The 144,179-nt window shown below is 38.9% G+C and overlaps 2 protein-coding genes across 5 annotated transcripts in view; both read right to left on the bottom strand.

Annotated features, from left to right (window-relative positions):
* The window catches only part of LOC117710758 (ABC-type organic anion transporter ABCA8B), a 71,037-nt gene extending 23,983 nt beyond the window's left edge, over positions 1–47,054 (bottom strand). For 2 of the 4 annotated variants that reach the window (XM_034505937.2, XM_076935542.1), the window contains exons 1-20: positions 46,880–47,054; positions 29,878–29,979; positions 27,969–28,173; positions 25,838–25,999; positions 23,606–23,709; positions 22,241–22,467; positions 20,384–20,525; positions 19,911–20,096; positions 19,127–19,274; positions 17,159–17,327; positions 15,667–15,725; positions 14,740–14,850; positions 13,266–13,441; positions 12,693–12,812; positions 12,345–12,483; positions 11,354–11,444; positions 8,742–8,881; positions 7,951–8,070; positions 2,266–2,464; positions 275–441 (exon numbers count right to left, since the gene is read on the bottom strand). In XM_034505937.2, coding sequence (XP_034361828.1) covers positions 275–441; positions 2,266–2,464; positions 7,951–8,070; positions 8,742–8,881; positions 11,354–11,444; positions 12,345–12,483; positions 12,693–12,812; positions 13,266–13,441; positions 14,740–14,850; positions 15,667–15,725; positions 17,159–17,327; positions 19,127–19,274; positions 19,911–20,096; positions 20,384–20,525; positions 22,241–22,467; positions 23,606–23,709; positions 25,838–25,999; positions 27,969–28,173; positions 29,878–29,973 — 2,761 coding nt within the window. In that variant the 5' untranslated portion in view covers positions 29,974–29,979; positions 46,880–47,054. The remainder of the gene's footprint in view (positions 1–274; positions 442–2,265; positions 2,465–7,950; positions 8,071–8,741; positions 8,882–11,353; positions 11,445–12,344; positions 12,484–12,692; positions 12,813–13,265; positions 13,442–14,739; positions 14,851–15,666; positions 15,726–17,158; positions 17,328–19,126; positions 19,275–19,910; positions 20,097–20,383; positions 20,526–22,240; positions 22,468–23,605; positions 23,710–25,837; positions 26,000–27,968; positions 28,174–29,877; positions 29,980–46,879) is intronic. The other 2 variants (XM_076935543.1, XM_076935544.1) reach the window with 2 other exon arrangements.
* A 7,849-nt stretch (positions 47,055–54,903) lies between these two features.
* On the bottom strand, positions 54,904–143,295 carry LOC117710633 (ABC-type organic anion transporter ABCA8A-like). Its single transcript, XM_034505671.2, has 39 exons — positions 142,850–143,295; positions 130,737–130,838; positions 127,662–127,866; positions 123,949–124,113; positions 121,683–121,786; positions 120,453–120,679; positions 118,781–118,922; positions 118,340–118,525; positions 117,092–117,233; positions 115,085–115,250; positions 112,866–112,924; positions 112,454–112,564; positions 111,444–111,619; positions 110,929–111,048; positions 110,599–110,737; positions 110,013–110,103; positions 109,203–109,342; positions 106,548–106,667; positions 103,793–103,991; positions 101,268–101,434; positions 99,821–99,954; positions 98,036–98,173; positions 97,173–97,280; positions 95,273–95,446; positions 94,379–94,492; positions 92,018–92,137; positions 74,730–74,792; positions 73,825–73,916; positions 72,277–72,397; positions 70,162–70,279; positions 68,334–68,425; positions 61,341–61,501; positions 60,851–60,926; positions 60,665–60,759; positions 60,117–60,236; positions 59,751–59,891; positions 57,215–57,294; positions 55,865–55,920; positions 54,904–55,424 (listed from the first exon to the last, which is right to left on the bottom strand). Exons 2-39 carry the CDS (start codon positions 130,830–130,832, stop codon positions 55,326–55,328), a joined length of 4,857 nt encoding a protein of 1,618 aa, XP_034361562.1. The 5' UTR covers positions 130,833–130,838; positions 142,850–143,295; the 3' UTR covers positions 54,904–55,325.
* Between the last annotated feature and the right edge of the window lie 884 nt (positions 143,296–144,179).

Below are 144,179 nucleotides of genomic sequence, written 5' to 3'. Positions count from 1 at the left end.
ATCATTTACAGATGAATGATAAATACAATGTGGTATATGTACACAGTAGAATACTACTTAACACTATCTTTAATTAAACAATTAAAATGAGACTATAAGGTCTCAGATATCTCTATGGTATTTTTGAAGGAAGAGTTTTTAGCAGATTCTCCTTTTCCTTGTCTCTGCATTCTGCTACCTTTGATCTTCCTTAAAACCTCCCCATCATAAGTCCTTGTTCAGAACTTTAAGAATGAAATATAGATACATATGTGAATTGGAAATATGTTATTACCTGTCTTATTGACGATCAGTAACTGAGTGAGCATGCCCTGGGGCTGTTGTCCAGGAGCAAGGAAGTACTCATGTGGGGAAAGTTCCCAAGTGTAAGTGCTTTGAAGTATTTTCATCGTGATATTTTCAAAAAGAAGAGGGCAGATGCCAACTGCCAGAATCAAGAGCCTGTGGAGAATAAAGCTGTCACCATGAGCATATTATGATTGATCTGCTAATCACAAATATTTAATGGGGAACTTTTGGCTTATATGTTTTTTTAAAGTTATTTATTTATTTATATATATTTATCTATATTTATATTTATTTATCTATATTTAGTGTATATATGAGTACTCTATCTGCAGGTACACCAGCACGGAGAATGACTAAGGGGACCAGCATGCTAGAAGAGGGCATCAGATCCCATTACAGATGGTTGTGAGACACCATGTAGTTGCTGGGAATTGAACTCAGGACCCCTGGAGGAGCAGACAGTGCTCTTAACCTCTGACCCATCTCTCCAGCCCTGCCTGTATTTTAAGAGTGTTTTGTCCCTCTCCCACTTCTCAATTTGAGGGGACAAACTGTAGCTTTACTCTTGGATCACTTCTCTTACTCTTCTACCCTTGGGTAGCCCATATCTTGTGGGTGTACAGCCCCATGATCCGGACACCCAGACTCTGCCTATCTCTTGTGAGTCCTGTGTGATTCTCCACGTCTCTGCTGGTTAATTCATCACCCTTCCAACAGTTTTCTTCACATCTACTTCCCATAGTTTCTGATTCTATAATGACCACATGATCTCTTTATTCTCCAGACTTATATTTTAATTACCTTATAGTTTATTCTAAATCATTATCAGTTATTTAATAATAGACTCAATTAAAATGTATTAATTAATTACTAACTAATACTGCCATCATATTTACTACTTTGATACCTTCCTCCATACCTAATATATAAATATCTCTTGCCTAAAATCTTTGGAAATGACTGGCATTCTTTCTTTCTTTACTCTCTACATGTTACTACTATATTGATAATATACTAATTTTCTTCTTATATCATTTTGTTTCCTTGTCAAATTTTTGTGTACTGCTTATTGGGGTTGAATTATGTGCTAGGATGTGTAACTCCAATTCTTAATTTAAAACACAATGATCCTGGTGATGGAGGGACACCTCAGTGGTAAAGCTTCCTTGCTATGTAACCCCAAGGACTGGGATTTATATTTCAGCATCCATATACCAAGCCAAGTGTTCTGCATATATCTGTAACCCCAGCTTAAAGGAACAGGTAGAGAAGTACGACTGATATTCACTGGCTTCTGGCTTCGATAAAAAATGTGAGCCTAAGGTCTTCCTTAAAAGAATAGACAGAGAGTAATAGACATTCACATCTGATATTCTCTTCCAGACTCTACATGCATGCATAGGTATGTGCACCCACACATGTATGTGTGCACTCACACACATACATATAAATGAATCAGAAAATCTTAAAAAATGTAATTGTCAAAGAAAAGGCATTTATTGATGGGTAAGGTATCATAGATCTCATAATGGTAATGGAAGATGATGAGTCTCCAAATCAGGACGACCTGTTATGTTCAGAGGTGGAGTGGATAGCAAGTTGCTGCCACTAAAGACAGCGGATGCCATGACATCTAGGCAAGTGCTAGTAGGATAAGCACACAGTGTCTGGCTTGAGGCACTGTTATGTGGGTCCTTGGAGAAAGGATCCCCTGCAATGTGTCAGTGATATCCCATGGAGAAGAATATGAAATGCAGGAGACATGCAAGGAAACTTATATCATCTCAGCTTTTCCTTTAGAATTGTCTTACAGACTTTATAAACTCCACCATCTAGTCTCCCAATAGATAATAGCTTGGACCAATGACCAACCTAGCAATGGCGCTTACTTAGCTTTGTAGAGTGTTTGCTCTTCTTGTCCCACCTTTGTTATCTTTAGTGTTATGTAAGAGAGCTCGAAAGCATCCTGATACTCACACAGATAAGAGTGTTTTCCTTTCGTGCTTTAACTTCAACAGGCGAACCTTTGCAATCGCACAGGTTTGCTGTCTCCAGAGAGCCATACCCCCCATCTTCTTCTTCATTTCTGTAAGTGAAGAGAGAGTCTGCTCCATCTCCATAAGCCTTTCTGTGTCCCCAGATCTCTCTGTTTGTCCTTCTCCCACGATGTCAACCTCTGCAAAACACAGAGGAGGCAATGAGTAAAAACCCACTTCAGAAATGCCTTGCTGCAACTACTGTTTGAGTATGTTTTACCAACACTCTTGTCTTCTGTACTCCTCCACACATAATACAGCATCACTGGCTACTTCATTGAGCCAGAAACAGAAAAAAAATCCATTGATTGAACAAATACAGGAATTAAAAAGGATATTTTTGTATACAGAAACTATATAAAGGGACTTCTAGACTTGACGTGGCTGCTACACTCATTGACTCACAGTAGCTGTGGCTATGTGCACAAGGTCAAGCTGGTAAAATTCTAGTATGGATGGAGGAGAGACTCATGAGACCCCATCCCCGACTGAGGAGCTATGGACAGTTGATAGCAGCAGAGGGAGCGAGAGTCAGTATTCTTGGCACAGCTACTAGTATGTTGGCCATGCTCCTCCAGTGGATGACCACACACCCATTTATATCTACACAGCACTGATTTGACTGAGGGGGTTATTAATAACAACAAAATGAGATGTTAAGTTGGGAGGGAGACAGGGGAAGAAGCACCAGAGAAACTGGGAGAGGTAGTGATAGGTGGGTATGATTAACAGATGTTGTATAAATGTATAAAACCTTCAAAGAATTCTAAATTATTTAAAACATAAATAGTATGGTAGACATAAAAATTAAAGCTAAAATACATTGAGTAGATGTATTGGATTATCTAATAATAAAACTTTTTTTTTAAAAAAAGAAAGAATGAAATTTAAATGCATAAAGAGGTTTGAAAGGTGTTTAAGCCAGGTCCTGACCGTATTCACGTGTACTTTGAAGACATAGTAAAGGAATTAGAGATGCTGCAAGCCATAACTTTAAATGAGTTAGAAGCCTGGTGGTTAACTATAATAGTCTCTACTACAGAGACTTAAAATTGATTTAGTCTTTAGCCTATTCCCTAGCATCTCCGGCTACCTAGGATGATCTCCAGGAAATGATGCCCAAGTAAATCTGAGAGCAAGCTTTAAAACACAGACTTGTAAGTGGAGGCACAAACATGGACATAAAAATACCTAGTGGATAAGGACATTGGGATTTTTAACAGGATCAAAGTCATGCTGAAAGAATAATTGGCCCCATTAGCCAATGGAAACAGATGCAGACACCCATAACCAAACATTAGATGGGAGAGTCTTGTGGAAGAGTTAAGTGCGTGATTGAGGGACACGAAGAGGATAGGAACTCCATGGGAAGACCAATGGAGTCAACTAACCTGGACCCTTGGGAGCTCCCAGAGGCTGAGCCACCAACCAGGGAGTGAGCATGGGCTGGACCTTGGCCCCTTGCACATGTGTGGCAAATGTGCAGTTTGGTTTTCATATGGGTCACCCAACAAGTGGAGTGGGCATGTCTCTGAAGCTGTTGACTGCCTGTGGATCCCATTCCCCTGGCCTGGGCAGCCTATGTCTGGCCTTAGTGGGAAAAGATGTGCCTAGTCCTACAGTAACTTGATGTGCCAAAAGGGGATGATACCCAGGGGGAACGGAGGGAGGAGCTGTGTGAGAGAGGACTGGGAGGATACTGGGAGGCTGATGCTTGGATGTAAAGTGAATAAATAAATCAATAAAAAAAGAATATTTGTGTCTGGGAGATGGCTCAGAGGTAAAGTAGTTTTCTAACAAAGCTGAGGACATGGATTCAAATCCCTGGAAATTATGGCAAAAACAAAAAACAAGAACAAAAACAAAAAACTAAACACAGAGCATGGTGATGCTTGCTTGTAGTCCCAGCACATGAAATAGGGGACACAGACAGTTCTATCCCTGGATCTTACAGGCTAGCATGCATGCTTAGAATAGAGTAAAACTTCAGATGAATGAGTAAAGCTGCCTCAAACAAAAGTTAGAAGTCACCAGAGGAATGACTGGGAAGGTTGTCCTCTGATTTCTATACTTACTTGCACACACATGTGCACCCAGACCCACCACACACATGCATACCCACATGAACACATGGAAAAGAATAATTCAAAGATATTCTCTTCTATTTAATGAAATGATCTCCATATTTCCAAAGTGGTAAACAATTCTGAACCCACTGGATGAGAGTGCAAAGTAGCTCCTCCATTCTTGGGAGCATGGTAGGAGAGGACTAACGGCAACAAGAAGCAGCAGAAAGCAGCCTGATCCCACAGACATGTTGTCTGCTGCAATGCAATTGAATTACATAATGTCCAAGTCACGAAGTGAGTTTACATCATCTACTGATTCTTTCCCTTGGATCCTTCACTTCGTGAGTGGGCATAGCACAAGAGCTTGGGGTGGGAATGGAAACCATCATGTTTAAGTGCACAGGGTTACCTCCAAAGTCTCACCAGCAAAGGTATACACTCTGCCTTTGTATAGCTCATCAGCCCACCAAGGGTCACTCTTGGGGCAAGAGGTAGAAAGTGATCTACTGAGATAAAATGGACCTAGGCTGGGTATACTGAATGGATAGTTGGAGGAAGTGATGGCTGGGAGAGCTGAAGGCAGAAGGTCACATCATATTTTCAGCCAGGAAGCAGAGAGCAATGGATGTTAAGGCTCACCTTGCTTTCTCCGTCTTACTCAGCCCAGCCCAGGAAAATAGCACCCTTCACATTGTTCTTATGTCAATTAGCTTAACTTAGTTAACCCCTCACAGGTATCTCTAGGAATTTGCTTCCATGAGGGTTTGGATTCCATCAACGTGACCATCAAAATTGATCACCACAGGGAGAGTCAGGTTAATGCCGTATTAATTGATTTAAACAAGAAAATGGTGAGAGGCTGTTTCTCTTGCTGTGGAGGGATTGGTAGTGTGGACTGTACATCATACTGAGACCTGTAGAGCTTCATCATTGTTATAATCCTAAGGCACATGGAATGGAGAAGCCTGATTTTACCTTCAAATAATTTAATATTGTGAGGTGGACAGAATACAATAAAGAGAGAGATAGGTAGATATGGCAGAAAGGGAAAGTAAGAAATGGTAAAAAGGTAGATAAAATGAAGCAAAGAGGGAAAGCAAGTTTTTTTTTGGTGGATTTTCTCACACACGGTGTCACCCTTAAATCACAGACATTTGCTCAAGATGAACCATTTAGCCATCTACACCAGCAGTCTCATAGAAAGTGAGCCATCTCACATTCTGGCATGACTTTCTTCAGTGTTCTGGGTTTTTAAAATGTAATTACATCCAAGATACAGTACAAATTATGAGATACATGAAGAAACAGGAAAATGTAACTCACATGAAAAAAATAATTAAACTGAGTCTCAGTATAGGTCATTTGTCGTGTGATTTGCACGCTGGGATAATAAGGGTTTTAAAATATCTATAATAAGTCGAAGATGATATCTACTGAAAAATATGGATACCATTGACAAACTGATGAGTTTCAGTAAAGAAAGAAAACTACATAAAGTTAAAGAAAATGTTAAGATAAAAATATCCAGCCTTGGTAATGGTTTATGTGTTGGGTTTCAAAATAGAAATAAGCCTTGTGGTATTAAGACCGGTAAACAGACATTTTACAAAGAGGAAAAAAATAAAATTCTAATCTGAGAATATAATATCTATGAGCTGGTACCAAATGTTTATAAATTTTTTCCTTAATTGTTGGTTCACACAGATATATAGTTTCTTTTTAAAACAATACTATTTGAGATTTTTCTCAAGTTTTTGTGAATCTGTTGCCTGATACATTGTATTTGTTTTGAAATTTTTGCTCAGTTGAAAATTCACACACAAATATAAAAGCTAGAAAGTCCCAAACAAGAAATACTAGTGAATGACTTTGTGTTAAATATACATTGTATTAGGTAAATGTGAAATAAAATTTTTTTAAAGAGATACTGTGTGTGAGAAAATGCATCAAAAAAACTTTCTTTCCCTCTTTTCTTCATTTTATCTTTCTTTTTTTTTTTTTTACCATTTTTTACTTCCCCTTTCTCCCCATCTATCTATTTCTCTTTCTTTCTTTCTTTCTCTTTCTCTTTCTTTCTTTCTTTCTTTCTTTCTTTCTTTCTTTCTTTCTTTCTTTCTTTCTTTCTTTCTTTCTCCTGTCTGTCTATCTATCTATCTATCTATCTATCTTCCTTCTATCTATAATGTATCTATCTATCTATCTATCTATCTATCTATCTATCATTATCTGTCATCTGTTTCTCCACCACCATCATCACAGTCATCATCAACCAATTATCTCTACAGATACATAAACACTGATCTACAGTCAGATAAATTTGAACTGACTTTGGTATTTAATTTACAAAATAATAGTACCTATAAATCAGGATTACATAAAAATATATATGCAGAGATAATATATGTATATACATATATGTATATAGTCTCAAAATTATATTCATCTGAAGATGCTTACATTTTATATATATAGCATTATAGTAATGTTGGGGCATATGTTATTATAAATAAATATCGTTATCATTTACACAGGAAAATCATGAAGAATCACAGCTAAAAGAAAAGCATCATAGAAATCACATGGTTGAGTGACAATAAACAAACAAAAAACAGCGGAAACATAGAAGCAAAGGGCAGATGGAGCCAATATGACAAAGTTAAACATAACCACATTTAAATGTAAATAGCCCATCAACTCCTGTTACTGATATATTGAGAGATGTACTAAACAGTAATATTTAACCACATACTATTCATAAGAAATATACTCTAATTTCAAAGAACAAGAAGAAATGAAAGTGGATCTATATACTCTGCATTAAAGATGTGGCATGTGTGCTTTTACCAGACAACTCAGGATGAGCACCATTATCAGGATTGAAGGAGAACATTAAGGATGATGAGAGGTAATTCATACAAGAGACATATCAGGTCTACACATGAACTTAATCACAGAAATTCAAGATACATGATCTCCCTACCTAAAGGGAGAAAGCCTAGGACTAGATACATGTAGGCTTAGAATTGTAATTTTAATAATCTTACTAATAGCTGATAGAAGATGCAAGCAAACAGAGAAGTAAGGTTGGATATTTAATCATCCACTTCTGCCTACATTTGTGCAATTCTCCACACAAAACAGTTACACGGGTATACATAATCTACATGTTTATAGCTCTATAATACACATATACATCTGAATATAGATATGTGAATAACTATCTTCAGTGGATAAGAAGCAGGCACCAAATAATCCAAATTCTGGTTCAATAATACAACCCCCCCCAAAATTGCAAAGGTTTTGAATCAAAGTTTATGTTTTATGATCCCACTAAAATTTCAACATTAATAAAGAAAAGAATGATTTTAGACACAGTGATATTGACAACAGATGAATGGACATCTTGTACAATCTTGTCTAAAAAGAGCCTCAATAACAGAGCCTTGCATTTTGTAATCTTCTCTTTGTAATGGGTATTTTTGAGGTACAGACCACACTGAGTGTGATCAATACCTTTACATTGTTTTCAGTTGTTGTTGTTGCTGCACTTTAATTACCTGGCTCATCAATTGCTGCTTTTCCTTCTAGCTTCAGGAACACCTCATTCAAAGTTGTCATGGAAACACCATAGTTTTCAATTCCCAGTCCAGGACAGCTGTCAAGACTCTGGCAAAGTTCTAAAGGGCACACACAGCCAGTGAGTCACCATGGCAACAATTGTGTGAACTGAGAACATATTTCTCAGACTAAGAAATGCAAGTATATGGGATTATAGTTGATATGTGGCAAAGACACAGAAATGAATTAGTACACAATTCATTACACTTTTTAAATTCTATTTCATTTTGTTTCACATTTGTGCTGTAGGCTCAAATATTACCCTCTTACAATCAATTCTCTATATTCATTTACATTTTTATTTGAATTTCATTTTAGTTTTGCTTTTACAATTTAGATAATTACATAATTTGGATTTCTCAACTTTGAGCTTAGGCAATTTAAATTACCATTCCAGAGAACATATATAAGTGGTAAACACTTCTGCAAAGGAGTTGTTAGGAAGAAATGATTAATGTTTTTTTGAGCCGTGCTAAGATATTGTGCTAGCCACAAAAAGAGAAAAGGCTAAAGAGAACTCTCTAACATGTTCAAGCATTTCAACCCAATAATTAGAATATCATGTTTCCTCCTATGGATAAAGTATCATTATTTTGTTACTCTTTTGATCACATTTTAACAACTGAAAATATCACAAGCTTTCAATGAATTGTAGTTATACAGTAATCACCATAACTACTATAATAAATATTATGTCCAAATTTTATTCTGTTGTGTTAATGTACATTACCTGGAAATCTACAGGTTGTTTCTAAGGGTAATGTATAGACCAGTTTCCCTTCCCCTTCGGCTGATAGCTTGGCCTCAGGGATGTGCTGTATAACAAGTGATGTGATGTTTTCTGGAACACAGACTTCTTTCAGCTGCAAACTGATGTTTTAAAAAGACATAGACTATATGACACAATCTATAATAGAATGAAAGTAATGACTAAGTTCTTTGGGGTGAAAAAAAGGCAGCCAAAATCGAGTGAAACATATAAGTCATGTAAACATGTAAAGAGAAACCAAACAAAGAGATCATAGAAAGTAATGTGGGGAGAAAATAAAAGCTAATCAAAATTATTGGCCAGGCAACTCAGGAATGGTGGAGAGGGAAGTCTGGCAATGATTCAAGTCTCCAAAGAGTCAATAGATACAGAGTTGAAATACCAGGGATGTAGCGAAGATTAGAAGTACATATGATAGATGACGTAGAGAATGATATTCAAAGTTGAAGCTGGCTAAATGGGATTTTTATACTGGTTCAAATAAGCCAGGGACTTTTGATAGTCATAGGTGCCAGACAAGTAAAATTATTCAATCTAGTCATCCGATGCAAATTCATTAAATTCTTAGTATATGGTAAACATTCTAGTGAGTGAATGAATTTACATAGTCCTGCCATAATGGAATTGCCAAAAGTGGGGGTGGGGCAAGAAGTAAACAATTAAACATTCGAGTAAGACAGTCATCACCAGCAGTGTTATGAAAGATTCTGGGCTGCAGATAAATATCAATAATATGGAAAGCAAGGTGCCCAGGATTTAGCTTCCTTGTGGTATCTATAGCAGAACACTGAGTAAAAGCAAAGACTCCTGGAGAAAAGCATCCTGTCCATTCAAAACACTATAGTTATTTCTCATTTGTAGGAATGTAAGATAATAGACAAAATCACACTTATAAAGTTTACAATAGATAAAATATCTATAGTGATCTGACCTTGAAGTTTGGTTTTGACTACTGAAAAGTACAGTTTAATATAGATGAATAGTTTTCTTATTGCTAAGAACAGTGATTTTTACAATGTCAGGTCATGTGATAAACTGAATAGTAACAGTGGCTACACTTAGCAAACCCTTAGAAATGGCAGGCATTTTCTTTAACCAAATGCTTAAGTCAAAATAATTCAGTATGGGCTTATAAGAATGCTTGGTATTTCAAGAAGAATTGAAATCCACTGAGAAAATTAAATTGAAAATACATTTTCCCTCTCTGCTGCTATTCCTCTGGGGATAAAATGCATTTGAGAAATGTGTTTTGGGTAATATGAGGAGCATCTAGCATAGTATTCTCCAAGGACCCTTGGGAGGAGGGGTTGGCAAACTTATTCTGCAAATGTCTAGATAGTTCACTCCATTTACCTCCATGGCAGCTGTTCATCTCTACTGGTGAAAAAACAGAAAAAAAAACCCCAAACAAACAAACAAACACCCACAGTAGCTATCAGCACCATACAACCAGGCTGTTTCCTTGCCAAAAATATATTTTTTAAAAAATACATAAACAATAAGTGCTTAAAATGTGTTGAGTTTTGTTTAAAAGAAGAAAATAAACTGATATGCAAATTATTGTCCATGAAGAGACCCATGATTTGAGTGGGGATTCTGGCTAGCACTTTTTATTTGGAGAACCTCGTATGTTGCCTAGCACACCACGTAGCTAGGCAACGTCTCATCTACTTTTCTGTAACATTTACTTGCAGTCAGGTTATAAATGAGAAAATTAAATTTTATAATTTAATTTCTAAGATACTTAAACATACTGACTTAGGAAATAAAAGTTAGGTCATCACTCAGAATTGGAAGATTAACCAAGTTATAAGAAGATATTTTCAGATGGCTAAAGGTCAGCAAGTTGGGGGTGAGTTCAAGAAAGTGGCCAACCCATAAGCATAAACTCAAACAATGGCAAGTGTAGGTCATGGTGGGGCTTAAATTGAGGCAGTGATCTTTTCATTTTAACTAGGGGTTGTTGGGTAAGGGAGTCTGCAGGGCACAGAAGCCAGGAGAGGAAAGCCACCCTATGTCATTTGGCTACTTAGTTCAGTGAGCAGGATGGAATCATTAAGACTTTTTGTTGTTATTGTTTGTTCTGCTGCATTTATGTTTATTTTCTTTCTTAAGAACAGATGAATAGCTCAGAAACACTAACCAATCAATACAAAATTCTGCCGGGCAGTGGTGGCGCACGCCTGTAATCCCAGCACTCGGGAGGCAGAGGCAGGAGGATTTCTGAGTTCGTGGCTAGCCTGGTCTACAGAGTGAGTTCCAGGACAGCCAGGACTACACAGAGAAACCCTGTCTCGAAAAACCAAAAAAAAAAAAAATCAATACAAAATTCATAGCTTAAGAAACATGAAGATTATAATGTATGGTGACAGGTTTAGAGTTGGACAGTAGATTTGACTTTAAAATAAGCAGATTCAACTCCTGACTCTATAGCTTATTAACCCATTGTTATGATATAATACTTTCCAGAGTTCATATGCTAGAGATTTCATCCCCAACCCCACAATGTTGAGAGGTAGGAGGACTTTTAAGAATAGGTTCAGTCACAAGGACTCTGTGACCCTTGACCTTACCTCAAGTGATAACCAATCCCCCATTTCTTCTTCAGAAACAAGGAAGAGCCTGCACACTTCAACTTCCCCTTGGAGATGAACACTTTCCTATCTGAAGAGGAAGAGGCAGAGAAGAAAGCCTGTGTAGAAGTGGGCCTTTTGTTTTTGAGAAAAGACAGACAATTGTTTATATGCTCTAAAATTCAATCCAGAAGCATTTCTTGTTCCAGATGGGAATTAATGAAGATTCTGTAAAGCATATCCTTTAAATTCTCCTTAGACTTATCTCTCATTGTCTAACTCATCAAGGAGACTAAACCACGTGGATTCATATTACACATTTTAATAGATCAAGCAATAAAAGCATTTGAACATTTCAAGTTGATTTAACTCAAATCTGTGCAAAAGAGTTAAGCTTTTAGAATGCAGATTTCATTCACAGGGAGTTTCTTGGCAGTTCATGCCACTACACAACTTTTAATGACATAACATTTACAAGGTATTTTTGAAATGGAGCTGGAGAGCTAGGCCAGTCATTTGAAGTGCTTGCTGTGCAAACTCAGGACCCGTGGACCTCAGAACCCATGAGAAAGCTGAGTTTGGCAGTTTGCAGGTAGAGGTAGAGACAGACAGATCCCTGAGGCTTACTAACCAGCCATTCTAACTCACAGACAGATCCTGTTTCATAAAACAAGGTAAAGAGTTCTTGAGGAACAATGCCCAGGGTTTCCTCTGGGAAGCACATGCACATACACACGTGTACCTACATGCAGATGAACACACACATACCCATACATGCACGCACACACATAACCCAGTAAAATAATTGTTTATATGTTTGTGTTAAATACACATCATCACCACATGTTTATACGTAGGTTAAAATATAGCTGTTCAGAACACTGGTCTGTAGTTCTCTGAATGACCTCATCATGATGCTTAAGTGTACAGAACACTGGTCTGTAGGTCCCTGAATGACCTCATCATGATGCTTAAGGAAGCCAGCAATTACCAGCCAGGATGTCAGCCTCATCCATGAACTGTGTGCTGAAGAGGACCACACGGTCTGCTTTGCGCTCTTTCAGGAGACTCCACACCCGGTGCCTTGAAAAGGGATCCAGCCCAGCAGTGGGCTCATCCAGTAGGAAAATCTAGAGGAGGGAAGTGACAAGGTTTTCCTTTAAAGAGACAAGCTCTCCCAGGGAGCAGCAAAGACTATCTATGTTTAAAGGGATATTGGGTAAGGTTTTCTCTCATGCTGTATATTTTAAATATTTCTGCAATGCAGATCCTTTGCAAAGCACTTTTTGAATTCTTACTGAAAATTACCAATAAAATCCCAGAAAATTACCTTACTTACCTGAGAATCTCCTAAAATGGCGATTCCGAAAGTTAGCTTTCTCTTCTGTCCGCCACTTAGGTTTTGAGCAAGGATATCTTGAATATTTTTTATATCCAATTCCAGCAAAACCCTTTGCACCTGAAAAAAAAATACAAGAGTTGAAACATACACAAATATTATCTCTTTCTTATTTCCTTCCTTGTAAGTACAAAGCTGTTCTTTGAGATGGGTAAAAGCATAGGCTCAGGGGTCAAAGGTTCTGGGTTTGAATGACACCTCATGTTCACCTACATCATAAGCCTGGTCAAGGCACCTGCTTTCCTGAGCCTGAGTCTCCTTATGTGTAAGGCTGAGAGAACAATGACATTTGTCTCCTAGGGTTGCTCCAAGGAATAAGTGATCTTTTGCATTCAACGTTAAACAAATGCATCTTATACATTATGTTTAAATATCCCTGTTTAAATAGGTTTTTCCATCTAACACTACACACTGATTAACACAAAGAAATTGAAAGAAAGAAAGCACCTTGACGCAAATGGGTCTTAACATTCACACTTGGACCAAAAGGTGGTCCTACATGTACATATGTACCTGTTTCTCCACGTCTTGAGGTGGGATTCCTCTTATTTTGGCAAAAAGCCTGAGGTTTTCTCTCACAGTAAGGAAGTCAAATTGAACATTGGATTGTGGACAAACTCCAGCAATCCTGAAGACTTTTTCTAGGTCAGCCATTTCTGATAATTTATTACTATAGATGGTGACGGAACCTGTCATGAGAATCAAGTATTAATATCAGGACAGTGAGTTAATAAAAATATTTATAAACAAAAACTCCCAATATATTCATTCGGGTTTAGATATATGGCTTTATTTTCAAGGTTTATTTAACTTAACTTTCATTTTTTTTTTTTTTTTTTTTTTTTGGTGAGCGTGTGTGTGTTTATATGTGTAGATGCATGTATGTGTATGAATGCGTGTGCATATGTGTATAGAGGTCAGAGGTTATTCTTTACAAAACTCTCATGAAATCTGAAGCTCATGGACTCATGTAGACCGGCTGGCCAGGGGGCCCCAGTGAGCTTCCTGTCTCTGTCGCCCAGTATTGGGATTAAAGGTAGGGGCTGTTGTGCTTTCTTGACTTCTTCTGTTTTAAAGACTTGATTTTTATTTTTACATGTTTGCTTGCCTGTTTATATACATACACCACATGTGAGCCTGTTACACACCAGAAGAAGGTGTCAGATCACTGGAGGTACAAATGCTTGTAAGCTACCATGTGACTGATGGGAATTGAACCCAGGTCCTCTGCAAGAACAAGTTCTCTTAACAGCTGAGTCATCTCTCCAGGCTCAAAGGCCTCACTGTTTTATGTGGGTGTGGGGATGAAAGCCAGGTCCACATGCTTACACAGCAAGGGCTTTATCAGTTGAGATATCTCCTCAACCACTCAACATTTGTTGTTGTTGTTGTAAGGTACTTTGAAAACAAAAAGCTTCCATCCGCAGTTTCCCTGTGAGGATGCAGTATAGATATGATTCCCCTGCCCCCACATTTTGGCTTGGCTATGTGTCTGCCGAGACCTTGGTTAGTGTGACAGGAGCCAACGCTGAGGAAGAATTCTGTCTTTGGTTTAGTTTTTTTCTGCTCATTTCATGAAGTTGGTGGGTGAAGAATATCAGGTTAGCCACTTAGGTGAGGAATGTCCCTTTGGGAACAAAGACTGTCCTAACTGAAGTCTTAAACATGTGGGAAAGGCCATGTTCAGCCACCTATCCCCACTCAGTTTTGCACGGAGCAATCACAGAATCCTCAGAAACGATAAAACATTTCTATTTACGCCATTATTTTGGGAGTGTTTGTCATGCAGCAGAAGCTAACAGAGACAAGTTAGAATGCCACATGGTAATTAAGGACCAAGAAAGTGAAACTTTCATACATAACAATAGTATATACTTTTATAGAACAATACTATAAATAAACTTTATTTCCACTGATACTTGTGCTTGTTAATAAGCTGAAGGGTTCTATATTGGTGACTGACTTATTTACCAACTTGAATCCTTACCTTTAGTAGGAACAGATAATCCACTAAGAATATTTAACAGTGTTGATTTTCCAGCTCCACTGTGCCCAAGTATTGCTGTGATTTGGCCTTCATATATGTCCAGCGTCAGGTCTGAAAGGGAAAACGGAAAGACAGATGGATGATATAAGGAGGTAGGAAAAAGAAAATAACTAAAACGACACAATTCTACTACGAAGCCAACTGGATTATCTTATCTCCTTGAATAAATGTTTTTTTTTTTTTTTCAAAATATTCTTTGTGAAAATGTAATTTGGTATTTTGTTGTTGTTGTTGTTGTTGTTGTTGTTGTTGTTGTTGTTTTCGAGACAAGGTTTCTCTGTATAGCCCTGGATGTCCTGGAACTCACTCTGTAGACCAGGCTGGCCTCGAACTCAGAAATCCGCCTGCCCCTGCCTCACAAGTGCTGGGATTAAAGGCGTGCACCACCAATGCCTGGCATAATTTGGTATTTTAAATGACTGAAATTTGTTACAGCCATAGGTTCATTGACATTGCCCTGTGTATGCAAAATATTTGTTATCATATAATAGAAGAATAGATTAATAATGAAATATTACATGGCCATAAGTCCCTTAAGGTAAGCATCCTTTAAAAAAAAAATTCAAGTATTTATTTATTTAAAAAAGGAAAACACATAGGACTTTGAATTACAAGAGAAAACTTTGACCTTGTAGATTGAAGACCCAAAATCTACTTAGGTTAACACAGTATCACACAGTATAGGTTTTAAATACATTGTATTTCAACACAATTATTCTAACTTTTATAAAAGTTTTATAAAATAGAACTAAAGTATTGAAAGGCAAAGCTTATCATGTAACTTAAATGACATTTCAAATTAAAAACTATCACTATATTATTATTATTATTATTATTATTATTATTATTATTATTATTATTATTTACCTTTCAAGGCTTCTATTTTATTGGGCTTTCCTTTGTATTCTTTTGAAATATTTCTGATTCTGCAAAAGAGAAAAGGTGTGGTTAGGCAACCAGCTTCTTCAATTGGGCTTTCTGGTTTGGTTTATGGGATTGATGGGTCTTATTTTCAGGGTACAGAAAGAGTTGGTACATCACTCTTAGGCAGCTATAATTATGTGGCACAATCTCTACTGCCTTCTCGGCCATTAGCATCTCTGGGGAAATAGTAAACTCTGTGCACATGTTCCACTGCAGATAGTCACATGCCATGTATTGGGATGGGAGGTGACACTAGTGTATAAGAACAAGATCATCTCTATACTGCAAAGCAAGGACCTAGATGGAGAGATGACATGGGCGTACAATGAAAGAGCCACCATGAACTTCTGCATAAGGCTGGACATGTATGTAGTTGTGTTGGATGAAGAGCTCTAAAGATGTGTTTAGAGGTAGAGTAAGGTAGGGAAGCAGTGGATCATGAGGTGGAGACATGGGTTTCACTCTCATGCCCATTTGAGCTCATCACATCTAAACGGCTTACTTTCTGCTCCCTCAGGTTAAGCTTTGGTTTCCCCCAGCTGATATTTCAGAGCGCTCTTGGCCGTGTTGGGCGGAAATAGAGCTTTTCATTCTGTGTGCAGTGCAGTTCTCTGTTCACAGTAAATATTCAACAAGCATAGAAGATTCTGGTGAGATCATAGTGATCATGGCCGGGGAGTTTACACTTACACACTGAGAGCTATTCTAGATCTGGAGTTGCACTCGCTTTATTATCCATGGGGAGTGGAATTCGAAAAGCCGAATCAGATTTCTATTTTCTATCTTGTCATCTACTATCTATCAAACAAGTCAGAGTTCATTCACATTGAATGATTTGTTTCCCTGTTTCTATTTTGAGCATATTATGTTGCCAGCTCACTGTTTTCACACTTGCTGGTGGTGCTGAAGAGATGTAAGAGAAAAAAAAAAACAAAGAAATTTTGTGGAGACATTGTAGGAGGAGCTAAGGTGGGAGGAATAAGGAGAGGAAGAGGAGGAGTTAGGGGAGGATAAGGAAGAGGAGGAGCGAGAGAGAGAGAGAGAGAGAGAGAGAGAGAGAGAGAGAGAGAGAGAGAAAGAGAGAGAGAGAGATAGGAGCTTAGTGAAGCCCTGTCTCAAGAATTAAAAAGTAAAAAATGGGTGGGGGATTATCTCAGTGACATAGTGGTGTCTAACATGTGCAAAGCCAGAGGCTTGGTCTCCAGTATTGAGAGAAAGGAGGGAAGGAGAGAGAGGAGGGGAGAGGGAGGGAGACAGAGACAGAAAGGATCTGTTGAATAAATTTTTCTTTATCTTTCCAGTGCAAGTTAATGTAGATAACTGGGTAGAGACACCCCCGACTCTCTAGAGATCCTAAAGAGTTCTTTGTTTGCTTTCAATGCCAAAATTTAAGCTTCCTTTGCCTTGGCTGTGTCTCTGTTCTCATCCTTATTACCTGATAGACTCTTTCCCGTGGAATTCTGGAGACACTGGTTCAAACGAGCCATCTGATGAAGGGTCAGAATCTATTCCATCTTCAAGAATCACATGAGCAGGCTTTTGTGGTCGTAGCCAAAATGAGGATTTCAGGAAAAACAGGGGAGAGTGCTGATGTCCATATTCATCTATAGACCCAAAAGATATTGAGTAAATATTAAGTCAGCCATCACTTATCCCACCCCCATCACACCTCCATCCGTGCCACCCTTTGCTGCCAATCCTGAACACATATATGGTCCACATGAAGCAACTCTGTAGCTTTATCAGGAAAAATCTCACCTAGATCTCTCCGTTGTAATACACACCAGTACATCCAAGTATTTCTAAAAGGAGGAAGTTCATAAATCTGACAGTTAGGCTCCAAATGGTCTTAATTTGGGGATTAAAAAGGTAAGATCCACAAGACCTTCTGGATTCTGATTTTTAAGTCTGATTGTCATATTCCGCAAAGACCTCAAGAAGCAATGGCTGGCTAGATGAGAAGATGTGATAAGACTTAAGGAAAATGAATGGTGTGTTTGTAGTAAAGGAGGAGTTTTGCAGGCTGTTCTGAGAATGTGTTCATCACAAGCCTCTTGGTGGAAATTAACCCATTTGAGTGTCATCATCACTTCCGTTTTCCCAGCTTTGGAAGTGCTCTGAGGAGGGGACATGGTTCGCTAATATTCTGCAACTGACCTGTGCTGTAAGGATGGCATATTTTAGAGCTCAGGTACACTCCTCACATGGGCTGGGCTTCATTCACACACTAAGCACTGAGGTCTCTGTGGAACTGGCAGTTTGATGTTTTCAATCTGTATCTGTTTCCCACACTGACTACTGGGGGATTTCTGCATTTCACAGGACTAGCTTTTCTTTCTGTTATTCATATTTACTTTCTTTTAAAAAGTGTGAACGAAGTCATTTCTAGTCTTATATTTTAGCTTAGTGAAAGAGTGGTAGGCAAAAGTCATAGAATTGGATGATTTGGGATTAAAGAAAATTTTTTGTTATGTTAATCAATCAAAGGTGGTTTTAAAGCAGGAAAAACTAAACATGTGAATAATGTCTTTATGGCTAGAAAAAATGTTGAGGAAAAAATAACAACAGCCCTTTGAAAGCATGAAAGTACTTAACATAACTTCTCTAGCATGTACACAGCTTTACCACTGAGCTCTACCGAGCCTCTGCAGTCCTTTGGCTTTTTCTTTTGAGATAGGATCTTACTAAGTTTCAGGTGGTCTTGAATTCACTCTGTGATTCAGGCTGCCGTCTGTTCTGAAAATCTGGGATTGCAAGCCTGAACTACTCAGTCCTGATAATAATATTTTTGTGTTGTGATACTCTGGGAAGATTGTTAAAACTACAGGTAGCTAGATCCCTTCACTGAGAAATTGCATCTCCATCTCTCTGGCATGAACTGTCCTTCTTCCTTCTGTACATTTCCCTGCATGATTCTGATGACCAGCTAGGATGCAGAATTGCTAAGCTAGCTAGCCACACAAAAGTAGCTATAAATATCCATCATAAGCAGACCCACTTAGAAATGAGCTTTCCAAAGCAATTCTTACAACGGAATAAGACAAGGCATGGAGCCAATGGCTCAGTGGTACAGCATTTGCTTAGTATGTGTGAATTACTGACTTGATTCCCCAACACAACAAATTAATAAACAAATGAACATCAGCAAAGAAACAAGCCATAACTTATAGAAAGTGAAATAAAGGTCAGTGACTCAATATGCAAAATGTAGGTTTTAAGTCTGAACAACCAAGGGCAAAGAACACGGAAGAACTGAGTTGGCCAATGGTAATGAGTTGACCCATCTTCTTCATGTTGATGCCAGAGCGGTTCTTGAGGTGTGAATACTGAATACGTTAGGAAATCTGATTGGGGAAATACAATTATTACAATGGTAGTCTATTTTGATCACATCTGTACTCACTTGGCAGAACTTTTTCAAAGTACATCATCAGGGCCAGATATAAAAAGGCATCAATTGCCAGCATGAAATCGGTTGCTATAATCAGATTTGAGCCACCATCTGGATCAGGGGGTACATTAGAATTTAAATCATGGTCCACGCGCAAGAGCTGAAAGTTTTTAAAAATAAAGAGAAATTCAAGTTAAAATTCAAGCTCAGTTTAACAGTAATAAAATAGTCATCGGGTACTTTGCTCTGTGAACATAGAAGAGATGTATATTATAGATCCCAAACCTCTTTGGTAGTATAGACCTGTAGGCAACTATAATAGTAAGTGCCATGATATGAAATTGGAGCATTAGGCAAAATTAAGGAGGCATTCAAAGTTGGCATTTGTGCTCAAACTTAGAATTTAAAAAAAAAAAAATCTACTTACTTTTATTTCCTGTGTATGAGTGTTTTGCCTCCAAGTTCTTGTTTGTGATGTGTATACCAGGTATCCCAGCAGGCAGTTGTGAACTACTATATGTAGTCATGATGAACCAAACCCTGGTCCTCTGAAAGAGTGCTCTTACCCATTGAACCATCCCTCCAGCATCCATGCTTTCTTCCTCCCCTCCCTCACATTTTCTAAATGGCTTACTTTGCTGCATCCAACCCCCCTCAAAGCTTTCAAGAGGTCACTTTTGTTAAATCACAGTTCTTATGCTAGGGCTTTAAATCTTAGAGCTTTGCATGTGAAAATGATTGCAGGTTAATAAGCTCAACAGAAGAAAGACACCATCAATAGGTAACAGGTCCTCACCTGGGCCATTCCTAGTGTGAAGGCAAAGGGGCTGAAAAGACTGAAAGTCCATTCCAAAGGTGCAGGGAGGTATCTGTACAGGGCTGTGAAGCCCAGGCTTCCCCAGAAGATGGTGAGAAGGAACACAGTCAGGCCAGTGAGGACAGACTTCCTCACCAAGATACTCATTAGGAAGGCCAAGGCAATCTAGAATGAGAGCAGAGCCAGGTGGCTTAGATTTATCTAACATAATATGGTAATAATAATGAATAATAACAACGATAATGGTAATGGTTGAAGGGATCTAACGTAAGAATACACAAAATCATGTCTTGCAAGCTGTGTTACACAGTACTCAAAAATGTGCCTGTCTGTGGAGTTTTGTGTACAAACATAAGATAGAAAACCTACCATAAATAAAATAATGATCTCTTTGAAACAATGCTTAATTCTTAGGGTAAGAGATGGACAAGGGGAATTTTGAATCAACTCACCATAGACAATCCATAAAGGAGGAAGAGGCTAAAGACCACCATGAAGCTGGTCAGAATAAGAAACTGGACATATTTGATAACAAGTGTCAGGGATAGAGCCATAATGAAGACAAAGCCAGCATAGAGTAGACCCCAGGATAGCCTAGTGTGGAAATAAAATTCTCTTTTAGTCTTTGAAACATGGCAGAAAAGGAGAATGTAGGATTGATTTTAAAAAATAATGTTAAAATTCATCCATTTGTTCATGCATACTTTCATCCTTTAGTACTTCATTCATTCACTCATTCACTCACTCATTCATTAATTTATTCACTCATTCATGTTGCCACTTTTCCTTTAGTAGTTCATTCATTCACTCATTCACTCATTCATTCATTAATTTATTCACTCATTCATGTTGCCACTTTTCAGGTACTGAGTGCTTTAGGATATGCAGCTATAAGGTATAATAAGTTCTGGGCTGAATTTATTGGGGACTACAGATATTCTTTTTCCCACTAAGCATTCTCCCAAGTTCAATAATTCTATTTCTCTTGTCTCAAAAATGATCAGCGTGCCTTTTCTCATCAATTACATCTTTGTGGTAAATATTCTATGAGATGTATAGCAAAATAATAATAATAGTTAAAGACAAATTTAAAACATAGCTGCAAAACTGACAAAACAATTCTCATGCACATACCAGTTGCTATGTGTAAGGGAATGTTTTAAGAACATGGCAAATATTAAATGACAAGAGTCCCATTCCAAGACTATGGAGAAATTCCATTTTAGTATTTTCTTGTCTTACTGATGGAGAATTTGGCAAATGCAGATGTTAAATAGTTATGATTCGTGTCCAGATGTTTGGCTCTGGTGTCTCTAGATTTCACGGCTTTGCTACATTTCCTATCAATACCAATTCAATTGGGCAGTCAAAATGTAATCATCATATTAATCATAACCATAGGAGGGATTGGACATACAAATACACAAAATTTTAGGATCGTAGAACTAGCAGGAACTTTTTGTGATTGATTCCAACATAGTTGGCTTTGTATCCATTTTACCTCCTTCTCTATAAATGCCACCTCCATGCCTCTGCCTTTCCTAGATGCTTGTCTATTCTTGAAATGATTCAGTATATAAAGATCAAACTGCCTATGCCATGCCCATAATCCCAATCTACCAACCCATCCCCTCAGACTCGCCCATCTCATTCTGCAGTCCTGAAGAATCTCTCTCTCTCTCTCTCTCTCTCTCTCTCTCTCTCTCTCTCTCTCTCTCTCTCTCTTGTTTTTGTTTTGTTTTGTTTTGTTTTGTTTTGTTTTGTTTTGTTTTTCAAGACAGGGTTTCTCTGTATAGCCCTGGCTGCCCTGGAACTCATTCTGTAGAACAGGCTGGCCTCGAACTCAGAAATCCGCCTGCCTCTGCCTCCCAAGTGCTGGGATTAAAGGCATGTGTCACCACCGCCCGGCCTGAAGAATCTCTTAATGCTTGGTGTCTTTCATCCCAGTGACCCTGCTCCAGTAGTAATAGACCTTGGTGTAATGTTTGCCATGCTGATGAAGGGTGTCTTTTCTATGCTTTTCTGCTTGAAGTGAAGGACCTGGGATTTAAGATTGCTGAGTAGTTGTGAAGCAGGGATTGTTGGGTGGCTGTGCACTTTGATGATGGTGTGAGGAAAGTTAAAGATTGGTGTTACAGAGAGTCACAGCCATCCAGCATCAGCATGGCAAACATTACACCAAGGTCTACTTATTCCATGCAGAGAGATAATGCAAAGAGCTAGGTAGTTATTGGTTCTAACAAATATCGGCCAAAATGCCCATTTTCTCAGGGCGTCCCTTTTAGTTGTTTGTCCTGCATTTGACTCACCAGAATGCTGGATCTTGAAGGCCCATCATCATCATCAAGCCCTTCATCCTTTTCCTCTCTCTTGTAACATTGATTGACACATAATAGACGATTGGGGAGAAGGAAATGATGCAGGTGAAAATGAAGAAATCAGTCAGAATCCCTCCTTGACTGACAAAAGGATGGATCTTCATGTATTTCCCCCAAACTGATAGCAGTTCCTCCATCACCGAGTGGTTTGTTGTGGTCTGAAGACATAGTGATATCTGTTAATAAAACTTGCAAGGTCATGAGTGACACACTCAGTTTTAAACCATCCCTCTCCAGGGAATCCCCTACTGACCTGCTACCATCATCTGCTAGAGAAAAACTCTATATTCATGTCCTGCCACTGATCCATTTGGATCCTGTTCAGACACTCTGAGTTTATCTCACAATGATCAGATTTCACCTCCTGTCTGTAACTCCCCAGCTAACATCACTATGGAATAGTTTGAAATGCCTTTTCTAAACTTGTACATTCAATACATCTCTTGTCTCAAGTCTCAAGTTTAACTATTATTCTGACTGGAAATTGTCCCATGGCATTCTGGGATATGGTTTGAATGAGAATGAATCCCATTCACTTGTATGTTTGAATGCTTGGTCCCCAGTTAGTAGGGTTGAAGACACTGATGCTTAGTGGAATGAATTAGATTTTATGGGTTTATTCCTTGCCCTAAAGAAACAGGGGTAAGACAGTGGCACTGAATTACCCAAGGCAAGGTGAGTAGTGATAATAATGGGTTGCAAAGGCAAAGTGATTTATAGAACTATTTGGGAAGGATTAAAGGTGTGGCCTTGCTGGACTCAGAGTGGTCTTTTTGGGAGTCACTGGAGTGTGATTTGAGTTTTCAAAAGCCCATTCCAGGTTCAGTCATATGGTCTCTGTGTGCTGCCTGTGGATTAGAATGGAACTCTCAAAACTACTGCTCCAGCACCAAGCCTGTGTGATCATGGACTGCCATGATGATCCTGAACTAACCCTCTGAAACTATGAGCAAGCCTCCAGGGAAATGCATTTTTAATATAAGAGTTGATTTGGTTATGTTGTCTCTTCATAGCAGCAGAACACTAAGACAGCCCCTATTGTAGCCAGAATCTGCTTTCATGATTTTCTTTTTATATACATGCTTCCTGACAAGGCTGATATCATGCAAGCAGTACTCTCCCTCCAATTTCTGTCTTTGTTATATAGCATACAACAACTTCAGTAACTTTTTCCTTGAATGAATGAATTGATGGAAGAAGGCTAGCCATGCATAATTTCTTCCTCATATCTTTTATGCCTCTGGTGATTTGCCTTGTGAATCAGAGTGCATTCTGCACTCAGCATTCTGCACTCACTTCTATGATGGCACCATTGATGGCAGCTTGAAGAGCCACAAATCCTTCCTCCCAGAACATGGATATCCGACAGTCAACATCGTCAAACAGTCTCTCACAATGAGCTTTGTGGACAAAAGAAACCATAAGCACAAGCCATAGGTTATTTTCACCCTGAGAACAGCAAACAGTGGACTTCACAACAGCCCTCAATCCCAACTGCTCAAAAATCCATGAAAAAAATAATTCTATGTGAGTCAGACAGAGGTCTCCCAGAACCATCTACCTTGAATTATCCCAGCAAACTTTCTTTATTTTTAATACTTTAAAAAATTTTGAGCTTATACAAAATCCCCCTTGCCCTCTCTTTTTCTAAGCCCTTTCATGTATCTCTCTCTGCTTTTGTGTATACACACACACACACATCACAAATATAACTACATATACTATATTATATATAAAAGTAACCTGCTCAGTTTGTATGTACTTCTATGTATGTTTTCAGGACTGACCTCTAGGTATCAGAAAATCAATTAATGTGCTCTTCCCTAGGGAAGACTATTTTTCCTGTTCTGATTTTTCCATTCCTTCGTTGCCTATGTTTCATTGTGTAAGGCAGAGGCCTCCTGAATTGCCTACATCCACATTAGCACGTCTGTCTGTGTCATACTTGTGTAACTCATGTAGGTAAGACTCTGAATGTAGCTTTTCTGACCTTCCTAGGAGATACAGCCTCATGGGAAACTTCCTACTCATCTAACTTTGACAATCTTTATACCTCCTCTCCCACAATGATTCCTCTTTAAAACTTGTTTTTATTTTATTTGGTATGTATGTGTGTTTTGCCTGAGTTTGTCTGTGTACTAACTACAAGTGTGTATTTAATTCTAGCTCCAAGAGATCCAATGACCTTTGAGCAGCCAAACATCACACACACACACACACACACACACACACACACACACACACACAAAATAGAACACAAAATTGGGAGGTGATCAAGGAGAAGTTATAGGAAGGAGTGAGTATCAGAAACATTGTATTGGAAAAATCTTTATAGATACCATCTCATAAATACATATTTACCAGCTAGAATATTCTGTGATGTGTGTATTAGTTGCTTGTGTCTTTGCTGCAATAAAATGCCTGACATAAATGACTGACAAAAAGAGGGGATTATTTTGTCTCACATATTTCTAATGGAGCTTTCCCAGACCAGGTGGGCAAGTTAACGTGGGATTCCAAACCCCAAAGAAGGTAAGCTTGCTTGGTTTCTTTCTTTCTTTCTTTCTTTCTTTCTTTCTTTCTTTCTTTCTTTCTTTCTTTCTTTCTTTCATACCACCAACAATCTGCCTGATCTCTTCTAAGAACTTTTCCCATTTAATCTATAAATATTTTACAGTTATATACTGCAAACAACACATTTGTACTTAAGTGTGCATATACATATACATTTCTTTCTTTCTTTCTTATCCTTTTTACAGTCCAGAATTTCATCCAGAACCCTAGGTAACACAAACAACCTTTCATTCTTCCTCTGATAATAGCTGATTTTGTCTACTGTCTTGTTGACTAATGCAGGCAATCTTGTCTACTCTCTTGATGTTATTCTGCCCCTCCAGAGTCATGTAGGAATATCCACTTTTCTAAAACCCAAGATTTCATTTGTCCTAAGATTGTTTCTGACATCCATATCTCTCGGTTCCTGTGCTAAGCAAAATTGTATAGATAAATCCAGTAATCACATGTTCCTCTGGAGATGGGTGCTGTTTTTATCATGGCATTTTGGAAACTCCTCATGCATGTAGCTTTAAGCATTTGAATGGAAGTTTAGTCTGTGGACATACCACCAACAATCTGCCTGATCTCTTCTAAGAACTTTTCCCATTTAATCTATAAATATTTTACAGTTATATACTGCAAACAACACATTTGTACTTAAGTGTGCATACACATATACATTTGTAAATGCATACACATTTTGTAGTGTATTTCATTTAAATACTATTTAAATACATTTAAATACTATTTGTATTTAAATGAATATACACATATACATTTGCAAATACATATACATCTAAACACATATACATCTAGTCATAGAGAGCAATTGTACATGGAATATATTAACACATGTCAACACGAATAGACAGTTTTAGGGGTTGTCTAATTTGACATAATAACATCCATCCTTATGAATAGGTCAACACCATTGAAATAGAGAGTAGTAAGTCTGTGTATCTGGATAACTACCTTCATGGTCTCCAAATTCCCTCGACGTTGGGATTCTCTGTCCAAATTGGAATTTCAGATGATAGGAGAATGTATCAGAAAAAGTGACTCTTATTATTTCCGCATGACTTTCTGTTAATTCCCTGATGTGTTCTTCATCCAACAGTCCCAAGACTTTTCTACCTGCAGATGAGAGAGTGGAGGACACTGTTGTTAGTGAATGACTGAATGACGGAGAGAGGCAACTTTGAGATGTCAAGTTTGTAATGTTTTACAAAATTTCTTCACGAAAACAATATTGAATCAATTACTGACATTGAATACATTATTCAGTCTAAAAGTCTGGTGATGATATTTCTGAAGTTATATCAAAGTACAGTCAAAGGAATAATTAACAAAAATTATTTATATATACTTGATTATTGTGCCAGCTTCAACAAAATAAAATATAGTATGGTACCAGCTAAATTACGTCTACAGTCATTATTTTAATAAGTGTAACATGGTATAAATCAGACACTGGTTTATAGTAAGTAGAAGCAGCAATACAGTATTGTATTCTCTTATAAATCCCAATAATATATTTTACACATGAGTGTTTTGCCTCCATGTACATATGTGTACCGTGTAAATGCAAGATAACTGCAGAGGTTAGAAGAGGGTGTCAGAACCTTCTAGCATAACCAGCAGCACAGATATGGACAGAGTGCTCAGGGTCTTTATGTCATGTGCCTCCATGTTGGGAAGTGTTCCCTCCACAGGAATTAGTGGCAGTTTCATAAATTAGACCTCTGTACCCAGGAGGGCATTTGCACAAAAAGCCTCTTTTTCCTGGGGTATTCACACAAGTGGTAATTCCTCAACAGGGACTGAAGAAGCAAGGGTCTTTAGATCTTCACAGTCTTTGTCCAAATCATTGACTATGTCTAAGCAACAATTGTTGTCTTGTAGAAAACCCTTGTGCATATAAATTGTTTTGGCAAGAACCTAAGGCTCTTCCCAGCAGCTAACCACAAGAGATGCAAAGACACATGGTCAAACATTAGACCAAGCTCAGGAAATCTTGTCAAAGAGTTTGGGAAAGGACTGAGGAATCTGGAAGATACAGGGATTCCACAGTAAGACTAATAGAGCCAACTAACTTGGATCCTTAGAGGTTCCCAGAGACTGAGACACCAACCAAAAAGTACACAAGGGTTGGACCTACCCCTTCCCCTGCACACATGTATCAGATGTGCAGCCTGGTCTTCATACGGTTCCCCCAACAACTGGAGCAGGGACTTACCCTAACTCTATTGTCTGCCTATGGATCCTGTTTCTCTAACTGGGCTGCCATGTCTGGCCTTAGTGAAAGAGGATATGCCTACTCCTATAGTGACTTAAGGTGCCTGGGTGGGCTGCTACTCAGTGTGTTTGTGGAACCTCCCCTATCCCACAGGTAAAGAGGAAGGTTGGTTCAGGGAGAGGCCTTGTGAGGGTGGTGCTGCAAAGAGAGTGAGTGCTATGATTGGAACGTGAGGTGATTAAATAAATTAATGAAAAAGAGAAAAGATAAAACAAAGATATGGGTGGAAATATTATATGCTACTGTGTTGCTGAATACATCTTGGAACCAAAACAAAGGTTGTATGACACCTGTAAATGAAAGATGGAAAGAAAAACCCAAATACTATAAAAAAGTTCTTTTCTACTACAAAACAAAAGAAGAAGAAGAAGAAGAAGAAGAAGAAGAAGAAGAAGAAGAAGGAGGAGGAGGAGGAGGAGGAGGAGGAGGAGGAGGAGGAGGAGGAGGAGGAGGAGGAGGAGGAGGTGGTGTCAGATGTCATGGAACTGGAGTAACAGCAGACAGTTGTGAGCTGCCATAAGGATACTGAGAACCCAATGCAGTTTCTCTGAAAGAGCAACAAGTGCTTTTAACTGCTGATCCATCTCCCTAGTCACCCTGATACTATGTTTAATAAGCTAAGAACAAAAATGAAACAAAACCAAAGAAGAATGGAAAAATTCAAAATATACCCAGTGCCTATGTTGATATCTCTAAAATAATCTTTCCTGTAGATACTATGTTCAATGCTATATATTCTGTTAAGACTTAAACAAAATAAAACAGATACAAGTCAAATCCCAACTCTTAGGTTACTAGAAAACATACCTGCCATGAAAGGGACAGCAGCTACCTTCTCCATTATCTGTTGTGTCATGTTGGTGACAGGCATGTACCCTATCGTGAATCCAGATTGTCTAAAAGAATCGACTCGTCCCAGATCCTTGGTGGGCACTGAAGAAAAGTCAGTAGCTTCATGACCATGAGGATACCAGTACAAGAAAAGCAGAAGGAGCAACGAACTCACCCACTCCTACACAGCCCAAGAACAGGGAGAAAAATCACAATTCCAAATTACTCATCCATAACCAACAGAGAGAAAATCATGATTCCAAGTTATTCCTCCATAACCATTTGGCCACTGAATTTGCCTCTTTCTTTGTAAAAAGTCCAGTGTGTCTTAAAGACCAACTACATGAAACATGTGTGACACAAAATCATCAGTAATTTCAGTCAGTTATTGATAGGAATATGAGTGTGTTGGCTTTTTAGTGCCTGTGCCGAGACAGGTCCTCATGAGAAAGTACAAAAGGCAACCAGCTTCTGTTTACAATATTCTCACCTAGCGCTACCTTGGCAGCCAGTTCGAGCCATCTTTGATTTGTTGGAAATCTGGTTGTTGAAGAGGCAGCATAATGTAGTTACAGCAAGTAGTGACTACACAGCAAGATTTTTTTAAAGGATACTCAGCAGAATGGTGATCATCTGAGGGGTACGATCTTGCTTTGGTAGTTAGAAACCCTTGCTATTCCCAAAATCCCAATAAATTAATTTGTTTCACCAGTGCATAAGCTTAGACATTTTTTTCATAATTTTTTTTGGCACCAAATACGTGTCCAACCCTTTCTGATATTTTAGAAGTAAAAATTTTTAAACAAGAAAGATATTCAAGACCTGCAGAGATGGCTCAGCGGTTAAGGGCACTAGCTGCTCTTCTTGAGGACACAGGTTCAATTCCCAGCACCTACATGGCAGCTCACAATTGTCTGGAACTCCTGTTCCAGAGGCTCCAACACCCTCACACAAACATACATGCAGTCAAGACACCAATGTACAGAAAATAAAAGTAAATAAATAATAAGAGAAATTCAAATGAGAAAATAGCAAATACCCCCTATGAGGGTTTTATTTTTCACAGCTTTAGACTACTAAAAGAAAATTTTATGGGTCCCATGAAAAACATATATAAAAGGGCCTTATAGATTCTTACTCCCTAGCCTGAGTTGGCTAAAGTTGCCCCTCTGGTTTGCCAACCAGAGGCCTGTTAATCCATAAACAAAGAATGCAGAGTTACAGGACAATGGGCTACTGAGTTATCCCAGGAATGAAGATAAGAGATAAACATCCACCTGCAGGAACTGCTCCCCGCCCCCATGGACCAGTTTGGCCAGATGTTCAAAAATTGGAAAACAACCAATCGTGTGCACCCGCGCGCGTGCGCGAAAGTTTCTCCTTTTCCCCACCCCAAGCTTATATTAACCCTAAACCCTGGTGCCACGAGGTCGATGCCCCTGTCTCCTACATTGAGACATGTGTCGGCCCGGAACGTTCCGCCATTAAACTACCTCGTGTTCTTGCAGCAAGTTGGTCTTCCGTGTGTCCTTTGGGTGCGCGCCATCCTGTGACTCGAGTGGGGTCCTCTTTGGGGGCTTCCTGAGCCTTACACTACCACCAACCTAACTCCTGTGTCTACGAGTAGTAAGAGTGGTGAGACCAGGGCTTTAACAGATGTTTGTTGAAGTCTGAATTTCTGGCTGGGGTTAATGCTTTTAAACCAATTAAGGAAAGTCTCTTCAAACATACTCATGGTCTTAAAACAGTTCCTGCTGTCTAAGGGAGGTTCACTCATTCATTTATTTTTTGGCATGTAGGGTGATATAGGAGAAAAGCACATGCAGTGCTTGGGTAAAATACGTTTATATTATCAGCAGACAGTGGCAATGACATGGAACCATACCATCAAGGTCTCTCTTCTCAGTCTCCATTTCTTAAGAAGGTTCTTCTTTAATAAAGCACAAGTTTGTTGGCGCACACTTATCTCTCTCTTGATCATGTTGCCCTATTAATGAGAAAAAGGATAGAGAAAGGAAAATAAATAAAGTGCTTAAGAGGAATAGCCAATGGATGAAGAGTAGCCTGCTGAGGTCACTGATCTAAATGAATGCTCATCACTTCCCCCAATCCCTACTCTGCTCATTTTTTTATTCACTGGCACACTCTTCCAGCCACCAGTTCATACCTCTCAGCTCTGCATTTACCCTTCAGAACTTTCTCTACAAAGATGCAACTGGCCTTTTGATGTTTAATTTTAATACTAGCTGGACTGATGTAAAGCTTTGTCAATAGATGGCTTTTCTTAGTTTGTTTTCTATTGTTACATTTAAAAAAATGAGGCTAGGTACTTTACAAAGGAAAGATGGTTATTTGGGTCAATTTTCCTGGTGACACAACATGCTACTTTTCACCTTGGCAAGGTCTCCTAAGCTATATCACAGTATGGTACAGGGTTTATGGTTCCACCACTCTTAACATCACCACACGGTAGCCAAGTGGCTAGAATGAGAACTTTTAGAGAGTTTAGGAGACAAACAGAATCCAAGCTCTAGGAGAACTGGAGGAGTATTTTAGAAAAAAAGAGGCCACCCTTGGCTCATGGCAGCTTGCCGGCTGGGCTTTTACAGGAAGCATACTTTCTTACTGCTCAGACTAAGTGGTTCTCTGTAGTGTAAGGAACATGCAGAGGCTGTGGATCTCCATGCATTTTCTCTAGCCTTGGCTTCAGCACTGCTAATGTAGAGACCATTCCTCACAACTCCATTTCCCTTACCTTTGCTATTACAAAGACCACACACTCTGATTCTTTTTATTTATTTATTTTCATCTATTGAAAATAATTTATTTTCTCACATAGTATACCCTGATTATAGTTTCTCCTCCCTCCACTTTTCATAGATCCTCTCACCTTCCCTTCCCTCCAGATCCACTCCCTTTCTGTCTCTCATTAGAAAAAAAGCATGTTTCCAAGAGATAACAACCAAACATCAAAATAAAATATAATAAGATGAAGAAAAAAAAAAAACCCTCATGTACAGAAGGCAGCTGTCTTATCTATATACTGAATGGTCTTTAGATTTATTCTGTAAATAGTCTAGCTTGGTACCTCTGTTGAGCCGAGCCATTTTTGTATATAGGAGTTGTTTTTCATTCTAAGTACTTAGCCACTAGTTCATTAACTTTGTTAACCTCACTTAGCACACCCATTTTGCTTTCATTTTAACCTAATTTAACAGCTCTCTTGGCCTTGTATTTTACATGTACTTCTCATTTAGAAAGCACTTCTGGGGACAAAGAGATGGCTCAGTGGTTAGGAGCACAGTAGCTCTTACAGAGGACCCAGGCTCAGCTCCAGCATGCACACTGGACAGCTCACAGTCATCTGCAACTTCAGTTCCAAGGGACATAACACGCTATTCTGGTCTCTGTAAGGTACCTGTGTGCACATGGTACACATACAGCAGAGCAGGTACACACATGCATATACACAAATAAAAACTCACCAAAAAGGAAAGCATTTCCATATTTTGAAATTTATATGTACATATTCCTTATTTTCTTCAAGTGGTTTTAACTGGTGTTTTTGGTCAGTAAGTGTGCCCTCCCCCCAGCCTTGAGCAGGCCCGAAGGAGTCAATTTACCACAATAGACAAAACAATAGGACCCAGGAGGCACTACCTGCCTTGGCCACCTGCAGTCTGCTACAGGGGCTAAGAAGAATAGACAACCTACTGAGCTTGCATTTAGTTACCTCCAGGCTATGATCTCCTCACCCATACCTGCTGAAGGGAGGAGTTTTGTGGTGGAGGTGGGGTTTCCCCTTTATATTTGAAAGCAGAATATTAAACTTCTGGCTTTGATCAGAACTTTTCCCCTTTCATTCCCAGCCTTCCTTTCAGGTAAACCCGGTTGATTGAAGCTGCTGGCAGCTACAGATTGGTGCCTAAATCTTGGGGCCTGAAAATGGAAGACCAGCTGAGAAACACTGTCTTGGGTGGAGCTCCATGGAAAATGGAAGAAGAAGAGTATCCCAAGCACTTGGTGAGCAATGAACAGCATTGATGCTAGTGAAATTATGGCTGTGTTTGCAGGAAGTGTGTTTAAGGGGGATAAGGTCTAGGTTGAGTAGGTGTTGACCTGAAGTGAGCTCATGTAGGAGGTGACAGTGAATTTTGGGATAGGAGAATTCTAATAGGCATCTTCCTGAAGCCCAAGAGTTGCCTTAGGTGAGAGGAGCAGGGTTAGAAGGAATTAGAAAGAGATGAAGCGTTAGATCTTGCAGGCTGTGGTAGCAAAAAAGAATGAAAAGACTGTTTCAGAGCTCTCCTAGGAACAGGAGAAAATTCAAGAGATGTCTTGCAATCTTCTCTGGCTTTTACAGGAGAAATCCGTAATTCTGCTTTCTTTGTTTATTATTTGTCCTTGGCATGCCAATGTCCACATGCGTCAATTGTTTGTTTTTTGTTTCGCTGTCTGAATGATCAGTGTTCTATGTTTTATGGTGTTCTATGTTTTATGTTCAAAAGAAAAGATTGTTAAAATTGCTTGATCCACCCCTTGATCTAGTTTAACTTGGTTTTAAAGGCAGTCTTAATGTGCACAGATAAGTTACCCTACATCTGTAGCTAAGAGTCAAACTGAGCTAGAAAAGCCTTTCCAAAAATTGATTGTCAGTATAAGCTGCTTTTAAAGGGACCAGCAGTTTTTTGGATTCTATAAGGAAGCTAAGAGTTGTTTGTCCTAGAAAAATCTCTGTGACAAGGTGCTTTTATCTTGAAATTACAGCTAGAAAAATTTGTTTCAGATTGGTTTTAAAGGTATAAATATGTTCTGCATGTCTTGGTTGTAGATTGTCAGCCTGTAAGTTATTGGGTATGATTAAAAATTTGCAACCTTGGTAACAGAAAGTTGGTTTAAAAGTGGTAACTCAGGTTTGGAGTTATTTAGAAACCAGATATATAAAGATAAAATTTAAAAACAATGTCTCTTTAGTGAGATATTAAAAGCTGCACTATCATGCATTCATATATTGTAGAGTGAAAAATTATAAAGGCCATTTTATGAAATATGTGTAGATTCTTTGCCCTTAGACCTTGGCAGAAAAGTGCAGATTCCAGAAGGAGGAACTGAAAATAAGATTTCAGGCCTTCACTTCCCTGGAGCACATTCTGGATGGAGGACATTATTCCCCGAATCAAGCCTCAGGCAGTAGGCCCGCCTATGGGTGGAAGAGGCTCAAGGCAGGAAGACACATTCCTGACCATAATAAATACAAGCCATCTAGGTGGGGCTGTGACTGGAGGAAGTGAGAAATATTTTGTAATGACGGTATAGGGAACAGTGACTTGGTAAGACCACATTTTTGAGAAGAATGAGTGTGCAGAGTGATTTTCACATGACTCTAGATCATTTGGGCTAGATTCCTCTGAAATGTTCCACTGTTCTTGGTTACCCCTCCCTCCCTTGGTCTTCCCAGTGCTATGTTCAAAATTTGTAAAACAACCAATCATGTGTAACCGCGCGAAAATGCAACCAATCATGTATAACCGTGCGAAAATGCCTTCCTTTCCCCACCCCATGCTATAAAAGACCCCTTAGCCCACCATTCAAGGCCAAACCTTGCTCTTGGAGCTAGAGAGCTTGTGGTTTGACGGCCGGCTAACTTCCCTAATAAAGCCTCTGCTGATTGCATCCAGGTATGGTTTCTTGTGATCTTTGGGTGGTCGTGATTTCCTGAGACTTGAGGAAGGGTCTCCCGAGTATGGGGGTCTTCAATATAAGAATTGGCAGCAAAACTTTGTAACATAAAAGTAGTCTTCTTGGTGTTGATTTTAGAGAAAATAGATTGTTTACATTGTTAAAAATTGGTTTTGTTTCCCAGAATTATGGTTATACTCTAATGTTGCAAAACAAACTTAAAAAATATAGTTAAACTGCCACTTTTCCATTGGCTGCAGTTGGCATTCACAACAGTCTAAGGGCCAAGAGTTATGATTACACTGGAGAAATTTAAATAATGGCTGCTTTTCCCATGGCATTGTAACTGTACCTGCTGGTAAAAGAATTGTTCAACTTGTTTTGGTTTTTTTGCATCTACTTCCTTCCAAATTTGTTAAGAATGAGCAAGGACAAGATGGCTTTGGTTCCTCTAATGTATATTGGTTTTAATCTATTACCAGCAAGAGACCTAATCTTAAGTTATGTAACAATTATTAGAGAACAATGTTGCCTTCTGCTTGGCCTTTATCTGATACTCTCACTCAGCTAAAAAAGATTGGTTATTGAATTAATCCAAAACAAAGTTCAAATTTAAGATTTATGAAACTAATGGGGCATTACAGCCTGACTTGCCTACTCCAGCTGCCAATCCAGTAATGCATATAGAATTATTATAGATCTAGAAGATTGTTTTTATACCATTCCTTTACATTTCTGGTAAAGGTGAGAGGTTTTGCATTCAGTAAATTTGTTCATAATTTTTGATATCCCATGGAGCAATATCATTAAAAAAGGTTTGCCTCAAAGAATGGTTAATTGCCTTACATTATATTAAAAAAAATTGTTGTTGCCTTAATACAAAAAATTAAGAGTTTGAATCTTTCAGTGTATATTATTCATTGTATGATATTTTATTAGCTGATCTCTCTGAAGGAGTTTTTCTGCAAGCCTTTGCTCTAATATAATGAGCTTTAAAATTTTGGAGTACTTGTTGCTCCAGAAGAGATTCAAAGGCAATATGTTTTCACTATTTGAGACCTCAGTTATATCCTAAGCAGATTGTAGCACAGAAAATTCCAACAAAATAGATAGTTGGGGCTAGAGAGATGGCTCAGCTGTTAAAGGCTAGACTCAACTAAAAATATAAGAGTTGAATTCCCAGCAACCACATGGTGGCTTACAACCATTTTTGGTGGTGTTCTAGTGCCCTCTTCTGGCTTGTAGGTTTACATACTAAAAAGAAATGGGTTGCTTTTAATTCGATTTGCTTGTTAAGAGATTGGCTAAAACCTTATCTTAAGCTTACCATAAGAGAATTTGAAGCTCTGTTTGATATTCTCAAGGGGAATGCAAGCCCTAATTCCCCTTGACAATTAACTAATAAAGTAGAGATAGCTTTGCTGAAAGTAGAGTAAGCTGTTAGTTATCAACAGAGAAACTATATAGACTATGATAAATTGTTGGCTGTTTGTATTATTACTATTCATATGCCTGCAGCAGCCCTTTGGCAAAAGAAACCATTATCGTAGATTCATCTTTCTTCATCTACAAGTAAAATTTGAACATCCTATTATAAAATTATTATTGTGTTACTATAATATTGTAGGATAGAATCCTAAAAACATTTTTGATAAAATGTTTATTCCTTATCCCAAATAGCAATTAAATTGGTTATTGAAAAATAAGGATATTTGGCCTATTACATGGCAAACATTTTAGGCAAATTTGATGACCATTATACAAAAGACAAGTTGTTACAGTTTTTCTCTATGCATGCTTTTATACTTCCTATAAATTTACTACGCATGCATCCCATAGGAAAAAAAAATGTACTTTATTTACAGATGCCTCATCTATTGAGAAAACAGTATATGTAATTAGATCATATGCTTATTTTCTTGAGTTTCCCCTGCTTCAGCACAAATAATTAAATTATGTGTTATAACCACTGTTTGAAATGCTGAAAAATCAAACTTTCAATTTATATAATCATAGCCAGTATATGGCTCATGATTCATAATTGCGTAAAATTGTTCCTTTTTTAGATACTGCTAATTCTCAAATTTTATAGTCATTTATAAAAATACAGCTTAATTTAAGAAACATGTACTGTTTCTTAACTTTATAAGACATTTAAAAGCTCATATTGGATTGCCTGAACCCCAGGGCAATGCCAGAGCAGATTTGTATACTAGGCAGATTATAGGTCTTTCAGAAATATTTGGCCATACAATCTTATTCTTTACAGCATCAAAATAGTAATAGCTTGAGACAACAATTTGGCATTTCTAGAAAGTATGCAAGTTAAATTGCAAAAACTTGTTCTCAGTATCTTCAATTTTTTCATAATGGTGTTAAGCCTTGAGGACTTACACGTAATCAATTTTGGCAAGAAGATGTTACTCATTTTTTATTTTAAAAAATTAAAATATGTACATGTGACTTGACATCTTTTAGGCTTTCTAGTTTCAACTACTTTAACAAGAGGAGCAACTAAAAATATAATTAGTTATTGCCTATATTATTTCCTGTGCTTGGTGTTCCATATCAGACTAAGGTAATGGAACTGGCTATTGCAGTTATTTGACTACAGTCAAACATTTGAGATATTTTGTTGACAATTTAATATTACTGAGATTTTCTTATTATCTTCAAGGATAAGAAATTGTGAAAGAGAGATTATAAAATTTTAAAATAATATCTTCATAACTCTCTAAGTGTGGGAAAAGTAGCTACTGGTGCTTCTCCTCTGGTTTTACAAGGAACTCTGAAAAAATGGCTTTTTAAACTGGAAAGGGGGAATTATGCCCCCCATGTTCACCAAAAGCACACCTTGCTTTTGTTTTATTTGTTTCAAATTTTCTGAAAACTGATACTAAAGGTCAGTCTGCAGAAGATTGCCACTGGCATCCAGTCACTTCCAGCTCATTTGCCAGGGTCATGTGGAGAGACCCCTTAACTAATACTTGGTGTGGTCCCAATCCTGATTTAATTTGGGGTTGTGGGTCAGTCTGCATTTTTTTTTTTCAGAAAAAGAAAATGGAGCCTGATGGCTGCCTGAAAGACTGGTCCATCAAGTGGAAACAGATCTCGAGCCTAATAATTATGATTCTAATGATGAAGATTGCTCAAAATCAGTCAGCTGACTTAACCTGGCATATAGTCTCTGTTCTTACTGGAGAGTGTTTTTTATCATTACTTAAAGCCACCCACTATATACCTGGTGGCTAGACTTGTGTCTGATCCCTGCTAATTAGCAGTTGGATTAGGTACTGGAACATTTCTGCTCTCAGCCTTATATTCTACATTGCTTGGATAATCATGTTGCTTTTAACCTTTGCACCTTGTGTTTTAAGCAGATTGATTGCCCTCACACAGGATCGCTCTCAGCAAGCTCAGCTATTCATCATGGCAGCTACATATTGCTGTGAAGAATTGCATCTAGTACATGTCCACAGGTCCTTTGGTCTGAATGTGGTCTTGGTCTAAAGAGTGTGCCAATGATGGCTGGTTAGTCAAAGACGGGTAAGAGTGTTCTTGAGCTCCTATAAACCTAGGCAGAGGCATACATCAATACACTATGTATGTTTTCCTCAAAGATGGGTAATACAGGAGTAATATGGACACTGACCTAAGCCAGGCATGGTTACTCGGCCACTCGAGAACCTAGATGAGATGAAATTTTGTGCCCCTTCCAGATATTGGCACTGCCAACTTGAAAAATTAAGGGGGAGCTGTGCCCTCCCCCTAGCCTTGAGCATGTTTGAAGGAGTCATTTACCACAGTAGAAAAAACAATAGGACCCAGGAGGAACTACCTGCCTTGGTGGCCTGCAGTCTGCTACAGGAGCTAAGAAGAATAGACTGCCTGCTGAGCTTGCATTTAGTTACCTCAGGGCTGAAATCCCTTCACCCACACTGGCTGAAGCAAGAAGAAGTTCTGGTGGTGGGGGTGGGGTTTCCCCTTAATATTTGAAAGCAGACTATTAAACTTCCTGCTTTGATCAGAATACTTTGTCTTGGCCCCATGTTTTCATTCCCAGCCTTCCTTTCAGGTGAACCCGGTTGACTGAAGCTGCTGGCAGCTACAAGTAAGCTTGTGTATATACAGTGTAAGACAGTAGGACCTAAGATGATGTTGGCAAACGGTGTTCCTTTTATGTCTTTCAAGCATGTTGTCCTGGCATTGACTATTTAAGCTCTTTCCTTTTATTTTTGATTGTTTTTTATTTCTCCTCTCTCCTCTCTCAAATACTAGATATACATATGTTTGAGATTTTTAATTACTCTATTTATTAAGTTAGTTTTGCTTCAGCATTTCTTACACACAAGACAGTTTGGAACTTCATAGTAAATGCTCCCAAATACCAGGTAAGGCCTTCACTTAATCTTTTCACAGTGGTCTTGACCGTCCTTACACCTTCCCTCCTATGTCAGACACAACCAACCCTTCACCACGGCACCTTATCTTCTTTCTGTTGACTTTTCTGCTGACCTGTGCAGAATCTTATCTACTGGACCCCATATCTGAGGACCTGAAAGAATGGGGCGGACTACAGTCTGATGCTGCAGACAATCTTACTTCAGTTTCAATGTACTTTTATACATGAATTTAGCAAAGAAAGCAATGATCTAAAAAAAGGTTTGAGTTCTAAAAAACATGGTCAGAAAATATGTCAAGAAATGGCAGAAAGCACATAGTGAAAATTGACAGAGCAGCCCTTTCCCAGAACTTCCTCAGGACAGTGCAGTTGAAATTCAATGGCCTGGCACGGAGTATAGATTATATCTGGGAAAGCATGAAAGTGAAGCAGAAGGCCATACCCAGATTCAGGGCATATGAACCAGATTGGGTTCTATAGCTATGATCTGAGATCCACCAAGAATAAACATGCCTTATAAATTGAATGAATTCAACACAGGAGACACAAAATCACATCTAAGAACAATCCAGCGAACAAAATGCACCCGAGGTAAAAGGCTTTCTTTCTACTTTTCTCCCTGAACCCTCTCTCACAGTTCTCTAAGGTATTGTTCATCAGAGGTCATCCTTTAGACCATGTTTTGACATTTTCTTTTCCTAATTCCAAACAATACTCCATTGACAATGATGAAGGAATTCCTTTTAGTCAGTGGAATATAAACAGAAGAAATACATGGCATTTGTGAGTCTAAAGAAATGGATGAATTTCTCTTTTCATTTTTCCACTTAAGATGAGTTTGAAGATGGTGTATGAAGTGAGAGATAGCTGGAACCTTAAAATCTTAGAGCAGAGAGGCCAACCACTGGCCACACACATGGCTTATTGAGCAAGAAATTAGATTTTATTGTATTTGAGTCAACATATAATCTTGGTTTGATTTACTCTCACGGCCCCACTATACATTAACTAACATTCTTATTGAGAGACATGAGAGATGTTTTTTATTGCAGAGTGTCATCACTAGAGACTCTAACTTTTCAAAATGCTGAGCCTGCTGGGCCATTGATGGAGCAGCCACATCAGTCCCCTCCCAAGATGCAGGTAATGTCATAGCACAGGGGCCAGAAAGAATGTAAGAGCCCGAGGATGAGGAGGAGTGCTCTGAGGGGCTGGTCTCAGGATGTGATAGAGCTGTTGTATATAGGATAATGGCTGTGTTTACCTGCACAATAGCCCCACATGATCAAGAGACTTAAAACTTCCAACAGAGATCATATCCAGAGATTAGACATCCTCCCAGTTGAGGGATGGAGCCACCCACCCATCTCAAAAATATTAACCCAGAATTGCTACTGTCTAAAGGAACAATGCACGAACAAAGAGTGATCTGAGACTGAAGGAAAGGCCATCCAGAGACTGCCCCACCTAGGCATCCATTCCATCTGCAGACACCAAACCCAGGCACTATTGCTGATGCCAAGAAGTGCTTGCTGACAGGAGCTTGGTATAGCTGTGCCCTGAAAGGCTCTGCCAGAGCCTCATCAATACAGATGTGGATGCACACAGCCAACCATCAGACTGAGGATGGGGACCACAATAAATGAGTTTGGGGAAGGACTGAAGGAGCTGAAGGGGTTTGCAACCCCATAGGAAGAACAAAAATATCAACTAACCAGACCCCTCAGAGCTCCCAGGGACTAAACCACCAACCAAAGATTACACATGGAGGAACCCATGGCTCCAGCTGCACATGTAGCAAAGGATGGCCTTATATGACATCAGTAGAAAGAGAGGCCCTTGGTCTTGTGTAGGTTTGATGCCCAGTGTAGAGTAATGCCAGGGCAGGGTGGCGAGGTAGGGAGTAGATGGGTGGGTGGAGGAGCACTCTCATAGAAGCAGGGGGAGGGGAATGGGATAGGGGCTTTGTGGAGGGGAAACTGGGAAGAGAGATAACAATTGAAATGCAAATACATAAAATAACTAATAAAAAATTTCCAACAGAGGCTCCAGAGCCTCAACCCCTACCTTAGGAGCTAATGGTGGTTTATAGCTGCTGAGGGAGGGAAAGTTGCTGTTCTTTGTATGTGTGGAGGGTAGGGATTAGCAAGTTGCTCCTGACCTCGCATATGGATGGTACTGATTTGACTTGGTGGTTTTTAAAAAAAATAAAATAAGATATGACGTTGAGAGGCAGGTAAGTTGGGAAGGGGTGGGGATGGTGTAGGAAGAACATATAAATAAAACTATTTAAGAGACTTTTTAAGAATAGTTAGGAAGGAAAGAAGGAAGAAAGAGAGGAAGGGAGGGAGAGAGGGAGGGAGGGAGGGAGGGAAGAAAGGATATAAAAAGGAAAGAACTAACTCTAATAACCCTAAATTCCAAACTAATTAAATCAAGGAGAATTAAAAATTTTACACTGCTAAGTATTCTTCTATGTGGATTTGCTTTCCAGTTACTAGTTTATTTCTCTAGTAATATTATATACTTTTTTGATTCTCTACAGAAGACTTACTGAATATTGTGTGCTTCTTGCTTGTATTATTATTATTATATTATGTATTACATGCATTAATAATTGCTGATTTACAGAAATTCTACAGATTGTATGTATACACACATATACATATATACTACATACATATATATCTTGTCTCTTAAAATACCAACAAATTCTATGATTACTATGGTATTTTAAAGACAAAGCCCCTTAATGACAGAGAAGTCATCTTAAAATTTCCCTTTAGCTGTTTACAGAATATCTTGACCTTGTGTGTACAGAAGAATGATTACTCAATTTGAAGACATACGGTGATAGCAGGTACTCTTATTGAAGTGAGAAAAGTGCATTTGTTAAATCCCAACCTGATCTTGGGCTAAAAGTGAGGTCATTCTGCCCTTCCTGCTCTACAGTACTGAAGGAACTTTTGCTAACTTTCTTTGTTCAGCTTCTGCAATTACAAGGCTTTCTGCTCCCTGATCAGAGACACCATGATGACACAAGTGTGCCCTATTCTTATTTAAAGTACATTTACTGCTGTGCTTGCTAACAGACATTGCAGGTATGTCAATGAGATGTACCAAACTTGTGGATTTTAACCTTGAGGAACTCAAGCTAGTTCTTCAATAGTCACCCATATGGACATAATTGATTTTACCTAATTGATTTTTTTCTCTATCTAGAGTTCTACGACAATTATTACATTGAAAGGCTAAATTTTAAAACAACTGGAGTACTTTACCAATGAATGTTCTGAATACAGAAGATGTGTTGGTGATGGTGTCTGTATGTTTGTGTGTGTGTGTGTGTTTGTTTGTGTGTGTGCATTTGTTTGTGTGTGTCTCTGTGTGTGTCTGTGTGTATGTATATAAAACTTGAAGATGGCAGATATAGTGAACATAATCAAGAGTTTGAGCATAACCTCTTCATAGTGAGTTTAAGCCAGCCTGAGAGCATGATACCTTATCTCAAATGAACAAACCAACAAAACACACACACACACACACAGAGAGAGAGAGAGAGAGAGAGAGAGAGAGAGAGACAGAGAGACAGAGAGACAGAGAGAAAGAGAGAGCAAGAGAGAGACAGAAAATTAATATAGTTCTGAATATAATATTTAAACACCTAAATAATCATAGTTGAGGGCCTAATATCTTGTCATAGATACATTGGTAGTCAGCCTTTCAAACTGAACCTTTTCCAAATTTAATCAAATTTTGGATGAAACTCACATATGTATTTTTTTACTCTGGTTTTCTCAGATGATATATCCTAATTACAGTTTTCTCTCCCTCTACTCCTCCCAGCTCCTCCCCACCACCTCTTCCATCCCTTGCTGTCTCTCAGTAGAGAAGAGCAGGCTTCTAAGGCAGACTCAGAGATCCTACAAGACCTGAACTCCTGCTAAATTTATAGGAGAGGTTTCATTTATCCTGTTATGGAATTATTTGTGATTCATGCCACCCAATATGTGAGCTACAGAAGGATGAATCATTTCTGAGGCTGATTAAAATAAAACAGGTTAAAAATTTGTTATTGAAAGGTCCGGGACTCCCCAGAAAGGAGGTCCACTTAAGTCACAGGATAGCACGCACCCAAAGGACACACGAGAGACTGTCTTGCTGTAAAGCACATGAGGTGGTTTATTAAATCAAAGCTCTGGGCCAGCCCATATCCCCATATCTCACATAGGGGATAGAGGGACTGACCTTGTGGCTTAGGGGTCTAGCGCTTATATATGGGCGGGGTGGGGAAAAAGCGAACTTTCACGTGGGTGCACAGGATTGGTTGTTTTACCTTTTTTGAACACTAGTAGGCCGTACCATGGGGGCAGGGTGTAGTTCCTCCCTTGGCCAGTCAGTTTCTGGGATGTTCTTAACAAGCCTTTGTCTTGTAACTCCCCCTCCTCTGTAACTAATTAGATGGGCCCAAACCTGCTGGCAGGTGCTTTTCTGCCCAAGGTCTAAGGCGAAAAATTTACACATATTTCATAAAATGGCCTTTATAATTTTTCACTCTACAGTTATGTCATTCATGAGCTCACATGAACAGTCAGGGAAATAAAATGCTGTCTTCTCACCATGAACAAACAAAAACAAGTAGAGTGCAATGAAACACTGAAACAAAAATCATTCAGCTCAGTCTGCCTCTGCATGTCCCTCCCATGTTAGGTCTGTGTGGCTCAACAAAAATTTCAAGTTCATAGAGTTCATTCTGGCCCCTTCTCTTGCATGAGAATATCTCAGCTAAAACATCTTCCCAATTTAAGGGATACATGAATATTTTACCATTAGGCGTAACATTTTCTGTATTCTTGGTCAAGTCTTTATTAGGATTGGAATGACTATTTTTCCTAGTTTTCTGAAGTTTTGATTCATAATTGTCTTGCATCTTATTTTTGCACTTGAGAAATATTTTACCATATCCTAATACTTATATTTAATAGAATCTGCTACTGTCAATAGATTACATCAGTAGGCTAACTTTTTAAAACTATTGCTTGTGTCTATAAAACTTTCTTCATGGGTCAAGTTTTAAGTTCTTTAGTTTTTTTGAGACAGGTTCTCTTCTGTCAAACCTTTGAACTCCCTATATAGAACAGGTTGGCCTCAAACACACAGAGATCCATCTGCCTCTACCCTCTGAGTATCACTTGATAGAACCTATAGAGACCATACCCAGAGGATAGTCACAGTCCCTGGTTGAGGGATGGGGTCACACAGGCATCTCAAAAATTTTAACCCAGAGTTGTTCTTGTCTAAAGAAAGTACAGGGAATAACAGTGGAACAGAGTCTGAAGGAAAGGCCATCCAGAGACTGCCCCACCTAGGGATCCAACCCATCTGCAGACACCAAACACAGGCACTATTGCTGATGCCAAGAAGTGCTTGCTGTCAGGAGCCTGGTATTGTGGTCATCTGAGAGGCTCTGCCAGAGCCTGACAAATACAGATGCGGATGCTTGCAGCCTATCATCAGACTGAGCATGGGGACATCAAGGAAAGAGTTAAGGGAAGGACTGAAGGAGATGAAGGGAATTGCATCCCTGTAGGAAGAACAACAATATCAACTAACCAGACTCCTCAGAGCTCCCAGAGACTAAACCACCAATCAATGAGTACACATGGAGGGACCCATAGCTCCAGATGCATATGTAGCAGAGGATTGTCTTATCTGGCAACAATGAGAGGGGAGGCCCTTGGTCCTGTGGATGCTTGATTCCCCAGCGTAGGGGGATGTTGGAAGGCTGAGGTGGGAGTGGGTAGGTGGGTGGGAAAACACCCACATAGAGGTACAGGGACTGGGCTAGAATAGGGGGCTAGCAGAGGGGAAATACGGAAGGGGGACAACATTTGAAATGTAAACCAATAAAATAGCCAATAAAGAAAGAAAGAGAGAAAGCTGACTACTGTTTTGACTACAGAAGGGAACAGTGATGCTGTTGTAGATGTTGGAGGACTGGGCTGTGTCTGTTTACCTTCCTCTGTCTCTGCTACTGTTGTAGCAGTAGAACTGGATGGTGAAACACTTAAGTACCAGGACCACTATCCCAGCAATGCAGTGGTGGTGGCAGGGAGGCACTTGGATTTCTTAAAATAACATGGACACCCCATGTTTCTCCTGGGTAACATTGTCTGTACACACCTTTATCTAGCTCTTTACTTTAAAACATGGCTGACATTTTAAATATTTGATTCATAAAATACTGACAAGCTGTTCTTCTGTTTAGAACCTAATTAATAGATGATAGTATTTTAAAAGTGAATTAAGTTATGTAGAAACCTTTGCCTTGGACAAGGTCTCACCATGCTCTATTTTTATGTTTAATTTTATTTACCTCTATTCTCATCCTACTTTTTATATTCTTATCATTTTTTACTGAACTGATAAAAATACTTTCCTTCCCTCAATTCCCTGACCTGTCCAAGGCATATTATAAAAGTATTCATATATCTTTAATGGTTGCTGTTTATTTTCCCAAAGAACTGTGATTTATCTTATAAAAATTCAACCGATTTTATTATGATTATTTTTACAAATACTGTCTTCATACTTGAGCTCCCTGATAGATTCTAACTGATCTGGTTATTATGCAGAAATGTGACTCAACTTTTAATCTGAAGTAAGCACAAATAGATTTATGTCTACCAATAATAATACTAACATTATTTCCAGTGAATAGTGGTTTCTGAGGTGATGTCCTGTATCTGGGAGGGAGAGGTAGACTCTCTCTATCTCTACCTGTAGTGGCTTTGGACTGGCTTCATCTGGATTGAGAATTCATGATCCTTTGTCTTGTGTGTGAGCTGGTACACAGGAAAGCATCCCAGGGGCTGTAGTCAGAACTGGCTCAAGAGAACAGCATTATACTGCCATAGAGACTACTTAGCAGAACAGAACAGGGTTTCCCACAGGAGTACATGAAATCACAGCTAATTCAACACTGGGTGAAGACCATCTATAGGAGAGAGTGTGGCTATGCTTATTTGTAAATATCAGTGGGTGATTTGATAAGGGAATTTGTATATATATTTAATTAAACAGGAGTGTAAAATGTCCTGCAGAAGATGTTTCAGTGAATAACACCACTACCTCCTGTTACAACTTCAACAATCAATACTATGCAAACATGCTCTGGTCAGCCTCTTCTGCGAACTATTGGATGTAAATGCTCTTCCCCCCCCCACACCCCCCAGGAGAAAATAGGATACTTAAACTGAATTATAGAAGGGAAAATTCTCAAGAATCTGATGCTTATCAGATATCTGGGAAGCATGCCAGGGGTGTGAATGGCCCAGACTTTGAACCACAAAATCAGTAGCTCCATCATGAATACTATAAATTTGTTTCTAAGTCCTGAGAACTGAATCAAGTGCTAGGATGGAGACCACATGGTGAAACACAGTCACAAGGAGTGGGCAGGTCCTTACCAGAAGTCCTCTTCATGTTCACCGAGAGAGCTCACACATTGGTGTATTTTATAGAATCAAAATTCAGGTGATAAATCCTAGCAAGTCTAAAGGGAGACACAATGGCTGAAGCAGGCTCAGGACCCATTGCCACAGGAGGACCCTGCAGAGGGCTTTTAAAGGAGGTAGGAGGGAAGGTTGACAGACTAAGAAAGGAGCCAACTCATTGAAAGAGAAAAGGAAAGGATGCCAAAACCGGAGCTGCATCAGGTTGGAGTGCCCAGTGAGGGGGCGCTAAGGAGCCTCACAGATTGTTCTCATTCCAGATAATCCAGAGAGAACAACTTTTGAGGGGACTGTGTAGACTGTTGGGTGGCAGAGGTATCTAAATAGAGATCTCAATACAGAATCCCCCACAACCCCACAGTGCATGGCAACTGCAATCTGTCTGCAACTTCTGGTTGATTTTATTTGTAAATCACAATTGCCCCCTTGTCTGTCCACTCCTGGTGTGTGTAGAAAGACTGAAGATATGAATCCTCCTCATCAGTGAAGTAAAAACTATCCAAGATGGTTAAGTGTGTGAGGGTCAGGAAGAGGGGAAGGGGGAGGGAAAGGGAGGAGGAAAGAGAAAGAGAAGAGGTGGAGGGAGAGGAGGAAGAGGGTGAGGGAGAGGGAGAGAGACAGAAAGAGAGACAGACAAGCACACAGACAGAGACAGAGAGGGATAGACAGAAGGAGAGAGATTAAGTTTTGCTCCACCCCTGTTGCTCTGGCAGCCTGACACTTCTGTGCTTCAGGATGAACATTCAGTGTTAGACTGTGAGACCTAGGGAGAGCCTAGCCATTTCACCTGCTGATTTCACCCATGGTGTCAGAAGAGTCAGAGATCCTCCAACAGACAGTTTGTTGAATTCATCAAAAGTGTTCTGTGGACACTCTTGGGAAGCAGTTTCAGAAAAATTGTTAACCCCAAACTGTCAAATTACATCATCAAAGGAAATAACTCCAGAGGCAGCACAAGCTTATCAATCAATCCTGAAGTGTCTCAGCTCTTGACAGTCAGTCTGCTGGTCAATTCCAGATCATTCCCACAGTGATTTTATGGCTCAGCAAAGCATCATGATTGCATATTTTAAAAACATATATGTTAATTCAATACCTTGCTCTATTTAATATTACACACCAGACACCTAAACGTTTCAGAATAGCCCATTGATTTTTAAAAACAACTTTGGCACAGATGGTTAGCATTCCGCTCATAAAACGGTTCAGTTTTTATTATAGCAACAACAATAACAATCCCGATGCCCAAACAAATAAACCCGATAAAAAAGACAAAAATCACAGAATCTTACTTTCAGGAAATGCGAAGCAAGGACTCTGGAAGCACCCTTTATTCCCTGCTGGTACTGTTAGGAATAAAGAGAGTCCCCTTCCCCCTCCGCCTGGACCACCTTTCTAGAATTTAACTGTTTGCTGTCTGTGAACAGGACCAGTGAAAGCTGCTCTCAGCAGGAGTTTATGATCTCAGCTCTGGGTTGGTCTTGGCAAACACCCTGGGGCACGTGACCAAGCAGGGCTGCTTGTCTTTCACTGCTGAGCAGCCAGCCCCCACAGGGCGGTGCCAGTTATATTTGGTCACCTGGCCATATCTCTAACCCGATATAATGGAGGAAATTCGATATTCCCAGCTTGCAGTAAGCCTATGCATTTCTGTTTGATGTTTCCTGGTGACTAGAGGCTGACAGCCACATTTAATGTGCTCCTTCTACACTGGAAGGTGGTAATGAGAGAGCTGAGTCATCTGTAGAAAGCTTTCTCTCCACCCACAGCCCCGGGCTGCTGACTTCTTCACTCAGGACTTTGATTCTGGTTTCTCAGTTTTGCTTTTATTTAGTTTTCTGGTTATTTTTTTCAATTCCCACTGAGCTTTAGTCTTGACTACTGATTTATGGAATATGTCTTAGTGTCTTAATTTTAGATACTGGAGACGGTTATCTCCTAAGTCCCTTCTGCTCCTGGAGAACAGAGATAGACATCAAGTATCTTCACCAAGTGCTGTCCTTATTTACTGTGAATCTTGCAGGCTGATTGCCATTTACTTATTAAATGGTAATCATCTGTTATGAATGTACTTTTTAATTATATGTTATTTTATTATACATCACTATGTAGCAGGTTATTATTTATCTGACTGGTGCAACTGTGACATTATTTACCTTGGAGGTAACCAAGAGCTATTTAATTGGACACTAGGTCTTCTCAATCAGAAGGACTTTGTGCTTGGTATTCTAAACCTAGTCAACTCTCTGTGGATGTCGAGGTCATAGACCCTAGAGGAGAACCTACCATTGCTATTTTACCTAAAGCAATATGATTCCTAACAGTATTTTAAATACTTCTGACACCTACAGATGGGTGTGGTTCTCATGCTTCTTAAAGGAGCCCCCGTTTGCATCCAAGAGACGTGACTACAGGGATCCAAAAGTGGTCAAAAAGCTGAGAAATAAAATGAAGAGGAGGTACTTAGACCAATGCATTATGTACAATCATAATATAAATTCAGGGAGCATCCTGGAAGAAGGGATGTAAATCAGAGGACTAGGCTGTTGACTGCTGGACAGTGTCTTCTAGGCAGGATTACTGCTCCTGAGAGGTTGCAACAATATATCTGCCTAAAGATGACTTACATAATGACAACACCGGTTGACCTGCAACAGGGACAGGGGAAATTTCACAAGGATCCACCCCTAGATAAAGAGATATAGGCAACCAATGGCTGGTGAGGAAGAGAGAACCAGTTCTCTCTAGAAATCAGTCTCTTTGTAGTTTGTCTAATTCCAAGATGACAGCCCTAAAGATGGGTACCTATGAGCAATACTAAATGAGTTTAGATGTGTGTGTGTGTATGTGTGTGTGTGTGTGTGTGTGTGTATACAACAATAGTAATTAAGATGTCATGAATTGGAGAGGGAATTGAGTAAACACACAAGAGAAATTAGAGGGGAAATTATGTAAATGTAGTACATGTATGAAATTCTCAAACAATTAAAAAATAAGTTCACTATATTGTTTTCTCTTTGGAGACAGGGTTTCCCTGAGTATTGTTGTATTCTTTTAAAACAATTTATTTATTTTGTCTTATGTGTTTGTGTGTTTTGGTTGTAAGTATGTGCATGCATGGCATGCATACCTTGTGTCCTTGAGGTTCAGAATAGAGAGTGAGATCCCTTGAAACTGGAGTTACAGATTGCGAGTCACTATATGGGAATTGAATCTGGGTCCTCTGCAAGAGCCAACGGTGCTCTTCAGTCCGTATCCCACCTTATTTTTATCATCAGTGAACTTAAGATTTATTGATTATTTTATTTATTTGTGTTTCAAATGTCGTCCCCCTTCCTGGTCTCCCCTCCACAAGCCCTCCATCCCATCCCTCCTCCCCTTTGCCTCTATGAGGGTGCTCCCCACCCATCCATCTACTCCTCCCTCAGCCATCTATCATCCACCTATGCTGGGAATCAACCCTCCCTAGGACCAAGGGCCTCCCCTCCCGTTGATGCCAGATAAGGCAGTCCTTTGCTACATACATAGTCCGAGCCATGGACAGGCCCATGTATACTTTTTGGTTGGTGATGTAGTCCCTGGGAGCTCTGGGAATCTGGTTAGTTGTTACTTTTCTCCCTATGGGGTTGCAAACCTTTTCAGCTCCTCTAACCCTTCTCCTAACTCTTCCATTGGCATCCCTGGGCTCAGTCCAATGGTTGACTGTGAGTGTCTGCATCTGTATTAGTCAGGTGCTGGCAGAGACTCTCAGAGTACAGCTATACCAGCCTCCTGTCAGCCACCACTTCTTGGCATCAGCAATAGTGTCTGGGTTTGGTGTTTGCAGATGCGATGAATCCCAAGCTGAGGCAGACTCTGGATGCCCTTTTCTTCAGTCTCTGCTCCATGTTTTGTCCCTGTATTTCCTTTAGACAGGAACAATTCTGTGTTTAAAAATTTTTGAGATGGCCCTATCCCTCACCTGGGGTCCATACCTATCTACTAGAGGAGGAGGAAGGGAGGGAAGGAGGGTCCTGGAGGGAGAGTGGAGGGTGAGGGAAAAGGGGGTGGGGGGCAGAATGAGGTATGGGGAAACACAGAAATCCAGAGGGTCAGGAAAATGAATAGAAATATGTAGCAATGGGGGAGGGTAGAGGACACTAGAGAGTCTCAGATGTCAGGGAAGTGAGAGGCTCCCAGGACCCAGTGGGTATGACATTAGCTGGAGAGAGAACCTGTAGAGACCACTGTATTCTTTAAAGACACAATCTTTCATCGCGCCTGTAGCTCACTGATTTGGCTAGAATGTCTAGGTAGTAAGCTGCAAGATTCTCCTGTCTCTGGCTCCCCAGTACTAAAATTAGAGACAAAAGTGTATTAATGCAGCAGCAATTCTGGGAATCCTGGGGATGTAAACCTGGATCTCATGCAGGTAAGTCAAGCAGTTTACCCACTGAGCCATCTCCCCTGCTTCTATCTTTTAGTCACTAATTTGCAGTTTGATTCACTTGTGGAGTGGACAGAGAACATTTAACATGCTAATTTGTTAAGGCTTGGTTCATGACCAAGGCGAGCCCTGTCTTCACGACCATTCTACATGCACTTAAAGAGATGAGCAGCTTACTGCTGTCTGACTTGACAGACAGCGTAACAACCAGGTGATGTTGATAGGATGAGATGTGACTCTGAAGTCTGGGTCTGTGAATCTGTTCCTTTAATCTGTCAACAGTGATCCCAAGACCAGAGTATGAAATTAGTCACATTTCTGATGGAAAATCATGTCAGTCATCAGTCTAAGAAAATACTTCAAAATATAAATGCATGATGCATTTAAAGATGAATTTACGAAAACTTGCAAACATACCTTCTATAACACATATATCATATGAGAGAGAAAGAAACATAGGGAAACATTCTCCCAAGCTCTGTGTTTCTTTGTTCCATCTGGATATCCTACTTTATTATGTCTATCATGTAAATAAAAATGCTGCTTTAGATACACACGACATATTTAATGTTTCTGTTATTTTCTGCCATTCATCGCCTTAACATTTAAATTATTAAAACCTGCTGAGTAAACACAAAACTTTAGAGGTACATCTATCTTTTATCCACATACTAAGTTCAGGGAAGGGTGTCGTCTGATCAGAGGGATTCTCTCCAAATGTCGTAGTCTTTGCAACAACCAAAGTGATTGAAATTCCATTCACAGACATCACTGTATGTGATTTTCTTTCTTTGTTTTCCACCATATAAATGATTTACAGGGACTGAGCAATTCTGCTTTGCTTCTCATGTCCTTTTGCAAATGTCCAACAACAGAAGTTGACTGGGTAGCTGTAACTTTGGATAGGATGTACCAGACTGACTTAGAACATTGATTTCTCTGTGGTGTGTGTGTGTGTGTGTGTGTGTGTGTGTGTGTGTGTGTGTGTGTTTCCTTAGGCAGTTTGTTTCTTGAGATAGGATCTCTTACTACCCTGGAATTTCCCACGGGTAAATGGAATGACCAGCAACTCCCAGAGATCTGCCTGTCTTCTTCTTACAACACAATTACAAGCAAGATTTAACATACCTGGCTTTTTTTTTTTTTAACATGAATTCTGGGTGTCAATGTCCACATGCTTGCATGTCAAGCACTATACTGAGTTACCTTCCAGTTTTCGATGACTGTTTCAGTAACAGTTATATAAAAACTAAGCAAATATTACCAGAAACCATACAAGCAAATACATACCAGTGTATGCTCTTTAGAGTACACAAAGGACTTAGTCAATATAGGCCTCCCACTAAGCCAAAGATAAATTCCAAATTGAAGCCAAAATAGAATATGTCTTGGAAAAGCAAATGTATCTGAGAGAATTTGGCACACAGTAAATACTGATCATATAATGTTGCCCCTAGGCTGCCACAAAGTCAACATGAAAATAAAGCAGCAAAAATAAACAAAAACAATTGTATCTGTGATAGGCAATTGTTCAGAAGGAAGGTAAGAATTGAAAAACGAGGGCAATGTGGGTATGGGTAGTGAAAAATATACCTGATAAATCTACTCAACCACTTCCATAATTAGGTTTCTACATTGCTCTCCCAAATGCCCACAATTTCAGCCATCTCTGCCAGGACTTCCCCCTGTCACTCCCACCTCCTGTCTAACCTTTCTGTTCTCGACCCCAACTACCTCCAGTTCACCAGGAAAATCTATTCTATTCCCCATTACCAGGAGATCCACATGTCTCTGCTTGATCTTGTTCTTGTTACTTAGCCTCTCCAAGTCTGTGGTCTATATAGGAGTACTTACCATGTGTGTCTGCCTGGGTCTGGGTTACCTCACTCAGGATGATGTTTTCTAGTTCCATCCAAATTGTCTGTCATGATGTCATTATTTTAACAGCTGAATGATAGTCCATTGTGTAAATATACCACATGTTCTTTATTCCTCTTTTATGGAGGTGCATCTAGGTTGTATCTAGTATCTAGCTGTTATGAACAAAGCTACAATGAACATGGTTGAGCAACTGTCCTTGTTGTAGAATGGGGCATTCTTTGGGTATATGCCTAAGAGTGGTATAGCTGGGCTTGAGGTAGATCAATGTTCCATTTTCTGAGGACCTGACATATTGATTTACATAGTAGCTGTACAAGTTGTCACTCCTCCAGCAATGGAGGAGTGTTCTCCTTGCTTCACATCCTTGACAGCATAAGCTGTCACTTGTGTTTTTTACTTCAGCCATTCTGACAGATGTAAGATGGAATCTCAAAGTAGTTTTCATTTTCATTTCCCTAATGGCTCAAAATGTTGAACATCTCTTTAAGTCTACTCAGCTATTAGAGGCTCCTCTATTGAGAATTCTGTTTAGATCTGTGCTCCATTTTAAAAATTAAATTAGTTTGTTGATATCTAGTTTCTTGGTTTTTTTTTTTTTTTTTTTTAATTTGGGGGGATAATAACTATCTGTCAGATGTAGAAGTGGTAAAAGTCTCTTCTCATTCTGTAGGCTGCCATCTTGTCTGATTGATGGTGCCCTTTGCCTCACAAAAGCTTTTCAGTTTCATGGGAGTCCTATTTATTAATTGTTGATCTTAGTGCCTGAGCTGTTTGGTGTTTTCTTCAGGAAGTTGTCCCCTGTACCAATGCATTCAAGGCTATCTCTCAGTTTCTCTTCTATTGGGTTCAGTGTTTCTGATTTTATGTTGAGGTTTTTGATCCACTTGGATTTGAGTTTTGTTCAGGATTATAGTAATTCAAGAAACTGAACATTCTTGATAGTCTTTATGGAGTTCTCAAACTTTGCCCTAGATCTTCCCAAGGCAGACTGTCAGAACATTGTCAAAGGAATGTCACAGGATAAAACCTTAGGGAACCATGAGAGAGGCTTTAGTAAAAAAGGCAGAGGGCCTTTTACCTCAAGTGCATTTTGTTCCATGTATTGTTCTTGAATGTGATTCCCTGCCTTTTGTGACAAACATTTACATTCAGTTAGAATACATGTTTATTCTTGTTGGATGTCAGAACATAGCTATAGAACCCAATGATCAGCCGGGCGGTGGTGGTGCACGCCTTTAATCCCAGCACTTGGGAGGCAGAGGCAGGCGGATTTCTGAGTTCGAGGCCAGCCTGGACTACAGAGTGAGTTCCAGGACAGCCAGGGCTACACAGAGAAACCCTGTCTTGAAAAACCAAAAACAAACAAAAAAACCCAGAACCCAATGATCAGTGTACTCTGAATCTGGATATAGCCTTCTGTTTTGCCTCTGTGTTTCTCTCTATATAAGTTCACCAGGCAATTCTGTTAAAACAGGTTTGTCCTGAAAAAGATTTGGGAAAAGACTTCTCTGTTAATATTCACTATGAGATTACTGATGTCTATTTATATGTGTTTTTTTTTTATCATGCTTTTCTGAATTCAAATAACCATCCTTGGGTCACTGCTTTCTTTGTTTCACTCATGTATAGCTGAAATGGAAATAAAGTTATGTATAGCATTAGACTGTAGTACAGCCCATTCTTTCAGGTCCAGCAGACATGATCAGCACAGGGTGGCTGAAAAGTCCACAGCAGAGATCAATTATTTACATGGTTCTTAGCATTGCCTTTCATGTTCCCAAAACAGCCTATAAAATCAATGGATCATCTGGCTCAAAGTTCTAAAATCCTCTCACAATCCTCCCAAAACAGCATGGTCTAACAATATCCCACAAATCGAGGACCAATTTCCAACACAGTGGTAAACACCACGACCAAGAGTAACGTGGAGAGGAAAGGGCTTATTCCATCTTATAACTCTTAGGTCACAGTCCATCACTGCGAGACATCAGAGCAGGGACTCAAAGCAGGAACACGAAGGCAGGAAGTAAAGCAGAAGTCATCAAAGAATGCTGCTTGCTTGTTGGTTTCTCGTATCTTGCTCAGCGTTTTTCATGAATACTGCCCAAGGCCACCTTCCCAGGCAGGTCCTTTTTCCAGGTAGCTAGGCTCTCCTACCGTAATATTAATCAACAAAATTCCATGGAATTATATGCAAACTGCTATTATGAAATAATTTTTCTCAATTAAAATTTCTTCTTTTCAGATGTGTCTAGGTTTGTGTCAACTTGACAAAACCCAAACAATGTGGGGTTTTATGCAAAACAATCAGTCACAGAAGCAAAGAAACAACACACAGTGTGGGAGAAAATATTCACCAGCTCTTCATTTGTTCTAAGATTAATACTTTTGACATAGAAAGAACTAAAAGATACACATAATTTATAAATAATTCAGTCAAATGGGTAAAGAATTGCATAGCCATTTCTCCAAAGAAGAACCACAAGTGGCTAATAAATACATTTTAAAAATCAATTCTTGCCTCATGGGAAATAAAAACATTAAAACCAAAGCTGTAACAAGAATCCATTTCATCCTAGTTAGAAGAGCTATTGTTAAAGTTTTAAAAGTTGCTGATGAAAATTTAGAGGAAAAGCATGATAATATAAGATTAGTGGAAATGTGCATTTATAATATAGCCACTCTATAAATCAGGGTAGAAATCCTCCCCAAGCCAAAAGCATCCCTGCATTAGGATCCACTTCTTCCAGTCTTTCATGTATATAGAAAATAGGTGAGTAACATTAAAAAGAATTGCATACACATTCATGTTTATTATGATACTATTCAAAACATGCAAGATAAAGAATCAGTCTAGAAATCCATCAACAAATGAAGGTCTAAAGAAACATAATATGTACACACAATGAAGTACCATCAATCTGTGACAAAGAAGGAAATCCTGTCATCTGAAGGAAAATAAATGGACTTGGAGGGCACCATGGTGAACAAACTGAGCCAGACACAAACTTGAGGAGTCTATGCTTTCTCTTATATGTAGAAATACAGACAAAACCAAATATGGAAAGTAGAAGCACATGAAGGGCTATGAAGGGTCCTGATGGAAGGATGCTGAGACATACATGTACTGAAATGTCAGAACTTCAGTTGCAACAAACCTTTAAACAAACAGTTAAAGTCAGGAATCCATACAATTAATGTGTTTTAAAATGACTATACTACAAAAAAATAAGTTGTAGAGAGTGAGCTAGCTCAGTGGCTTTATTCATGATCCTAATCCCATTCATAAGAGCTGTATACTCGTGACGTAATCAGCACCTTCTATCTCCATGGTCAAATGGCTTACTCAACAACAATAGATGTAGCATTAAAGGCATAATTGCTTTGAGCAACTAGAGAAAAAAAAACAGCCATAGCTAAAAATTTCAGTTTTAAGCCTCTTCCTGTGGGAGGAGCTTCCACCTCATTGAGAGATCAAGTTCCTCTTCAAAATCATCCAGCTCCTGTTCCTTGGAGAGTTCCAAGAAGATCTGAGGGGAAAAGGAGAGAGAGAGAGAGAGAGAGAGAGAGAGAGAGAGAGAGAGAGAGAGAGAGAGAGAGAGAGAGATCACAATGCTTCTTTTTTCATGTAATAGGCAACTTTATTCAGAGCATTAGACAATTTATACTCTGATAGTTAAGAAGAGTCAGTGTGCATGCACAAGGGCAAACTGCCTGTGACTGACTGGCTGCACATGACAAAAAACAAGTATTTTTCTATAGAGGCACATAAACAAATAACAATAGCAAATTTAATGACTTATCTGAAATAAACTGACTCCTACCTATCATACCTAGAAGGGGCATGGAAACACATTCTAAGAACAACTATATGTTTTTAATGAAACTGAGGTCACAAGATTCTATCTTGTCTGAATCCAAAGATCATGCATTTAATGCTTGTGAACAAAAGTCTCTGAAATTGACCTACCTGCTCCAGGGTGGACTGTGAGAGACTGTACTCCTCCAGGTCAAAGCTCTGTTTAACTGTGTAAGAAAAAGCATATGTCAGGTCTCTTGTATGTTAAGTCTTGCATGTGTACTAAGTCATCACATGTCATGAATAGGATTATGTTATGAATAGCAATAAATTGCAGGGAACCACTAAATGAAATGACACACAATTTTTCCTGAGTATATTGTGTAACTGAAATATATATGACATTTGCTTTGATTTGTCTGGGAAAGAGCCAGCACTACATTTGTATGCTATGCAGTTTTTTAAGATCTGCATCACGGTGCCTAGGACATTTTCTTCCCTGAATAGGAAAAAAAGTCATTGATTCAGTAGACTTGGCACAGAAGTAGGTTGTTAAGGAAAGAGATTTTGGAAAAGAGAAAAGAAAGACACAGAGATAAAGTCAAGAGTTATCTAAAATGTTACCACAGCATGGAAAACTCTGCTTAACTGATTTAGACAGAAGGACAGTTCAAGTCATGTTAAATGGTATATAGGTTTGTTTTTTTTTTTTTTTTTTTTTTTTTTTTTTTTTTTTTTTTTTTTTTTTTTTTTTTGTGAAAAGATGCTCCCAATCCCAAAAGAATCATGATAGTGATGTTAATCTTAGGAATGCTGTGAAGGATGCCATGTCTCAAGAAGTTTAGGTGCTGAATTTAGACAATGGGAAGAAGATACATCAAGACAGCTTTGGATGTAGCCACCAGAAACCAGAAGATATCTATGGGACAGGAGGTGGCTATCTCTTTCTTAGTAGGGCAGGTGACAGACATGTGAAGGTGACATTGAGCAGGAAAAATAACAAACCCCTGGGATAAGTCCTACAAGCAGAAAATGAAAGCCATAAGACAGGCAACACAAAGCTCTGATCAAAGGATGAATACAGTGTGCTCTAAATTACACTGAAGCTCACCAATGGATACCAGATTATTCAGACTTATACAGGAGTTTATAGGTCATCAATGCTCTGGGCCAATAAAATACAACTGACTTTAAAATTATGTATATCTACTGTGATCTCTAAAGTAAAATTGATTATACATGTAAAATAATGTAACCTTCAAAGTACGGTGAATTTTATCTTCTTTTGTGCTTTCCTATGTGCAGTGTAAAAAAATACAATTAAACAAAAATGAAAACAACAAACCTTGCTATGTATATGCCCAGCTTACCTCTTTAGTTTTCTGCTTTTGTATTTCAAAAAGAACTCTGAATGCTCAGAATTATCCCGGAATGCTCTGATCCAATTTCTCAGTACTATGGGCTTCTTTTAAGTTCTGGAAGTATTTGATCTCAGAGTCTGACCTCTAGCTAGTCTCTTACCCGTCTCTAATTTGAAGAATGCCTGTGATAAAGGTTGCACATCTTCTCTGGGCAGTTTATAGACCATCAGAGAAGAGTACCTGGAAAGAAAGGAAGGCTGGGTTGGTCTCTAAGCATGTGACTTAACATCTATGGCATCCACTATGTTTGTTTTCATAAATAAGACTCTTTGACATAATTGAATCTCTGAAAGTGAGATCATTGAAGCAGGCCAGTTGACAAGAAGAATGGGAGGGAAAGATGGATAAGAATTGGTTCAGTATCTCAGGCTCCCTGGAAGGACCCATGTAGTTTAGGCATTTTTTGAGACTTTTTCCCACCCAGTCTTGACTGGGAACACAGGCTTCTTTTACCACCACATGGCTTCCTAGAATTTCCAAACCGGGTAGGAATGTACTTATTCAGTACAGAGTCCACATTTAGGCACCTCCTCCCCCAACTCTCAATGTTATTCTCAGGCAAAGAAGACTCTGAAAATCTGTAGGAAATGAAACCGTGGTTTCTCCAGAAGGGCCCAGAGTTCACCAATTGCTGGCCAGGCACTTATTTAACTACCTATTATCAACAATTAAGCATAAAAAAATTGACTTCACTTCAAAGGTTTTATTTTGTTTCATTTACAGAGCATTCTCTTTCACTAGCAGTGTTTATTGATTATATCTGTGTGAGGTAGTTTATACTGAATTAGAGCCCTTAAAAATGTGGAATAAAAATAAGAGTTATATGCTCTTGTCATCAGTCAACTGTGTCATTATTATCTTATTTGTGTCTGTATGATGCTTCTATTAGTAAAGACACTGGTGAAATACAAATGGTGTATTCTTTTTTTCCTTTTATTTAATACTTTATTTACATTTAAGATGCCATCCCCTTTCCCCATTTTCCTCCCTAGAAAACCCCTGTCCCATGCCCCCCTTTCCTTTTTGCTTTTATACATTTTTTAAAATGTTAATCAAAGGATTTATAAGTTTGGTAATGCTCTATCAGAAGCGTAACCCAATACCCAACCTAGACATAAAAACTATCTTTGACTGGTGGAGACCTATGAACATGTGCCTCCATGCCCCCTCTCTCTTTCTCTCTCTCACCACCTAGCTTCTCCTCTCCTTCATCTTCTCTCCTTACTCCATCTCTTCCTCTCAGTACTCCTTCCCACTTAGCTCCTCCTACATATCACTCTTCCTGTTAAAGTAAAACTCTTCTCTCAAAATACAATTAGAGCATACTTATTCCTAATTGTACCAGTGAGGTACAAGATAGTCCTAATACCCAGTCCATCATTTTGTTGACTAACCAGAACGTCTGTCATCTCTTCTAACTAAAACACTTAGTTACTTTTGATCCTGGCTTTTTTTTTTTTTTTTTTTTTTTTTTTTTTTTTTTTTTTTTTTTTTTTTTTTTGCTTTAGAATGAATGTCAGCTGAAAACCATCTACTCAGATCTTTTCTCTCAAAGTAAATAGCCAGGATTGGCTATGAGACTATAGGTCTTCAATCCCGTCAGAAATCCAGAATGACTGAGTTAACTGAAGTTATGGGAAGCACTAAACATAGCTTCTAAGACAAATGGTGTATTCTTATAAGTACTGGGTATTTACTCCATAGTCATTCAGCAGATATTCTTTGACAAATTTGCTCTTTAGGTGTTGGGTTGAGCCAATATATCTGGATCAGGAGTGGAATCACAAAGGCACAAGACAAATGTGGGAAGGGTATCTGTGACCATGCTTAGGTTGCTACCGCATTACCACACCCAAATCAGAGTCTTCTCTCTGTTAAGTAAGGACATGAAGCAACTCTAGGTCTTACCCAAAAATGTCTATTTGCTTAAAATGGTTCTAACTTTTAAAGAGCAGTATAAAAACTGGATAACCTAAGACCTAGACAAAACCTGTGACATAATTGGGCCACAACCATGTTACCTCAGATTTAACCAACCCTCTGTTCTCTAGAAGACTTTGAGCAGTGCCCACAGTTCAGTGACCTCTTTGAGGTTTTCTTACAGTGTAAACATGACCCCCAGTGTCTACCAAGCCAAACAAATCCCAGGGGAAAGTGAGTGTACTTTGCTAGATCAAAAATAGGACCTGTGGGCTGGAGAGATGACTCAGCCAGGATAGTGCCTGCCATGTAAGCATGAGGAAGTACATAAGTTTGTAACTCAGAACTCACAGAAACTGGATGGGTCTAAGTGTGTCTGTAATCCTGGCACTGGTTGGGGGTAGGCGAGAGCTTGGGCAGAAATAGGCTTAGCCATAGAGCTTGGTGGCAAGCCTGTGTAGCAAAAATGCTTACTTCAGATTCCTTGAAAAACACTGTCTCAAATGATAAGATAGAGGATGATAATTGAGGCAAGGGATGACTTGTGGCCTATATCATGTTGTGTGTGTGTGTGTCTGTGTGTGTTTGTGTGTACACATGCAGGCACATATGTGGGAGCTTATGTGTTCATGTGTACTCATGTGTGCACATGCACATAAGCAGACAGACTGACCGACAGAGACATATCACAAGCGCATCTTCGAAACTGTGCTTACCTTTCCTGTCGAGCAGCCTGGGGGAAAAGCCTCATGATCTCCATGTTGAGGGGCTCCACCTGCATTGGAGTCTTCACCTTCATCTCCAGGAGATATTCTTTGTCAAATTTGCTCTTTAGATGTTGAATGGATCCAATACATCTAGGTCAGGAATAGGAATTACAAAAGCACAAGACAAATGTGGGAATGGTGCCTGTGAGCATGTGCAGATCACAACTCGGTCACCCAACTCAGAGTCTCCTTACTGTTAAATAGGGAAGTGGCAACTCCAACTCTTACCCATGAATGCTGATTTGCTTAAAAAGCAAATTTGTTACATCTGATTATCACAAAGTGAACAGGTATGGGATGAAAACAGGCACCCACCTCAGCCTCCCAGACACCATGATGGCCACGCGGTCACACACAGCCTCTGCCTCTGCCATGTAATGGGTGGTCAGGAGAGCTCCCCTCTCTGTGTTTGCAAAGGTGGCCTGGATCGCCTGCCTATTGTCAAGAGAAGAACTGGGATGAACAGAAGTCCTCTGACTCTTCTAGGCACAGGAGAGAGGAAAGTCCATGTGGCAGAGATGAGAAATTATCAATGTAGTCCAAGCAATATGGACACATAGAGAAAGAGAACTGTCAAGTTGGTTGCTAGAGAAACACTGGTGATGCCGCAGAAGCTGTTATGAGAAAACACTTAGAAGGATGCTTGAGAGCACACATTCTGAGTAGAAAGGGACTGTTTTTGAGACCGAACAAAGACTCAATTCTCCGAACTCCATTGTGAACCATCAATAAATGTTTGTATGGTCTCACCCAAAATAATAGTTTTTAAAGATATGAATGGTGTTGTCCACACTTATTGCTGTTAATCAATTCATAAGCTCCCTACCAGCTGTGATGCTGCCATGATGGCGACAGTCCCTCACCATATTTGCTGCTGCCCCTCAGGGTCCATTCCAGTGGACGGCTCATCCAGAAGCACCACAGAAGGGTTCCCCAGGATGCTCAGCACAAAGCACAGCTGCAACAAGAGGGACAGTCCATGTTGCATTACCTCAAGTATGGCCCCCTGAGGTGTGCTCGAAGCCCTTCCCCCTGAGTCCTGCCTATACCTTTCTCTTCACTTCCTCAGACAGTGTCTTCACAGGAGACTTCAGCTGGTCCTGCAGCTTGAGTGCATCTGCCAACCTGAAGAGAGAATGCAGAAGTTGGTGAAGTTGATGAGAGGGTGGGGCATTGAGCCTGGCAAGATGGAGGAGTGGGGCCCAAGAAGGTAGCTCAAGAAATGTACTGAAACATTCAACATGGTCAGAGTGACAAAAGATACTATCTCTGCGACAAAGAGAGATGCATTGTCCTGTTTTTAAATTGGTAGTTCTATTTTCAAATTCTTCTGCAGTTTTGTTTATATTTAAAGTACACTCAATTATTTACTATTGAATACTAACCATTTCCCCTCCATCCTTGAAATGAATAAAACTTTGAAAGTTTTCTCTACCCCACCCAGTCAATCAATAGAATTGATTACTGTGGAAGTGGCCATCCCCAGCCATTTTCCCATCACTTGGGTACAGAAGTAAACAGGTGCAGACCCTCATGTACCTTGCAATGGCCACGTTAGCATCACTCTTTCTCATCCCCTTTATGGCTGCAAATATCTCCAGGTGTTCCCTCACTGTCAGGTTGTGCCACAGAGCGTTTTCCTGAGGACAGTACCCCAGGAACCCAGGGGTGCCCCCTGTGCTGTTCCCCTTCAGCAGCACCTATGGATAAAAGGTCACTGTCAGGGCTCAAACTCAGTACTTTTGCTAAAAGTACTCTGTGACAGACTTCAGTGACAATCTCAGTAAGACAGAAGGATTCATCCCAAGAACAAGTGTGCCAATTCAAGAGTGCGCAAAGGTGCCACATTACCTTATATTAAAAGGTGATCCACATGGAAATGCAATTAAAAACCATTGCAAGGGGCTGGAGAAATGGTTAAAGTGATTGCCACATAAGCACAAGGACCCAAATCCAATCCCAGTATCCACATTACAGGTGGAGCAATGATAACACCTATAACCCCAAAGCAGGGTTGACAGTGACAGAAAGATCCCAGGGACTTGATGACCAGCTGATCAATATAATTGAGTTAACCAAGAATCATTGGAAGACAGTTTCAGAAAAAAAAGAGGATGACTGATGAAGATATCCAGTATCAACCTTTTGACTACATGCATGTTCACACATGCACACATCTGAGTATGTACACAGAAAAATGCAATGAGATGAGATATCACTTCACATCTGTAGAAAGGCTACTATCAAAAAGGAGGACATTAAAACGATGAGGTAGAGAAAATGGAACTGTTGTCCATAGTTGGTACAAATACATATTAGTATAGTCAGTTATGGAAATGGCAGGATGTCTTCTGCAGGGGATGGGGGTGTGGAGGACATGGCTGAGGTATGACTGTTAATGCCCATTTCCTGGTATGTTGTCAAAGGGATTGAAAACTCCTTTTCTTTCCTTTGCTTTTTAAATGACCTTTTCAGTCCTGTGTTTCTATTTGTAATAGAGAAGATGAAGTCAACCAAATGTCCATTACAGGATTAATGGGTTTTCAAATGTATCGTTAGACACACAACATGATACTATTCAGCCTTTAAGATGTGAAGGTCTCCTTTTGTCTGTGATAACATGGATGGACCTAGGAAATATGAGATGTTTTCCTTTGTATTGCTGTGATAAAACTCTGACCAAAGGCAACTTGAGGAGGAATGGATTTATGTGGGCCTGCCTTTCCAGATCATAGTCGATTCTTGATGGTAGTCAAGGCAGGAATTTAGTACAGAAACCTGAAAGCAGGAACTGAAGCAGAAACCATGGAGGGATGCTGCTTACTGCTTAGGTTTCCCTTGCTTGCTCAGTTACATTTCTTCTATAGCCCAGACCCACCTGCCCAAATGTGGTCCTTCCCACAGTGGTCTGGGCCTTTCTTCATCAATTAGCAATGAAGGAGATGCCCCATGGATGTGCCCACAGTGCAATCTGATGGTGTTAATTCCTTGGCTGAGAGTTCTTCTTCCTCAGTCTGTCTAGGTCTGTGTCAGGTTGACTGACGATGACAATGTGGGATGTGACATAAAGCAGGCACATTAGACAGACACTGTTTGACTACATTAATATGCACATGCACCATTTAAATGAGTTAAACTTGAAGCAATAAAAAATAGAAAAGACTGGAGGCATGCCTCAGCCCTTAAAGGGGAAGTAGTTAAAGATAGGTGGAGACTGGCAAGGAACAGCATCTGTAGCTAGATTTGGAGAGTCCTTCTAGGTTAGACTGTGCCATGAATATTGCATATACACGCTTTTGAACTTCTGCTCCACCATGGCTTCAGAGAAACTGTGCATGTAAGTTTCTTCTCCCTACACTGTGGAATGTTTGACAGTGTCAGGGGCAGCCTTGCTTATGTACTGAAGGCCCAAAATCAGCAATAGGCCTTAGTCAGGTTGGTAACACAAAGTCTTGGGTCTCTGTGGAAAAACACCAAAACAGATATCTATAAGATATTGTAAACAGGCAGCTTTGGTGAAAATTTACCAGCCTGGTTAAGAACAAGTAGTCATAGGTCTTGTGGACAGTCATAGACCTTGGGTACCTTTGGTGGATAGTACCAACTTAGATAAGGACAAGTGAATCATAGGTGGAGTCATAGTGATCTGTCCCCTGAACCTTCATCCAGCTGATCCCTGTAGCAGGAGCTAAGGTGGGAGGAGTAAGGAGAGGAAAGGAAGAGGAGGAGCTAGGGAGAGAGAGATGTAGGATCATGGAGAGCCACACAGGTATGGAGAGCAGTCATGAGTAACAGCTTTTATTTAGGTTAGCTAACCGGGAAACAACTCTCTTTGCATGGGCATATTGTTATTGAGCTTTACCAAACATATAAAGCCTTTGATTAATCTTTAAGCATTAGAATCTTTATTTTCTACTGGGCCTGCCTGGAAGATGAGATGGTCTGGACAATGCCCAGCCTTGCAGAGACTTCTTGGAAGATTGGCAGCGCCATCCCCCACGCTGGCGTCTTGTGGGTGGCAGGGCTGGTGTTTCTGGCTGGCCGTTTCTAGCTGCGGAACGCATGTGGCCTCTGGCCATGGAACATGGCGGCCGAGCTAGGCAAAGGTGCTGTACCTTAGATAGTAGGCTGCACCAGAGGCCATTTTTTAAATAATTACTCCAATAAATTGGTGCCCAGCGTATGGCACAAATTCACTAGAAACTTAAGTCACCTGAGAGTAAAAGTTATATTTTTTTAAAAAGAAAGTGAGTGAATGATTGGCGCTAATAGGAGCCACGTGACTACAGCATGGGAACTGTGTTTGAAGAAACTGCTGGCAGACAGGTTCTCTGCTGAGAGAAATTGTAGGCTGCTCTGAGCCAAGAGAGCAAAAAAAAAAAGCCTCTGTTGTGAAACAGTTGCTGATTTAAGTATAAAGTTGAAATACAGGCATTATTTGCTTTTAAGAAAAATTTATAAACAAATTTGTCTGAATCACTTGGAGATTATCGCCTGTGGTATGGAACCTAAAGAAAATTGTCACTGGCTCTAGAGTAAACAGTACAGTGTATAAGTGAAAGCTGCTCTGGAGTACAGAGACAAACAAATAGATAGTATAAATAAAAAAAAAAACTGTTCTAGGCAGAGGGCCAAACAAAATGATAGTGTAAATCAGATATATTCAGATGATATAAAATTATATTGCCTCACAGGAGACTCAGGTTCTGTCTAACGTGGGCCCCATGAGAATTCTGGGTGCTTTTCCTGCTTGGCAAAATAGGGAAGGCCTAAAGAATAGACACATACAGTATTTTAGTTATTAAGTTGATGTTATTTTCAAGATGGATGTGTTTTTCAGTTTTGTGGTATATTTTTTTCTCTGAGAATGAGGTCAAGATAAAGGTTTTTCTGGTTACTGGCTCAAGAAAATGCTGTTTTTGGAAAAATGTTTTGGCTGTGTTTTTTAAAAAAGAGTTGATTAAAGTATTTCTACCTTCCAAAATTATATAGATTAGACATGATAGAGGCAGGTTGCCTAAATACAAGATTCCAGAATTCAAACAAAAAATTATCTCGATACTAAAATTTGTTTTGAAAATTGTATATTGCAGAATATACAGTCTTGGTGTATCTACTCATCAAACAAGCTGAGAAGTCCTACTCGAACCTCTGATGTCCTGAAATTTCAGCTAGATCCAGTGAAGACACAGACACCAGAGGCTTATCAATTTACCTTTCCCCCACCCCTCTTCTAATATCTCAATGCCTGTAATCAGCTTGATTAAGAAGTTAATGAAGAGTCGGTGTCCCTATTCCCTGGGCCTGGGGACTGAGGTGGTTAATATTAGGGTGTCCTAGGGAAAAGTAATAGTTTTATTGGAAAAGGGAGGAATAGTTAAAATTGATTACTTAGCCATAACCTATTTGGTATAAATCTATATAATTGTTATTAAGCTAAAGTTATATTTCTTAAATGATACAAAATTTATTTTGAGTTTAAATTTAAAGTTTTCATTGGTATGAGTTTCTTACTGATATAAAAGTGAGATTAATATTCTTACTCTCATAGGCATTGTGCATATATAACACATTTAGGAATACAAGGCTTAGACCCAGACCTTCTTTAACTTTTTTAACTGATTTGAAATGGTTAGTCTGTGAGTTGAGGGCCTATTGCAATTATATAGCTCTGAGTTTATTGTTAGGGTGTTTTCTATATTTTATTTAGAAATAGTGGAGAGGAATTTACAGATCACAGTCCAGATTACTTTACATAAATAGTTGGTTTTCAAAAACATCAAAAGTCCACAGAAGTGATGCTACTAACATTTCTATATTAATGGTCATTTTGATTAGAGACCTGTCTGCTCCTGACAGCTTCCCTGTCTAGGATTCTAAGAAGAAATTGAGCCTCTCTGGAGTTACTCCAGTTGTAGTGAGACAGCCACTAGGCAAAAATTGCCTCTTTTCATCTACAGACATATTACTGTCCAGAAAAGAACACACTTGCAAAATAGTCGACTGATTATATCTGCCAAGGCAGACTATTCAGTCCTTAATAATTCTACATTACTAAGTCTGTCAGATGATCCTGGGCCAGAAGGATGAAGATTGGATGCTCCAATGTTTTGTAGTATAGAAACTGTTCAGGTGTTCAGCGGTCTCTATAAACTGGCTAAGTTTTAGAAGCCATGTTTGTGCTTCCCATAATTTCAGTTAATTCAGTCATTCTGGGTCTCTGATTGGGTTAAAAACTTACAGTCTCATAGCCAGCCCAGGCTATTTACTTTGAGAAAACAGATTTGAGAAGATGGTTTTCAGCTGAAATTCATTCTAAAGCCAATAAAAAGGCCAGGTTCAAAGCTATGTCTTTTAGTTAAGAGAGATGAGAGAGGTTCTATTTAGTTGACAAAATTGATAGACTGGGCATTAGGTCTATCTTGTACCTTACTGATACAAACTGATATAGTTATGTTCTAATTGTTTTTTGAGACTCCATTTTTTTTTTTTTTTTTAAATTTTAACAGAAAGGGTCATATGTCGCAGGAGCTAATTTGGGAGGAGTAAGGAGAGGAAGAGAAGGAGCTAGGGAGAGAGAGATGTAGGAGTGATGGAGAGCCATGCAGGTATGGAGAGCAATCATGGGTAACAACTTTGATTTAGGTTAGCTAATTGGGAAACAAATCTCTTTATATGGGCATATTGTTATTGCGCTATACCAAACATATAAAGCCTTTGATTAATCCTTAAGCAGTAGAGTCTCCACTTTCTACCAGGCCCACATGGATGAGAAGATGGTCTGGGCAATGCCCAACCTTACAGAGACAATAGATGACAAAGCCATCTCCCACACTGGCATCTCGTGGGTGGCAGGACTGTTGTTTCTGACTGGCTGTTTCTAGCTGTGGAATGCATGTGGCCTCTGGCCACGGAACATGGCAGCTGAGGTAGGCAGAGCCGCCAAAACTTAAATAGTCGGCTTGACCAGTGGCCATTTTTAAAATAATTACTCCAACAGATACCCTGTTCTGGAAGGTATCTATACTCCCCCTGAACATATACACGCCTGCATCATCCCCTTTACCACATTCTGCCTTTCTGTGTATATAACTCCAGTATGAAAAAGTAAATATTACGGTTTGATCAGGCTATAGACAAGCCATCTTCCTTTCTGTTCACCTGTTCCACCATTCTCTCTTTCATGTGATCTCTGTGGACCCTGTTCAATGCCCTGCTGGACAGGGCCTTACAGTTATAAGAAGAGAGAATCCTGTCTCTCTTCTCTTTCTCATGCTTGATCACCAACACTCTTTTCTGGCACATTCACACACACTCTGCCCTTCTCCCAGGCATTGTCTAAAGCAGCTCTGCCCTGTAAATGTGGGGAAGGGGAATGACCTGTTTCTATTTTCTGGCATCACCTCTCCTGGCTAAGTATAAACTTTGTTTGCCTTGCCATTTTGTTTCTGAGGCAAGTGACAAGCTGGCAAGCAATTCAACTTTGCATGCATTCTTCTCTACCCTCTGCTACTCTGAAAAGCACCTTATTGGATTTGTCCAAAAAAGATTTTAATACAACTGTATAAGTTCCAATATATATGAATTGGTAATGGCACTTCATGAAAATGAACAGTAGCATGCTGAAATTATAAAGGCCATTTAAAATTATATTTAGTGGATTATATGGTCCAGGAAACAGAATCTGTTAATATTTTTATAATAATTAGTATTATGAAGATCAATAACATTCCTTCTCAATACATTCATGGGAAAAGGATAGTTTCAAAGCATTCTTGGATGCCTGCTAAGTGTTTATGTTTATAGTCAGATATCAGAGCTGTTTTCAGTTGTGGTCAAAGAAGGTTCCTTTCACAATGGGATGAGTTTCATAAATGGTACGGATAATAAGTGATTCTTAAGTGCCCAGAACTAAACATAATATCTTTGTAGCCCTTTCCAAGGCTCAGGGAACACTGAAACAGAAGCAAAAAGAATATTAAAGGCATAAGATATAAGGTATTGTGCTGTGAACTCCTGAATCTAACATGGGCTTCACATTCATGAATTCACAGCAGCTGCAGCTACCTACCCAAGACTTATATATGATTAGTCCTGCCAACATTTCATTTTAGATGATTGAGAAGCTCAGGAGCCCTACCCATTACTGGTCATTAATAGCAGGTAGGTCGTATTCCTCAGTAGCTACTGATAAGTTGTTCATGCCACACTCATACAAGCAACCCTAATGAATTTTAATGGATCATAAAGAGACATGAAGTAGAAGGAAAGGTTTGGGAGAAGAAAAAGGGTCTCAATGTGAGAGGGAGGGAGAAGAAAAAAGCTAAAAGGGTGCTGAATATAATAAAATTAATTTCATACACATAAAATTATCAAAACATTTAAAAGCATCCCCATTGTATGGTTAGCATCTGTGTTGCCCAAAGTGAGATTTTGTAATTCAGTATAGTATTTTTGAAACTTTGAAGAATAACATTTTTCAAGTTGTCATCTGGGTATTGTTGGAGAAAATGTTATCACCCATCTACCTACCTGTCCAGCACTTGGCTTGGTTTCTCCAGTTATCATCTTAATGGATGTACTTTTACCAGCTCTATTATGTCCCAGTAATCCTACAACCTCACCTGAGAAAAAGAACCCACGTTAGTAACAATAGTGGCTATTACAGGTTTCTCTGTGTGACAAATGCTCTTTGATGAGCCTTAAATATGATATTTTTTTGATTGTCATGGTATGTGAAAGGACATGAATAAAATTGGCATAGAACTACGCAGGGCAAGACATAGCTCAGCACCGAGGAGGTGTACTGTTCTTGTAGAAGACCTAAACTTGGTTCTTAGCACCCACAACAGGCATCTCAGGGCCACAGAACTCCATGTCCTGGGGACCTGGTACTCAATCTAGATCTAGAAGCGTCTGCTCTCACAAGCATGCATGCTCACACACAACGTATGCATAAGTTAAAACAAAATAAATCTTTAAAACAGTCATGCTCAGGCATAATAAAATAGTACATATTACAAACCCATAGTAAACATTGTAATTCATAAAGAAAATAAAAAACTTGTCTATGTGTAAAGAAAGGGATTGGGTATCTGCTTTTATCACTCCTGTTTCATATGGTATTAAAAATGTCAACCACAGCTATTATATAAGAAATTTAAAAATATATGAACAAAAAAGTAGACAATTGAATCATCCCTGTTAGCCAATAATATAATTCTATACATAAAAATCTTTTACAAGTCCATAAAAAGATGAATGTGGCAAGATAGGAAACCAGCATACAAAATAGACAGCTTTTCTTTTCAGATTACATGTATTTTATTTATTTTATTTATAGGAGTGTTTTGTCTGCATTTATGCCTGTGTATCATATGAGTCCCAGGTACCAGCCAAGGTCAGAAGAGGGTATCAGATTCCTCAGAACTAGAGTTACTTATGATGATGATGAGCTACCATGTGGGTACTGGTAACCAAATGCAGGTTCTCTGTGGGAGCAACTGGTCTTAACCATTGAACCATCTCTCTAGCTTTAAGTAGCATCAATATGAACACAGTGAGATAGAAACCCATTCACAAGTATACAGAATAAGGCATATAGAAATAAATATAAATAAGTGGATGAAAAAATCTTTATAATGAAAATTACAGAATAGTTGAGAAAGAAATTGAAGACACTGAGAAATGAAACAAACAAACAAAAGATGAAGTGAAAGCCAAGGAGGGGCTACTTGATATTGGATAGATGGTGGACAAGTCAGGGAATGGAGGACCAGGGAGAAGCGAGGTGGTTGAATATGAGCCTTATACCACATTTCCATGCATGAAAATGTCGGGGTGAATCCCATTAACCTGTACAATTAATCTGTATTAATTAAAGAAAACTATATGATGGTATAGAGATGAGTAACAGCTGTGACAACACTGAAAAGGAATAGAAACTCTTGAGTTTCCACCACTTGCCAAGAGCCATAGGATGAGGGAAGTCTAAGTCGTACTGGGTCAGATGGAGAGAGTCAGAAGTTGGCAAGGCTCTGCTTACCCTGTGGTCAAGATATCAGGTTGGAATAGCAGAATGTAGGTCAGTTCCCTGGTAAACAATATTGATTAGGAGAGCAGCAGCACTGATTTAATAGGAAGACTGTATTTTAAATGGTTTAGTGACAAAGAATGCTTGTGATTTCCACACCAGTTTGACTGTGCCCCTACTCAAAGGGTAAATCATTTCTGTCATAAAGCAACAGTTAACAGCCACTCTACTGGGAAAGAAGAAATAGCATAGCTTCTGAGCAGGCTGACTGAAGGACAGGGACACTTATGTGTTGAGGGTGTTCCTGAGCCAGAACCAGTGTCCAACCTTTTCGAACACAGAAAGAGATGTTTCTTGTGGCTATCTTCTTCTTGCTCTTAAGAACGAAGCATTTCTTCTTTCCCTTGTACTCCTTGCGAAGGCAGCTGGCAATGATGGGTGGCTTCTGCAAACAAGTCATGCCAGTGAATGGTCATTATAAGCATAAGTCTATAAGTAGATTATCAAATCCAACCTGACTTGGCCTTGGAGTTTCTAGTTATTCTTAGGTAGTATACCTAAAATCTATGTAATTTTATTGATGTCCAATAAATTGATATTCTAAATTCCCAGAACTTTCTTTGTACTAATATGGGAGCATAGCCAGACATAATTTTCTTATGTTTTAGTAATATTTAAAAACTTTTTGAGACACATCTGCCATTGTAAATTTTACCTAGAACACTGTAATTGTGGCTTTAATAATGTTTCAAAATAATATAATTGTGTTGTTGTCTTACATTTAAGGATAAATTGTTAGCCTTCAAAGAGTCTCAATTCCACACCTCGCTAGCCTTCTTTGGTCCATTTAAGGAAAAGAAAACATTCGACTCCAAAAAATACAATAAAACAGAAACAAATATAATTAATCTTATCATCCACCACTTGACTAAGTTCTAATCATTTACCTTATTGTGCTATGTACTGTGCTATCTACTGGAGAACATCTTGATACTGCACGTGGTGTGCATTTCTAAGGTAAAATATCTTACTGTCAAGAGAATAGAATCTCTCAACACCCCGGATGGGCTAGGCATTTCACTGGGCCAAGGGCCTATTACCTTTGGAAAGTTGGGCTCATCTTAAGCCATGCTAAAGAGATAGGTGTAACAATTAGTTCTTTAATGAGAACTGTTCTCCCCTGACACACCCCAGAATCCTTAACCCTAATACAGAAGCTTACAGGTTGCAGCTGTGTAAGGGCCCTAAACCTTCCATATTTTGTGAATTGTTCAGAAAAGTGGAACTTCTCTATTTCTTTCTTCTATCTCTTTTCTAAGCATGTGTTCCTTAACTTAACACTCTGGACTTTCCTCCCAACACATTGGGTTTCCTTGTTCTTTTGCTAAAGCATCCCTCCCTCCCTGCAATGTAGCTGCTCATCTACCATGTGTCTTATCTCCATGGAAACTTAAAATGACTTCCCTCTTCTGTGCGCCTGCTGTGGTCTTGCAGTTTGCCTGCCAGGAGGGTTTTCTTTGAAAATGTAATAAATATGTCCTTAAGTTTCCATTTGAGCCCAGTCTTATATGATTGTAGTAATGACTCTAAGAACCCCAAATGGCATTCTAATTTCCACTGTATCACAATCATTCAGAATGTAATGGTAACAAGGGAAACCAGTAGTTAAATATACTCACTAGTGTTTAAAAGAATCCAAAAGGGCTACAGTTTCTAATGCAAGAAACAAAAAAATAAACCTACTGGGACATCCTGAGGGGGTGTTATAGAACACTAAATAAAGTAACTTGCATACTATCTGAGAAACACAGAAAGTTTGATAAACTTACATTCCCCAGTGTTAGCTGCATGCAGGGACAACCAAAGTTGTCATTGTGATGACTACTTCTAACAATAAAAATTGTAGCTGCCAATTTGAAGTCTGACTTCATATTTCACATATATCACTATACTTTCACTTTTTAACCACTCAGAAAAGAATTCAGCTCTTGTGAACTGGCTTACAATTGTCTATTATCAGTGCTCATGGAGCTGGGTTGAGCAAATCTAAGCATGAATGAAAGGGTCAGGTAGAATTTTCAAGCAAGACCAAGTGCAGTAAGTTGTTTTTTTTTTTTTTTTTTTTCCAAGAATACCAATGTACTGAAGAGTGGAGCTGCTTTTCCCTGAGCATGAGAGCAAGTCAATGACTGACCAATGATTGCTTTATCATTGGCCGATCAATGATTGCTTTATGACTATGTATTCAGGAAAACTGCTCATCTCTCAACACCCCGGTTGGGCTAGGCATTTCACTGGGCCAAGGGCCTATTCCCTTTGGGATGTTGAGTAGATATTAAGCAGTTGAAGGTGTTCTTTATTTTAAAGTGGAGCTCTTGAGCATATTCCTTAACTGCCAACAGGTTGAGACACTTCTGCTGTGAGCTGATTTACAAAGCTTACCTCCTGGAAGTCCGTGGAAGTCAAAGCATTTGCTGTCCACACTCTTTCAAGACTCACATCTTCATCTTCCCCTTCTGGTTCTTCTGGATTGTTAAATACATGATCACTTCTAGAAGAAATTCTATAGACAAAGAAATCTATTAATAACTTATCATTGGGGTCCGGTTCTGTACTCTATTTTTTTTTTATATCGGAGTAGACTGGATGAACAATAAGCTTTTATAATATCCATCTTTTGTCAGAATGCACAGTACCCTCCCACCCCAAAAATTAGTGGTCAAAGAGTCACCAAGTAAAGGAGACATTGCTTCTTGGCTAGTGTCAGTTCTCTTTATTATGAAGACATTATTTTTTAATGTCAATATACAGTTTCATATTAATAGATTAGTGAAAAATAATATCACATTTTGAGGAACAAGTATTCTGGGAATAAAATAATACAAATTATGGACACTGTCAAAATTGTTTTTAGAGTGATAGACCTGAATGTTCTAAATTAGCTCTAGCTATGTTAATAGGCACAGCCCCTACTTTGGGATGTGTCAGAGGAACTCTTGTCTCTCCCTTCCAGGTCACACATTATGACAAGATAATTAATTTAGGATCTCTTCCTTCCCTCCCTTCTTCATTGTGGTCATAGGTGATGTGTCAAAGCTTGATTCTTCTATCTGACTTTCTAAAACCAAGATGGCACTAGTATAAGAGTAGACTGGCCAGGTATTCCCATTCCACTAGAACAAATGTGCTTTGAGACCTGAGATTCACAGTGGCAAAAATAGGAAGTCCCAGTCAAGCAGAGATTTTTTTTCTGGGTTTTTGTTTCTTTTTTACATATGTTTTATTGTTTGATTCATGTGTATGTGGGGGGTGTGGGTAACAACTTTCAAGAGATTTTTTTTTTCTTCACCTTTCATGATGTAGGACCTGGGGATTGATCTCAGGTCGTCAGTCTTGGTAGCAGGTACCTTTATCCATTCAGCCACATTATTCTTACATAGAAGTGGTGATTCCCAAATGTAGAATCCAAAAATTAATGAAGACTCAGAAGGAATAATATGCTTCTGGTTGTGTTCTTGAGTCTTACTTCAATAGAGCACACTTACTTTCAAGCTCCCTGAAATACCAAATCCTGTTTCCTTTTCTATTACAGGTTAATTGAAAATGCCCAGGATACATGGGACAGGTTTCTTACTCTATCTAACTCTGTGGTCCTTTCTGGGTAGACTGTGTTCCCTCAGCTCTCCAGGCCACAAAGCAGTTGTTTTTCTAACTAAGCTTGCTGCATGTGGTGATTCTTGGCCCTCCCTTGCACACAATGGCAGATGAAGACCTGGATTTTCTGTGTGTTTGGTGTGTTGGACCTGTTTTAACCATGGTTACAACAATCATCTTTAAGGCCCAGAACCCATGTTCTGATAATCATATTTATAATTTCTATAACTGTCTCTTCATTATAACTTCCTGGACAAAATGTCCATGAGAATTTGTATGCTACATTTATGCAAACTTGTTCAATATAGAACACAAAACCGTGTGATTTCTCCAAACCTAAAGACTGGATCCGTTCTCATTTTTTTCATTCCAAACTTCCTTTCCAGACATCGAAGAATAACTAGGAAGATGGCAAAATGAAGAAAAGGCTAGGGGAAAGAGAGATGACCTCAGTTAGAAATACCAAGTGCTAGTATCAGAAGTAAATGGCAAATAGCCTTTTACAGATCTGTACAAGATAGAACTGTTAACATTGCAAGAACTAGTCATTCATCTGCTTACAAAAGCAAGTCAAAATGAATTACATTCTTTGTACAGAAACAGTGCAAGTGTTCACACTATCTTACATTATATTATGTTCTGAACTTCATCCATACTTTAGGATACAACTTTATTTGTTGTGAGTGTATGTATGTATGTGTGGGGATCAGAGGAGGAATTTAGATGTCATTCTTAATCACTCTTCAGTTTATTAATGGAGTCTACATTTCTCACATAAACACAGAGCATGTTAGTCCGCCAGTCCCGCTATCCAGCTAGCCTAGGGGACATCTAGCTCTAATTCAGATAAGTAATAACCACCCAGCATTTAAGTGAATATTGGACACATACACGCTAGTTCTGACTCTTGCACAGAAGCAATTTGTCCATTGAGCCATATTCCCAACTCTCTACTTTGTCCTTAGAATTGGAAAGTACAATTTGTTTTGTCACTGGATATTTGTTTATAAAAATGGCTTTATGCTTAGAAACATATTGCTTTTCTGGGACTTATCTACATAAAAGATCTTAATTTTCAAAGTTGGGGTTGATCAGTGACAATGTTTGTGCAACAGGTGTACCTCCTTGGTTTGTCTTCAGAACTGTTTTATCACCTTAAATTTGATCAAAAAGTGTCCTGCATCATTTAGGTAAGGGTTTCTCTCTTTGTACAGTAATATTTGAAGAAGAAAAATACTTACAGCTAGGAAAAACAGATAGGAATAGTCCCTTCCTTTAGAAACCATTTTAGAAAATTCACGATTCTGCAAAGAAAGAACACATTAAACATGAAGTTTTATAATCAATAAATTTTATGCAAATGTGATTGTGCCATTGATCAACTCTACTAGTGTAGTCTTCCCCCAGATTTTTCCATGGGCACAAAGGAAGTACCAATTTTTAAATATGTAGCTAGGGGTTGCTATTCTTCCTCTCATTGCCTGGGAGCCATGCGGCTTTTCTCTAAAGGATGACATTCAGTGTTTAAGGATCAGCTACTGAGACAATCCAGGAAACAAGGAGACAGGGCTTCTCCAAGCTGCATTCCCTTCTGTACCCATTGCCCTTCGGTGATGCTCCACTATTTCCTATGATTCCCTATTTTGGAAGTTTAGAATCTCTAAGGAGTAAAGGGAAAATATCTTTCAGGGAATACATCTGGTCTGTGAGTAAAGTTGATATTTCTTGCTGTTTTATCAGCTTTAGATAGAGTGTATCAAATACCAAAAGGTAGCATAAAAGCCACACCAATATTAGGACTTTAAAGCATGGAATTACAGAGATTAAGAGCAAATGTTGTGTACACGAGTAGGACACAGAACACCAAAGGGTTTTACTAGTGTCAATGTCCCTTTCTCTACTGCTCACTACCCATGTCCCCAGGAAAAAGCAAATGTTAAATTTTCACTTGTAGGTAAATGGGGCTATGGTATATCAGGCAAAATCTCCCTAATTCAATTAAGAATTTTCTACAGGTTTTGTGTCTTGGTTGGTGTCCCAGTCCCTACATTAGAAGTCTTTTCTGATTACAGGAGACTACTGTTTCAGCTTCCATATCCCCCACTGTTAGGAGTCTTAGCTACAGTTACCCTTGTAGATTCCTAGGATTTTCCACTGATTCAGATTTCTAGCTAGTAGCAGAAATGCACCCCAGAGATTCCAGATCTCTCTCTTTCTCTCCCCCACCTTGTCTCTGTCTTTATCTCTCTGACCTCCCCCTACTTAATCCCTTCTTTTCCTCTCCCCACCACTTCTCTATAAAATTCCTTCCCTTCATCCACCACAGATGTCTACTTATTTCCCCTTCTCAGTGAGATTAAAACATCCCCCTTGGGCCTTCCTTGTTACTTAGCTTCTTTGGGTCTATGGATTGTAGCATGGTTGTTCTGAGGTTTATGGCTAATATCCCCTTTTAAGTGAGTACATACTATGAATGTCCTTTTGAGACTGGGCTACCTCACTCAAGATGATATTCTCAAGTTCTATATATTTGACTGCAACCTTCATGATGTCTTTGATTTTAATAGCTGAATAGTATTCCACTGTGTAAATAAACCACATTTTTCTTATCCATTCTTCAGTTGAGGGACATTTAGGTTGTTTCCAGTTTCTGGTTAGTATGAATAAAGCTGCTATGAAGATAGTTATATAAGTGTCATTATGGGATAGTGGAGTAATATAGCTGGGTCTTGGAGGTAGAACTATTCCCAATTTTCTGAGAAACCACCAAATTGATTTCCAAAGTGGTTGAATAAACTTGCACTCTCACTAGCAGTGGAGGAGTGTTCCCCTTGCTCCACTGTTGGGAGCCGACCTTTAGCAGAAAGCGGCTAGAAAGCAGCTATCCACATGCTAGCCATGCCTCCAAGGCTTATGTCATATCTACGCGCCTACAAGGGGTGTGGCAAAAATGTATAAATACCCTAGATTTCCCTTCAAATAAAGAGACTTGATCAGAGACTTGATCAGAACCTCTGTCTTGTCTCCATTCCTTGCGTCTTTGCTCCTTATCCTCACTCTCTCTTTCTCTCTCTAGACCCTCACCCAAAGACCGGAGTGGCAGTTTGAAGCCAGGCAGAGTGGAGCAGGCCACAACATAGTAACTATTCAGGCTTGTTAAATCCTTTGTCTCAAGCCAGGTAGAGCAGAGCCGGTTGCAACATTTTTGGCGCTCAACGAGAGAAAGAGGAAACCAGAGACCCAGTGAAGGACATTAGGAGAACGTTAGGACATTAAGAATTAGAGACCCAGTTAGGACGTTAGAAGGATTTGCTGATTGCCGCAGGAATCTGCTGTGTCGAGAAAGGTATAATGAAAATGGGGCAAGAAATAAGTCAGCCTGAACTTAACTCTCTTTGTTTTGTTGTTTGCTGCTCATGTGTGTTAATTGCCTGCTTTTGTTTCGCTGTTTAAATGCTGTCTTTCAGGTTCAAAATAAAAAAGAAACGTATATATCTGAAATTAGAATCCAAAAAACAACCAAAGGTTGATGACAATTTGTCAGAGCCAGATTGTGCCGACCTAGAGGAATAGGCAGGTAAATACTATGACTCTGAAAGGCCCTCTCCCAGTGCACCTCCACTTCCAGACGCTCCCATTGTGGAGACAGTGGTTGTAGATCCCAGAAAGGAGTTACAGGATAAAATTTCTATTCTTAAACAACAAATAGAGTTAGAAAAAGAGTATCAGGACTTAATTAATCAGCTACAAAAATTAAGGACAGGGAAGAGGTCTCGAGAGACCAACTGCGAAAATCCCCCGACTCCTTGCATTCCTCAACCTGGTGTCCAAAGGCAGCCTCTATCCTCTAGCCTTAGTTCAGCTACAGATCAGCCAGAGGAGGGAGACACTAAGGCTTTCCCTGTATCAGAGACCAGAGACGCTAAAGGGGTTGCTTGGAGACATCACACAGGGTTTAATTTTCAAATTAATAAAGAATTAAAAAATGCTGTATCTCAATATGGTGCCACCGCTCCGTTTACTCTTGCAATTTTAAAGTTTGTAGCAGAGGAGTGGCTGACTCCTAGTGATTGGAATACGTTAGTGAGAGCAGTTCTTAGTGGTGGAGACTATCTTATTTGGAAATCAGAGTATAATGAGAATTGTAAAGAGATAGCTAGTAGAAACATTCAGGCAGGCAATGGTTGGTCCTTTGATGCCTTAGTAGGAGAAGGGCAATTTGCTTCTAGTGATAAGCAGATGCAATATGATCCAGGTTTATATGCTCAAATTCAAAATGCAGCCATGAAGGCTTGGCATAAACTCCCGGTAAAGGGAGACCCTGGTGCATCTTTAACAACAGTCAGGCAAGGGTATGATGAACGATTTTCTGACTTTGTTCATCGATTAATGACAACAGCAGGGAGGATTTTTGGTAATTCAGAGGCAGGTGTAGACTATGTGAAACAAATTGCATATGAAAATGCCAATTCTGCCTGCCAAGAGGCCATTAGACCTTACAGGAAAAAGACAGATCTTACAGGGTATATCAGACACTGTTCTGACATAGGTCCCTCTTACCAACAGGGCTTAGCTATGGTGGCTGCTATGCAAGGACAATCAGTAAGAAATTTTTTGACAAGTAGAGACAGAAAGGCATGTTTTAAATGTGGCAAGCCTAGACACTTTGCAAGAGATTGCAAGGCAGAAAATGAGTTAACCCAGAGACAGCCCAGCAAACAGCCTGGGCTCTGCCCATGTTGCAAACGTGGAAGGCATTGGGCTAGTGAAAGTAGGTCCAAAAGAGATGCACAAGGAAACACCCTTTCCCATAATCAGGGAAACGGGAACAGGGGCCAGCTCCAGGCCCCGAACCAACGCAAGCCAAAACAGGCTTATGGAGCAGTCAGTGTCATACCAACAAACACCAATCCCTTTCTGAACTTAGTCAAGCAACACCAGGAAGCGCAGGACTGGACCTCAGTTCTGCCATCCACACAGTATTAACCCCAGAAATGGGACCTCAGGCCTTACCCACTGGAGTGTTTGGACCGCTCTATCCAAATGTGTTTGGCCTGATAGTGGGAAGAAGCGGTGCTACTATACAGGGACTACAAATTTTTCCTGGAGTTATAGACAATGATTATTAAGGTGAGATTAATGTAATGGCCCAGGCAATTCAGAATATAGTCACTATTCCTACAGGAAGGAGGATAGCTCAACTATTGTTGTCGTGCCCCGCTTGTCCAGCAAGGAAGACGCGACAAACCGGATTCTTCTCAACAGCCTTTATTGGAAACGCTCTTTTAGGTTTCTGGGAGAGACTAACTAGAATGCTCAGAATGGGCTACTTATATACCCCCAGCCCTGGGCGTGGCAAAGCACATGGAGGTGTCCGATTGGTCAATTTGCAATGACTCATTAGCATACTCATTAGCATACCCTGCCCGGGCGGGGTGATTGGCCAGGTTCGTGGTACCCTAGTTGTGCCTCATTTGCATGCCCCGTTTGGGAGGGGCTGGAGTCAAGTTCCTAAGTGCACTGCACATGTGCAGTGGACTGCACATGCGCAGTGCACTGATGGTTTTCCCTGAAAGCCTTGAGTTAGCCGCCATCTTGGATAGTCGCCTCAGCGGCTGACGGGCGAATGTCAGCCTGTCAGCCGCTTTTGAGGCTGCGGCGCTGCTTCTCTCGGCTGGCAGCCACAGCCGCTTTTAGTCTGTGTCGCCGAGAGCAGAAACGGGCAGCCGCCTTGAGTCGGCGGCTGTACCGTAAGAAAAAACGGCAGCGGCAGTGCCGCCGCTTTTCAAGATGACAGACCTGCGGTGCCTTCCAGCCGTCAGGTCTGTCAGTTCAGCTTCCTACATATTGTTACTTCCATTGTTCCCTAATAATCACAAATATAAGAATCCTAAAAGAGAGGATCAAGGCTTTGGTTCCTCTGATGCATACTGGGTACAGCCTATAGTTAAACAAAAACCTATAATGACAATTTGGCTTGATGGAAAGGCATTTCAAGGCTTGGTTGACACAGGAGCTGATGTGACTATCCTAAAACAAAGTGATTGGCCTGCTACCTAGCCTCTGACCCCAACCTTAACCAACTTAAGGGGTATTGGCCAAAGTCAAAACCCACAACAAAGTTCTAAGGTGCTGATGTGGAAAGATAAAAGAAGGAAATGCAGGAAATATACAACCCTATGTCATCTCAGGCCTTCCCATTAATCTATGGGGCTGAGATCTGTTATCCCAGTTGGGATTGATTATGTGCAGCCCTAATGAAGTAATTACAGCTCAAATGATAAACTCTGGATTTTCCCCAGGGAAAGGATTAGGAAAAAGTGAAGATGGGATCACTCATCCTATTGAGGTTTATGGTAAAACTAGAAGAGGCTTGGGATATTTTTGATGGAGGCTACTGATTCAGCTGCACCCCTAGGGTGTTGTGCAGATCCCATCACCTGGGAGGGGGACTCACCCATCTGGGTGGATCAGTGGTCCCTAACCACCAAAAAATTACAAGCTGCCCAGTTGCTAGTGCAGGAGCAATTACAGGCAGGACATTTAGAAGAGAGTAACTCTCCCTGGAATACCTCAATATTTGTCATTAGGAAAAAGTCAGGAAAGTGGAGATTGTTGCAAAACTTGAGGACTGTTAACGCAACCATGATCAGGATGGGAGCCTTACAACCTGGGCTGCCCACACTGGTGGCTATACCTTTAGGTTATTATAAAATTGTTATAGATTTAAAAGACTGTTTTTTTACTATCCCCTTGCATCCTAATGATAGAAAGTGCTTTGCTTTCAGTGTTCCCTCTATAAACTTTAGAGGACCTATGAAAAGATATCAATGGAAGGTCTTGCCTCAGGGTATGGCTAACAGTCCTACCTTGTGCCAGAAGTTTGTGGCTTCTGCCATAGAGGGTGTTAGAACTATGTGGAAGCAAATCTACATGATTCATTTCATGGATGATATTTTGATAACTGGAAAAGAAGGAAAACAGGTACTCCAGTACTTTGATGATCTTAGAACAGCTTTACAGACTGCAGGGTTACAAATAGCACCAGAAAAGGTACAATTACAAGATCCATATACTTATTTAGGATTTCAGATTAATGGTCCCCGTATTGTTAATAGTAAGGCCACACTGAGGACTGATTCCCTTAAGACACTTAATGATTTTCAAAAACTACTGGGAGACATAAATTGGCTATGACCATATTTGAAACTCACGACCGGAGAATTGAAGCCTCTGTTTGATATTCTCAAGGGAGATCCTGACCCTAAGTCTGACAGGGCTCTAACAGAGGAGGGTAGAAAACCTTACAGAAGGTAGAGAGTGCTATTTCATCCCAATTTATAACTCATATTAATTATTCTAAGGCTTTATATTTTCTTATTTTTAACACTAAACTAACTCCTACTGCAGTTTTTTGGCAAACTGCACCCATATTATGGGTTCATCTTCCCTCATCCCCCAAGAAGGTTCTTAATCCATACTATGCAGCTGTAGCAGATATGATTATGTTAGGCAGAGATAACAGTCAAAAATATTTTGGAAAAGATCCTGATATCATAGTACAACCCTATTCAAGGCATCAGGTTGATTGGCTTATGCAGAATTCTGAAGTCTGGCCTATTGCATGTGCCTCATTTGGTGGTCAGCTAGATAATCATTATCCACCAGATAAATTGGTTCAGTTTTGTAATCGCCATGCATTTGTTTTTTGTACCGCACATGCACCTACTGAGGAAGCATTGCTAGTTTTCACTGATGGTTCCTCATCAGGAACAGCTGCTTATGTCTTTAAAGATCAAGTAATCTCCTTTGCTACATCATCTGTGTCAGCTCAGTTGGTTGAATTATATGCTGTTGTTGCTGTGTTTCAAGCATTTCTAAATCAAACCATTAATATTTACACAGATAGCTCATATATAGCTCAGTCTATCCCTTTGTTAGAAACTGCTGCACAAATAAAGCATTCCTCAGAAGCAGCCGATTTGTTTTTACAGTGCCAACAATTAATTTTGAGGAGAAAGTGTAAATTCTTTATAGGACACCTGAGAGCCCACACTAGGCTACCAGGTCCTCTCTCTGAAGGAAACACCAAGGCAGATCTAGCTACTCGTGTAGCCACAGTGACTTTATCAGATCTGCCATCTAATTTGGATCAGGCCATAAAGGCTCATGAGTTACATCACCTTAATTCTAAAACTTTAAAAGCTATGTTTAAAATTACCAGAGAACAAGCTAGACAAATTGTCAAACAATGTCAATCATGTGTTAAACTTTTACTAGTTCCTCATTTGGGTGTAAATTCAAAGGGACTGATACCAAACAGTCTCTGGCAAATGGATGTTACTCATTATAATGAATTTGGCAAGCAAAAATATATACATATATGTGTAGATACATACAGTGGCTTCATTTATTCGACATTACAAACTGGAGAAGCAAGCAAGCCTGTGAGTGATCACATGCTTGCTGCAATTGCAGTATTGGGTGTGCCTAAACAGATAAAGACTGACAATGGCCCAGGTTATACAAGCTCCACTTTCCACCAATTCTGTGAAAAAAATGGGAATACTACATAAAATGGGTATTCCAGATAATCCACAGGGCCAAGGTATGGTAGAAAGGGCACATCAAACCATTAAATGTCAATTTGAAAAAATTAAAAAGGGGGAATGGTACCCTACCAAGGGATCCCCCAGAAATATTCTTCATCAAACACCCTTTATTTTAAATTTTTTAACTTTGGATTCTAAAGGAAAATCTGCTGCAGATAGATTCTGGCATCCTGATACCAAAAAGAATTTTGCAACAGTCCTCTGGAAAGACCCATTAACTGGAACCTGGAATGGGCCAGATCCATTGCTTATCTGGGGAAGAGGTTCTGTTTGCATATATTCCCAAACTGCAGATGCTGCACGTTGGCTGTCAGAGAGACTGATTAAACAAATAGACAACAATAACAAATCCAGGGAGGAGAAACCCCCTGAGAAGCATATATTTTCTTTGCAGGAAATATGAAGGAAACATGAAGATGCATCACAATTGCCTTCAAACTGGAACAGATCAAGTCTTTTGTCTCAAGCCAGGTGGAGCGGAGCCGGTTGCAACACTGCACATGTGGTATCACTTGAATTTTTAATCTTTGCCATTCTGACAGGTGTAAGATGGAATCTCAGAGTCATTTTGATTTGTATTTCACTGATGACTAAGAATGTCAAAACATTTCTTTAAGGGCTTCTGCTTCTTGGCCCTTACAAAGTCATCTGTTGAGAGTTCTGTGTTTAACTCTGTACCCCATTTTTAAAAATTGGGTTATTTGGTTTGCTGATGTGTAGTTTCTTAAGTTCTTTATGTAGTTTGGAATATCAGCATGCTGTCAGATGTAGGGTTGGTGAAGATCTTTTCCCATTCTGTAGACTGATGTTAAGATGTCATTTGCTTTTCAGTTTCATGAGGTTCCACTGATTAATTGTTAATTTTAATGACTGAGTTGTTAGTTCTCTGTCCAAGAAGTCATCTCCTGTGCCAATTTGTGCAAGGTTTCTCTCAGCCCGGGGAGGGGGGAGGACTGGAATTCTACACATTGGCAAAGCCATAACATAGGAGACTTCTAATTTTACCTACACAGTGTAACACTTCCTCCAACAAGGCTACACCTCCTTCAATAAGGCCACAACTCCTATTAGTGCCACTTTTTGTGGCAAAGCATACAAACACATGAATCTACAGGGGAAGCAAGCCTATTCTAATCACCACAATTCACTCCCTGGCCCCAGTAGGCTTACAGCCATAATATAGTGTAAAATGCTTTCAGTCCAACTTCAAAAGTCCCCATAGTCTATCACAATTTCAAAGTTCAAAAGCCCAAAGCTCAAAGTCTCTTCTGAGATTCATGCAATCACTTAACCACAATCCACTCTACAATCAAATTCAAGAAGCAGATCACATACTTCCAGCATCACAGGATAATAATTTTGATTTCAAAGCATCATAGTGAGGAAATACTGGACCAAAGAAGACCAATAACCTGCTAAGTAAGTTTCAAATTCTGTATCTCCAAGTCTGATGTTCAACTCCTTTCAGCTATGTTGACTGAAGCACACTTCTTTCTCTTAGGCTGGGTCAACTCCCCTTTTCTGGCAGCTTTTCCCAGTAGGCATCCCACAGCTCTGGCATCTCTAACCTTTGGGCTATCCAAGGTAACTTCAACTTCACAGCTTCTTGTTCCAATCTCTGGGATCTATACTTGATTTTCTGGGATCTTCCAATGGTCTTGGATCACCTTTCCAACTCTTAACTCTGTAGCACTCTAAGTTCGGACTATTCCACTTCATGCTGGTGCTATTCTTGATGGTTATCCTATGGTACTAGTATCTCCTATACTCTAGAGTCTTCTGCTAAAACTAGACTGCACTTTCACCAATAGCCTCTCATAGTGTCTATCTGTATGGTGCCAAGCCTCAACTTCTTTGAATGACCTCTTTAGTTCTGGGCCTTCAAGTGCTACTGAGACTGTACATTTACAAATGGTCTTTCCTGACCTCTCACAGCTCCAAGCCTCAGATTATCTCCATGACTGTTTCATGCCATCAAAACCAGTACCACCTGGGTGATTCTTACATGTCACCAATTTTAGCTGCCAGCTCAATTTCTTTGGAACACAGTTTATTTGAGATCTCAGAACACACTTCACAGATTTCACTCTAGCTAACCATCATCAGTTATCCCAGTAATCCCTTCTATTACTGACTCTAAAGCCAGAGCCACGTGGCCAAAACTGCCAAAATCTGCTGCTTGTTGGGGCTGGAACAAGGTCCCTTCATACTTCATCACCAGCTTTTTGTTTTCAATGATTTCCTTCACTGTCTCAGCTTGGCTGTCCTGAAACTTGCTCTGTAGAGTAACTTTGAACTCTGTCTTCCAAGTGCTGGGATTAAAGGGTGTACCACCACACCTAGACCTATGCTTTTCTTTATTTCTTTTCCCATGATCTTTATGAGCATGGCCACTCAAGATCTGGATTAAAGACAAGTGTTGATGTGGATCAAAAGCATATATTATCCCACATCAATATCCAGATCCAAAGCCTGGATGTTCTAGCCTCAAGTTCTGGATTATACCTGTGCCCTTCAGGACTGAAGTATAGTTCATTCCAGATATAGTCAAGTTGACAACTGAGAATAACCATCACAATCTATCCCTTGGCAATTTGATACACAATCATATCTTCTTAAGTCCAAATGAAAGCAATAACCAGGTCATAATAATCCCTAACATGATACAACTATCCCTCTTTCATCTGTGAAGACATCAATAATAATTTTAGAGCAATGGGATATTGTCCAGAGGTTATCACTTCCTTAATTTGATTTCATATCCTTGAACAGGTTCCTCTTGCCTGCATGTGAGAGATCCCCAGTGCACTGGATTATTATTATTATCATTATGCCTCATGTTATTGCAGCAAATGCCATCTGTGTTAGTTTTTGGGGGAGTGTGTTCCCTGGTTTTGGATTTTACAGTCCAACATTTTAGAGGTCCCACCGAGATATGCTCTTCCAGAACCCCATGGCTCCAGGAATCGGAGGGCCACATTTGCTCGAGCAGGTCTGTGTGCTGTCTGTCTGTTCTTTGTTTTTGTGTCTGTGGATTGTCTGTGCCCATGGCAGGGAGGGCATGGAGGGCAGTTTGCAACCCTGGGATAGGTTCATGTTTCAGGGACCCTGGGATAGGGTCAGGTTATGAGTTCTGGGAGGGAATTCATGGGAGTGGAAGCAAATGGGGAGGGTAGACATACCCGCATGTCACAGGCCACAAGACTTTGGGGGGGTCGCCTCAGAGTCTGTCTAGGAGATAGAGTCAGAAACAACCCCTTCCTGTTTGAAGGTGGTTTTACATCCACAGCCACCTGGGTCCGTATCTGTTGCTCTCTTGTGGCAGTCTCATGTGTTGGACATCTGTGTGTTGTTCATTGCTGGTGGTGTTAGAAATCTGTTAGATTTGGTCCAGCATGGGCTGGGCAAGTCGTCTAAATTTCTTAGATTTGGTTCAGCATAGGCTGGTCAAGTTGTCTGAATCTGGTAGATTTGGTCCAGGATAAGCTGACCAAGTACTCTCGTTACTAGATTCTTCCCCTGGCATTTTTTCTATGTCTTGATTGTCTGTATAACCTGGTTTATGTGCCCGTGACAGGGGTGAGCTCTCTGTGTTGTTTTTCTCTGTTCTCTTAGCAAACTGTCTGTGTGTTGGTTGTCATTCTTTGTGTTCTTGGACTTTGACTGATATTATTTTGGACTGAATCTACTGTGTTCTAGTGTACCTCCCTCAGGGGTCAGTCTTTTGTGTCACCTGCTAGCGTAGGCTGCTTTTCCTTCTTAGTGGTCATTTTCTTCTGGCTACAGCCCAGCCAGCTTGCCTGAAACAGCAGGTCTGGAACCCTACTTGCTACCATTGCCCCTGTGTTCCTTAGACTCTCATTCTAGAATTTCTTCCCTTGGGTAAAAAATTTCCTTTTTGTTTTGAGACAATTTTCTTTCTCATGGCTGAGAACTCCAAGCTAGGCCTGCAGAAACTGCTCCCAAGAGCTGCTGGCTCCAAGCCAACCTCCATGTGTCTCTCTCTTTCTTTCCTAACCCAAAATCTCACTACTGCTCATTCTGACTCTCCTATCAAGCCTCTGTATTTCTTCCTCTAAGATTCTCTTCAAAGTTGGCCTTCCCTCTTCTTCTCTACATTTAGGATTTTCTGGCAAAAAAAGGAAGGAAGGAAACAGAGAATACAGGAGACCTCTTTGCTGGAACACCCAGCCATCACGTAGTGGAACAGCCACCACATGGCAGGGTGGACCCCTTTCCCACTGATTCTAAACTTGCCATTGAGATAGATGCTGGGTTCCTGCTGATCAGACCTGATTGGGACTTCAACACGCCTGACAGTAGGGAACACCTGAAGGTCTACCACCAGACTCTAATGACAGGTCTCCAGGGATCTGCATGGCGTCCCACTAATTTGGCTAAGGTAAGAGAAATGGTCCAAGGGCCTATTGAATTCCCATCAGCCTTCCTAAAATGCTGATGGTGGACTGACGGAGGCATTTCACTGATTCATGCCCTATGACCCTATGTCTGATAAGCATAAAGTAACAGTGATGATAGCCTTTATTGACCAATCTGCCAGTGATATTAAGTACAAGCTACAGAAGTTAGATCGATTATAGGACAAGTTTTTGAGAGATCTGGTGCAGGTAGCTGAAAAGGTATTCTATAACAGAGAGACTGAGGAAAGAAAAGAAGAGAGAAAGTAGAAAGAACAAGAAGCTAGGGGAAAAAGACAGGAAGAAAACTTGACTAGAATCTTGGCCACAGTAGTTAGAGAGAGTCAAGGTCCAGGCAAGAGAGTACCAGGCAACCAAAGGAGGCCTTTAGATAAGGATCAGTGAAACTATTGCAAAGAAAAAGGACACTGGACAAGAGAATGCCTGAAGAAAAGGGGAGATGGACCCCGCTGAGTCCGAGAAGCCCCAGGCCACAAAATACTGGCCCTGGGTAAAGACAGTGACTAGAAAGGACGGGGCTTGAACCCCTTCCCTGAGTCCAGGGTAACCCTGAGAGTAGAGGGGAAGCCCACCCAGTTCCTGGTGGACACTGGGGCCCAACATTCAGTCCTTTCACAAACTATGAGCAAGAGGTTGTGGGTCCAGAGAGCTACTGGTAATAAACAATATTCATGGATCACCCAAAGGACAATGGACCTCATCGTGGGCCAGGTATCCCACTCGTTCTTAGTCATTCCAGAATGCCCCTACCCTATCCTGGGCAGAGACCTGCTTGCAAAGATTGGAGCCCAGATTCACTTCCTTCCAGAGGGTCCCCAAGTAAAAGACAGACAAGGAAATGTGTTATATGTGTTGACTGTAAAACTCAAGAATAAATATTGCTTCTTTGACCACCCAAAAGAAAATCCTGAAGATATGGACTGGTGGCTTAATCAGTTCCCTCAGGCATGGGCAGAAACTGCAGGCTTAGGTGAGGCTTAGAACCAGCCAGCAGACCATATGGAGCTGAAAGCCTTAGCCACCCCAGTAGCAGTTCATTAGTATCCCATGTGCAAAGAAGCCGGAGATGGAATTAGATCTCATATCCTCAGATTGCTAGATCTGGGGATACTTAAAAGGTGTCAGTCAGCATGGAACACACCCCTGTTCCCAGTAAGGGAGCCAGGTGCTAATGACTACCAACTGGTGCAAGACCTATGTAAGGTAAACAAGCTGGTAATTTGTTGAGCTCTCTTCTCCCAGAAAGGACTTGGAATACTGCACTCCATCTTAAAGATGTCTTCTTCTGCCTCCAACTGAGCTAGAGAAGCCAACCAATCTTTGCTTTTAAATGGAAGGACCCGGGATCAGGAATATCTGACAACTAACATGGACTCAACTTCCACAGAGGTTCAAGAACTCCCCTACCATCTTTGATGAAGCTCTACACCAGGATCTTGCCCTGTTCAGAGCAGAGAACCCCCAGGTAACCCTTCTTCAATTCGTAGCCTGGTTGCCCCTAACAGAGACACGTGCCTTGATAGAACCCACTGGTTACTAGCTGAACTGGACAGGGCCTCTGTTAAGAAGGCCCAGATCTGCAGAAAACAGGTCAGTTACTTGGGGTATTTTCTCAGAGATGGAAAGTGATGGCTATCAGAGGCTAGAAAAGAGACCGTGTTTCACATCCCCCTCCCTCCAATGCCAAACAAGTAAGGAAATTCCTGGGGACAGCTGGGTTCTGTTGGTTGGTGTAAACCACACCTCCATTCCTATATATGGGCCAAAATCTGGCCTTAATGACTAAAGTCGCAAAAGAGTTTGATAAGGACTTGAGGGTGTGGAAAACTACAGCTGGAAAGATAATTCTGCCCCAGAAAGAGGCAGAGGAGATGGTGAAACAGATGCACCCACCTAGGAATCAAGAAACTTGTGGCCACCATGTTAAACAACAAGTTCCACGTACTTGGACTCACATGGCTGGTTGAGGATATTGTACATGCAGGTATATCCTGTCAAAAGACAAATGCCTGCAGAACCAAAGCTGAACCTGGAAAATGCCTCCAAGGTGACAGATGGGGAGCCTATTGAGAGGTAGACTTCATAGAGATCAAGCCTGCCAGGTATGGTAAAAAGAACGTCCTAGTATTTGTGAATACCTTCTCCTGCTGGATAAAGGCTTTTCCAACGAAGAAAAAAGGCAATGGTGGTGGCAAAAAAGATCCTAGAAGAAATCTTTCTGTGATTCAGGGGGCCTAAGGTAATTGGTTTGAATAATGGGCCTGCCTTCGTTGTCCAGGTAAGTCAGAGATTGGCCAAGTTTTGGGATTTGATTGGATTTCATTGCATTTATAGACCCCAAAGCTCAGGTCAGTTAGAAAGAATAAAAAGAAGTCTAAAAGAGACCTTGACTAAGTTGTCCATGGAGGTTGGCAGTACAGACTCGGTGGTGCTCCCTCCTATTGCTCTTTTTAGGGTTAGAAACACCCCTTCAAGGTTTAACCTAACACCTTTTGAGATTCTATATGGGGCACTCACTCCTCTGACCACCTTAGGAGAAGTGACTAGATTTACTTGTCATAGTAACAGTAATTTGTATGCTAGGTTAAAAAGACTTTAGGTGGTGCAGAAAGAAGTGTGGACCCTGCTGGCCCATGCCTATGAACCAGGAACCCCAGAAACATCCCATAGTTTCCAGGTTAGAGATGTGGTCTATGTCCAGTGACACAGAGCTCAAACTCTGGAAATGCACTGGAAAAGACCATTTCTAGTGTAGCCGACCACTCCCACTGCTATAAAGGTTGATAGGATATTGGCTTAGATCCACACCTTTCATGTAAAAACAGCTCCAGAGGAACCATCACCCAATTAGACAGTCCGGCACACTCAAAATCCAGAGACAGACTATAGCTGACAAACATGATTCCACCTGAGGTACTCATGGTCTAGACCGTGATTTCTCTCCTGGCGAGAAGGCCTGGACTAGCCCTCAAGGGTAACCCTCATGTTCCCCAAAAGCTAACATGAGAGGTCCTTTCACAAAATGGAGACATTGTTTAGTCCATTTCAAAAACTGTGGCCCCATATACCTGGTGGCCCCTAATTTTTAATCACCTTGTTAAATTTGTTAAAGATCGTGTTAATACCATACAAGTGCTTATGCTTAGACAACAATATCACGCTGTACACTAAGAAGACAACTTGTGATTTCAGGGTTGGAATCAGTCACAAAGAAAAGGGAGAATGTAGAAATTCAGGTAAACCTAATTTCTAGTTAAAGTTAATTTTTAACTGCCCCAGGACACATCCTGGGAGGAGCACATTCTTTAGTCCAAGGACACCTGCTGGATTACCCTGCTGGATTAACATTCCTCAGACCAAGGGGAGGGAACCCATCTGTGGGCAAGAAAGGCCCAGAGCACATAGACACATTCAGCAGCATGGACCGATCCTTGCCAGTTACAGACAAGGGAGGTACTTGTCAACTCATTCCATAAAGACCAATCAGTTTAAAAGTCACACTGATCTGCCAATCATATTGTGCCTAGTCACTGTTTCCCTAGTCCACCCTTTAAGCTGTATAAAAACTGCTCTTAACCTCAACTTGGGGTTCCTCTTGCCTGCATTCGAGAGAATCCCAGTGCACTGGATTATTATTATTATCATTAAACCTCGTGTTATTGCAAAAACAAAACAAAACAAACAAACAAACAAAAAACCCTGAGCAAAGGATTTAGCTCCATTCCACTTCCTGGTGCCCCTTTAATCCTCAAACATATATATTGTACTTATCTTTTCTCAGTTTGCTATGTCTGATCAAAATGTTCTTTATAAGAATAAACCATAGGACACAGTCTATGCTAGGCTATTGACACTTTAGGAGGTTTCCTTTGTCAATGCAATTAATATAAACCTCTTAATTTTAGCCTCAAGCTGACTCTTCAGAAAAGGGTAAAAACCAGCTACATTCTTCATCAAAATATCAGAAGAACAGTTTCTAGGCCATGTGCTAAAATTCTTGTCCTCTGAATCTTCTTGAGCCAGAGCACCACAATTCAAATCACCCTCAGCACCACTGTCTTCCATGTTTCAACTAGTATGGCCCAAGAAGCTTCACTTAAAGCATTACACAGCTTGTCTAATGCAAAGTTCCAAAATTTACACTCCTCCAAATAGAAATATGGTCAGAACTATCAAAGAAAAAACCCACTCCTGATACCAATTTCTGTATTAGGATTTCCATTGCTGTGAAGGGACAAAATGACTAAGGCAACTCTTATAGAGGGAAACATTTAATTTGGGGTTTAATTTCAGAGATTCAGTCCATTATCATCATGGCGGGAAGGATGGTAACATCTAGGCAAACATGGTGCTGGAGAAGGAGCTGAGAATTCTACATTTTTATCTGCCAGAATGTTGGGGTCCATACTAGCCCCACATTGGGGCGGCCAAAAAATGTCGCGGCCCAGGCAAAATGTTGAGGCCCGGCCGACCCACGTTTGGGGTGGCCACTCTATCCCGGGCCAAGCTGCTGCTCCAGTCCGCCGGTTGGGGTTCAGCAAGAGAGAGTGAGGTCGGACTCGAAGAATGCAGACCAGACAGTGTATAATTCAATCCTGTTTATTCTTCAGTTTAAGTCCTAAGTCTTGAGTTCCTAGTGCCTAGTCCCTAGCTCCTAGTCCCTCCAAGTTCCAAGTTACTTCTTCCAAGTTCTCTTCCAAGTGCCTGCTAACTGTCTTCTCTCTGCTGTGTCTGGTTCTCTCCTCTGTGTCTCCCTAATGTCTGATGTGTCTGATTCTCTCTAGAGCCAAGTGTCTTCTACCTAATGTCTGGTGTGTCTGATTCTGATCTGTTCTGTCTCTGCCTTTTATATGTCTTACTTCTAAGCCACGCCTCTAAGTTACACCTTTAATCATGCCCTTAGGTCTTGTCTCTAACTCTGATCTCTATACTTCTAAGTCATACTCTTAAATCACACACCTTTAATCTCACACACCTTTAATCTCACGCACCTTTAATCTCAAGGTATCTAAACCAAGATTATCGGAGTGTGCTCAGCTGTTGTAGGCTATTGTAATCCAAGTCACATGTCAGGGTATATGGCTCAAGATGGCTGCAAAGCTGATAGCCGCTTTCTGCTAAAAGTCGTCCCCCAACACCAGAAGGAGATAGGAATTCCACACTGGGCAGAGCCTGAGCATGGAAGACCTCAATGTCTGCCTACACAATGATGTACTTCCTCCAACAAGGCCACATCTCTTAATAGTGCCACTCCCTATGGCCAAGCATTCAAGTACATGAGTCTATGGGAGTCAAACCTTCAAACCATCACAGGGATGTAAAGTAAATTTTAAAAAAATAAATTTAAAATGGTAAAAAAAGTAATAAAATACTTTAAATTTTTAGTCTTCAGAGTATATCTTTTCTGACTCAAGACGAAGCTTTTTAAATGCCCCCCCCCATTCTGACACACTTATAGAAAAGTCGCATGTTTCTTACCTCAAAATGTAATAATGTGCAGCCTCCCAGTGTAGCAGGTGGGATCAGAGCAATAGAACAAAACAGTACGATATATCTATAAAAATCAATAAGCATAAAACTCATAGAGAAGAAAGAGACCTAGAAGAAAATGAAATACACGTTGTTAGTTGCTTTCTACAATGCAATGGAAGGGGTAAAGAGATGACTCATCAGACAAGACCACGTTTTCTCTCTTACAGAGGACCTGAGTTTAGCTCCTTTGTTTAGTTTAGTTGTTTAGTTTAGTTTAGTTGACACATGTCAAGTAACTCACCCCTTCCTGTAACTCCAGCTCCACCAAACCCAACACTATTTTCTGGAACCTTCACTTCTGAATACACACATGCACTTAAACACACAAAAATAGATCTTAAAACCAAAAATTAAATATATTTTTAATTTATTCTAATCTGATTTTCATGGTCATAAAATTAACATTATCACAAACATTTCCTCCTAGACTTGGCTAAAAGCATTTGCCTTAACTTTGGAATTTTGACAAAGCTGGACAGATATAGGATCTGAAGCCTAGGCTAAGTATGCAATGGTCGGTTTTAATCACAGGGGAACAAAAGTAAAGTAGGTTTGATGCTGTCTAGGGATTTAATAAATAAGCTATAGACAATAATCAAAGAGAAATATTTTGAATTGAACACAATTGCATTTTGTAGAAGCATTTTCTCAGATATATTGATACGTTTTTCAATTAGGCAACTTGTTTTTGAGCACCATTGGAACTGACAGAACAGAAGTCACAGGTGCAAACTTTACATTGTTGCCTTAAATCTTCCTTCATAAACTATGGCAAAGCTTTTCTAGAAGGATCTGTGCTTTTCTTCAATTCATTCTGATGTCAGAGTACTGTCTCTGACTACATTTCCATTCTAAAAGCTTCTACTTTTCCCCATAACAAAACATATAGTCCTGTAGGATTAATCTGTGAGCATGTTATGTAAGGTGAACTCTGAATCTAGCCTTAATTTCCATCTTAACTAGGTCCCTGCCTGTGCTCAGCTTCCTACTGCACAGGAGGTTCATCAGTTTCTACTGTTTGATAGGACAGGTCTGGCTTCCTTCCCTTTTGAGTTTTTACTCTATTTGCCTTATCTTCTAAAGAAGAAAAACATATATTTAGAAAAATATCACCATTAGGAAATCTTACTCCTTACTAACTTTCAGGGATTAATGCCTGATGTTTATATGCATTTTATGGTTTTTATTATTCTACTTATGGATATGTCTTTATCTACATTTATATCTGTATCTATATATACATGTACATCTATATCCATACTTATTTCTATAGCTACATCTGTTCCTGTATCTATATCCATATTCATACCTATCTGTATATCAATACCTACATCTATATCTATGTCTATATCCATAGCCATACCTATATCTATACCTAGTATATATCTATATAATTTTAATTATTAAGTTTTAAAAAATATGTCTTATTTCTGTCTTTGTTAACTTGTAGAAATAAGTGATTATAAACTGCTGCAATTAATTTTTATAAAGTAATATTATGACTAGTGTGTCAAATACAAATACAGCATCATTTGATGCTAAAGTATATCAAACCTTCCAGAATTTCAAATATAAAACATTAGGGGAGAAGTTTCATTCTCATTTAACTCACTGGAGGAAGAGACTATGTAACCCACATGTTTTCTTCCTCAAGCATCTCAAACTCTGGTACATGAAGAAAACCAAGTATTTGTTAGACAGTAATGTAATTGAGACATTCAAAACATAAATGCTAGAATATATATATATATATATATATATATATATATATGTTACATATATTCTCTTTCTAAGTTTAGAAAGTGAAGATTTTAATAAATGATTCTTAACAAGAACTTCTTTAGCAATGAGATTTATCTTTATATTTTTTAATTAACAATATTTATAGTCTTCTAAAAATTCCATAACCTTTGTATTGAGGTAATTTATTTTCCTAAAAGGAATTTCAAAATAATATCTAGGTTTACAATCCTATAACTAATTCTCTTACCTTTAAAGAAAGTGAAATGAAAACAAATAAATTTTAACATACATGTTATATACACACAAACACACACACACACACACACACACACATATATCCGTGTGTATAACATGTATTTTAAAATTTATCTGTTTTCATTTCACTTTAAAAATATATTAATGTATATATTACATATATCCATAACTATATTATAGAACTAGTGAAAAGTCAGAAAAATACATTTGAAATATTTTAAAATATAAAATATCATACAGCAACCAAAAATATTGTAAAGTATTAGTACTTAATGCTAACATAAAAATAAAAACATTAAAAATACTTACAATATAGAAGCAAAGTGACCAAATGCCACTATTTTTTCTCCCCTTGCGATAAATAAAGGAAATCACATACATCATAAAAATAATTGACATGGCATAGCCACCAACATAGAGAATCTGAAACCAATAGGAATACCAGAATAAATATTGTGAAACATGAAAACTTTTGAATGTACTAGTGTCGTGAAAAATATCTTCATGTTCTTTTATTTATAATAATTTAAATATCATAGAGAGTGGTAAAGTGGGTAGCTTGGGATTGTCACGTCTTAGCCGAAACATCATAAAACACAAACAACTAGGAAAGGTGACTTTGTCGGTTTTCTGCAAGCAAGAGTTTACATACAATACCTCACTCAAAAGAGACAACTTTGAAACAGTAAGGATGCTTTGGTGTGTTCTGAGGGCTCTTGGCCTAACACAGCCCCTGCTTGGAGACTGTCTTGCAGATGGATGCCTGTATTCTCAGTGTAGGTTCTTAGTTTCTGGTGCCACATAACTGGAGATTTTGGTGTGGGTGGGGGGTGGGAAGGAAGGATGACTGGGACAAAAGGTTTGGGAATATGCAAGCAGTGTTACTGAATGTCAGTCAAAGCATTCAGAGGAATCCAGTCACGGTGGCACAAAGTTTAATCTCAGCCCTCAGGAGGATCACCAGGATTTCAAAGTCATCTCAATTGCTAGGACTGCATAATTGGACCGCATTCAAGGAGCAAAATAAAAAAACACAATAGGGAAAAAGCCACAGCGACAAATTTCTGTCATATGTATTTTAGCCACACTTTAAAAAATCCTTATAAAACAAATGAAAATATTAAAAATGGTACATTGTATGTTACTGTTAATTTTTGGGTTGAATCATTTAATGATAGTTGGTTTAGGAATAGGGTCACTTACCTGAATAAACAGATCTCCAGCTGTGAACACACTCTCTGGAGGGGCTGAGGCATAGAATGCAATGTAACTAGGCAAAATGAGTGCACAGTAGACTGGAATTTCAAACAGAGCCTGCCCGAACCAATATGCAGATGGGGAGAGCCCTGAAATCCACAGCTGGACCTGAGCTCTGTTCTGGTAAGGAAGTGCAATCATCATTTGGATTTTGTTTTCTTTTTTTTTTTTTTTTTATAAAATATGAAGCATATAGAAAAATAACAAAACGAGATATTCATTATTAGTGATTAAACACTATACCGATAAAGGGACAACGATCAATTCAAAGCTTCTCTATCAAAATTTGCAGTTGTTACTAATAAAAATAATTTATCCTAATGTGCTATCATAGTTAATAAAAATAAACCATTCAAGTTACTGGCAGAGAAAGCATGCAGTTAATTGAAGATTGACTTAATGCCTAGAAAGCAAAAATCCCCAGATAAGTATTAACTTTCAGCGGTAAAAAAATTCATCCCTTATCCAAATGAAAGTAGCCATTTTTTCCATGTAAAATTCTCTCATTGAATTATTCTCAATGAAAATGAGTGATTAAAACATTGTCAGTAATTACATCTTGCATGTTACTTTCAGATAGCTTTGTACTTTCTAATTTTTAAAGTCATTAATGTATTTCATAATAATATTATGGATTATGTGTAGTTATTTTGTTTCACTAAATTTTATATATAAAAAAATTCACCAAATGATAAAAACTTTGAAAGTTGTTTTCCAAATTTTTTTCTGCCATTTTTTTCTAGCTTTTCTGTCTTAGATAATCTAATAAAATGTATGATGAATCATTATTATTGTCCCATGAGTCATTAAAGTTCACATTATTTTTCAGAGCTGTTTTTTTCTTTCTGTGCTTCAGTTTTACTGGGTGTTCTTCTTGTTCATTCTTTTTTACCTGTGTGTTTGTTCTAAAAGCCATGTTCATTATTTTTTTTATATAGCTACATTAGGCACTTATAGGAGTACATACACACACACACACATGCACACGCACACGCACACGCACATTTCCAACTATTTCCTTCTATATCATGCTCATTCTTTTAGTAAAATACTTGATTGCATTAACTTTTTCTATTTTACTGTTACTTCTTTCATTTTCTTTGTCATTTCTAGGTCTGTTCTCAATTGATCAAGTCATGCCCCAAAGTTGGATCCTTGGGGGAACCTTTACACCTGATGAGTAGAAATAGGTATTTCCAGTCCTGTATAACTTCTGAATGTGCTCATCTTACTGAGATCTATACATTCCTGCCATCATGAAGTTCTACTCCATGCATACATAGCTCCATCTTGGCAATAGAGTCTAACCAACCCTTGTGTAGAGTTCTACTGCCCCTGCTCTGTGTAATTCCTGCATTGATGGAATGCTGAAAGCAAATTCCAATCACTCTAACCCTTTTGGATTCCAAGTTCTTCTTTTAGTTTAGTAAGACCTTGGGGTGCTGCTCAAAGACTGTCTGTGTTCCATGAGCTAGTTCCAAGAAGATATGTGTGATGTACAACTTAAACTTTTATATGAAGTCTCACCCAGTGTTCCACTGAAAAGATTACCTTTTGTGGGGAGCAATCTTCATTGCAATGCTTGCATCATTCAGAAGGAAACAAACAAACCTTTTTATCTATGTCTTGTTTTCTTTCTTGTGGTCTTTCCACTTGTCCTCCCCTTTTCCTACCTATTCCCTTCCTTGATTTGATTCTTATTTTTAATTCTAAATAGGGGCAATTTATATTTATCAACTGCTCAGTGTATAAATCTGAACACCTTATTAAAGAAAAGCCTTAAAATTATATTATAAACAACTTCTGATTGTTTAAATCAATGAAAGTTTTCTTTATTTTTTACTACCTTATAGTCATCAATGCTGGTCATGGAAATATGAGGAGGAACACAGGCCATCACAAGGATCCACGAAGGGAAATAAGCCATATAATCAAATATTCTGTGGCCATTATCCTAGGAATGGAAGTTGTGCAAAGTGGAAAATCATTCTCTGGATTACATTGCTCAAAACACAATTAATTATCTAAAAATATTGCCTTGGGTCTTTTTTGAGATTTCCATGTCCTTACATCCTAATCTGATTTTCAACATAGATTTTGCTTATATATTCAATTTTATACATAAACAATTGAAAGAAGCTACATAATATGATTTTGAAAATGGAAAGTAATAATGAGAACAAGGGGTTCTTGTTATGATGGTACAATTCTAAAGTTTAGGCTGACACTTAAAGATGATCTGTACTTTTAGGCTTTATTGTGATATTTTGTCACTTTAAACTAATGCAACCAATTTAATATTCAGGAATTCCAACTCATCAGTTTCACATCTTAGGGATTTTTTCCATCTCTTCCTTTTTTTCCTCCTTCTCCTTCTTTTGATTTCTTTAACATAATCTTATTTTGCAATCCAGATTGAACTTGAACTCATAATGAACTTGAACTCATCACAAGGTGTGAGTCAGCATGCTTAGATTGTCTCTCCTAATTTAACATTTAGTGCTTACAGGGAACAGCTCAATTGAATATGTATAGTTATATATGATATACTGTAACATACTACATTCAAATTAAAATAAATATATAGTAAGATAGATGCAAACGCTAATCTAATGTATGAAAGAAAGTCTATCAAGATCACTGAGATTATTCTGAATGAAACAGTCTGGAAGACTCTAGATAAAGCAGAACCTACAAGAATATACCAACCTCAGGGAATGTGCTGCGGTCAGTTTGAATGTGTGCTGATGGTGCAAACAGTCCAAGGAGCGCATTACTCACAATATCCACCAGAACTGGAAAACAATTCAATCTCTTGGTATTGCATGCCAATGTAAAGTTGTAATTCTAAAATGTAACAAAAAGATTTATCAGTCTGCAAGGAAAAATGTAGGAGGAGCTAAGGTGGGAGGAGTAAGGAGAGGAAGAGGAGTAAAGAGAGGAGGAGGAGAAAGAAGAGGAGGAGGAGAAAGAAGAGGAGGAGTAAAGGGTGAGATGGAGAACAAGAGAGGGGGACATGGAGGCTGATGTTCGTTTGTCTGTAGCAGTCAAAGGGAGTTGGTATATCTAGGTTGGGTATTGGGTTACACCTCTGATTGTAAGGGCATCTTGTTATTGATCATTACCAAATATATAAGCCTTTGATTAACCTTTAAGCACTAGAGTCTCATTTTTCTACCTGGCCTGCGTGGTTGGTGTGATAGTCTGGGCAATGCCCAGCCTTGCAGAGACAGCATGGAAGATTGGCAGAGCCATCTCCCATGCTGGCTTCTTGTGGGTGGCAGAGCTAGTGTTTCTGGCTGGGTGTTTCTAGCTGCAGCACGCACATGGCCTCTGGCCAAGTGCTTGAGCTAGGCAGAGCCTCTACAGCTTAGATAGTTGGCTTGACCAGCGGCCATTTTTAAATAATTACTACAAGAAAACATAAAGCTCCTGAACAAAATATGCAAAACTCTTCAAGTACTGAAAGAACGGCCTATTCTTTGTGATGTGGCCTACAGACTAGAGGTTCTTCAGTTTCTTTCTTTGAAATGTGCAAGTGAATGCTGTCATGTTTAAATGCCTTAGTTAAGCAATGGGATATAATTAAAGCTTAAAACAAACCTCTAACAGGACAAACTAATTATGGCTGCTGTCCTGTAGCCATTTGCTTGGAATCCCAATTTTCCATCCTGGATGTAGAAGTGAGAGGGATAAGAATCAAGAAGTTCATGAAGTTACAATGCCTATGAGTAACTTAACTAGGAAGGAAGAGGAGACTCTTCTATGGAGACACCTACAAGCTGTGCAGTGAACTGTGAGGATGCATGTCTTGGGAATTGCCAACCATCCTGGGGTGATCTCTTTGATGATACAGATACCTGATTCACCCTTAATATCTGTAAGAAACTGTATAAACTCATTGGTTCACTAAGCTAGGCTTGTGTGGGATAATAACTTTGGCTTTGTTCACATCTTCTCAAGAAAAGCCATGTAACTTACAGACTGTATCTAGTGTAGGGACTATCTTTGGGATCTCTGGCTTAAAGCTCCAGATAACAAGTAGAAATTGTATTGTTTTTTAATTTTTTTTTAACCTTTACTCATTAGTGCATGTTTCTCTGTGTGAATAGGTGTGTACATTTTTGCATGTATGTATATGTTCATTGTGCATGTGTGAAAGTCAGAGTACAAGTTTCAGTAGTCAATTCTCTTTCTACCACATATGTTCCAGGAATCAAACTCAAGCAATAATTATTTAATGAACTAATAGTGAATGTAAGTTTATTATATTAAACTCATGAATATAATTCAGAATAATGAGGAAAGGAGGAATCTTAATGCATTCTCTTAGGTAAATTTGATGTTTAAATGGCATAATCATAGCCCAAAATCTCTCCTAATATACAAAATATATACACAGATATGTTATTTTTTTTTACGATGTCTCAGATGCTGTTTTTCATTAAATTGCCCTATAATAGCCATAGCTCTGTTTCCTGGAGATGCACATACCTTCTGACCACTTGATAGGATGATGGCTCCATTATACTGATTGTCCTCTGTGCCATTTCTAGTCCCAAAGGCATCAACTTCCAAAGCTATGTTCTGTTGCTCTAGTGAATGTATGAAGTCATCGATCTTTGCTCCTAATAGACAGTAAAACGTAAAAGGCACTACAAATTCTAGGGAATACCACAAAGTTATATATCAAAATGACTCTTCACAGCCATTTATTGTTATAGCATTGAAGACTATGGATTTTAATTCTCCATATGTTTCTTTTCTGAACAAATACCTTTTGTTCCCTTTTGCTTTAGGTACATGTGTGTATTTTATTATATGTGTAAGAACATATGCATGTACATGCCATGTGGGGGCCAAATGTCTATGTCAGTTATATTCTTTGATCACTCTTCATTTTCTGTATTGATCCAGAGTCTTTCCCTTGGGCCAGAGATCACCAGCTGTCTATCTGGCCAGCTGTTCTGGGTATCAGCTGTCTCTGGGATTGCGTGTAGGTCTCCATATCCAAGAAGTTTATAAAAAGTATATTTTTATTAGTTATTTGAGAATTTCAAATTGCATAGAATCTATGTTGGTCATATTCCCACTCTCTACTAAATCCTATCAGTTCCACCTCCCTACCTTAACAGCTTTCCAGTTCTGGACATTGTTTCTTTCTAATCCATTGAGTCCAGTTTGTGCTTCCCATATGAGCACTGGTATAGGGCCACCCAATGGATCATGGTGTCTTAGTTACTTTTCTACTGCTATGATAAAACACTATGACCAAAAGCAACTTGCACATGTTGGTGTGGGGTGTATGTGTTTACTTTGATTTACTGCTGTGATGCTGCAGGAAGAGAAGCCAGTCACACCCAACAAATCTTCATGTGGGCTCTGCAAATATGAACTCTGTTCTCCTGCTTGCATAGCAAGTGCATGGCCCACTGAAATTCTCGCTGAGTCTTCTATTATAGACTTTCTAAATGTGGTTCGATAATGATTATAATGCTCATGTACTTTTTGTCTCTTCTAAGTAAAAATAACTCTGATAATGAAAAACAATGTTGTTAACACCTTGTGACTTTTAGAATAAAACTTCCTAGAATCAAATAACATATTCCATTGAACTAATGACAGTAACAATGATCATGTAATTTAAATGTTTTTAAATTTAAAAGGTATGCCACCAACATGCTCCTCTATCCAACTATAAAGTTTCTCTTTATAATCATTGTGACATTCTACTTTCACAATATTTTTATATAAACCTTGATTTTTAATGTGTGCTGATGTAATATTATCATATATTTTTGGCTTAATTGTTCCAATTTAAAATTTGAGTTTCCTAAACTGGGTGTAAGACACATTCATCTTTCCACCATGTGGGTCTTTCCTAAGCAATGTTCTTAACAGTGGCAGTATTCATAAACTATGTATTTATCAACATTTTTACCTGTTTTGTTGACAATCAGTAAGTTTGTGAGAGGCATCTGTGGTTGTTGGCCAGGTGTGAGGAAGTACATATGAGGAGCAAGCTCCCAACAGTAGTCACTTTGATGGACTATCCTGTGAATGTTTGCAGACAAAATATGCAGAAATCCAATCCCCAAAATCAGAATCCTACACAGAAAAAAAAATTACAGTATAGACCTATAGTCATTGTCCAGTCTTCAAAACATTCCTGCAAAGACATGGATACAGTATAAGTGAGACATGATTAAAGACAGGCCTTCATATGTATGACTCTATATCTTGGTTCTTAAATTATTCCTTATCCTTAAAGTGGGAGCATTGACCAAGGATTTATCATCAGTGCACCTCCCTTGATGCATTCTGATCATGGGACAGCTTGTGCAATTTTAGAAGATGGCTCCTTATGTGGTAAATTGAAATCTAGCCTCGTTTTCTCTGTGTTTGTTCTACTGTTCCCTCTCTGCTGCAGAGTACACGACTCCTTGGAATCACGAGTTACTCTTTGCTCTTCCACCCATTGTCTCCAGTCTTCTTCATGGCAACCCTTTCCTAATCTCAACCAATTCAACTATGACTTATTTTTGTGTTTTCCTTTCCTTCAATTCCCATTCGAAAAGTTTTCAAGTCAGATCTCAGCACTACAGTGCTATTGCCGAAACCTCATCCTTCTGTCCTTCCAAGCATAGGTGGCACAGCCACTTCTACTGGGAACTGCAAAAGTTGTGAAGTCAGCACAGCTGTTTGACACAACTCCAGTGAAGCTCGGCCGAATGCTGCCATCACTGTCCTGTCTCTTGCTTTTGGGTTTTGGTCTTTGCATATTGCACTCATGGAGACTTTCTGCATTATGACTCATTGTATGTCTTTTCCTGAAAAAATTATTTCTGAGTTTTTTTTTAAAGTAAAGTCCTAAACTTACTTCTGCTTTATCCAGTTACTAATTGGAAGACTTCCTTATGCCCTAGAGATTTGAATAAGCTCAGATAGACAAAAGCTAGGAAATTGTAAATGAGATCATGACACCAGGAATTATCTTTGGGCATCTGTCCCTAAGCTCGCTCAAACTGTATAATTGGTAAAGGGTAAACTCTTACTGGTTAAGACAATTATCAACAGATGGTAGGCCCCATTTAATAATATGCTTAGAGCTCTCTGAAAATGTAGTTTAAAGATAGGCAATCATACAAGGAACACCCCTGGAACAATAAACATTACTATTTAGTGAAAGAAAGATTGACTAAAATAAAGTTTTTCTACTTTATAACATAGATGATGAAATAATATTGTAAAGGGAGTAATGTATTAGTATTTGCTATTCATAAAAAAGACTAGTTCAGATATTTTCTGTTTGTCTGAGGAGCTTTAAAATTGCAAATATTGGCAGCCTGAAAGCAGACTGTCATAATGTGTTTGCTTTGACAGAGACATTCTTGAGAGTATTTGAATTGGTAATATAAGGCTAATAATAAAAATAAAATCCGTTTCATTTGTGCTTTCTGATTGTGACTAAACTTGTAACCCCAAACATGTAATAAAAAAAATCAAACACATGCCCATATACAAAAGGATATAATCTGTACTTCTTGGATAATAATTAGTCTGTCTTTGTTATGTGAAACCTGTATGAGTAAAGAGGCAAACTGATTGCTAGTCAGTCAGAGTTGCAAGATTCTCCTGACCACCACATCTGACTGACACTTCTCTTACTGACTTTTTATTTCCTTTTGTGAGCCATTCTGTCAACAGGCTGGGAAAGAGTCCCAGAACATGAGAAACTCCAAGACCTCTTGCCTACTGGGCTCTGTGGCTGGCTTCCCTTTGTTCTTTCCTCTGTCAGTCTTAGAAAACATTTCTGAACTAACTACAGAGATTTTATTTTTAGTCTTAATCTTAGTCTTAATCTTGGTAATATCCTCCACTTAAAGCAGGTATTCAGCAAGCATTGACTGGAATTTTAGTATAAATCCTGGATCCCATGTATGAACTGTTTTACAACTTAGTGATTGACTATGAGCCAGGCACAGGGCTCTAATGTCAAGACATAAATTCCTTGAGAGTGATTTGATATCTTTTATGTTCAACTCCTAAAAAATGCCTGACACTTGGCAGGAGATGAGAAGGGGCCACTTGCACATAAGAACCACAAAGAAGAAAAAAATCTTGAAGATGTATCAACTTTACAAACACATTACAGTTGCAGAGGTTTTGTGAGATCTGAGTCACGAGACACACACCATCAAGGCTAAGTTCTAAGATGTCCATTGTTTCTACTGTGTAGACTTTAAAGGAGTAACGGTAATGAAAAAAGACACTAGGCCTCATACTATCTCTGAGAGATTTATTGTATTCCATGTATTAATATAATAATGTGTGACTACCAAGACTGTTAACAGAAATAACACATATGGACCTGTGCTAGAATTTGTTTCTATCACTTTTATGTTGTTCTGCTTATGTATGCTTCACTGCAACAATTGGAAGCTGCAATGATATTTTAGTACTCACAGAAGAGCAATGGATTTCATTTCTGACTTTAACTTCAAGAAGCGAAGCCTGGTCACTGCACAAAGTTGCTTCCACCAGAGAGCCATGCCCACCTTTGTCTTACTCATCTCATTAAGCAAAGAGACAAGTTGTTCCACATCAGCAAGTCTCCCTGGGCCCCTTGCCCCTCCAGCTTGTATGTCTTCTGTCACACCAATATCTATAAAGAAAATGCCAGAAATCTATATTGGGTGTTTAAATTTTTTCTCTGAAAGCATTATTTTTTTTGATCCAGATTTTTTAAAGTTCTCTTACAGGAAAACAGAAATTCCAAGATAAAACAAAAATGGGTCAATACAACCTTGACAGTTGACACTGTTTTAAATGATATTCCTCAAAAAGAATACTATGGGATAGAACTTCACAGAGAATGTTCATCATCAGACCATATAACAGCAGAGCTGACCTACAAGACCAGCATTTTCCCATTCATATTAAGTTTTTACAGAGCAGAGAAAAGTGTAAGTTGCTTAAGGAGAACTCTTGGGGTAATCCTTGCAGAGGGCACAAAACAGCATTGTGGGTAAAAATGTTCTAAATTGTGCTTTAAATACTTGGTTCAGGGCAACCAGTGGTGAACTCAACAGAACAAAAGCAGCAGATGGACAATTTTCATCACATAAATTATGAGTTGATATAGATAATAACAATGATCTAAGAAACTCAACAATTTCTTTAACAAACTGTGATAGGAGTAAAAGAACCCACAAGGGTCTTTTGGAAGGTTTTGTTTTTGTTTTTACAAGGTCAGTTTATACAAGTTAAATGCATTTGTGTGTATTGAAATATTAGAAATATATTTTAAAATCTGTATGCAATTTTGTGAGAAAGGGCCTTGCTTCATAATGCAGGTTGGCAGTGAACTCAGGGTGCTCCTATCTCAGTCACCCAAGGGCTAAGTTTTCAGTTGTATACCACCACACCCAGATAAAAGATGCTCTCTGAAAAAAAACTTAATGGCTTCCCAGCAAGACACTCTTTGACCAAATAGCTGGAGCTAGAGTGTGCCACAGAAGAGAAAGGAAAGTGGAGATGAGTGACTACAAACAAGCCATGACCACTGAAGGTAAGACCAGGTGACACTCATGGTTCTGACAGGGAGACAGATAATGTTCCTGCCATAGGCTTCTCTTCTTGCCTGCCCATAAGAGATTCTGTAACCAGAGAGATTGAGTGTTGGAATGATCATCTCAAGGACTCATCAAGCAAAATAGCACTGAATGTACTTAATTTCTAGAGGAACTCAAAACCACGAGGAACCTGACAGATGTGAAAAGACTGAGAGGAAATGGCCCCAGTGTTGGTAGAGTTCCCACAGGAGAAGCAGCCTCTCATTACTCTGCTATGTTGTTTCCAAGGAAGCCTAGTATGGATTTTAGTTAAGAAAAATTAAAGGAAGATTATCTTTAAAAATTCTTTCCTTCTAACTATATCCATCATTGACTTTACTTTTTAATGTCTCAAGAGTCCTTTAGTAGAAAAATCTTTGTATTGTAGTTGAAGAAATGGTTTAGTAGTTACATGGGGATACTACTCTTCCCGAGGTTCTAATTTTGTTTTCCAGTACCCATGTTGGTGGCTCAGAACTACTTAAAACTCCAACTTTAGAGTATCCAATACCTCTGGCCTCTGTGAACACACACACACACACACACACACACACACACACACACGCGTGCGCACGCGCGCACACACACACACACACACAATTGAAAATAAAATTAATATCTTTAAAATAAATTTATTGCTATATATCATGTAATATATGTCCAGAGTTTAAATGTATCATTAAAAAAAAAATACATTTCAGAGAAAGCATTTTGAGGGACACAATACAGAGAATGTAGCACACATAAACACTTGAAAAATTCTTTGCTGGGATCTAATAGAACATCCCAGGTGAGGCACATCTATGGCAGAGACTACAACTGATAACAGGGGATCTCCTTATTTATACAGATAGAAGAAGAGGAAGAAGAAGAAGAAGAAGAAGAAGAGGAAGAGGAAGAGGAAGAGGAAGAGGAAGAGGAAGAGGAAGAAGAAGAAGAAGAAGAAGAAGAAGAAGAAGAAGAAGAAGAAGAAGAAGAAGACAAAGAAGAAGCAGAAGAAGCAGAAGCAGAAGCAGAAGCAGAAGCAGAAGCAGAAGCAGAAGCAGAAGAAGAAGAAGAAGAAGAAGAAGAAGAAGAAGAAGAAGAAGAAGAAGAAGAAGCAGCAGCAGAAGAAGAAGCAGAAGAAGAAGCAGAAGAAGAAGCAGAAGAAGAAGCAGAAGAAGAAGAAGAAGAAGAAGAAGAAGAAGAAGAAGAAGAAGACAAAGAAGAAGCAGAAGCAGAAGCAGAAGCAGAAGAAGAAGAAGAAGACCAAGAAGAAGCAGAAGCAGAAGCAGAAGCAGAAGCAGAAGCAGAAGCAGAAGCAGAAGCAGAAGCAGAAGCAGAAGCAGAAGCAGAAGCAGAAGCAGAAGCAGAAGCAGAAGCAGAAGAAGAAGAAGAAGAAGAAGAAGAAGAAGAAGAATAGGGGAAGGAGGAAGAAGAAGAATAGGGGAAGGAGGAAGAGGGGGAGTAGGAGTAGGAGGAGGTAATGAGGAGGAGGAGGAGGAACAGGAGGAAGAAAATGAGGAGGAGGAGGAGAAGGAGGAAAAGGAGAATAATAACAACAGCAACAACAAACATTATGACTGTTGAAATGGACACAGCATAATGTCTTCTGTCCTTTTACCTACCTGACTGGTGGATCACTGATTTTCCTTCCAGTTTCAGAAAGACCTCAGTCAGCGTTGTTATAGAAACACCATAGTTCTTAATTCCCAGGTCTGGGCATCTTTCCAGATCCCTATAAAGATCTAAGGAACACATTTTTTAAAAAAATGTGGTCATCAGGAAAATTCAAATTAAAACTACTGTGAAATCTTTCCTCATTCCAGTCAGAGAGGAGATCATAAAAAATTAACAATAAAATAAAAAAACAATAGATAACAACAGATGCTGGCAAAGATGCAGGGGAAGCTGCACACCTGTTCACTGCTGATGAGTTGGTTTAGCAACTATGAAAATGTGAAGATTTCTCAAAAAGCTAACTAACAGAAAAACAAAAACACAAACTAGAACTACCATATGACTGCTCCAGGGTATATACACTCAGAGGCCTCTGTACCCCATTACAGAGATAGCTATACATTTATGTTCATTGCCCTGTGTTCAAAATAGATAGGAAAATGGAATAAACCTAGATTTCTATCAACTGATGAATTGATAAAGAAAATGTGCCTGTACAAAATAAAATTATTTTTATTCACCCATCACAATAAATTAAATTATGAAGATTTCAGGAAAATGGATGAAGCTAGGACTATAGAGATGACTTAGATAGTAAGTCATTTAGGAACAAACCAGGTGACTGTCTTTTACTTCTGGAAACCCATTTGGTTGAAGGAAAGCATCTTCCTATAAATTGTCCTCTGACCCCATTCAAATTGTAGCATACATGAATCCCTCCCCAACACACCCTGGATATTGCATGGCTTTTGCAATGATGTACACAGAGCACTTCTGACTACCTGAACTAGACCTGTACAAGACTGGGCCCTTCAGTGCTGATTCATGGATGGAAAGATGCTCATGAGACCTCAGGTTCCCTGAGGTTCTATTGGCAGCTAATCATTGCTGGTCAAGAGACAGTCATGGTCTTCAGTGGTTAGTAAGAACTGACAGCCAGGTTTCATTCTACCTGAAGCTTGGTTGGTTTCTAGATTATACAATCCTTTTAAATGGAATAATAATGTTTCAACCAACACTTTCCTCATGATTTTAAATCTTATTTAGATTTTCAAACAAAGTGTATGTTTGGATTTCCTCACTTAGTAAGTTATCAGCATGTGGTGGTTTGAATAAAAATGGCCCCAGAGTTTCAAATATTTGAATTCGTGGTCACAAGTTTAAAACTGTTTTGGAAGGATTAGGAAGTGTGTTCTTGTTGGAATAAGTATGTATTTGTTGGAGGAAGTGAAGTGTATATTTGGGGATAGACAGTGATGGTTCAAAGGCCGACATCAGGCCCAGTCTCTTTCTTTTCCTGCTGCCTTTGGATCAGGGTATAAAGCTCTCAAGTACTGACCCCGTACCATGCTAGCCTGCTAGCCTCCTCACATTGATGGTCATGGATGAACCCTTTGAAACTGTAAACAATTCTTCAGTTAAACACTTTCATTTATAAAAAGGGCCATGGTCATGGTGTCTCCTTATACAATAGTGCTGTAATTAAGATACCACCTTCATTAAGTGTGTATATATAGGAATTTTTTGGTCTTGTTCACTTAACATGATCTCTTAGTCCCTAGTGATCTGAGACAAATGGGCTGAAAACCAAACATTCTGCAGTATTCTATATTATACACTGGCTTGACACCAAGGGTATTTTCTAAAGTCATGGCCAAAACCAAACCATACCACACCAAACCAAACCAAACCAAACCAAAACAAAACAAACCAAAACAAACCAAAACAAAAACCAAGCAAACCCCAAAATAAACAAACAAAACACATAATAGGACTTTTAGCCAATCAGTAAAGCCAAGTTTCAAATCACTATGTTCATTACAGATTTATAAGCCCTAGCATATTGTCATAAAACATCAAAGATATTGAAAGCCTCTGTAAAGCAAACAAGAGCTTTAAAAGTCCTTGGGCATTGTGATACAATGTTTACAGCATTTAATTATTTCTAAATGTTTATGAAACAGTCCATGTGTCACACTAAGAATAACTGCAATAATTTTTACCTCTGCTGGATGTCAGCATATACAGCTGTGACTCAGGTGCTTAGACACTAGCTCATAGATTTCTTCAAGGTTTTGGTAAACTCACAATTTTTTTTTCTTACTTGTTTGATTTGTTCTCTTATATTTTTCTTACCCAAGGTATGTGGTCCTTTATTCTCTGTTGTCTGGTAAGATACATACAACTCAGTTTTCAAAATGAAAGCAACCATAAGAGCCCATCTATCCTGTGTTAGGAGGACATTGCTCCTGTGAACCTGCATTAGCACCACCATTGTGAGGCATTAGGGACACATGAAAATGTTCTAGTATTTGAAACAAAGACCAAAGGATCTAACACATCTTCATTTCTGATAGAATGGGTTCGGGGCAGAATTCATCTTTAAAACGGTGACTTTTATGAATTAACTTCATCCTCTGCTCCCGTTTCCTGACTCTCAGGTGTGACAGTCATTGTATCAAACTTTTATTATTACTGTGAGGATTCTAAGTGATGCCCCATCTCAAGCTCTTAGTACTATACTTCATACACAGCAATTTGATGCTACAGGATACTTATTATTACTGTGGATTTCGTGGTATAGCTCATGGCTAATGAGTTACCTGGAAACTTGTTGGTTCTCTCCAGGGGTAATATGTAACTGAGTTTTCCTTCACTTTCTGCTGACAACTTGGAATCAGGGATGTGCTGCTTGATAAGAGATGTTATTCTCTCACGCACACACGCTTCACTCAGCTGCAAGCTGTTGGTCAAAAATTGAAATAGGTTGTTTGAAAATAGTCTCTGCCTCCAAAAATAACCAGGGAAGAGCATTTAAAATTTTGATGTAAAAAAAAAAAAAAAAACAAGTCATGCAAACTTGAAATAAAGAGATAAATGAGTCAATTCAAATATGCTACTTACAAACTAGGACTTTAGTTAAAGAGATGGTATTACTATTCTAGGTGAATGATACTAATAACATTAAATACAGTCTCGTCAAGTTTGAAAAGGTTGTAGGACTTTAGTATAATCAAATAGTAGAGACTTTAACTGCATCTATGCTTGGTTTTCTCATATTTCCTCTATGTTATGCTGGCCATCTTCTATTCCAGTCTTCCCCACACTTTCACCCTTTACCTCTTCCTATATGCACACAGGTGTGCACACATGTATGCATGTACACACACACACACACACACACACACACACACACACAGTACACTTACACACTTGAATTTTCTTTTAAAATATATTTTTAATTCTTTGAAAATTTCAGACATATAAATGATTCTGAACATATAAACCCATTCCTTCCTCTTAGTTCCTCCTCATCCCTGTATCTCCCTCCTCTCTTGCAATGATTCCAGTCAGCACTGCCTTTTCCTCCAGCCCAGTTCTCAACTACCCCCAAATTCCCCTAGAAAGCCTACCTTAAGTGATAACCAATCCCCCATTTCTTCTTCAGAAATAAGGAAGAGCCTGCACACTTAAGCTTCCCCTTGGAGATGAACACTTTCCTATCTGAAGAGGAAGAGGCTGTGATGGAGATACCTTTCATTTTAGAGAAATATAAGGTATAATGAATTGCATAGGAGTTTATGCAACTTTAAAAGTAGGATGCAATTATGATTAAAAAAAACCCGAACATAATCTTTGATAATTATGTAGATTATTCATGCTTCAGACAACTCAACAGAATAAAGTACATGAACATTTTTGACCCAGATAAGCATTAACATGTATTTTAACTGATTGTGCACAGATCTTTCAAATTGATGTATTCAGTTATGGCATTCAACTTAATGACATTTATCTTGCAGTTAGTGACCTTCCTAAGAAGACATTGTGTCACCACAATGCTATACATGAAGGGATAAAGACACCTCAAACTTTTGTCAGAATGAGCTTCTGATCCTGGGCGATAGCATCTACACAGAACAAAAGAAGCAGAAAAAAAAAGTGTAAGATTTTCAGACCTAAGTCCTCATCATGATGCTTAAGGAAGCCAGAAATTACCAGCCAGGATGTCAGCCTCATCCATGAACTGTGTGCTGAAGAGGACCACACGGTCTGCTTTGCGCTCCTTCAGGAGATTCCACACCCGGTGCCTTGAAAAGGGATCCAGCCCAGCAGTGGGCTCATCCAGTAGGAAAACCTAGAGGAGGAATCAAAAGAAATAACCTTCACTAACTACAGAAGCAGGGAACACAGAGGCTAGGTATGTACTTAGTTTACTGCTCTTCTGTATGGTCCCCTTTGCTGTGTGATCTCCATCATGGTGCCCTTTCTGGATGAGGAAGTAGATTAATTCCAGATTGAACTATCCGTGAATCTGGTCTGACTTACCTGAGGGTCTCCTAAAATGGCGATTCCAAATGTCAGCTTTCTCTTCTGTCTACCACTTAGGTTTTGAACAAGATTGTCCTGAATATTTTTCATCTCCAATTCCAGCAAAACTCTTTGTACCTGTACACACACAGAAGAACATTCAAGTCATAACTAAAATGCCACATGACACAATAAAGAATAATAAGCAGTGTTATCCATTTGGGTTTCATGTGACTTCATGCTTACTTGACTTATGACTTGGGGGAAATGATTTACCTCTTCATAATTCAATCTGATTTGAACATGAAGAAATTCCATTACTTATCTAAGATTTGTTAAGATGAAAGGAATATATTTAATGATCTAGGAGATTATCACAGGTTACATGTAAATGTTTGTTATTCCTGTATTTTTGCAGCCAATCTTAATATATCGATATGCAGGTGATTTAATGCAACCAAAATTAAAGTAAAAAGGATTAAGCATATTTACTAAAAATTTAAATTTCTATGTCAGTTTAACATATCAAGTACCTTATTATCCACTTCCTGTGCTTGAATTCCTTTTATTTTAGCAAATAGCCTAAGATTTTCTCTTACAGTGAGGAAGTCAAATTGCACATTGCATTGTGGACAAACTCCAGTGAGCTTGCTGATACTTTCCAAGTCAGTCATTTCTGAGACTTTGTTATTATGGATAGTGACCCAACCTATAAATAATGGTTTCAAAAGTCATTATCAAGAAAACATGACATTCTTAATGTAACTTCAAAAAACTTTACCAAATTAAATTAGATATGTGATTTTATCTTACTCCTGTGATCTTTTCCAAATTTCATTTTAGTATTTTGATCTCACCTGTATTCGAGATTATAGTATGTTCTACATTTTATCATCAAGAAATGAGATCACCCTCTCTGCCCCCTAAGCAGTGCATGCAACTTTCTTTAAACAATGGAATTCATATGAACCTATAACAATCAGAAAATGCAGAAAAGTTGTTTTACATTGACATTGATTCTGTCTTTCAGCTCAAAGTCCTTAGAACTTCAGCCCTAGAAATTTATGAGAAAGAGGGATTAGAGAAAGAGTAAAAGGGAGAGTAAGAAGAGAGAGAAAAAAGAGAGGAGAGAGAAGACAGAGGGGGAGAGGAGGCAAGAGAGAGGGAGAGGGAGGGGGAATAGCCCAGTCTGAGACATGTAGGCAAAGCCATTATAGGCCATAAGCTACAGCCAAAACAGTGAAATTAAGAGACCTTTCCAGTCATAGTTTTAAAGTTTCTGATTTTCAAGATTACTTTATCTAGACAGAAAAGTATGATCAATATCTATTGACACTGTTAATTCTATAAAATTTTGAGTATTCTAAAATACAAAAATTTTGTACACTTCAATTAATATTATATACATTTTATAAATAAATAATTTAGATTATATGTCAATAGCTGTGAGTTGAATTATCTCCATCTGTATGTAATGCTCAAATGTCTAACAAAAGCACAGATAATTCCTTTTCCAAATTAGAGGAAAGTCTCTGTCTCTTACCTTTGGTGGGAACACACAAACCACTAAGGATATTTAATAGTGTTGATTTCCCAGCTCCACTGTGACCAAGGATTGCAGTAATCTGGCCTCTATATACATCCAATGTCAGATCTGGGAGGAAAACATCATGAAGGTATAAAATCACAAATGTAAGGTTAATTCAGGGCTCATATAGTGCCTATGTATTTATAGTGTGACTAAAATTTATGAGAGTACATATTAATTCACTTATTAAATCAAAATTAATACTCTATTTCCACTTTACAAAAATTATACAGTATGGCAATGGTAGTTCAGTTGTGTGGGGAAGGCCAGACAAAAAATTCACCATCCATTTACAGAGTCTAGAACTGCTGACTGAGAGAAAAGTTAGCTGACTGATATCCAATATTTTTCTATCTTCGTTACTTACCTTTCAAAGCTTCTGTGCACTTAGACTTTTGTATGTAGTCTTTTGTAAGATTTCTGATTCTGAGAAAGAGAGCAAGAAATAAATGTTTTAAGGAGCAAAGGTTTTATTTATGATCTAATTCCAAGTCTCGCTGAAATCTTCAGGTGAATTTGGGTTGCAAGGATATGAGGGAGAGCATATGACCTTGATTTAGCTATGGTACCAACAGCAATAAAAAGCAATGGTACTTTGACCAGTGTTTTAAAACATGACCAGTGCCTAAGCTCACCTAGAAGAAAGGTTGCTTCCTTTGGTGCGGGCTGAGGCTTGGACACTGTTCAAGCCACTGTGAGCATTTTTCCTGAGATGAACCATGTGTAGTGATTGGTATATTAGACAATGATACAACCCAGACAGCTACCATAGCATGGCTGAGTAGGGAACATAACCTTTTAAAGATGTTAGAGAAAGTAACTGCATGAAGTCTAGAATCTCTTCAGGTCAGCCAGGCAGTATAAAATGGGAAGAAGAAGAAATGCCATGAACAATATCAGAGGTGCTAGCCATCACTGTACTCTAACCATTAGATAGCTGACAAATATAGTTATTTCTTAGAACTCTGCTCACCTGTTCTGAAAGCACTAACAGTATATACGTTTGCTTTTGTTTGGTTAGTTTGATTTTATGATGGAAGGCTTGAGAAAGAGAAAAATCATAGAGTGTGAAGTTAGGTAGTTAGAAAGGTTGGCAGGATCCAGGAAGGGTTGGGGAGGGGAAAATGACCAAAATACATAGCAGAAAAATAAAAATACTTTAATTAAAAAGAAAGAAAAAAACAGATTTCTCACTTCCATTTAAAAACTAACACCCTATTCTTTCACCTTACTTTTCATTCAATGAGATACCAGAGAGGAAATAAGAGAGACTAGTAGATAAAAACCATTGTCTTGAAAGGACTTTCTTTGCCTAAGGTTTAAAATTATCCAAAACATGGCAAGAAAGATATTTATGGGGCAGGCTACAAGTTAGAAATTGAGAGTTATGATTAGAAATCAAAAATTGTCAACATTTGTCGCCTGCCCAGGCTCAGGGAACATGGAAGAGCAGGAGAAGGAAAGAACATGAAAGATGGTAGATGGAGAGGGATGCTGTGAAGTTCTGTTCCTGCTCATGATGTGGCTGTCACTCATGAACTCACATAGCTGTAACTATTGCATAAGATCAAACAGGGAAAATTCCACTGTGGATAAAGGATGGATTCATGAGACATTTCTACTTGAGGAGCCATTTGTAGTTGAAGGTTGCTAAGAGTCAGTCATTTTCCCTTAGAGGTGAGACCACTGATAGGTTACCCATACTCCAGTGAGTAGCCTCACCATATACATGTGCAAATAGGCAGCATTAATTGGACTCAATGAGATATAATTATTTTCAAATGAAGAGAATATGAAGTTGAGAGGAAACACATGCTAGACGGGAGCAGGCAGAGTTGGGAGTGGCTAGTGTGGTGCTGGATGATTAAATCACACTGTGTATATTTATAACCTTCTCAAAGAATAGTTAAAAATATTATTTGAAGGAAGAGTTGCATGGGTAGTGAGAGGGATGTAAAATGAATAAGTAAAAAATAAAATAAAATTAAAAATAAATAAGAGTTGCTAAGATAAAGATCTTAAGGATGTCTTTCTTATTTGAACTAAATGCTACTAGCACCACATGAAACGGGTATTATAGTGTAATCCAGAATGCAGGTGTGCATGACTGAGAGCCTCATGGATCTGATTTCCTCTTCTTCCCCAGGCTTTCACTTCCCTCTTCCCCCTTTTGCTTGGCCTTCTTTGTAGAAAAGGTAAATGCATAAAGAAAGGAGTGTTCCAGTGAGTGAGGGGAAAATGGTGATGTAACTAATAAGGTGAAGGAGTGAAGCCCTGAACTGAAGAAAAAGACAAGAAGAAAAAGAAGGGAGAAGAGAAGCAACAAGGGACGGGCAAAGAGGACTTTTCCTGAGTTGTGGCTTCTGTTGTCTTAAGTCTGAAGGTTGGTACTAACAGCAGCACGCTGTAGTTTTTAAAAGAATAAAGAACAGAAAATTACAGGCCAGGAAGACGAGGTTAGGTCAGGGCCCTGTGCAGGACTCAGTAGAAGGTCTATGTGGGTTAAACAAATGTCTGGAGCAAGCAATAGGCTGATAATAGCATGACCCCACACCCAACCTTCATCCACACTGCATCTGATCTCACCTGATGGCTTCTTTTCCATGGAATTCTGTGGACACTGGTTCAAAACAGTCATCAGAAAACTCATAGTCTGTTTCAGTGTCAAGGGATGGGTGATCCACTGGATTTTGTCCTGACCAAAATGAGGACTTCAGGAAAAACCAGGGTGGGTACCGACGTCCATATTCACCTGTTTAACCAGTGCAATTGCACATTGGATCAGCCACTGTACTAAGCCCCTCTCAACCTCTAAACATGAATGCTTGCTCATACATGTGCATACACATACATACACAAACACAGACATTGACACATACACACATGACACAAATTCATTTCATAAGCAGAAGGCTTTAAAACAACAAAATGAAAAGAAAAATATCATAAAGGGATGCTGAAATAAATGGTATAAAAGAAACAAAGTTAAGAATGAACAGACACTCCCTGTAGATACTTTCTGTTGTGAACCACAGAAGCCAAAAGATTGTGATGGCATACATTTAAATGAGATTAAAATCAGCAAGTTTGTAACATTGAAATAAAAACAAACCTGCCAGCTTAGAGCTCTGCACTCAGCAAAAGTATATCTCCTAAAATGAAGTAAAAAATAATATATGTCTATATAAATATACATATATATGTACATGTATCACAATATATATTCCCATATATAGAAGTGGAAAATATCAAAGCAATACAAAATATTTTAAGCATATATGGGAATTGCATATATATCAAATTAGATTTGATTTTTTAAATTGATCCTTAAAAATGAATTGTATCACATATTGCCCAAGGTTTTAGCCAACATCCAAAAGAAAAAACAATTAAATCCATATTTAATTTGCTTAAGTGAAAGAGACTCCATTTGCTTAAGATGCCTCTATCATAAAGAGGCAGCAGATGTGACAGATTTTGTCAACTGAAACACTTGATGGGAATTCAAAGAATAAGAAACCTTTAGGGATTAAAAAATAAAGTTATAGCTTTCTATAGTAATGAGAAGAATGAAATATTAGCAGTTTTGTGTCACCTGAAATAAGAATACATGGGGAAAAAGACTAAAATTTGAGCCCCAAAGAAGGGTTTTTCTTTTTCAGTATAACAATAAAGGCAAAATCTTCAAACATCAAAGCACAAAAAAAATTTTTTAGTCATTTCTTAAACAAAATTGCCTAAGTTACGTCAAAATTATTTAGAATGTATGTTTCCTTCACTAAAGTGTTTTGTTTAATCAGTACAGAAAATAAAATATATTAATATATTCTTTATATATATAATTATAAATATATGTGATTAAATATATTAATACAAAGATATGTTGTATATTATATATATAATTATGTGTAATCATAATTATATGATATAATTATTTCACCAAAATCCCATACAATTTGAATAAAAAGGAGAGTAGTGAATTTAAGATATCTTAAAACATGGTGCTAGTTAATAACAGTGCCTTGTAGTCTTGAAAAATCTCAAAAAATAGGTTATTACAAATACAAATATAGAGGTAATATTCATATATTGACTAACTCAACTGAGTACATCACAATGTAGCTATGTTCCAAAAGATATAATATGTTTCATAGCATAGATAATGGATATTTCTGCTTATTCTTCAGTTAAATAATAAAACTCATTATGTGGCCCAGATATTCAGAAAGAGTTTAGAACTACAGATCTGTAAGCAACTACTAATGTTAAGGGATCAAAGGCCCTAAGGGTAGGAAGAAAAAAGAGACAAATAAAGCAGAATTAACACCATCCACATTCTTCTAAAAGGCTGCAATTCCACACGAAAAATATTCAGATTTCAATTTCAAGCTGGTAAGTTGCAAGGCAGATCAAAGATCCAGTCCTCACTGAGTGACTATGCTCATTGTCTATCTTGTAAATGGGCATACTCCTGAGACGTGGATGATGTGCTTGAAGGGCATATTTTAAAACCTCACTATGTAAAGTGTATAATTAATGAAAAAGAAATGAGATGACAAGCATGCCATTAAGTCTTATCATGGAACGACTCACTTGGTAAAACCTTTTCAAAGTAGAATGTCAACATCAGGTAGAAGACACCATCAAATAACAGCATGAAGATTGTGCCAATGACCTCATTTGGGTTTCCCATGGGGTCTGCATTTGAATTCACATCATAATCCAAGTGTAAGACCTGGAAATTCAAAATAACCCAGTAAGTTAAAGGCAAATGATCATGTTTTTAAAAAAATAGCTTATAACTATTACATTCTGCCACATCCCTGAAAGACAAGTCTAACTGCATGGCTGCCTAGATGACAGATGTTGAGTGGAAAACAAACTTATATAGAACTACAATGCACATAAGTAATCATGCTTAGTACAGTGCATGTGTGTTCTAAAGAAGACACACATTAGATGGCAAAAGAACTTAGTGAGAAAGTGGTAGTCAGGTAAGACCTTGCTGAATTGGGTATGGAGGCAAGAAAAGGTGCTCTGGCAGATGATGCATGGCAGCCAAAAACTAATGATAATGCACTTTATGTTTAAACTGAGAGAGTAAGAAAATGGACTGATGGTGTTGGAGAGTTGCTTCAGTGGTTAAGAGAATTGCTGCTCTTGCAGAGGATTCGTGTTCTGTTTCTAGCATCCACACTGGGAGGCTCACAAACACCTGTAACTTCAGCTCCAGGGTATCTGATACCTTCTTTTGGCTTCAGTAGGTACCTGCACACAGGTAAGCATGTGTGTGGGGGGGGTGGAGGGACATGCTTCCTAGTCAATGGTTGAGCATCCAAAATATTTATTTATTCATTTTATTTTGCTTTAAGTTACTGCTTCAGAATTAAATCACATTATCCTCTTAAAATTAAATAAGATGGTTAACTGGAACACATCAGTTTAAATGTAATTCATAACAAACTTTGGGATGTGACAAAACACTATCGACTCTATTTTGAATATATACTGAATATGTATTCCATGTAAACTGAATTATATATACAGTAAATATGCTGAATATACATATATACATACATATACTGAATTATATATACAGTATATATGCTGAATATATATATGTATATATATATATATATATTTATGAGTCTATTCATCTTCTTACACACAAAAGAACATATTTTCTAGGAGAAGCGACTGCTCCATCTTTGAAACCTCACAGTGTGTATCGTTGAACTGTAGTGTTTAAAAGGCTTCCTGTAGAAATGACTCTGACAACTGAATTCAGGAGAGGAAAATTATCAGAAATATAATTAGTAAGCTAACTAGCTTCCCACTCACCTGGGCCATTCCAAGCATAAAGGCAAAGGGACTGAGCAAACTTAGAAGCCACTCCAGGGACACAGGAAGGTGTCTGTACAATGCTGTGAATCCAAGACTTCCACAGGAAATAGTGAGAAAGAACACCACCAAGTCAGTGAGGAAAGTCTTCTTTAGTAAGACACTCATCAAGAAAGTCAAAGAGATCTACAATACGAGAAGACCCAGTTGGTTTATGTTTATCTAAGAATCATTACTATAACAAAACAAATGATTTCCTGTATAAAACTACAGATTTTCTCTACTAATTTTACAGAACGTTAGAACTACACAGAGCTATAGATAAATGCTATTTCACTACAGATTGTCTCATGCAAATACAAAACAGGTATATACAGAAATCACCTGATAGATACCAACTTTGTTCTGAAAACCAAATGGAGTTTGTATTCACCTACTCACCAGAGATAAGCCATAGAAGAAAAAGAGACTGAAGATCACCATCAACCCAGTCGAAAAGACAAATTGGACCAATTTTAGAATGCATGTCAAGAGAAGGCTCACAATGAAGACAATGGTACCATAGAGCAAGCCCCAGGACAGCCTGATACAAAAACAGAATTTTATTAGTATTCATGGCTAGACCAAAAAGAGTACTCAAGTGACCATTCTTTCAACCATACACTCACCCTCCTGACAAAATTCACAGGATCTTTTAGAATATATAAACCAAATATAGCGATTTGAGATTGTAAATAATCTTATACTTAGAATTAATACAAGGATTCAAGACAAATCTTATGCACATTGACAGTCTTTTCCATTGAGTATGGACACATTGTGTCTTGCTGAGTTACAATTACTGAGAGATAAGTTAGGGTACTTTGTCTGATGCAAAGATTCTCTGGTCTAACTTTTTCTGTTCTGGCTTTATAAGGGAATAAAAGTGTCTAATTCTATACTTCCCCCTTTCCATATTGTGCTTATAATGAAGTTTCTCTTTCTCCTCATAGGGACATCAAAACTCTATATTCTTTAACATCAGCCATGTTTTTCTTAAGATAGGATGATTTTCACGTTATTATTACAAAACATATGCTTGCTTTCCTTTGCCTATGTTCCTCTTCTTCATTAACACTATCTGACAAGTTATAGTCTTAAAATCCTTATAGTCATAACTCTATAAGTCTTAAAAATGTTGATAAAGGGATATAGAGAGCTAACTTGATAAAGAAAGTGCTTGGCATGTAAGCATGAAGACTGGAGTTTGATTCCCAGAATCTACAAAAAAAAATCCCAAACAAAACCAAAAACTGCACAGTGCTGAATGCTTGTAGTCCCAGAACTAGGGAAAGGGAGACAGATAGATTCCCTGGGCCAGTAGATGACAAGGTATTCCTAGTTAGTCAGTGAAATATAATCCTTGAATTTCAGGTCAAAAAACTCTGAATAAATTAGATGACTAGTACACTAGAGTTTATTTCTGGCCACCATATGTGCACACATACGAGCACATACAAGAACACACATATACTAATACATAAAGTTTAATGAATAGCAAATGATCCTGTATGAATATATTATTATAGTTATAACTACAAGTGACAGTAACAAGTTGTATTTTTGTAGATAGATAATTCTTATAGCATTTCCTACTTTCTCTACAGTATCATTTACTGACCCAACTTACAAAAGAGTATCCTACCAAAAAAGAGCTGACTCATTTGTTTCTACTGATCTCACAGATGAATGGGTATTAACTTGTAAGAACTTGAGAATACAAATGTTTCCTGCTCCTAATTACACATACAATTCCGATACATGCAACGTAAATTAGTTTTGTCAAGTCAAAAATATAAATCTTAAGTTATAGCTTCATCTCAACTACCAACCATTTTCCTGACCAGTCTCACAAAACATTATATGACCTTGAAATTCTGCTTATTCTTCCTCTATCTTTCAAGGGCTGAGATTATGGGTGTGTGCCACCATGCCCAGTTTATAGAGTGTTAAGGATCAAACTCAAGTCTTTAGGCAAGCCAGGCAAGTGCTCTGTCAGCTGAGCTACCTTCCCACTTCCCAGTGGTGCTTTGTCCCCAGAAGCTCACTTTTCTGAGTCCCTCCACTCACTCACCAGAATGCTGAATCCCGAAGGCCCATCACTGTCATCAAGCCCTTCATCTTTTTCCTTTCTCTTGTAACACCAGCTGAGATATAGTGGGTAAGTGGAGAGAAACAAATGATACAGAACAAAAGGAAGAAGTCCGTTGTTGTTCCCTTTTGACAAATGAAAGGATCTATCTTGATGTATTTTGCAGTAAGTGACATCATCTCTTCCATCACTGAGTGATTTGTTGTGACCTAAACAAAGATATCAGTAAAGAAAACATGAACAGCAGTATGGTACCTAGGTGAAGCATCCTCTTTACCCTGAAGATATAACTGACTTGTCTAGATTGGATGCTAGCCTGAGTTTCTTCTCACACATTCTGTAGCTTAGTTGTTTAGATTCTAGTGTCAAATCTCTCATCCTGGTTTGCCCATGTTACTCCAAGTTTTATCAACTTTATGTTTATCATTGCCTGTTCCTTTTTCTTGGAACATCTTTTTCTATCTTATAAGGTAAATACACTTCCCATCTGATCATTCAGTGATGTGATGATTGTTTGTATATGTTCCACCCAGGGAACTGAGCTGGCTATTAGAAGGTCTGGATTGGCGGAGTAGGTATGGCCTTGTAGAAGTAGATGTGTCACTGTGGGTTTGGTCTTTAAGACCCTCATCCTAGCTGCCTAGAAGTCAATATTCTGCTAGTAAACTTCAGATGAACATGTAGAACTGTCAGCTCCTCCTGTACCATGCTTGCCTAAATGATTCCATGTTCCCACTTTGATGATAATGGACTAAACCTCGTAACCTGTAAGCCAGCCCCAATTAAATGTTGTCCTCATAAGAGTTGCCTTGGTCATAGTATCTGTTCATAGCAATAAAACCCTAAGACAATTGATAAGGCTCTGTTTAATAAAAATCCTTCTAAGCTGAGAATTGTGGATTCCTTTACACACAGGAGCAAGGTTTATCATTCCATGAAGACACATTTCCTGTTCTAATAATTATGTTCTAATAATTCCTAAGAGGACTGATTCATAGAGAAAAAAATGTCTTGTTCTGTCAATGTCACTGTTGTTCTACTATACATGGTAAGGCAGTAACTTTAGAAAACTTTATTGGAGAAATCTGGGTGGGTGAATAATAAACCCTCAAGAAAGAGCAAACAATAGTGAGAGAATGAAAGAACGTAGCTGTCTGCTGACATGTTCACAAAACTGAGTAGAATTAATTTTTGTCAGACATTTATACTCACTTCTATGATGGCAGCGTTGATGGCAGCTTGAAGAGCCACAAACCCATCTGTCCAGAACCTTGAAACACCACAAGAAATGGTATCTCCATCTGAATAACAATGAGCTTTGAGAACAAAGAAAAATATGAGTGTGGGATGTGACTCTAATTATTGTACACACTGAATTTTACAGTATCCACAGGTACCGAAAATGCATTTATTGACTCAATATCCATAAAATATCAAATTTATAATTATTGATAATTATTGAAGTGAAAATAGCCAAGCCAAGAACCCTAGAAGGTGTTCTTGTTTCTACATTTTGTAAGAGCCAATACTTTGTCATATTTTCTTCTGTTTCTTTATTCATATTTTTGAGTTTTCTTTCTTTGTTTTTATTTGTTATTGTTATTGTTATTACTACTGCTACTACTGTCTGATACAGGAGAATTAAACTTATATCCTTATACTTCCTGGGCAAGCATTATAGCAGTAATCTCTACCCCCAATCTTTGAAATAGTATTTTAAAATAACTTTGAAGATTATCCAAAGGTGGTAGCATAGTCTAAAATAAGACAAAGGCCCCACTCTAGTCAAATATTTTTCAAATGAGATGAGATATAACAAAATTGAGAGCAAATGGAATTCGTAATAAGACAATAATTAGGTATATGTTTAAAGAAAAGTTACTTTGAAAAATTAAAACTTCAATTTATTGCTCCATTGAAATTTCAACTACAGTTCATTAAAGATAAACCAACATTAAATTAGGAAATTTGTTCTATGCTATATTAACTTAAAAATATGTTTAATTGATGAAGGCACAGGTAGACTTAAAAATAGCATAATAGCAAGCAGAAGTAACATCTATACGTGGCCCCATGCTCCTTAAGAAGTGAAGTCTAGAAGACACAAATTCCCTGTTTCTTCTGTGGTCTTTTTCTACCTATTAAATATCCCATTATCCCAGGACACTTTCCTAATCTTTATGGAAAAAGATTTTTGCATTTCTAAACAATACTCCTCCTCTACTCTTATCATTGATGAAAGGAAAATCTTTTCCTGCTTTTATTATGTTTTAGTTTTATTTTCAAAGAGTCTTATTCTGTAATCTAAGCTGGCCTGATACTCAGTAGGTAGCCCACACTGGCCTTGAACTTGCAACCATTCTCTTGTCTCAGGACTAACCTATCATCCAGCCATGAGTATGTATTTTCCAAAGTTCTAGCCTGATAATAGAGCCCCAATAAGTGCAAGCACAAGATGACATGATTTATCTGCTATTGAAGCTCAAGCTTCCTGTTGGCAAAAGTTGTTAAACTCAGATGTCATCAGGAAACCTGAACTAGACTCACTGGTCATTGGTAATCACCTTCACTATTGGCTGCTGTGACTTTTCTCTTTCACTTGACTTTGGTTTAAGATGAATGTGTGTGTGTGTGTGTGTGTGTGTGTGTGCATAAGCATGTGGTGTGTAACTTCTTCTTTGTTTAATTTTTTTACCTCTACATGTCGATTTTACCTTTGTTATGGTGGGGGTGGGAAGTATGAGTTAATGTGTGTGCTCATGCAAGCATACATAGGTGAAGGTCAGATGTCAACCATGAGTGTTGTTTCTCGGGAGCCATCCACCTTGTCTTGTGAGATGGGGGTCTCTTAGTAGGACTTGGGACTCACTAATTAGGCTAGCCTGGTTATCCATGGAACCACATCGCTCTGCTTCTCCAGCACTGTGGTTGCAGGGATCAAACTATTCCCTTCCTGTTTGCATAACAAATACTTTTCTGAGTTATCTCCTCAGCTCCCTGCCTCTGTCATTGAAGCTTATTGTTTTGTATTAATTAATATCTTGTTCAAGTTTGCTTTCTGTTGCTATGCTAAAACCCCATGACCAAAAGTAACTTAGAAATGAAAGGTTAAAAGTTAAAGGTTATAGTGCATCATTAAGGGAATCTAAGGGAGGAGATGAAGCAGAGAACATAAAGGAATGCTGCTTACTGACTTGCTCCCCATTGCTTCTTCAGCTATATTTATCTTACAGCCTAGGCTCACCTCCCTAGGGATAGTACTGCCCACAGTGCACTGGACCCTTCTACATTGATTAGCAATTTAAAAAAATGTGTTACAGATATGCCCACAGGCCAATGGTAGAAAAGAAGTTCTTGAGTCAAGGGCCCCTTTTCCCAGATTGTCCAATTAAAAACAAAACTGGCCAGGACACATACCTATATTTCTTATAATATTAGAAAAATGGAAAGCCATCCAATGTAGGAGCTGCAGAGTTACCTCTGTGGTCCTGAAGTTCCCTTGCGACTGGGATCCTTGTTCCTTTCATGAACTTCAAATGGTAGGAGTAAGCATTGGTGAATATGACCCTCACTATGTCATTATAACGTTCTGAAATGAGTTCTGCCATATTTTCTTCATTTGGAAAAGCCAATATTTTTCTTCCTGGCATTCCAAGATAATAAATTAACATTATAAGTAAATATCTATAAACAATACTTATGAGAGGCCACTTTATCTACTTTTCTGTTACTGTGATTAACACACCATAAGCAAAGTCAACTTAAGGAAGAGAGAGCTGATTTTAGCCTATGATCCACAGTGAAGAGTCTACTGTGGCAGGGCAGAGCCATTACAGCAGGAGGAAGGAGCTCATATCTTCAAATGCAAGCATAAAGCAGAGACAGTGGCCTGAAAGTAGGGTAAAGCTTTATATTCTCAAAGCCCACCCACAGTGACATACGTCCTTCAGTAAGGCCACAGCTCCTAACCCTTCTCAGACAGCACCACCAGGAATACACTATTCAAATGTATGAGCTTGAGGGTCCATTCCTCTTTCACACCATCATAAAACCTTAAAGGAAGGGTTCTGGTGCTGTGCTATTCCCCAGTTGGTTCTTGATCTCTTAGTAAAGAAGCCATGGACCAATTGCTGGAGCAGAAGGAATAAGCAAGATTTCTGGGTCCCTGGAGGAAGCAGACAGATGCAGGGAAAGAAGAGTTCACTATGCTTCTGCTGGAGAAAAGTTGACCAGCCATATGAGATCTCCAAATGGAGTGACCACACAGGCTGCTCCTCCAGGTAGGTGGTCAGAGATGTAACTGAGCAGCTAACATTTAGGACAGGAAGGAGATGCAGAGCTAAGAATATTGATAAGGGCATGATTTTCTAGGAGGTGGGAGATAAGAAGCACCCAGCAATTGTGTCAAAAGGCAAGTTGAAATTGAGCAACTGTGTGTGCATGTTTTATCTGTGGATTCAAGGGAGCTGGGTGGGGGCTGGTAGCACAGCCCGTTCCTGGAGCTTAGGTGGGGTAGCAAAGCTACACACAACAGAACACTTAGTCCATTCCCTAGTGGATAAAATTTGTTATTGAAATAATCCCAAATGGTATAATGACCTTGGATAAATCACTCACACTAAAAATGTCCAAAATATATTTCCAATGTTGTGGATAAAATCAGAGGAACATATGTAACTAGTTATTTTCTTTAATATACTCTAATAACAAATTCCCACGATACAACATGAGCCACCATTCCAATTAGACTATTTACTACTGTAGAGGAAGAGAAGGGTTCAAAAGTTAAAACACAAAAATGCACCACGAGTGTATATGTAGCTTAATTTTACATTGCTTTTTCCTTAGGAGAAGACATTAGTCAGATTCATTTTCCCATCAGGTTCACTCCACAGAGAACATCTGTGAAACGGAGAGTCAGGCTGAATATTGTAGAAGAAATAGAGAGATGTAGGTCTTAGGTGGCAGGTCAGATCAGGGTATGATCTTAAATTGGAAGCAGATTCAGTATGGAGGGGTATGATACCCAGGGCATACATTCAGACTCAGGGTCTACATCAGTAAGATGGTTAATGCTGTGCTGGGGGAAACAGGTTTGGAATGTTTTGTATCCTTGTGGCCCATGATGGGCAGGGAGGCAGAGATAGAAAGGAAAACATCAGCATAGTCTGAGAACTGTGGCCACGGAGACTCCACGTAGCAGGCGGTTTGCCAAGACACACACTGTGGTGATGGTAGACTTTTGGATATAGAATCTGCTTCTAAGGTCAGAATCCCAATAGAAGTCATGGTTACCTGAGCTAGAGCAAACCTAAGGATAGAATATGACTAAGAAACAGAGGAAAGATTTTATAGCTTTCCAGTGACTGGGCCCAGTCAACAGGTCGATTATCTTACAATAGTAATGCCTTTGATGGACCATGTGAATACTGACAATTAATGACAAGGTCTTTCTGAGATACCACCATCACACTCAGACTCAACTGACATCATGGGGCCATCACCATAGCTGATATTCTTTGGTATATTTTTCTTTGCTTCATATTAAAGAACACTGTAGGATTTGAATTTGTATTTAAGATAAATGAAAAGAAAAAGAAAAAAATCTGTTGTTTCTCACTTGTTGGCTTTAACTTGCTTCCTTCTAGGAAACATTCTGAAGTTCAGTTGCAAAAACCACTCTGCTTGCTCTTTTGGTTTGACATGGTTTGGATGAGTTCTTGGGGTGGCTCAGAACCTGAGCTGAAGCTAATAGGAAAGATATACTTGATGTGTGTCTACCTGTGCTGCTAACCTTGACAAAATTCATTCTCAAGGCTCTACTGAACAAACTCAGAACAAGATAAATGGGTAATGAGTTGTCATTCTACTTAAAACCATATGCATTAACATTCACTTAGAAGTGAAAGACTCAAAATACATACATGCTATTGACCTGATCCTATAAACAAGGTGAAATGGGGGTCAATGTCACTTTAGGAAATATCAGAAGTACTATACAATAGTGCAGCAAAACCATTCCTTCCCAAAAGCTTGTCCCAACCAACAACTCTTGCTGCTCTACCGTTATGAAAAGAGAAACTGTGACCAAGTTCCTTTCATTATCATAATGCTCTTTTCATGTAAATGATATAACACAGAAAACAAAATTAAAACAAAGAACTCATTTAAAAAGAACTTTTAAATCGAACACTGAAGCTGCATGTGGTGACACAAGGTTATCCCAGTGCTTGGGAAGTTGATGCAGGACTGAGATTCAGGCCAGCCTGGTCTATACAGTGATAACCTATCTCAAAATGTATTTTCATTTAATGAAGAAATGTGTGTGTGTGTGTGTGTGTGTGTGTGTGTGTGTGTGTCTGTGTCTGTGTGTAAGGGTCAGTAATTGAGTTTTAAATTTTAATAAAGGCAATGCTGATTATTCCTAGGCCTAGATGTGATCAAGCGAAATCATGTTGATGTGTTATACAATTAGGTAATTTTGATAATGAAGTTTTATTAAATGGGGCTGGAGAGATGTCTCAGTGGTTACAGCACCAGCTACTCTTGCGGAGGTCCCAGGTTCAGTTCCCAGCACCCTCATGACAGCTTACAATCATCTGTAACTTAAACTCAGAAGATCTGATGATTTCCCATGGCCTCCAAAGGTGTTGCAAGCATGTGATGCTCAAACATATATCCAGACAAAATGCCATATATTAAATAAAAGTAAATCTTTTTTCTTTTAAATAATTGATTAAGTGAAGTGCTGAAGAGATGGCTCAATGGTTCAGAGCATTTGTCCTACAAACATGAGGACCCCAGATCCAATTTCCCAGGACCCATATAAAAAAACAAATAAAATAGATATGACTCAGCAATTGGAAAATATAGAGAATTTCAGAGAGCTGTCTAGCCAGTCATCCTAACCAAGCCTACACAATCTTCCAGTTCAGAAAGAGACTATCTCAGGCAATAAGATGGGAATCTCACATCCTATTTGGGCGTCTGCTGGCTTCTTCACCTGAATGCTTATGTACATGGAGCACACACACAGACACACATGCAGACACAGACACACACACACACACTCACACATACACACAGACACACACACACACCAGAGGTTATCAAGTAAACTATACAATAACCAGTTATATGTGTAACCAAATGAACTAAGAGCAATTCCTTCTGGTTTAGCAGAAAACTCACCTGTCATGTAAGAGACCAAAGAGACTTTATCCATTATCCTCTGAATTATTGCGGTGACAGGTGTGTATGCAATCTTAAAGGTGGAGTCATTAAATGAATCAATGCGTCCCAGGTCCACATCAGGCAGTGATGAAAAATCATGAACTTCATGCAATTCCATAAATAAAGTTAAACTAAGTAGGATAAGTGCTGTGTACAGGATTTCCTACAAAGCCAGATAAAAGAAACAAAGAGAAGTGTAATTTCTAATAAGTCAAAGACAATCCGTTCTACCATATAGCTATGATATTTGTTGATGAATTTTCAAATTTCTCTGTCACCTAGGATATATTTTTGGAAATATTCCATCTACAAAAATTAAGCATGCCCGATATTCTCAAGACTATTTTTTTAAAAAAAGTATCTTGCTATCTACCCTAAGCTGACTTTGAAGTTGTGATTCTTGTGCCTCAGCCTCCAAAGGGTACAGTTATGACCACTACACCTAGCCTCCTCTAGGGAATTTGTGAAGTGAAATTCAGTGCTCTAGTGTGAGGAGATGAACTGCATTTTAAAATGCAGTAGTAAGCTGTGGCTGGAGACAGACTCCCACCAGCACCCCTCATTTAGGGTTTGCTGCAAAAATCAGTGAGTAGAAATAGCTCCACGACACTGATAAGTTAATAATTACTGTTGTCTTGGTGTTGGTAGTTTAATAATAATTACTATTTTGGTCACATTTTAACTACAGGATAGAGAATACAACAAAAAACCAGGGACCTCAGAATACTACACTGACTTGATAGATCGATAAAAAAAAAAATCTCAAGAACAATGTGTTCTGTAAACAGCAAATCACTTTGAAAGGTTTTACTTTACCAAATGTGTATGTTGAATGTGTATGAATGTGTATGTGTGTTTTTGTGTATGTGTGTGTATATGTGCACCTGTGCATGTAACTAACACATACGCCATAGACACACATACACATGCGCTTGTATGCACAAGCACCACAGTACACATGCAGAGGTCAGGAACAACCCATAGGTGTCAGGTTTCTCTTCCTTTCTTTCAATACTTGGCTTTTAAAAGTTCACTGAACATTTCCTTACTAAATTTTCACAATTTAATTAGAAGATGCTACCTGGTTGCACTATCTGATACTTCAATGGAAATTTTTTTCTTCACAACTATGCCAATTTCACAGTCTCTATATTCTTAAGAAACCAAATGAATTTTAAAAGAGAAAGATCCAGGGGCTTGAGAGATGGCTAAGCAGGTAAGAACAGTAACTGGGGTCCTGAGTTCAATGCCCAGCAAGCACGTGCTGGCTCACAGTCATCCATAATGGGATCTGATGCCCTCTTGCCATGCAGGTGTACATGAGGGCAGGAAGAGCATTCATATATAAAATAAATAAATAACTCTTAAAGCAAAAGAGACAGACAGACAGACAGACAGACAGACAGACAGACAACTAAAAGTATAGCCATTAGCACTACCCTCAGTATGTGTCCATTAGCAAGCTCACTCTTTGTCTCATTGATCTGCTACTATGTTAATCTTAGTGTACAAAACAGTTTGAAATGGCTTTGTAAGGTTTTAAGGTATTTACTGTATTCTCATTTTGGCCTCCCTCCTCTGTTAGACTGCCCCTAGTGAATGGCCTCCTCCTTCTATGTGGAGGCATGATTTCTTTCCGTGGGATGTCTCCAGTCCTTGCACACAGGAAACATACTACACCATCACACACAGGAAGCAGGGCATCTGCTGAGTCATACTAAAAATGTGTCTCTTTTCAGTCTTTTTTTTTTTTTTTTCTGAGAAGATTATTGCACAAAGGGCCCATGTCTGTTGGGACACATTTCTCTCTCTCTTAACTATCTTGGTCTGTTTAATATGAAAAAAGAGAAGAGTCAACAAATACTAAGATCTTAAGAGGAAATTTTCTGCAGATGTCAGAGCCTGGTTGCCCTTTATTCCAGAGGAAGGGCTTGGATTCTGGAATTCATAGCTTATCAACTGGTTTTCTCTTTAATTTTCTTTCCATCAGTTATTGAATGTGTTGGCCTCTTAGTGCCTGTGCTGAGAGAGGTCCTCCTAAAAAAGTACAAAAGGCAACCAGCTGTTGTTTAAAGTATTCTCACCTAGCACTACCTTGGTAGCCAGTTTGAGCCATCATTGATTTGTTAGAAATCTCGTTGTTGAGGAGGAAGCATAATGTAGTTATAGCATAGTGACTACACAGCAAGATTTTTTTAAAGGATACTCAGCAGAATGGTGGTCATCTGAGGGGCACTATCTTGCTTTGGTAGTTAGAAACACTTGCTATTTCCAAACTCCCAATAAATTAATTTGTCTCCCCAATGCATAGGCTTAGACATTTTTTCATAATTATTTTTTTAACACCAAATATGTGTCTAACCCTTTCTGATTTTTTGAAGTAGAAATTTTTAAACAAGAAAGAAATTTAAGGGCTGGAGAGATGGCTCAGCAGTTAAGAGCACTGGCTGCTCTTCTAGAAGACAAGGGTTCAATTCCCAGTATACACATTGCAGCTTACAACTGTCTGGAACTCCTGTTTCAGAGGATCCAACATTCTCACACAAACATACATGAAGTCAAGACACACACACACACACACACACACACACACACACACACACACACACACACATATATATATATATATTAAAAATAAACAAATTATAAAAATAGAAAAATTCAAATAAGAAAATAGCAAATACCCCCTTTTCTGGGTTGTTTTATTTCTCACAGCTTTAGACTACCACCAACCTAACTCTTGTGCCTGCGAGTGTAATGCCAGTGATAAGTATGACCAAGGCTTTAATAGATGTTTACTGCAGTCTGAATTTCTGGCTGGGGTTAATGCTTTTAAACCAATTGTGTGAAGTTTCTTCAAACATACTCATAGCCTTCAAGAACAAGTACTGTTGTCTAAGGGAGGTTCACTCATTCATTTTTTTTTTTTTTTTTTTTTAGCATGTAGGGTGATATAGGAGAAAAGCACACACAGTGCTTGGGTAAAATACATTTATATTATCAGCAGACAGTGGCAATGACATGGAACCATACCATAAAGGTCTCTCTTCTCAGTCTCCATTTCCTAAGAAGGTTCTTCCATAATAAAGCACAAGTTTGCTGGTGCACACTTATCTCTCTCTCGATCATGTTACCCTATTTAATGAGAAAAGGGATAGAGAAAGCAAAATAAATAAAGTGCTTAAGAGGAACAGATAGTCAATGGATGAAAGAGTAGCCTGCTGAGGTCACTGATCTAAATGAACGCTTATCATTTCCCCCAATCCCTACACTGCTCATTGTTTATTCACTGGCACACTCTTCAGCCACCAGATCATACCTCTCAGCTCTGTGTTTACCCTTCAGAGCTTTCTCTACAAAGATGGAACTGGCCTTTTGATGTTTAATTATAATACTAGCTGGACAGATGTCAAGTTTTGTCAATAGAAGACATTTCTAAGTCTGTTTTCTAATGTTGCACACACACACACAGACACACACAAATAAATGAGTCTAGGTACTTCACAAAGAAAAGATGGATATTTGGGTCAATTTTCCTGGTTATACAGCATGGCACTTTCCACCTTGAAGAGGTCTCCTAGGCTGTATCATGGTATGGTACAGCGACAGGAAGAGAGAGCTAACATACTTCATGAGATGAGCATCAGTTTCTTATAAGAGTGGTACCCATACTTACCACTTCCTCCATGGTTCCACCACCTTAACATCACCAGATGACAGCCAAGTGTCTAGAATGTGAACTCTTGGAGAGTTTAGGAGACAAACAAAATCCAAGCTCTAGCAGAACTGGAGGAGCATTTTACAAAGAAGAGGCCACCCTTGGCTCATGGTGGTTTGCTGGCCAGGCTTATACAGGAAGCATACTTTCTTACTGCTCAGACTAAATGGTTCTCTGCAGTGTAAGGAACATGGAGGCTGTGTATCTCCATGCATTTTCTCTAGCCTTGGCTTCAGCGATGCTAACATAGAGACCTTTATTCACAACTTCATTTTCTTTACCTTTTTTATTAAGAAGACTACACACTCTGGTTCCTTTTATTTATTTATTTTCATTTATTGAAAATAGATTATTTTCTCATAAAATATATCTTGATTATAGTTTCCCCTCCCTCCGCTCCTCATATGTCCTCCTACCTCCCCTCTAGATCCAATCCTGTTTTGTCTCTCATTAGGAAATAAAAAGGCATGTTTCCAAGAGATAACAACCAAACATGACAAAATAAAATATAATAAGATAAAGAAAAAACCATCATATTTAAAGTAGACATGGCAACCCAATAAGAGAAAAATAGTGCCAAGAGGAGACATCAGCGTCAGAGACCTACTTGTTTTTATGGTTAACATAATAACACTAAGCTAATATCTAATATCTATGTCCATGTCTATCTCCATATATATATATATATATCAGAATGGCTTAGATAGATCAATAACACAAATGATAGCTCATGCTGGCAAGGATGTGAAGCAAGAGGAACATTGCTCCTTTGCCGGTGGGAGTGAAAATTTGTAGTACCACCTTAGAAATCAATATGGCAGCTAATCAGAAAGTTGTGACTCAATCTAACTCAAAATTCAGTTATACCACTCTTAGGCATATACCTAAAGGATGTTCCATCCTATCACAAGAACACTTGCTCAACCATTCACTACAGCTCTATTCTTAATAGCCAGAGACTGGAAACAACCTAGATGTTTCTCAACAGAAAAATATATAAATGTAAGTTGTTCATTTACACAATAGAGTTTTAACTCAGCTGTTAAAAAAACGACACCACTAAAATTTTAGACAAATAGATACAACTAGAAAAAAATCATCCTGTGTGAAGTACTCAAACCAAGAAAGATAAATATGGTATGTATCTACTAACAAGTAGATATTGGCTGTTAAATGATAACCAAGCTACAATGAATCCATAGACCCAAAGATGTTATGTGAAGAAGAGGGCTGTAAGAGACATGGATGAATCTCCCTAGGAGGGAGAATTTAAATAGATTTTATGGATGGTCTGGAGACAATACAAGTACTTACTTGAAAAGTTTTTGCTTTGGTGCCATTGTATGAGCACTATAAGATTTAAGAAAAAAGAGACAAGAGAGAGATATCTCACTGTGTCATATAGCACCAAGCCTTACATTTCTCAGAATATTTTTCTCTAAAGGCAAAAGCTGCACAGGGAAAGGGATTCCTGAAATACCCAAAGCCCAGGACCATGACAAGGAATGAAATAGACACCAACTTCTACTAGGGACAATCTGCAAATTCTTTAAACTGTATTCCCACTGACATTTCAGGCAAACGCACACTGCTGATGAGGAATGGGTGTGAACAGAAAAATAATAAAAGGTCTGTCTGTCTGTCTGTCTGTCTGTGTGCAAATATGCATGTTGGGGGCCCAAAGTTTATGATAAAAGTATTCCCCAGTCATTGCCCACCTTGATTCTTGAGTCAAAGTCCTTCACTAAGCCTGAAGCTCTCAAAGTAGTCTAGGCTGGCTGGCCAGAGAGCCCAAGGGATCTTCATGTCTTTCACTCCCAAGCACTGGAATTACACACATACCACCATGCCTGGCTTCTGGGGACTTAATTCTGTGTTAGAGGAGATGAAGAGAATCATCCTTCCTTCATCAAAAGGCTTGTACTAAGTAAAGACAATGGTGATTATCGTTAGGAGTGGAGATGGTTTTGTTTTGTTCATTCTTTACCAAATGCAGAGCAAAGGGAACTTACTGGTGAGGTTTGCAATAGGGACATGGCATGGAATTAAGCTACACTAGAGAGCAGAAAGGTGTTCTCACATGTCTGAGACCTCGCAGCAGGAATAAGGTAGAAAGAGGTAGGAAAAAGAAAAGTGCAGAGGAAAAGCACACCTCAAGATCTAAGTCTATAGAACCTAAACGTAGCACTGAAGTTCAATCCAGAAAGGTCTCTGCAATATTCTGGCACTGGGTTGGGCTAAAATCTTCCTTGTTCTATTGGTGGGGCTGAGATGAGAGAATGGTAAGAAATCCCCTCTGTGGCCCAGGTGACCTTGAAAGATAAGAGTAGGGACTGGGAAATGGCTCAATGGGTTAAGGTATTGCAGTACAAATATGGGAACCTTAATTCAGATCCCTAACATCCACATAAAGGCCTATCGAGTCAGTGCACATCTGTCCCTCATAAGGCAGACAATGAGGGATGAAGAAACAGGTAGATCTCATGGGATGCTGGCCAGCCAATGTAGCCACAATAGTGAGCTCCAGATACTACTTAAATAAGGTAACGCTGATCAGGGGGGGCTGATGTTGACCTTTGGCCTCCACATGTGTATGCAACTGTGCTCTGTCTCTCTGTCTCTTTGTCTTTCTCTGTTTCTGACACACACACACACACACACACACACACTCACACACACACACACACAGAGAGAGAGAGAGAGAGAGAGAGAGAGAGAGAGAGGAGTCAATCTGGGGTTGTATAGAGGTCATCCTATTGATTTATGTTATATTGTACTATACAGAAGGCAGCTGTCTTATCTATATACTGAATGGTCTTTAGATTTCTTCTGTAAATAGTCTAGCTTGGTAACTCTGTTGAGCTGAGCCATTTTTGTATATAGGAGTTGTTTTTCATTCTAAGTACGTAGCCACTAGTTCATCATCTTCATTAACCTCACTTAGCACACCCATTTTGCTTTCATTTTAACCTAATTTAACAGCTCTCTCAGCCTTGTATTTTACATGTACTTCTCATTTAGAAAGCACTTCTGGGGATGAAGAGATGGCTCAGTGGTTAGGAGCGCAGTAGCTCTTACAGAGGACCCAGGCTCAGCTCCAGCATGCACACTGGGCAGCACACAGTCATCTGCAACTTCAGTTCCAAGGGACATAACACCCTGTTCTGGTCTCTGTAGGCACCTGCGTGCACATGGTGCACATACAGCAGAGCAGGTACACACATGCACATACACAAATAAAAACTCACCAAAAAGGAAAGCATTTCCATGTTTTGAAATTTATATGTCCATGTTCCTCATTTTCTTCAAGTGGTTTTAACTGGTGTTTTTGGTCAGTAAGCTTGTGTATATACATTGTAAGACCGTAGGACCTAAGATGCTGTTGGCAAACGGTGTTCCTTTTATGTCTTTCAAGCATGTTGTCCTGGCATTGACTATTTATGTGCTTTCCTTTTATTTTTGATTGTTTTTTTTTATGTCTCCTCTCTCAAATACTAGATATACATATGTTTGAGATTTTTAATTACTCTATTTTTTCAGTTAGTTTTGCTTAAGCATTTCTTACACACAAGACAGTTTGGAACTTCATAGTAAATGTTCCCAAATGCTAGGGAAAGCCTTCCCTTAGTCTTTTCACAGTGGTCTTGACCGTCCTCACACCTTCCCTCCTATGTCAGACACAACCAACCCTTCACCACGGCATGTTATCTTCTTTCTGTTGAATTTTCTGCTGACCTGTGCAGATCTTATCTACTGGACCCCAGATCTGAGGACCTTCAAGAATGGGGTGGACTACAGTCTGATGCTGTAGACAATCTTACTTCAATGTACTTTTATACATGAATTTAAGAAAGAAAGCAATGAAAGGTTGTTTGAGTTCTAAAATACATGATCAGAAAATATGTCAAGAAATACCAATAAGCACATAGTTAATATTGACAGAACAGCCCTTTCCCAGAACTTCCTCAGGATAGTGCAGTTGAAATTCAATGGCCTGACATGTAGTATCAATTATATCAAAAAAAAAGCATGAAATCGAGACAGAAGGCCATACCCAGATTTGGGGCATTTGAACCAGATTGGGTTCTATAGCTATGATCTGAGATCTAACAAGAATAAACATGCCTTATAAATTTAATGAATTCAACACAGGAGACACAAAATCACATCCAAGAACAATACAGGGAACAAAATGACCAGAGGTAAAAGGCTTTCTACTTTTCTCCCTGAATCCTCTCTCACAGTCCTCCAAGGTATTATTCATCAGGTGTCATCCTTGTAGGGGGAGCTAAGGTGGAAGGAGTAACGAGAGAAAGCAGAGAAGTAAGAGAGGAAAAGTAGAAGGAAGAGGAGGAGCTAGGGGGAGAAGAAAACGAGAGAGGCAAACATGGAGGCGGATGTTCACATGTCTCCCCCAGTCAAAGGTAGTTGGTATATCTAGAATGGCTAATTGGGTCACACTTCTGATTGTATGGGCATCTTGTTATTGATCATTACTAAATATATAAGCCTTTGGATAATCTAAGCATTAGAGTCTCATCTGTACTGAGCCCATGTATTTGGCAGGATAGTCTGGGCAATGCCCAGCCTTGCAGAGAACCAGCCTTGCAGCCACACTGGCATCTTGTGGGTGGCAGGGCTGGTGTTTCTGGCAGGCTGTTTTAAGCTGAGGCACCCACGTGGCCTCTGGCCACTGAACATGGCATCTGATCTAGCCAGAGCCACCATATCCTAGACAGTCAGCTTCACTGGAGGCCGCTTTTTAAATAATTACTACAAAAAAGTGGCGCACCAACTTCTGGCACGAATTCACTAGAAATTTAAGTCTATTCACCTGAGAGTAAAAGTTGTATTTTTTAAAAAAGAAAGTGAGTGAATGGTGCTGATAGGAGTCATGTAACTCCAGCACAGAAACCCTGAACAAAGAAAACCTGGCAGACGGGTCCTCTGCTGAGAGAAATTGCAGGCTGCTGCAGTCAGAGGCAAATAAATAGGCCTCTGTTGTAGAGCGGTTACTGATTTAAGTATAAACTTAAAATATAGGAATTATTTGCTTTTAGAAAAGATTTATAAACAGATTGGTCCAAATCACGTGGGGATTATTGCCCGTGGTTTGGAATTTAGAGTCACTGGCGCTAGAGTAGAAAGTACAATGTACAAGTGGAAGCTGCTCTGGAGTACAATGTCAAACACATAGATGGTATAAATAAAAAACTGTTCTAGGCAGAGGGTGGAACAGAAAGAGAGTGTAAATCAGGTGTGTTTAAATGACATAAAATTATATTGCCTCATAGGAGACTCGAGTTCTGTCTAACGTGGGCCCCATGAGAATTCTGGGTTCATTTTCTGCTCTGCAAAATAGGGAAGAAAGATGGGTGTGATTTTCAGTTTTGTAGTTATATTTTTCCTCTGGGAAAGAGGTCAAGATAAAGGTTTTTCTGGTTACTGGCTCAAGGATATTCTTTTTAGGGAAAAATATTTTGTCTGTGTGTTTTCAGAAGAGTCAATTAAGATATTTCTGCCTTCCAGAATTATATGGATTAGACATGACAGAGCCAGGCTGCCAGAAGACTAGATTCCAGAATTCAAACAAAAAATTATCTTGATACTAAAATTTGTTTTGAGAATTATGTATTGCAGAATACACAGCCTTAGTGCATCTACTCATCAAGCAAGCTGAGAAGACCTGCTTGAACCTCTGATGTCCTGGAATATCTGCTGGATGCAATGAAGCCACAGACATCAGAGGTTTATCAATTTACTTTTTCCACTGCCCCTCTTCTAATATCTCAATGCCCGTAATCAGCTTGAAGAGGTTAATGAAGAGCCGGCACCCCTATTCCCTGGGCTTGGGGACTGAGGTGGTTAATATTGGGCTGTCTTTCTAGGAAAAAGTAGTGGTTTTGTTGAAACAGGGAGGAATATCTAGGATTTATTGCATTGCCATAATCTATTGGTAGAAATCTGTTCAATTGTTATTTAGCTGAAGTTATAATTTCTTAAATGGTATAAAATTTACTTTGATTTCAAATTTAAGGTTTTCATTGGTATGAGTTTCATACTGATATAAAAGTGAGATTAATATTGCTACTCTCATAGGCATTGTGCCTATATAACACATTTAGGAATACAAGCGTTAGATCCAGTCCTTCTTTAACTTTTTTAACTGAGTTGAGATGGTTAGCCTGTGAGTTAAGAGCCTATAGCAATTACATGGCTCTGAGTTTATTGTTAGGGTGTTTTCTAGATTTTAGTTAGACATAGCTGAGAGGAGTTAATAGACAACAGTCCACATGACCTTATATAGATAGTTGTTTTTCAAAACATCAGAAGTTCACAGACCTGGCATTACAAATATCTCTGTATTAGTGTTCATTTTGATTAGAGACCTGTCCGATCCTGACAGCTTCCCTGTCTTGGATTCTAAGTAGAAACTGAGCATTGTTGGAGTTACTCCAGTTGTGGTGAGATAGCCACTAGGCAAGAATTGCCTCTTTTCATCTACAGAAAATTATTGTCCAGAAAAAGACACAATTGTGGAATAGTCAACTGATTATATCTGCCAAGACAGAGTAATCAGCCCTTAATAATTCTGCCTTACTAGGTCTGTCAGATGATCCTGGGCCAGAAGGCTGAAGATTGGATGCTGCAATGTTTTAAGGTTTAGGAACTGTCCAGGTGTTCAGCAGTCTTTATTAATTGGCCAAGTTTTAGAAGCTATGCTTTGTGCTTCCCACAATTTCAGTTAATTCAGTCATTCTGGATTTCTGACGGGGTTGAAGACTTACAGTCTCATAGCCAACCCAGGCTATTTACTTTGAGAGAACATATTCAAGAGGATGGTTTTCAGCTTGCATTCATTCTGAAGCCAGGAAAAGCCAGTTTCAGAACTAAGATTTTTAGTTAGGAGAGATGACAAAGGTTCTGTTTAGTCAACAAAATGATGCACTGGGTATTAGGTTTATCTTGTACCTTACTAAACAAATTGGTATAGTTATGCTCTAATTGTATTTTGAGAGAAAAGTTTTTTATTTTAACAGGAAGGGTGAAATGTAGGAGGAGCTAAGGTGGGAGGAGTAAAGAGAGGAAGAGGAGGAATAAGGGAGAAGAAGAGAAGGAAGAGGAGGAGCTAAGGGGGAGAAAAGAAGGAGAGAGCCGAACATGGAGGCAGATGTTCATGAGTCTCCACCAGTCAAAGGTAGTTGGTATATCTAGGTTAGGTATTGGGTCGCACTGCTGTTTGTATGGGCATCTTGTCATTGATCATTTCTAAATATATAAGCCTTTCGATAATCTAAGCATTAGAGTCTCATCTGTACTGAGCCTGTGTGGTAGCTGGGATAGTCTGGGCAATGCCCAGCCTTGCAGAGACAGTGTGGAAGATTGGCAGAGACATCTCCCATGCTGGCATCTCGTGGGTGGCAGGGTTGGTGTTTCTGGTGGGCTGTTTTAGCTGAGGCACCCACATGGCCTCTGGCCACAGAACATGGCCTCTGATCTAGCCAGAGCCACTGCAGCCTAAACAGTCAGCTTGACCTGTAGCCTTTTTTTTTTTTTTTTTCAAATAATGACTACAACACATCCTTTTGACCATGTTTTGACATTTTCTTTTCCTAATTCCAAACAACACTCTATTGACAATGATGAAGGAACTCCTTTTAGCCAGTGGAATATAAACAGAAGAAATACATAGCATTTGTGAGTCTAAAGGAATTGATGGATTTCTCTTTTCATTTTTCCACTTAAGATGAGGTTAAAGATGATGTATCAAGCAAGAAATAGCTGGAACGTTAAAATCTTAGAGCAGAGAGGACAACCACTGGCCACATACATGGCTTATTGAGCAAGAAATTAGATTTTATTGTATTTGAGTCAACATGTAATCTTGGTTTGATTTACTCTCACAGCCCCACTATATATTAACTAACATGTTCTCATGTGAAAGATGTTTCTTATTGGGTGGGTGGGGGAATGCCCTTATAGAAGCCGGGGGGCAGGGAATGGGATAGGGGTTTTGTGGAGGAGAAACTGGAAAGAGGGATAACAATTGAATTGCAAATACATAAAATAAGCAATAAAAAATTTTCAACAGAGGGAGGAGGGGCTCCAGAGGCCCAACCATTAGCTTAGGAGCTAATGGTGGTTTATAGCTGCTGAGGGAGGGAAAGTTGCTGTTCTTTGTATGTGTGGAGGATAGGGATTGGCAAGTTGACCCTGGCCTCCATCATGACTCCACACGAATGTGCATACGGGCAGTACTGATTTGACTCTGTGGATTTTTTTTTTTTAAATAAGACATGATGATGAGAGGCAGGTAAGTTGGGAAGGGGTGGAGATGGTGTAGGAAGAACACATAAATAAAACTATTTAAGAGACTATTTAAGAATATTTAGGGATTGCTGGGATTAAAGGCGTGCGCCACCATTGCCTGCAATATTTAGGAAGGAAATAAGGAATTAAGAGAACTAACTCCTATGACCCTAAATTCTAACCTAATTGAATCAAGGAGAGTTAAAATTTTACACTGCTAAGTATTCTTCTATGTGGATTTGCTTTCCAGTTACTAGTTTATTTCTCTAGTAATGTTATATACTTTTTTGATTCTCTACAGAAGACTTATTGAATATTGTGTGCTTCTTGCTTGAAGTTAGCATTATGTATTACATGTATTAATAACTGCTGATTTACAGAAATTCTACTGACTATATGTATACACACATACACATATATAATACATACATGTACATCTTGTCTCTTAAAATATCAATGAATTTTATAATGACTATGGCATTTTAAAGACAAAGCCCCCTGATGAAAGAGAAGTCTTCTTAAAATTTTCTTTAGCTATTTAGAGAATATCTTGACGTTGTGTGTATGAATTTCCCTTTAGGTGTTTAGAGAATATCTTGACCTTGTGTGTACAGGAGAACTGTTACTCAATTTGAAGACATACAGTGATAGCATGTACCCTTATTGAAAGTGAGAAAAGGTATCACCATGCTTTATTTTAATGTTTAATTTTATTTACCTCTTTTCTTATCCTACTTTTTATATTCTTATCAATTTTTACTGAACTGATAAAGATACCATTCTTCCCTCAATTTCCTGTCCTGTTCAAGACATATTATAAATGTAGTCACATATCACTAATGGTTGCTGTTTATTTTCCCAAAGAACTGATTTATTTTATAAAAATTTAACAGCTTTTATTATGTTTTATGTTTACAAATACTGTCTTCATACACGAGCTCCCTGATAGATTCTATCTTGTCTGGTTGTTATGCAGAAATGTGACTCAACTTTTAATCTGAAGTAAACACAAATAGAATTATGTCTACCAATAATAATACGTTAGCTTTCCAGTGAATGGTAGTTTCTGTAGTGATGTCCTGTATCTGGCAGGGAAAGGTAGATTCTCTTTCTACCTGTAGTGGCTTTGGACTGGCTTCATCTGGATTGTGAATTCATGATACTTTGTCTTGTGTGTGAGCTGGTACACAGGAAAGCATCCCAGGGGCTTTAGTCAGAACTGGCTGAAGAGAACAGCATTGTCTTGCCATAGAGACTGCTTAGCAGAACAGAACAGGGTTTTCCAAAGGAGTACAGCAAATCACGGCTTTAGCTAATTCAATGCTGGGTGAAAACCATCTATATTAGAGAGTGTGGCTATGTATGCTTATGCATAAATATCAGTGGGTGATTTGATAAGAGAATTTGTATATATATTTAATTAAACAGGAGTGTAAAATGTGCTGCAGAAGATGTTTCAATGCATAACAACACGATCTCCTGTTAAAATTTAACAATCAATACTGTGCAAACATGCTCTGGTGAGCCTCTTCTGCAAACTATGAAGTATAAATGCTCTTCAAAGGCTTTTTTCCCCCTGAGGGAGGAAATAGGATACCTAAACTGAATTATGGAAGAGAAGATTTCCCAGAATCTGATGCTTATCAGATATCTGGGAAGCATGCCAGGGGTGTGGATGGCCCAGGGCTTTTGATCACGAAGTCAGTAGCTCCATCATGAATACTATAAATTTGGTTCTAAGTCCTGAGAACTGAATCAAGTGCTAGGATGGAGACCACATGGTGAAACATAGTCACAAGGAGTGGGCAGGTCCTTACCAGAAGTCCTCTTCATGTTCACCGAGAGAGCTCACACATTGGTGTATTTTCTAGAATCAAAACTCAGGTGATAAATCCTAGCAAGTCTAAAGAGAGACACAATTGCGAAGCAGACTCAGGACCCATTGCCACAGGAGGACCCTGCAGAGGGCTTTTAAAGGAGGCAGGAGGGAAGGCTGACAGACTAAGAAAGGAGCCAACTCATTGAAAGAGAAAAGTAAAGGATGCCAAAACTGGAGCTGCATCAGGTTGGAGTGCCCAGTGAGGGGGCGCTAAGGAGCCTCACAGATTGTTCTCAGTTCAGATAATCCAGAGAGAACAACTTTTGAGGGGACTGTGTAGACTGTTGGGGTGGCAGAGGTATCTAAATAGAGATCTCAATACAGAATCCCCCACAACCCCACAGTGCATGGCAACTGCAATCTGTCTGCAACTTCTGGTTGATTTTATTTGTAAATCAAAATTGCCACCTTGTCTGTCCACTCCTGGTGTGTGTAAAAAGACTGAAGATATCCAAGATGGTTAAGTGTGTGGGGGAAAGCAAGAGGGGAGGAGGAGGGTAAGGGAGGAAGAACTAGAGAGAGAGAGGAGGGAGAGGGAGGGAAGAAGACAGACAGAGAGAGGCACACAGAAAGACACACAGACAGGCACACAGACAGAGACACAGAGAGAGAGAGACAGAAGGAGAGAGATTAAGTTTAGCTCTACCCCTGTTGCTCTGGGATCCTGACACTTCTGTGCACCAAGATGAGCATTCAAAGTTAGACTGTGAAACCTAGGGAGAGCCTACCCAATTCACATGCTGATTTCACCCATGATGTCAGAAGAGTCAGAGATCCTACAACAGACAGTTTGTTGAATTCATCAAAAGTGTTCTGTGGACACTCTTGGGAAGCAGTTTCAGAAAAAATGTTAACCCCAAACTGTCAAATTACATCATCAAAGGAAATAACTCCAGAGGCAGCACAAGCTTATCAATCAATCCTGAAGTGTCTCAGCTCTTGACAGTCAGTCTGCTGGTCAATTCCAGATCATTCCACACTGATTTTATGGCTCAGCAAAGCATCATGATTACATATTTAAAAAACATATATATTAATTCAATACCTTGCTCTATTTAATATTACACACCAGACACCTAAACGTTTCAGAATAGCTCATTGATTTTTAAAAACAACTTTGGCACAGATGGTTAGCATTCAGCTCATAAAACGGTTCAGTGTTTATTATAGCAACAACAATAACAATCCCGATGCCCAAACAAATAAACCTATAAAGAAGACAAAATCTCAGAATCTTACTTTCAGGAAATTCGAAGCAGGGACTCTGGAAGCACCCTTTATTCCCTGCTGGTACTGTTAGGAATAAAGAGAGTCCCCTTCCCCCTCCTCCTGGACCACCTTTCTAGAGTTTAACTGTTTGCTGTCTGTGAACAGGAGCAGTGAAAGCTGCTCTCAGCAGGGGTTTATGATCTCAGCTCTGGGTTGGTCTTGGCAAACACCCTGGGGCACGTGACCAAGCAGGGCTGCTTGTCTTTCACTGCTGAGCAGCCAGCCCCCACAGGGCGGTGCCAGTTATATTTGGTCACCTGGCCATATCTCTAACCCGATATAATGGAGGAAATTCGATATTCCCAGGCTTGCATTTCTGTTTGATGTTTCCTGGTGACTAGAGGCTGACAGCAACATTTAATGTGCTCCTTTTACACTGGAAGGTGGTAATGAGAGAGCTGAGTCATCTGTAGAAAGCTTTCTCTCCACCCACAGCCCCGGGCTGCTGACTTCTTCCCTCAGGACTTCATTCTGATTTCTCAGTTCTGCTTTAATTTAGTTTTCTGGTGATTTTTTTTCAGTTCCCACTGAGCTTTAGTCTTGACTATTGATTTATGGAATATGTCTTAGAGTCTTAATTCTAGATACTGGAGATGGTTATCTCCTATGTCCCTTCTGCTCCTGGAGAACAGAGAAATGGTTATCTCCTAAGTCTCTTCTGCTTCTGGAGAACACAGATAGACATCAAGTATCTTCACCAAGTGCTGTTCATATTTATACTGTGATTCTTTCAGGTTGACTGCCATTTACTTATTAAATGATAATCATCTGTTATGAATGCACTTTTTAATTACATATTATTTTATTATACATCACTATGTAGCAGGTTATTATTTTTCTGGTGCAACTGTGACATTATTTACCTTGGAGGTAACCAACAGCTATTTAATTGGACACTAGGCCTTCTCAATCAGAAGGAATTTGTGCTTGGTATTCTAAACCTAGTCAAGTCTCTGTGGACATAGAGGTCATAGACCCTAGAGGAGAACTACCATTGCTATTTTACCTAATCAATATAATTCCCAACTTTATTTTAAATACTTCTTACACCTACAGATGGGTGTAGCTCTCATGGTTCTTAAAGGAGCTCCCTTTTGCATCCGACAGACATGACTACAGGGATCCAAAACTGGATAAAAAGCTGAGAAAAAAAATGATGAGGAGGTACCCAGACCAATGCATTATGTACAGCCATAATATAAATTCAGGAAGCATCCTGGAAGAAGGGATGTAAATCAGAGGACTAGGCTGTTGACTGCTGGACAGTGTCTTCTAGATAGGCTTTCTGTTCCAGAGAGGT

This window comes from Arvicanthis niloticus, chromosome 6 (genome assembly GCF_011762505.2).
Source record: "Arvicanthis niloticus isolate mArvNil1 chromosome 6, mArvNil1.pat.X, whole genome shotgun sequence".
Taxonomy (NCBI): Eukaryota; Metazoa; Chordata; class Mammalia; order Rodentia; family Muridae; genus Arvicanthis; species Arvicanthis niloticus.
Note: the sequence above shows the minus strand (reverse complement) of the source record. Positions and strands in the feature narration are given on the sequence as shown.

Coding starts and splice junctions, on each gene's coding strand:
- LOC117710633 (XM_034505671.2), bottom strand. CDS start 130,832: ATGATCGAGAGAGAGATAAGTGTGCACCAGCAAACTTGTGCTTTATTA. Junction 110,738..110,928: donor CCATTTTAGGAGACCCTCAG/GTAAGTCAGACC, acceptor TTCCTCCTCTAG/GTTTTCCTACTGGATGAGCC. Junction 72,398..73,824: donor AGAACGGATCCAGTCTTTAG/GTTTGGAGAAAT, acceptor CTTTGTCTATAG/AATTTCTTCTAGAAGTGATC.